Below are 144,179 nucleotides of genomic sequence, written 5' to 3'. Positions count from 1 at the left end.
AGACATGCAGCAATTGAGAAAATTCATCACACGTTTCATCTGAGGCTGACATTGGAGAAAAGTATCTTTCCAGAGACCAAACGAACAGAAACAGAGACTTCTTGGGAGCAGAGGTAAAGTGGGAAAACACTCAAGATGAATAACATATTTCTTTTACAAATATGTCATTAAATGTTAATGGATAAAGATGAAAATGTTATGCAATTTCCACATATGGACTCTAAAGACAAAAAAAATCTTGGTCGTGTTCAACTCTATCAACAAAGCTCATAATTTAGAATGCAAGCTGAGGTTAAAACCTTCCAGAGTTTAAGTATCATGCTAAGCAAAATGAGTCAGAAAGAGAGGGATAGACATAGAAAGATTGCATTCATCTGGGGGACATAAAGTAACAAAATATGAGATTAATACCCAAGAATAGCTGAGATCAGCACCAGGAGGATTACTCCATAGCTTAGTGGTCAGTAGGGCATTCTAGAGGAAAGGGCAGCTCAGATAGAGAAGGGAACACCAAATAAAGGGTGTTTGGAGGATCCTCCCAGGAGGGGAGATGCATGTTGAAAGTGGACTATGGACTGAACATGTTTGCCACTCAATGCCTCTTTTGCAGACCACAACACCCAAAAGGAGAGCGAGAACACAGGGGATTGCCCTGCCACAGAGGCAGGGGGGATGGGGGGATGGGGGTGGGGGGGATATTATCCATGGTGGTGGAAAATGGGCACTGGTGGAGGGATGGGTATCTGATCATTGTATAATCAAACCCAAACACAAAAAATTGTAAATCTACAACTGTACCTCATGGTGTTTCACTAATAAAAAAAAATTAAAAATAAAAAACCTTCCAGAGTTCATGAGGGGTGAGAGTTTTTGGAAGGAAGAAAGGAAGAAAGGAAGGAAGGAAAAAATAAAATAAAACAAAACAATTCTAATTATTTTATTCCACTTCATTGTAAGCAACATGTGGAGGAATCAGAAGTCATTGGGGCAAACGCTGGGTCTCAGTCAGAGAAATAGCTTTGAAATATGGGGAAATAGCCAAATTTGTTCTTATTTCTCAGGCAGGGACAAGTCAGGTTATTCTAGAATTGATGGTGAAGATAAAACATCTAAGTTAACAAGAGGAAAGCAAAAGGATAAAGCCAAGAGAAAAGAAAACAAGCAAAAACAACAGAAGAAGGAAGGAGAAAGGGGAAAAAACAATAACCTCCATGTTCAGTAATAGCCATAAGGAAATAGGGAAGGAATATTGAGTGTTTTCTGTTCTGTATTTTTTTGCATTATTATTTGGGTTTATTTTTGGATTCTGGGCCGCCTTCTTAAATTGGATGCTTAATGTGTTTATTTTTTATCAGTTTAAAAATATATTTATGACTTTTCAAAATCAAGTGCCACAAAACATTTCTATGAAACGTTTCTAAGAATTTTCCGAGAATTTGTGAATTTTTTAAATTCTGGATTATTTTCAAATCCGAAAACCTTTGTTTTTGATGCACAGAGTGATTCACCTTTCACTATGGGTTTTCAATTTCATTGTGTTATGATCAGAGATTGAAACTTAAAAGAAATAGAATTTGGGCTGGAGCGATAGCACAGCGGGTAGGGCGTTTGCCTTGCACGCAGCCGACCCGGGTTCGATTCCCAGCATCCCATATGGTCCCCCGAGCACTGCCAAGAGTAATTCCTGAGTGCATGAGCCAGGAGTGACTCCTGTGCATCTCCCGGTGTGACCCCAAAAGCAAAAAAATAATAATAATAAAATAAAATAGATTTTTATTTGGTTTGGGCTGGAACAATAGCACAGCGGTAGGGCGTTTGCCTTGCGCATGGCAAACGCCTGGTTTGATTCCTCCGCCCCTCTTGGAGAGCCTGGCAAGCTACTGAGAGTATTTCGCCTGCACAGCAAGCTCCCCTGTATATATTGAATTTGCCAAACACAGTAACAGCAAGTCTCAAAATGGAGACTTTACTGGGCCCGCTCGAGCAAATCGATGAACAACGGGAGGAGGGTTTGTTTGTTTTGTTTATTTGATTTGGTTTGGGGGGGGGGGCACACCTAACAGTACATAGGGCTTGCTCCTTGCTCTGTGCTTAGGGATTATTTCTAGCAGTGTTTGACAGACCACATCAGGTGGTAGGGATCAAACCCTGGTCGGTCAGCACTCATGGGCTTCACTAGCTCTCCAGCCATAGAAATATCACTGTCACTGTCATCCCGTTGTTCACCAATTAGCTCGAGTGGGCACCAGTAGCTTCTCTATTTGTCCCAACCCTGAGATTTTAACAGCCTCTCCTTACTTGTCCTTCCCAATGTTGCCAAATGGAGGCTCTTTCAGGGTCAGGGGAATAAGGCCCCATTATTGTTACTGTTTTTGGCATATTGCATACGCCACGGGTAGCTTGCCAGGTTCTGCTGTGCGGGCAGGATTCTCTTGGTAGTTTGCAGGCTCTACAACGAAGACAGAGGCCGCATGCTCCAGGAATACTGCCCATAGAAATATACTTTAAAAAATATTTTTGAAGCTGTTTATGGTTCAAAATGTGATTTTGGGTCACTGTCACTGTCACTGTTCTCCTGTTGTTCATCGATTTGTTCGAGTGGGTCCAGTAACGTCTCCATTGGGACAATTGTTACTGTGTTTGGCATATCGAATATATCACGGGTAGCTTGCCAGGCTTTGCTGTGCGGGTGAGATACTCTCGGTAGCTTGCCAGGCTCTACGAGAGGGGTGAAGGAATCGAACTTGGATCGGCCATGTTGGCTGCTTGCAAGGCAAACGCCCTACCCACTGTGCTATCATTGCTCCAGCCCATGATTTTGGGTATTAAGACTTTTTAAATGTAGAGATTACGTTTCCTTCCTGGAGTCCTGCCTTCCTGCCACACCCATTGGTACTCAGGGGATATTCCCTATTTTGCTCTCAGTAGTCACTTTAGAGAATATTCAGGGAATCAGGTAATGCTGTGGATCCAATCCTTTGCCTTCTATATGCAAAGCATGCACTCAGCTTATCAAATTCAGCTCATCCTTCAAGCCCACTTTGTCTTGCTTGATTGATCTGTCAGTTGTTAATGAGATAGATTATAGACTTCTACTCCCATGACTGAGAAGTATTTCTTGTAATTCTTTCAATTTTGTTTTATTATGATGATGTAATTTTATACATGATGATGTAATTTTAGAATTGTTTTATCTTCGTGGTAGGTAAACATTTTTATCACTATGTAGAAATCTTCATCACAGATGGTTTTGGCTTTAAAGTCTCATATTATTAAAGTAGTCATCCTAAAAGGAAAGAAAATTAAGTAACCTATTTCCATCTTTGTACAATTGTCCTGACCCTTTTCTCTGATTCATTTTTCTGTGTTCTAAAATGTTCAGAAATGCCTTCACACCCCACGCCAGGCTGCATTCATCCAGGGCACCTCTGAGGCGGGCAGGTGAGCCCTGCATCCGCCCCAACAGAGCCCTGGCAACCGAAAAAACCTTCAGAACCCAATCGCTGCCATGCTCACAGCGGCCCATCTCAACAGGCTCGGGTATGAGCCCTTCATGAGAATGAATCTGCTGAAAATCCCAGGTATGCCAGATCTGTGATAGAAATCTCTAAGATCTCATGGAGTCAGGAAAGGGTGACCATCCCCATCCTCCTGTTCTTCCAGGAACCTGGCAGTTATGCTCACAAACTGCCTCTGGTGCCATATAAGCACATTAATGACCATGATCCAGACTCACTAATAATCTTAGAAGAGAATAACAAATTACAGAGATTCCTCAAAACCCCAAAGTCACTATCCAGTTAAAAATTTAACTCCAGTTCTATCACCTATTTAAAATTTTAGAATTCCTGCTTTATGTCACTGACATACAGAGAGAAGCACACCACATTTGATGGGGTATAAAGTAGAAGGCAACAGATCTTGAAATAAATATATATTTATATAAATATATATATTTATTATTAGCCCAGCAAGCTATCGAGAGTATCTCATCTGCACGGGCAGTGACTGGCAAGCTCCCCGTGCATATTTGATATGCCAAATACAGTAACGGCAACAGGTCTCATTCCCCTGACCCTGAAAGATCCTCCAATCAGTGGGAAAAGATGAGTAAGAAGAGGCTGCTAAAACCTCAGGGTTGGGAGGAATAGAGACATTACTGGCACCTGCTCGAGTAATTCAGTTCTACCATCAACAGGATAATAGTGACAATGATATATATATATATATATATATATATATATTTCTATATTGGGCTGGAGCTATAGCACAGTGATAGGGTATTTGCCTTGAGCACAGCCAGCCCGGCTGAGCTGAGTTCGATTCCTCTGCCCCTCTCAGAGAGCCCAGCAAGCTACTGAGAGTATCTCACCCGCATGACAAAGCCTGGCAAGCTACCCATGACGTATTCAATATGCCAAACACAGTAACAACAAGTCTCACGATGGAGACGTTACTGGGCCCGCTCGAGCAAACTGATGAGCAATGGGAGGACAATGTTACATATATGCATATATACCCATATATAGAGACAATTTTATATGGGTGAATCTAATTAGTCAACATCTGGGTTAATTCAGAACTCCTGGACTTTACTGAATTGCTCTCTAAACTGGTTTTGTAATTTTTATCAGGATTATTTCATAGAATTCTTTCAGTCCAAATAGAGAAATTAAATCTTCCTGATTGTTCTTCTGTCATGTGCACTCCTTGCTGTACAGATGTTCATGTTTCCTTAAGTTTTATGGCACTAAATTGTCCCAGAAAAGTAGAAGACTATAATTGCTAAGTGTACTGTAAAAAAGATATAATGAATTGAGAAAGCTAATCACAGTAATGCAAAGCAAGACAGAAATGTGTCTTGCTACACACAGGATGCAAAATTCATTGGTTGAGCAATGAATAATCACTTTTCAGGGAAATGTGGAGTGAAGCAAAGAATTCTATGAAATTATATGAAATGAAATTCATAAGAAGCAATACAAAATAAATTATTCAGGATCTGCAAAAAAATGTCAAGTTTATCACTTATAGACACAATGCAGTTAATTTTCTGGGAAAATCTGACTTCAGCTTTGAACTGAAGATGTTCACCATTTATATCAACATGGTTATTATTTTATACCTGCAAGTTGTCATTTTTTTTCCTATTTTCATTTCTTTCTTGCTCTCTCAGATTCACTTTTATTTCTTATTATATTTGTTCTAATGTTTACTAACTGATATACTGTTCAATTTTTTTCAGAGGTACAGAAAAATATAATGTGTATGCTTAATTTAACAAAATATGGTGTTAATCAACAACTTTTGTCTCCTCCCCAAACTTGAGAGCCTAAATTGGCTTTTCTTTCATTTATTTTCCCTCATTTTTTTAAATATTCTGGCCACACCTGGTGGTGTTCAGGGGTTATTCTTGGCTCTGTGCTCAAAGGTTACACCAGGCAGGGCTTGGAGGACCATATAGGATGCCAGAGGGAGAACCCTGGTTCACCATGTTCAAAGATAGCACCTTTACCTGCTATACTATGACTGTGGTCTTATCATGACTCTCTTTTATACAGTGGGCTTCCCATACATGCCCCAGGACCTCAGGCCCATCAGGCTATTCTTAGCCAAGCAGGCCAGCAGGTTCAATGCTTCTCAATATTTGGGCTTTCAGAGCTCTGAGCCTTTCAGGATTCATCTGACTGTGGAGGGTGGGGCAGGGGAGGGAAGTACATGATTCTGTGTGTCAAACTCTGGGTCAGAAACTTGAACTGTCTCCACTCTCTCAATTTTATATAGAAATTTAGATCAACTTTAACATTTATAGCCTCACACGTGGCACTTTTAATACATTTTCACTGGATGGTAATTTAAATTTTCTTGACTCACTTTCTTATGTCTTAGCTTCTATCTGGGATCTTGTTTCTTCTCTTACAAGGAAGTTACTTGACAGAAAGTTTCTTGATTGTGGACTCTCAATTTTTAACTTATCTAAGCAAATTTTCTTTCTTTTTTTAAAAAAAGAGTTTTGCATATATGCATTTCTAGATAAATAGCTTCTTTGGCCTTTTGAATATCCTGTGAGTGAGTGGTCTTCCTGGATCCATTGTCCTTGTGAATAGAAGTTTTACTCTTATAGATTTGATGCCTGGTGCAATCTTTGTTTCTGTTATCCTGTTCTGTTTGGCTAGCTCTCACTATCACTCTCAAAAATACCTGGGCATGGAGGATGAATGAAAAGGCTGGTCTTAATATGCAACTTACCCTTTCCCAGACTACTTTCAAGACAGCCCCTTCTTTAATATGTTGCATGCAGCATTTTCTTGTATATCTTGGCATGGAATTTCTTTTGACTTATTCTTGTTTAGGACTGTGCGGGCTTCCAGAATCAACACCATGTTTTTGCAGGCAGCTTTAGAAGGTTCTCAGTCACAATCTTCTCAAAGTTTATCTTTCCTCCCTTTTTTCCTTGTCTCTCCTTTCGGAAACATTAGACATGTTTTAATGATGACTGATATTACTCTGTTTTCTCTATCTTTTGAATTGCTGAGATTTTCCACTTCTGTATTTGTTTGTACTCACATCTGGGTCATTTCAGCTGTTTCTCCCATTTGACTCTATCACCAGTCATTAAGCTTTCATTGCAGTTTTTCATCTGAAGTGATTTGTTGTTTTCTTTTTCAAGTTTATGTGCTCAATATCGATAGACATAGTAGGTTGTCACTCTTTTAGGAGAGCATTGAATCTTAGTGGACAAGCTTCCTCCCTCTCCAGACTCCCCCAGACTTGCTAATCAGACAACATTCTTTGACAATTTCAGTACTCATTATCTTTATTATTTATCTCGGGCTGGAGCAGCAGCATAGCGGGTAGGGTGTTTGTCTCACATGCAGACACCCCAGGTGCGATTCCTCCACCCCTCTCTGTGAGCCTGGCAAGCTACCGAGAGCATTCGAGTATTCTGCCCATACGGCAAAGCCTGACAAACTTCCCATGATGTATTAGATATACCAACAACAGTAACAAGTCTCACAGTGGAGACGTTACTGGTGTCTGCTCGAGAAAATCGAGAAAATTATCTATCTCAGTAGAATGCTTTCATAGCTTCTGAATTTTACTCATAGAACCCTTGGATCGTCCTTCCTCCACTTGGGGTCAAAACCTGGTTGAGAGTGTGATCACTCTTCCAGTGGCCTGGATACCCCTCCCCCAAGCCCCGACCACTCAGGAGCCTTTTCCTATTTGTTTGTTTGTTCTCAAGATCATTCTCTTCCCAGAAACACTCAGCCCAGCCTTGGAGGCCTATTGGTTTCCCTCAGGGTGACAATGCATCGTGGTGGTGTTGTCATGCAGACACTGAACACCATGTCTCAGGGATTCCCAGGTATTAGTCCTATACTCCACTATGTGAGCCATCTGCTCTCCACTGGGGCATTCTAAATGTAAATTTAGGGTTTTTTTTTCAGATTTCAAAGATGTTGACATTCTGGCCATGAATATATGTAAGTAAGGTTTTGTGGTTAGAAACTTTTATGCGGGAGTTATTTCTGATGCTTCCCCAAGTAGCACCCCAGCCGAAAGCCACACAAACAGCTCTGCTCTTTGACTTCCTCTCCAAGCCAGGCTCTCTCTCTCTCTCTATATATATATTTTTTTTTCAACACATAGTGGTGCTCAGGGTTTACTCTTGATTTGCTCTCAGGGATCACTCTTGGTGGGCTTGAGGAAGCATATATGTGGTGGGAATCAAATCAAGGATGGCCTCGTGCAAGGCATGAAGGCTACTTGCTGTAGATTATTGTTCTAGCAGAAGTTTTTCTTGGTTTGAAATAGAGCCCAATACCCATAGCTTTGAGAAGGGAGTCTCATGGTATTCTTATGAGGCTTTATCTCTTGATCTTCAGCATCTCATGATCATGTCCCAGGCCCTACATTATAAGGCAGATCACCAAGATGCCTGCAAGACAAATTACAGTGCCGGACTTCTTGCATTTCCAATGCAAAGGCATCCCCTTCCATCTACCAGTTAAGTCATGTAGTTATTTATCAATCTATTATGTATCATATATTTTTTCTCTACATAGATGTATATTAAAACATACCTAGAATTTTAAAATGCACATGTATATATGTGTTTATTTGCTCAATAAAATCTTTCTAACCCTCACAGTCCTTAGCATACTTGGATAAATGAATTCAGCATCTCAACTGGACTTCCCTGCTCTTATATCTATTCTCTGCTCAATCCTGAAACCATAAGCACATACTAAGATAGATTTTTGCCTTAGTTGCATTTTTGTCATCTCCAGTAGCAAAAATTGAAGGCTATTTTCCAGTAGAAATAGAATATGAGAATCACATGCTTCAGTGGATTTCTAAATAATTTAATAATGGCACTGACAAAAAGAAACATCTACCACACACAGAAATAAAAATAAAAAATCAGAAGTCAAGCACATAATCAGTAACCTAAAACAATAGAAATCTGTATTGATTACTGATTGTGGGTGGGATTGGCTAAGTTAAACTTATTTTTTTATCCCTTTTTTTCTTTTCCCTCCTGTTGATCATCGATTTTCTCAAGCGGGCCCAGTAACGTCTCCATTGGAGACTTTGTTGTTACTGTGTTTGGCGTATCGAATACATCAGGGGGAGCTTGCCAGGCTCTGCCGTGCGGGCGAGATACTCTCGGTAGCTTGCCGGACTCTCAGAGAGGGGTGGAGGAATCGAACTCGGGTCGGCCATGTTGGCTGCATGCAAGGCAAACGCCCTACCGCTATATTCAGTATAATTCAATTCGCTGTAAATTTGTGGGAAAATATTCTTTGTGTAGGTTCGTCACACCCTGAATTAAGGAACAACTTTTTTTTTTAGCATTTTTTTTGGATATTCCTTTTTATTTATTTATTTTCTTCTTTCTTTCTTTTTTTTTTTTACAGTTGTAGATTTACAATTTTTTGTGCTTGGGTTTCGATTATACAATGATCAGATACCCATCCCTCCAACAGTGCCCATTTTCCACCACCATGGGTAATATCCCCCCACCCCCATCCCCCCATCCCCCCCTGTCTCTGTGGCAGGGCAATCCCCTGTGTTCTCTCTCTCCTTTTGGGTGTTGTGGTCTGCAAAAGAGGCATTGAGTGTCAAACATGTTCAGTCCATAGTCTACTTTCGACATGCATCTCCCCTCCTGGGAGGATCCTCCAAACACCCTTTATTTGGTGCTCCCTTCTCTATCTGAACTGCCCTTTCCTCTAGGATACCCGGCTGGCCTCTAAGTTATGGAGTAATCCTCCTGGTGCTGATCTTAGCTATTCTTGGGTATTAATCTCATACTTTGTTACTTTATATCCCCCAGATGAATGCAATCTTTCTATGTCTATCCCTCTCTTTCTGACACATTTCGCTTAGCATGATACTTTCCATGTTGTACCACTTGTATGTAAATTTCATGACTTCATCTTTTCTAACAGCTACATAGTACTCCATTGTGTAGATGTACCAAAGTTTCTTTAACCAGTCATCTGTTCGTGGGCATTCAGGTTTCTTCCAGTTTCTGGCTATTGTAAAGAGTGCTGCAATGAACAAACAAGTGCAGATGTCACTTTGACTATACATTTTTGCCTCTCTGGGATATATTCCCAGGAGTGGTATTGCTGGGTCAAATGGGAGCTCAATTTCTAATTTTTTGAGAATCATCCATACTGTTTTCCAGAAGGACTGAACCAGTGGACATTCCCACCAACAGTGAAGGAGTGTCCCTTTCTCGCCACATCCACGCCAGCATCGGTTGCTTTTGTTCTTTTGAATGTGGGCCAGTCTCTGAGGTGTGAGATGGTATCTCATTGTGGTTTTGATCTGCATCTCCCTGATGATTAATGATGTAGAGCATTTTCTCATGTGCTTTTTTGCCATTCGGATTTCTTCTTTGAGAAAGTTTCTGTTCATTTCATGGCCCCAGTTTTGGATGGGGTTCGATGTTTTCTTCTTGTGGAGTTTAACCAGTATTTTGTATATCCTGGATATCAACCCTTGTCGGATGTGTATTGGGCGAATATCCTTTCCCATTCTGTAGACTGTCTTTGTATTTTGGTCACTGTTTCTTTGGAGGTGCAGAAGCTTCTTAGTTTAAGATAGTCCCATTTATCCATCTCTGTTTTCACTTGCTCGGCCAGTGGCGTGGCATCTTTGAAGATACCATTAGCTTCAATGTCATGGAGGGTTTTGCCAACTTTATCTTCAATGTACCTTATGGTTTCTGGTCTGATGTTGAGGTCTTTAATCCATTTTGATCTTACTTTTGTACATGGTGTTAGGCAGAGTTCTGAGCCTATTTTTTTGCATGTAGCCATCCAGTGATGCCAACACAATTTATTAAAGAGGCTTTCCTTACTCCACTTCACATTACTTGCACCTTTATCAAAGATTAGATGATCATATGATTGAGGGGAGATGTCAGTGTATTCAACCCTGTTCCATTGGTCTGCAGTTCTGCCTTTGTTCCAGTACCATGCGGTTTTAATTATTACTGCTTTGTAGTACAGTTTGAAGTTAGAGAGGTTGATTCCTCCCATTTTCTTTTTCCCAAGAATTGCTTTAGCTATTCGTGGGGGCTTATTGTTCCATATAAATTTCAGAAGTGTTTGCTCCATTTCTTTGAAGAATGTCATGGATATCCTTATAGGGATTGCATTGAATTTATACAATGCTTTCGGTAGTATTGCCATTTTGACAATGTTAAGTCTCCCGACCCATGAGCAGGGGATATCTTTCCATTTCCTCATGTCCTCTTTTATTTCCTGAAGTAGCGTTTTGTAGTTTTCTTTGTACAGGTCCTTTACTTCTTTAGTTAAGCTGATTCCTAGGTACTTGATTTTCTGGGGCACAATTGTGAACGGGATTGTTTTTTTCATGTTGCTTTCTTCTCTCTCACTGTTTGCGTATAGGAAAGCCATGGACTTTTGGGTATTGATTTTATAACCTGCAACTTTACTATACGAGTCTATTGTTTCTAGGAGTTTTTTGGTGGAGGTTATTGGGTTCTCTAAGTAGAGTATCATATCATCTGCGAATAGTGAGAGCTTGATTTCTTCCTTTCCTACCTGAATGCCCTTAATATCTTTTTCTTGCCTAATCCCTATTGCAAGTACTTCCAGTACTATATTGAACAGCAGTGGAGAGAGTGGGCATCCCTGTCTCGTCCCTGATCTTAGAGGGAAGGCTCTCAGTTTTTCCCCATTGAGGATGATGCTTGCTGTAGGCTTGTGGTAGATGGCTTTAATTATGTTGAGGAAGGTCCCCTCTATACCCATTTTGGCTAGGGTTTTCATCATAAAGGGGTGCTGGATCTTGTCAAATGCTTTCTCTGCATCTATTCATATAATCATATGCTTTTTATCTTTTCTTTTGTTGATATGATGGATTATGTTGATTGATTTTCGAATGTTAAACCATCCTTGCATCCCTGGGATGAATCCTACTTGGTCATGGTGTATGATCTTTTTGATGAGTAGTTGGATTCTATTTGCTAGTAGTTTGTTGAGGACCTTTGCATCTGTGTTCATCAGGGATATTGGTCTGTAATTCTCTTTCTTTGTGGTATCTCTGTCTGCTTTTGGTATCAGTGTGATATTTGCTTCGTAGAAACTGTTCGGAAGTGTTTTTGATATTTCAATTTCGTGGAAAAGCTTAAAGAGCATTGGGAGTAAGTCCTCTTTAAAGATTTGGAAGAATTCACTAGTGAATCCATCCGGGCCAGGACTTTTGTGCTTGGGGAGACTTTTTATTACCAATCAATTTCCTTGATGGTGATAGGTCTGTTCAGGTATTCCAGGTCTTCTTGGTTCAGCCTTGGGAGTCTGTAGGAGTCTAGGAATTTATCCATTTCCTCGAGGTTTTGATGTTCCGTGGCATAAAGCTTCTCAAAGTACTCCCTGAGGATCCTCTTGATTTCTGTAGTTTCTGTTGTAATGACCCCCTTTTCATTTCTGATTCGGTTTATTAGGGTTTTCTCTCTCCCTTTCTTTGTGAGTTTTGCTAGAGGCTTATCGATCTTGTTAATTTTCTCAAAGAACCAGCTCTTGGTTTCATTGATCTTTCGGATTATTTTTTGGGTTTCCGTCTCGTTAATCTCTGCTCTGAGTTTTATTATTTCCTTTCTCCTGTTCGGGTTGTGCTCCTCTTTTTGGTCCTTCTCCAAGCTCTTAAGCTGTGAGGTTAGGTTACTTATGTGTGCTCGCTCCTCCTTCCTGAGGAATGCTTGTAGAGCTATAAACTTTCCTCTTAACACAGCCTTTGCTGTGTCCCATAAGTTTTGGTAACTCGTGTTCTCATTTTCATTCGTTTCTAGGAATCTTTTGATTTCCTCTTTGATTTCCTGTCTAATCCACTCGTTGTTCAATAGTGCACTGTTTAATTTCCAGGTGTTTGATTTAGTTTTCTGTTTTTGTGTGTGATTTACTTCTAATTTCAGAGCATTATGGTCTGAGAAGATTGTTGTACAATCTCTATCTTCTTAATTTTATGGAGGCATGTTTTGTGGCTCAGCATGTGGTCTATCTTGGAGAATGTTCCATGTACGCTTGAGAAGAATGTGTATTCAGCTTTTTGTGGATGAAATGTCCTGTATATATCTACTAAGTCCCTTTCTTCCATTGTTTCCCTCAAATGAAATATGTCCTTGCTAAGCTTGAGTCTGGTTGATCTATCAAGAGGTGACAAAGCAGTGTTGAAGTCTCCCACTAGTATTGTGTTGCTATTGATGTCTTTTTCCAAATCTATGAGTAGTTGTTTTAAGTACTTTGCTGGTCTCTCATTAGGTGCATATACATTTATTATTGTAAGTTCTTCCTGTTGTACAGATCCTTTGATCAATAAGAAATGGCCTTCACTGTCTGTTATGACCTTCTTCACTCTGAAATCGATGTGGTCTGATATTAGGATGGCTACCCCAGCTTTTTTATGGGAGCTGTTTGCCTGTAGGATTGTTTTCCAGCCTTTGACTCTGAGTCTGTGTTTGCTTTGACTATTGAGATGCGTTTCTTGCAGGCAGCAGAATGTTGGGTTCAATTTTCTAATCCATCCTGCCACTCTATGTCTTTTAATTGGTGCGTTTAGCCCATTGACATTGAGAGAGATTATTGTTATGGGATTTTGTCCCATTGTTCTGTTGAAATTTGGTGTATTTGAGGGGCCTTTCTTGCCTTAAAGTAGCCCATTTAGTTGTTCTTGTAACCATGGTTTTGAGTCTATGAAGTTCCTGAGCTGTTGTTTGTCTGTGAAACTGTGTGTTGTTCCTTCTATTATGAATGAGAGTCTTGCTGGGAAAAGTATTTTTGGGGAGGCATTTATTTCATTGAGTTTTTTCACTATGTCCCACCACTGTTTTCGGGCCATGAGGGTTTCATCAGAAAAATCAGCTGTGAATTTTTTTTTCTCATTTTTTTTATTAGTGAAACACCGTGAAGTATATTTATAGACTTATAAATTTTTGTGCTTGGGTTTCAGTTATACAATGATCAAGTACCCATCCCTCCACAAGTGCCCATCCTCCCCCACCACGGGTCCTAGCATCCCTCCCACCCCCCATCCCGCCCCCCGTCCCACCCTGCCGCTCTGGCAGGGCATTCCCCCTTGTTCTCTCTCTCTTCTTTTGGGTACTGTGTTTTGCCAGAGAGGCATTGTGTGGCAATCATGTTTGGTCTATAGACTACTTTTAGCATGTCTCTCCCACCCTGGGAGGGTCTTCACAACACCCTTTACTTGGTGCTCTCTTCTTTATCTGAGCTTCCTTTTCACCTAGCACATGTGGCTGGCCTTCAAGTCATGGAGATAAATTCCTGGTACTAATCTGAGCCATTCCTGGGTGTTAGTCTCCCGTTTTGTTGCTTTATGTTCCCCAGATGAATGCAATCTTTCTGTGTCTATCCCGCTCTTTCTGACTCATTTCGCTTAACATGATACTTTCCATGTAGTACCACTTGTATGTAAATTTCACAACTTCATCTTTTCTAATAGCTACATAGTACTCCATTGTGTAAATGTACAAAAGTTTCTTTAACCAGTCATCTGTTCTCGGGCACTCAGGTTTTTTCCAGATTCTGCCTATTGTAAAGAGTGCTGCAATGAACAAACAAGTGCAGATGTCACTTCGACTATACCTTTTTGTCTCTCTGGGATATATTCCCAGGAGTTCAGCTGTGAATTTTAAGGATGCTCCTTTGTAAGAGATTTCTTTCTTCGATCTTGCTGCTTTCAGAATTTTGTCTCTGTCTAAGGTTTTGGTCATTTTGATCAGAATGTGTCTTGGGGTATTTTTATTCGGATTTCTTCTAGCTGGTACCCTTCAGGCCTCCTGAATGTGGTCACAAGTTTTCTTCAGCTCTGGAAACGTTGTAGCAATGATGTCTTTGACAGTTTCTTCTTCATCAAGGTTTTCTTCCTGTACCTCTGGGACTCCAATAATTCTTATGTTACCCCTCTTGGCTTCATCATGATCTTCTCCTGCCATTTGTTCCCGAATTGTGAGTCTCTTTTCCATTTTCTGCTCTTTTCTGGAGAGTCTCTAAACTTCATCTTCGAGCTCACTGATTCTGTTCTCAGCAGCTGTTACTCTGCTGCTGAGGCCTTCCACTGAGCTTTTCAATTCGCCTACGAGATTTTTCAGGTCTGACATTTCTGATTGCATTTTCCTCATTTCTGCCTTCAGATCCTCTTGTCTTCTATTGGCATTGCTTTCCATTGTTTCTTTTAATTCCCTAAGCATCCTAAGTAGCTCCCTTCTGAATTCTTTGTCAGAGAGGTTGTCTAACACTACAGTACTGTTGGTGTCATCTGGGCTAGACTCTTCAATATGAAAGTTTGGTGGGCTTTTGCGTTGCTTTACCATTGTGAGAGGTGTGGTTTAGTCCTTCACGTTCACTGTTACTATTCTGCTTGATATGCAGTGTGAGTTAAGATAGGCTTATGAGTTATTGGCTACTGTGTTTCTAGTGGCTGAGCTAAACTAGAGAAGTTTCCATCTAAGAAGGTAGCTTATGGTTCCTATGACATATGTAGTGGGTAAATATTTCACGGCCGCTAATGCGGCCGCGGCTCTGGAAAGAGTCCCTGGCACTGGGCGAGGAGTTGGGAACGTCTCCTGTTTGGAATTGGAGCCGTTCAGCTTTGTTGCCCAGAGCTGGGCCTCCGTGCCCATCCCGCACAGATCAGGGGTTGAAAACCGGCTTTCTAGGAGCTGGATCGAGCTGCGCATGCCCAGAGAGGGTCCCAGGCCCTTGGGGGCGGGCTGTACCTGTTTGGATTTGGAGCTGTTCAGCTTTGTTGCCCAGAGCTGGGCCTCCGTGCCCGTCCCGCGCCAGGAACAACTTTTAACTTTTACAGACCTATTTGAGGGCAACAAAACAAAGTTTAGTGATTTCCTGAGTCAGGTTTGAAAATAAATGTGAAAACAAATAAACAAAAAGAAGTTTGTATTACATTTAAGACAACTCTTAATCTAAATTCCTTTATCTCTTTACTGTTAATGCTCAGTTTTCTAATGTTCAGAAACTTTCAGTGAGAAGCCACCTTAATTCTTTTTCTTAAACAAATAGGTCCTCTTCTTTAAAAATTATTTTTGTGTGTACTTCTCTGTCTTCATTTCAAAGTAACGTTTATTGCTTTTTTTTCCTCCTCTTTTCTGAGTCACATCTTGCAATATGCCTATTTCAGGGGTGATTTTATTCCAGAAAAATGTACTGATCCCTTTCCTAGTATTCTTTTGTGTTCTGTTGTTCCACCATATGCCAACGTAATAAAAAAAACCAAAATTTTATGCAACTCAGCCCCTTTTTTTCTTGTCAAAATGAAGAACTCTCCAGGGGTATAGAAGCAAACAAGCAAAAACCTTATACACTTGGAAGAGCTTCAGAAATCATAGGTGTCCCATGTTTGAGAAAAATTACTGCTCTAAAAATATTCCCTCATACCCACATCACCACCTCATCCACAGGGCTCCATAAAACAGAAAGTACTGCCCACAATGGACCTTCTTTAGGAGTCTGTAGGAAAACCCAAAGATGGGTGAGAGAGAGTATAGCAGGTAGGACGCTTGCCTTGTATGTGGCTGACCCAGGTTCAACCCTTGGTGCCTCATATCATTCCCTTTTACCCTTGTGGAATGATCCCTGAACGCAGAGCCATGAGTAAGCTCTAAACATCACAGGATGTGGTCCCTGCAAAACAAACAAACAAACAAACAAACCACAAGAACAAAACCAAAGATAGTGAAAGACAAAAACAAGGGCACTAGAGGAAATGTTAGTTTCAGATATCAGAGTCATCACAAACTGTCAAGACAGTCTAAGTCTTGTATTTCTTGAAGTAGTGTTTTGTAATTTTCCTTGTATAGGTCCTTCACCTCTTTGGTTAAGCTGATTCTGAGGTACTTGATTTTCTGAGGTAATAAAGGACACTAGGAAATGGAGACACATCCCTTGCTCATGTATAGAGAGGAGTAACATTATCAAAATGGCAATACTGCCCAAAGCATTATACAAATTGAGTGCAGTCCCTATCAGGATACCCATGACATTTTTCAAAGAAATAGACAAAACACTCCTGAAATTCATATGGGACAATAAACCCCCACGAATAGCTTAAACAATCCTTGGGAAAAAGAAGATGGGTGGCATCACCGTCCCCAACTTCAAACTGGCCTACAAAGCAGTAGAAATTAAGACAGCATGGTACTGGGCTAGAAACAGACCTGCAGACCAATGGAACAGAGTTGAATATTCTGTCACAGACCCCCAAATATATGACCACTTAATCTTTGACAAAGGAGCAAGAAATGTGAAGTGGAACAAGGAAAGCTTCTTCAACAAGTGGTGCTGGGAAAACTGGATAGCTACCTGCAAAAAAAAAAAATGAACTCTGACCTCTGTTTAATGCCAGGCACAAAAGTCAGATCAAAGTGGATTAAAGACCTCAACATCAGACATGAATCCATAAGGTACATAGAGGCAAGTGTAGGCAGAACTCTCCACGACATTGAAGCCAAAAACGTCTTTAAGGATGAAACCGCATTGACCATGCAAGTGGAAGCAAACATAAACAAATGGGACTACATCAAACTAAGAAGCTTCTGCACTTCAAAAGAAATAGTGAGCAAAATACAGAAAGAGCCCACAGAATGGGAAAGAATATTTACCCAATACCCATCTGACAAGGGATTAATATTCATGATATTAATAGACACTAGTAGAATTGTACAAGAAAAAAACCTCCAACCCCAACCAAAAATGGGGAGAAGAAATGAACAGAAGTTTCCTCAAAAAAGAAATACAAATGGCCAAAAGGCACATGAAAAAATGCTCCACATTGCTAGCCATCAGGGATATGCAAATCAAAACAACAATGAGATATCATCTCACACCACAGAGACTGGCAGACATTCAAAAGAACTAAAGCAACCAGTGCTGGCGTGGATGTGGGGGGAAAAGGGACACTCTTTCACTGCTGGTGGGAATGCCCACTAGTCCAGCCTTTCTGAAAACAATATAGACACTCCTTCAAAAACTAGAAATTGAGCTTCCATATGACCCCACAATACCACTTCTGGGAATATATCCCGAGGATGCAAAAAACCACAGTAGAAATGACATTTGTACTTATATGTTCATTGCAGCACTGTTCACAATAGACAAAATCTGGAAACAACCCAAGTGCCCCAGAACAGATGACTGGTTAAAGAAACTTTGGTACATCTACACAATGGAATACTATGCAGCTGTCAGGAGAGATGAAGTCATGAACTTTGCTTATAAATGGATAGACATGGAGAGTATCATGCTAAGTGAAAATGAATCAGAAACAGAAGGACAGACATAGAAGGACTGCACTCATTTGTGGAGTATAAAACAATATAACATGAGGCTGACACCTAAGGATAGTAGATACACAGGACAGATAGACTGCTCCATAGCTGGAAGCCTGCCTCATGACCAAAGGGGAAAAGGCAGCTGGAATAGAGAAGGGGTCACTGAGAAAAAGATGGCTGGAGGAATCGGTCGGGATGGGAGATGTGTGCAGAAAGTAGATAAAGGACCAAACATGATAACCTCTCAGGGTCTGTATTGCAAACCATAATGCCCAAAAGTAGAGATTATGGGGAATCATGTCTGCCATGGAGGCAGGGGGAGGGTGGGAAAGGAGAGGTATACTGGGGATATTGGTGGTGGGGAATGTGCACAGGTGGAGGGATGGGTTTTTGATCATTGTGTGATTGTAACCCAAAATGAAAGCTTGTAACTATCTCACAGTGATTCAATAAAATTTTTAAAAAAAGCCTAAGTCCCCGTTAGAGGAACATGCAGCCTGATTCCTGAGAAAGACTCAGGAGGTGAGAATCTCACTAAAGTCAATGGAGTGGGGGTGGGTGTGGGTGGGAGGGATATTGGGAACATTGGTGGAGTAGAATAGGCACTGGTGGAGGAATGGGTAAACGGTCATTGCATGACTAAATTGCAAAAACTGTACCTCACGGTGATTCACTAATACAAAAAAAATTTAATTAATAATTAATTATAAATAAATAAATAAATAAATAAAGCCAATGGGGAAGATGCACAAGGCTGGCTTCCCTAGAAGACACATAGCTGCGGTCTGCTGGCCTCCATGTACAAGATACACCCATGTTGAAAGGCATCAACACAAGCTTTGCAAATGAGTTGTAGATCCACCTCCAAAGATGGAAGCAAGCTCCAACATTGCCATCATCAGAGAGGAAGGCTATGTCTAGTGCTGGTGGAGCCCTTTGTCTTGCACATGGGGAAGTTTATCCTTGCACCCACGAGGACAAGCACTGCCCTGTAGAATCTGAGCAATGCTAAAGTTGGCCCTGGAATCCCACTTTCCTTGCTGAACACACAGACATGAAATCAACAAATAGATTGAAGCTGGGGAACTGTTAGGACATCATCTTAAAGTTTAGTTTATTTCAGCATGTCTGATTTGGGGGTGTAAACTCTAAATAATAATGGTGCATCTTTTGTCAAAACAATGAATCTAATCAAAGTAAAAAGAGTGTTAACTAGAATTCATCTGCCTCACAGGCATTGGGAGGGTTGGGAGGGGGGGTTTATTGGGGTTCTTTGCGGTGAAAAATAAGTATTGGTAAAGGGAAATGTGTTTGATATTTGCATGACCGAGACTTAAACCTGAAAGCTTTGTAACTTTTCCCATAGTGATTCAAGAAAGAAAGAAAGAAAGAAAGAAAGAAAGAAAGAAAGAAAGAAAGAAAATATAGTTATTTTCTGCGTCCCACTCTTCTAGATATTTGCTCTTCAGTGAAAGTTCTTTTCTTTTTTATTATATTTATAATTTATTTTTTAAATTTTTATTAGTGAAACACCATGAGGTACAGTTGTAGATTTACAATTTTTTGTGCTTGGGTTTCACTTATACAATGATCCCTCCACCAGTGCCCATTTTCCACCACCATGGATAATATCCCTCGCACCCCCATCCCCCCATCCCACCCTGCCTCTGTGGCAGGGCATTCCCTTTTGTTATCTCTCTCCTTTTGGGTGTTGTGGTCTGCAAAAGAGGCATTGAGTGGCAAACATGTTCAGTCCATAGTCTACTTTCGGAAGTTCTTTTCTTATCGCTGAACAAAATGCATTTTACTTTTGACTGCTTAAGGATTTATAGTGCCTAAACCTCTAGAATAAGTGAAAATTCAAGTTCAACTTTAGGCAATGCCCTTCATCCCACTGTGCATCCAAGGCGGAGCTGTGAAGACTGGCTTCTTAAACACGGAAGAAAATGGTGGGTTATTTCCTCCTTGCAGTAGTATCTGCCCCTATCAGGTTAATGCAGAGAGACCCAGAAGTAAGAGATGATGGATGTTTCTACTTGAATGGAAATATTTTTGTTTTTGTTTGGGGACCTCCTAAGAAATGCTCAGGGGGACTAGGGTCCACTTCCAGCTACACTCGGCCAATTGGGCTCGAGGTTCAGTGCTGAGACCCATTGATCTAACCTGGGTCAAGGCTATATATACTAGGCATGTACCCTCACCATTGTATTATCTCCTGGTCCTTAAATGGTAATTTAAGTTGCTTTGTTGCTATCTAGTTGTTGATGTCTAGTTATTTTGTAGCTACTTCCCTGCTGGGGCATTTTTAGAGTGTTTTCTTCTCTAAGGGTCAGCCAGTAGTTTTTGTAAAAAGCCAGAGAGTAAACCATATTGAGTTTCGGAAGCAAAATGGTCTCTGTGACAACTATCAATTTTGCTATATAATGTCACAGACGGTTGGCACACCAAAGCATGAGGAGGGCTTGTTCCAATAAAATTGTATTAACAAAAACAGGCAGTCAGCCCACTCACTTGACTGGCCAATTCATGGTGTTACTAAACCTGGGAAGCTCCCACATATGGTTCTCTGTGGCAAATGGACTTTGGTTGTTCACTCTCCTTTTAGATATTTGGAAAGAACAGAGCATCTCCTGAAATTTGGTGCTTTTCAAAAGGACAAGACTTACTTCTTTGACCCTTCCAATTGGTGGAGAACTATCTAGCATCCTTTGAAAGTTCTATGAAAGAATCAGGTTCCCAAGTCACAGCAGGAAAATGGCGCCTCCCATCTTCATGCTGTCAACAAACCAGACAGGAAGTGCCCGTTCTCCCTCATGTGATTAAAGTGCTTTCCCAGAATCATGCTCAATTAATGTCAGTTCCCTTCTTTCCCTCTCCTCCCTCTGAATATCAGTCATCCAGTCATCTCAAACCAGTGTCATCAATCTTTATAACATGTTATAACATGTTCTCATGTGGTCATGAGAGTCTTAAAGACATGATGAACAAACCAACAAATGAGCATCTGTCTATTCCAGCTGCCTCCTCTGCCCCCCCCCCCCAACCCCTGTGGCACCATCACAGGGAAGGGCAAGCGCAGGGCAGAGGGCGGGTCTGAGGGGAGAATGGCAGAAAGTAGGTGCGAACTGTGTGGGAGAGGATGTGTGTAGGGCAGAGGCAGGGAAGAGCAAGCAGTGAGGTGACTGCTCTCTGGACTTTGAGGAGAGGATGGGAAAGGAAACTTGTAGAATTCTTAGCTGTGTGCTCGATGCCCTTTTTTCAAGACTGAACCCTCCTTTCCAGAACATTTCATAGATGGAAAAAACAACTACATTTTTCATCAAGTCTTCTAAAGGTGTTTTCCCTCTTTACTTGGTTGTTATAGTCAGCGGGGGCTGTTCGTGCTGACAGGTGAAGGCAGGATTCCTCGTGGTTGGACAGTGTTCCAGGTGCTTTCCAGATTGTAGGGGGAATGCAAGTACAACCCCTTGATTTCAGCTGTTGTTGTGGCCTCAGCCATCCTGACATATCACCCAGAAGCAGGGTAGCTGTGAGGTCCAACTGGGCCAGAATGGGTTCTTTCACTGTTTCTTGCCCAGCATAAAGTGATACCCTCTTTCACTCCCAAGTGTCCTGGTTTGATGATATTACACGGCCACTCCTTCAAGTGACAGCCTTTGCCTTCACTGCAGTGCTTCTCCCTATGTCTGTGGCTGATGATGAAAATGTATTTTGTATCACAAAACATAGACATCATTAATTATTTCTATTGACAACAGCAATCTGTGGCTTTAATAAAACTGTTCAGAGTGTTAGAAACACATCTGATCCGCACAGTCTGGGGAAATGAGGAGCATTTTAATGAGCTGCAGTTACAAGGAAGTTTTGATTGTATAAGCGTAACACAATTGTAAGTCTAGCTTCAATAAGGTGAATCACACTGTGATTGGACATGCAATACTAAATGTGCCTGAATATTCTTGTGACTCCCCAGTACTGGATATTCTTTAATATGAGCTACATAGGGACAATATTCTGCTCACACCTCTGCATGCAGACAAAATTCCCAGTAAGGAGATTTCCCATTCCTTTTCCTTCCAACCTACATATTTCTGGAAATTTCCCTGCATTCACCTTGAGCTGACAAACCAACCTGTCCTCTCAGTACACCCCAGGACATCTGTTATATTTTCCCTCTCCTATCACATCTCTCTTTTTTTGAATGTGTAAGTTGCCTACAGGGCTGGAGCGATAGCACAACTGTAGGGCGTTTGCCTTGCACGCAGCCAACATGGCCGACCCGAGTTCGATTCCTCCGCCCCTCTCTGAGAGCCCGGCAAGCTACCGAGAGTATCTCGCCCGCACAGCAGAGCCTGGCAAGCTCCCCGTGACGTATTCGATATGCCAGACACAGTAACAACAAAGTCTCCAATGGAGACGTTACTGGGCCCGCTCGAGCAAATCGACGAACAATGGGAGGGCCTTTACCTTTACCTTTTAAGTTGCCTACAAGGGTTCTGGAAGGAGTCGCATGCTTGTTTCTTACAATAGTCAATTGAATTGAGAATCAGGCCCAATGTCTGTGCAAAGGTGCCATGCCCAGTTGCTCAGCACTCCCAAATCTGGGTATCTCTGAGGCACTGCAGCTGATGTAGGTCCCATGTCTCTCTGTATCCTCCTTTGGTCAGTGGGTGGCATGATAAGATGCTTGTGCCCAGAGTCCATTTCTTCCCTCCAGTGATCATTTCCTTCACATTCCATATTTCAAGCTTAATCAAAGAGGCAGAGAAGAAACTGTAATTCTGGCTGTCCTTACTCCCTCACCATTTTTTTAAGGGGATTGGTACAGGGGTACCTAGTGGTGCTTAGGCCTTAGTCCTGACTCTGTGCAGGGATCAGTCCTAGTGGTTCTCTGGGGACCATGCATGGTTCCAGGGATCAAACTGGGGTTGAGCATGTGCAATGAAAGTGCCTACACCTCTATAGTATCTCTCCAGTCCTTTTTTTCTTTTTTTCTTATACTTCAGTCGTCATACTTCATGCACACAGACATGACACATATGTCAGGCATATGGAAAATTTTAGAAGTACCCCAGGCTTAGCCCATCTTATCACGTTCAGATTCTGGCAATATCCAAGGACTAACTGTGGGTCATCCCCCAGAGTTTTATAGAAGGCACCCCATCATTGGGTGAGCGCTTCAATGCTAAGACCAATAAAACACCACAACACTGGGTGTGCTATTCTAAAATTAAGTTATTGCCTATGATTTTTTCATTATTTTGGCATGTGGACCACACCCATTGATTCTCAGATATTACTCATGGCTCTGTGTTCAGGGATCATCGCTGGCAGAGACTGGAGGGGTAATATGGGGTGCCAGGAATTAAACCCTAGTTGGCTGCCTGCATAGCAAGTGTCCTGCCCATTGTGTTATCTTTCTGCCACCCCACTCCTATCTTCGTGGTAATTCTTAAAATGTGAACAGTTATTTTCATAACATGTTGATTAGATCATCCTGTTCATAAACTGGAAGCTATAGAATGGACAAAAGATGCATTTTCTAAACAAAACCACACTTTTACCCAACATGTTTATTATTTAGTATTTTAGGTTGTTTTTACAGTGACACATTTCATGGTGCTGGGGGCCACTGCTGATGGCCAGGGGGGTCATATACTGGGGTTGCTGCCATTCAAGAGAGTGCTTCAGCCCTTTGAGCCAGCTCCCTGGCTTCGCAGAATTGATTATTCCTTTTCCTTCACTCCTCACTAAAAATTTGTTTAGAGAGGAAATATTCATTTTGGACTCTCCATGCTCTCTTTAGATCTGAGTGCCAACCCCTTCTTGACCTTCCCTTTATACAGAGCAGAGGTCAGCTTCAGCAGGAGGGGACATGAATGAGCTCAGCCCCTGTCCACGGCCCGCATGGCAAGGTGCCTGGTATGTGGCCACTCTGTCACTCAGCGCTCCACCTGCCCCTTCAAGGAGATGGATTTGCTTTGTCTTTTATCATTTCCTGATTTCCCGGCACAGACTATTCATCAGGGCAAGATAATCGACAGGCTGCATCCTGAGTTATGAGTAATACTCTTCCCCCAACGGCACTTAATCTGTTATTTGGTTGCGGTTACCATATCGTTTAGCATTTCTTACAGGGCAAGAGGTCTGTCCACCGGAAGTAGTGACAAATTCGCCAGGAAATGAAATTGCAACAAAGGATTCTACTTTAATTCCATCTGCAGAAAACTTAGGGCTTTAGAGCATCAGAGAAAGCCAAGAAAATCTCAATAGTTTCTGAATGCTTAGTTACATTTCACATTAAAAAAAGAGAGAAAGAAATCTTTACATAAGAGCTGCATATGCAAACCATATGTGCTCTCAGTTCTCCTCTCAGAAAGGAGGCTTTGTAGCCAGCGTTGGTGTTTTCTCTCTGCTCAGGGCTTCCACGCACACATACGCATGAGGGGCATGAAAATTATTCATTCTGGAAAATATACCACATTGCCATCACTTGAATGTGTTTATGTATACAAATATTGAATGTATCTTGAAAAGCTCATACAGAAAAAGATGAAAAACTCTATTTCTTCTTACACACAAATTAACTGGAGTGATTTGGCACTGCTAGAGCAGGGGTCTGAAAAACATTGCCAACCATCCACATCTGGCCAATTGGCATGTGTGTTACTAGATGCTTCTTTGTTTTTCTGAAATACCCCTCCCTCCACTCCCAATCCTACACCCTAAGGCTGCCGCTCAAAATTGTAATGCCATAGTCATATATTTTAGAATTTTGCAGCTCTTTAGATAGTTCTAGGATCTCTTTGGGCAAAAGCTACTTGAGAAAGGGGTGCAGGGGAGCAGTTTTTCAGTTGTTGAAATCTTTATTATCATCAATCTCCTCTGTTTTTCTGTTCTTATATCTCTAAAATTATTTAGGACCAAGAGATCATACAGTGGGTGAAGTAGTTGCCTTGCATTGACCCAGGTTCAATCTGCAGCACCTCCAGTTACACTAGTAGTGATCCCTGAGCCCAGAGCCAGGAGTATGCCCTCAGCAACTGCCAGGTGTGGCCCCCAATTTTTAAATAAATATTAAATAATTTAAATAATTGTATTGAGTCTAAATATGTGACAAATGTATATGATTTGCTACTTACGCAAAATATTGAGACATTTACCAAAAGTTAGGATTGAAAAATGTCAACCTACATTTTTTCCTTTGCAACTTTTTTATCACCTTCTACTTTGTAAATTTCTATTACTATTTCATTACAGTCAAGGGCAATGAAAGGAGCGTTAGGTTGGTGTTAGAGGAACAAAGTTTGATTCCTCTTGATTACAATTAGGCTTGACAAGTCATTCGCTCGCCTGAGTGTGCCTTTCATGCTCACCCATTTAACTTGTGCTGTGCAAATGAGATCCTCCGTGAGCTGTATTGCGGATTCACTACCAGGATCTCACCATTCTACAAAGAAGGAATCATTGATGTCAAGAGAGGGATTGGGCAGGGTCATACCATTTCACCGAAACTCTTCAGTGCCACCCTGGAGAACATCATGAGATGACTGGAATGGGAAGGAATGGGAGTGAGGATAGATGGTCAGCAACTACACCACCTCCGCTTTGCTGATGACATTGTTTTAATAACACCAAACATCAGCCAAGCGGCACAAATGCTGGCTGCCTTTGACCGTGAATGTGGAAAGGTAGGACTACAGCTGAATCTTATGAAGACAATGTTTATGAGAAACAGCCTCGTTCCTGATGCCCCATTCGCTCTCAATGGAATGACCATCTCCGAATGTGTACCTAGGTCGAGAAGTCAACATGACAAATGACCTGGCACCCGAGCTGCGCAGGAGGAAGAGAGCGGCTTGGAACGCCTTCAAGAACGTCGAAGAAATAGCTAAGAGGACGAAGAACCTCTGGCTCCGGGCACATCTCTTTGATTCCACTGTTCTTCCTGCATTAATATATGCCTCAGAGACCCGGGCCCTACACAAACAGGATGAGAACGCTATTCAGGTCTCCCAAAGAAGAATTGAAAGAGCTATGCTTGGAATATCACATTTCACTCAAATGAGATAAAGAATCCGGAGTTCCAACATCTGTCGACGATCAAGAATCAGGGACACTGTCTCGTTTGCCAAGGTGTCAAAAATCAGATGGGCTGGTCACGTAATGAGATTTAAAGAGGACCGCTGGACTAGAGCTGTTACCGACTGGATTCCACTGGATGTCAAAAGACCGCGCAGCCACCCACCTACCAGATGGTCAGACTTCTTCATCAAGATCATGAACGCTCAGTTTGAGGCTCTTCATGTTCCTAGAGCGAACAGATGCCATTGGGCTACACTAGCACGTGACAGGGACAAATGGAGACGTTACTGGTGCCTACTCGAACAAATCGACGATTAACGGGAATTTAAATGATTAAGTGATTAAGTGCAAATGTAAGACATAGGCAAATAGACACACATACGTGAATATGCCTATTTTTTCTGTAATTATATGGTCATGATAATTTCACTTTTTTTGCTTTAGTCAGCAAATTAAGACTTGCCTTGTTTAACATATTGCATAACTGAAATAGCTTTTAGGGGGCTGGCTATAATCATATTTTAATTTTTCTCTCAGATAAGTAATTATCATTAGGAAATGGAAGTTTATTATATGTATAAATGTGTGCTCTATTAAGGGGGTATCTGACATATGCTTGCTCTCCACTGTATAAAGAGATCATCTCTAAATCCCTTGAGTGGCTGTTCAGCTAAAGTTTAGAGTCTTTTAATCTTGTATTTGATGCTAAACCAAATAGGCCCTTAGGGAAGCTTTAAGAACAAACCAGACAGCATAAAATTCTTATTTTATTAAGGCTGGATAGTTTTTGTTGCATTTAGGTCTAGCCAGGGTGATTATTGTAAGAGTTCACTGAGTACACTATCTAGCTACATGCCCCTTAAGACTAAGTTTTCTCCATACACAGATGGACTAAAGAGAATACACACACACACACACAAACATATATACATATATATGTGTATATATATATGTATATCACCATTCAAAATATTGCCCTTTTAGAAGTCAGAGTCTCATTTAGACTAGCTGATAAAGTCATGTCTCCTAGCACTCAACAAATCAGAATCAAGGGGTTAAAAAAAACAGTGTAGCATCAACTCTGAAGCTAAACGCCAGAAGCTTTCTTTCCCTATTCTTTGATACTGGATTTTATCCACAAACACACTCTAACATTGCTTAAGCAGTAGGAAGTAGATTTACCAGTACTTAACGAAACATCAAGGATACAAAACTGAACATAAATTCCTGAAAACATATTTTTGAAAAGCCCTAATCATCTTTTTTTAAAATTAGGTTGATACTGCAAAAATGTCATTTATGTTCTTTCTTCTTGGGAAAATCATAAATTTTTTGTTATTTTTTAAATTTTTACTATTTTTATACATTTTATTTTCTTAAAGTAGTTCACAATAGTTCATCACAGATAATATTCAAACACCCACCCAACCAGCGAGCATCACACATAGCCAGCTGTGTGATACACAGCGAGAACCACCACAATAAGAGGGAAGTGTGTGAAGATTGTTATATTTCGTTCTGGGGTCATTTAAGCCCGTATATACAAGAATACAATCAAGTATGTTAAAACCAAAGACATGTGTGCTACTTTAGGCACATCAGTGGGCTAGAGTGTAAGAGGTCGTGCAGCCATGAGGCTGCATGCTCCAGGAAATACTGTGTTGCTCTCTTCCGGGCACTTTATTTTATAGTCTCTGTATCTTGGCCATTGATGAGATTACATGGTGTGGGGAGGAAGGGGTGGGGGCGTGTAAGCAGTTTAGGGTGTGACTGCCAAACTACTGGAAAATGGGGATCTGGGCGGAGAAGGCCCAGTCCCGATCTGAGCAGGCTTGGAGATCTCAGCCCCGGGTCCCGCATACCTGGGTTCCTTTGCCGGTTCTTTCACGTGTGAAGCTCATCCGAGCATATGAAGAGTGGCCTTGAGCACGGCTGTGGCTGGGTTCCGGAGGTCTTCAGCTTCCACCCTGAGCAGAGCGGGGAGGGAAACTCAACCTGACCCCCTCCGAGGTGCCCTGGTGTAGACAGCCTGGCACGTGAGTTGGGGGATTCTGTGTCACTCTCTCCAGGAGCTTCATTTTATAGTCTCTGGATCTTGGCCATTGATGAGATTACATGGCGCCAGGGGCAATTTGTGGGTGTGACCAACAAGCTACTGGAAAACTGGGGACCTGGGTGGAGGAGACCCAGTCCCAATCCGAGCAGGCTTGGAGATCTCAGCCATGGGTCCCGCATACCTGGGTTTCTCTGTTGATTCCTTCATGGGTGAGGCTTGTCCGAGCCTATGGAGAATGGCCTTGAGCATGACTGTGGCTGAAAATCATGAATTGTTAACATGCTTTTTTGTTATAACACAGTTTGTGTGTTATAATAAAGCCTAAAGTGTCAATGAAAGTCAAAGCAATTCAAATGATCCCTAAAGCTAGTTGAAACTCTTCCTTTAATTGGAGATTACAGTTACAGCAATCATTGATTGCTTTTGCTACAGTTTACCCCCCTAGAGATAATTTGGGTTTGCTCTTATATACATTTGTGAAGATTGTTATTTGTCTCGTTTTCTTTGGTTTAGACATAACTCTGCCAGATGCTTCTACAACTGCCTGGCCCCACCAGGTTTCCGGATCAAGAGTAGCATCTATTGGCACCAGGGTCCTGGCAGGCACCTCTCTGACCACCACCTGGACCCACTTTCCAGGAAATAGGATGTGATAGACACTTTCCTACTGACCACCACCAGTACTTTGTGCTCTGGTCTCACTACTGGCCATGGCTATTCACCCCAGTGATCTGGCACTAATGCAGCAGAAATGATATATCTCAGGCTTGAGGCAAGGGTGCTTATTTGCATAAAATCCCTTTAAAAAGTGGGAGATAATTCTTCTCTTTAAGTATTTGGCTCCATTGTCTAGAAGCTTGAGCCCAAGTGTCTTGGGAAACAGTTATATTCCCTTTTACTTATGCTCTATTGTAAAAGTGTTGTCTTCACTTGACTTCACTAACAGGTGCTTGGAGAAAACTGAAGAGAGAGTAAGTGGGTGAGGTGCATCCCTGCATGCAGCTGACCCAGGGTCAACCCCTGGCACAACTGGGTGTCACTCAAAAAAAAAAAAAGGAAAGGAAAAAAGAAGGAAAAATAGGTGTTTAGAAACTCTGTGACTTAATGAAAACCAATTTATAGTGAAACCAGTTTCACTACTGATATAAACAAGAGGTTTCTGATATAAATAAGAGCTAAATTCTGATGGTGTATTTTTGGTTACAAAAACATGAAGGGCTAGAGAGAGAGCTGTGGCCTGGAGTACACAGGGTTTGATCCCTGACCCCCATGGTCCCCCCCAATCCTGGAGTAGTTGATGAGTATCTCTGGGTATGGTCCCAACTTCCCCCAAACAAAAACATAAAATACATTTACACACTACACAACAAAGACACCCCAAACACTTCCAATATTAAGTAATTTTTTGTATCTGTTATTGATTTTTTTCCCCTCTGACCCATTTTTCAACCAACTTTTCCCAGAACTGCTCTCCTCCCTCATCCACTTAAAATAAAATCTTTTACTTTAGAACCTGCATTCTACTGTACCAATTACAATTAACTGCTTTACTCCAGAACTTATTTTACACTGTACAAAGCAAGGTTCCAGCCCCGGGGTTGTGACTCATGGGTCAGGCACCTTCATGTGGGCTTAGTTGCAAAATAAGATTTCAAGGCTGGACCCAGATGGATGGAATGATAAGCACAGCAGGTCTTGGTCTGGTCAGAGCCCTTGATCTTTAGTCTGGAAGGGGTAATTCTTGTAATAGGGGGGTCATCCTGAGCTGCTGAAAGTAAACCCTCTGTCCTTTCTGGCTGTTTTTATGTGTGTATGTGTTTGTTTCTTCACTGCAAGTCATTTTGGTTTTTATGTCAACAGACAGTTGTTTGCTAGGGTCCCTGAGGCTCAAAGTATTTAGATTATAGATTGTCATGAGGTTCAATGATATACAGTTTCTCTGATGAGGAAAGAAAAAAAGGGGGAGAATTTTCCCCACATCTTTTATGCTAACCTATTCATTGTGACCATGCCTGGAATATAAACTACTAATTCTTATTTACTGCGATGCAGAGATGAGTAATATTTCTCTGCCAAAGATTATTTGGATCACACCATTTGTGGGCCATATATTACAGGCAACCAACGAGAAGCATCCTTGACTACTCTGTCCTGTGATTTAAAGAGCCTTAGATGGCCATAGAGTCATTCTTCAAGTCTCTGTGCCTTAGTCTCCTCATCTGTAAAGTGGGATAATCATCATCACCATCCAAGCCACAGGGCTCCCCTGACACTTAAATCCATAAGCTCATGAATTTTCATGCTCAGTAAAGGATTTATAACACTATATTTATTATTATATTATTGCTATTATTATATATTATTATATGTTATCATTAGTTTCCTAGTTCTAATTCATCAAGTTGTACCTTGTATTTTATTTGCTAATTTAGTAGTTTACACAGAGGATCTAAGTTTGCATTGCCCTTTCTATTTTTATTTTTGTTTCCCTTATTCCTGTGAAGATTTTCTTTTGAAACATCCTTCTTGCTTTTGTTTAATATTTTTATAAGGATTCTTGATATAATTAATTTCTCATTCTCATTTTATTTTCTTCCTCTCACTCCTATGCTAAAATGGGAGGGTAGGTGGTTCTTAAGAGTCAAATAAACAGAAATCTTGGGGTTATGGGAGATGAGGCCATGTCCAGGAGAGAGGGTGGGCATGTGTTAGATGATCTCTAAAGCAAAGAGTGGTGGGGGTGGGGGACTGGGAGCAAACACTTCTCTGGTCCCCAGCATGAAAGCATTCAACCTCCCAGGGACTCAATGGGCCTTTCAGGACCTGACCCAATAGAAGGGTGGGAAAGGGTGGTACCCACACTCATCCACACCCCTGGGGTCTCAGCAGACACAGGCCACTCTCAGCTGCTCTCAGACTCTGGGCCTCCATTCACTCTCTGAAATGAGCTCTGCTTCTCTCTGGGAAAACTCAAGGTCCCTTCCATTGAAGACCCACTCTATGCATACCTTACTTCCTCTGAGAAGACTTCCAGCCCCTCAGCTCCTATACTTGTCTGACTCCTGTGTTCTTTCCTGTTTCCACCAGTCCAAAGCTCACCCCTTAGAATAGGATTCAGTTCTTGGATGGAACTTTGAGTCCTGGGAAGTCTGGATCTTGGTCACTTTGAGCTGCTAAAGGTTTGCACCGGTGACCGTCAGACTTCCTGAAAATAGGGAGTGAACCCCAGAGACATATGCCTAGGAGGCGAGCTGATTACACCTGTGTGAAGAATCAGGGGCCACTGGGCACAAATGTCCTTCTAAGTGGAGGGACTTATCTCCCTGTACTGCAGGAGAGAGATGGTGAAGAAGAAACTAGAAATAAAGGGGAGAAGAAGAACCCAGACAGCAGGGGTCACACCTAGGCCAGAGGGACAGCAGAGTCAGCTGCCCAGGCCTCTCTCTACATGCAGTGCCTGGCCTTTCTGCTTCCAAACGCGTTGCTCCAAGGGGCCTCCCAGCGCAGCTCCAGGTTGGGGCTCCTCTGCCTCACCCAGCTTCATCCTGATTGGTGGTGGACGGAGGGTTTCTCAAGCCTCTGGAACAGTCTCTTCATGGATCTTACTTTGGTGTGTTTTTGTTTGCTTGTTTGTTGTTTTTGATGACAAGTTGTATTCCATAATTATAGCCACTATTATTTTTGCCCCTCTTCCCCAGTTATCAGATCTCATCTTTGATTTTTTATTTTGTTGTTTTGTGGCCACACCCAGCTGTGCTCAGGGCTTACTCATGGCTCTGTACTAGGGATCACTCCTGGCAGGATTGGGGCAACTGTACGTGGTATTAGGATTCGAGCCTGGGTCAGCTACAAGCAAGGCAAGCACGCTACCCACTGTACTATCACTCTGGCTACAGATATCCTCTTTTTTCAAAAATAATTATTTTTTTATTGATTAAACTCCTCGTGGCATACCCAATATGCCAAATACCAGTACCAATGATGGGTCTCATTCTCCTAAAGAACCTTAAATATAGCACTTTCTTAAAAATCTCAGGGCTAGGATGAAGGAGACGTTACTGGGGCCTACTTGAGGCAATCGACGAAAATTTTATTGATTGATATTGTGGAAAACTGGATAGCCCCATGTTAAAAAAATTAAATTAAAACCATACCTCAAACTTTTCACAAAAGTAAACTCAAAGTGGTTCAAAGATTGAAATCCACATAGAAAAAGACATGGGCATAATTCTCCAGGAAACTGACCATGAGGAATCATTAATGAGATGACCACACTGGCAGAGACAACAAAACCAAAAATAAACAGATGGGACTACATCAAATAAAATGTCTGTGCACAGCAAAAGAAACTCAAGATCGAATAAAACTCTACTTAATGGGAGGAAATATTTGCACAATACGCCTTGTCTTTTTAACTGTGGTAGTCATGGATGCCAATCTAAGGAAGTTATTTTGTAATCATCTCCTGAAGTGACAACAGAGAACAATAGTATACCCTGGTACCATGTGTCCCCATGGATGTGAGCAGGGACAATAATAAGAAATCAGTTTCATTTTGGGTCAGGTGGTTTTGATGGTGATGGGGGGGGGGCTTGTTCATTTGAATTTGCAGATCATATGCTAAGGACTGGAGACAAGCAGAGGTGTGGAGCCCAAAAGTCCCTTGAATTCAATTAAGTAGAGAATGTCTTACCTTCAGAGGACCCCATTTGATAACAGGAATAAAGACAGATTTACCTTTAAAGATAGGACCCCCCTTCCCCCCCCACACACACATATTCATACCTCATTATTGGAAACCTTGGACCCTCTATGCCACACCTGAGACACGGAAGAGTTTCAATCCACCACTGAGTTTCAATCCACCCCAGTGAGAAAAATCAGACTCAGCAAAGGTGGAGGGAGAGGGGTCTGGAGTGAGCCAGGTACAGCCTTCCCCTTCTGCACTGGGTGAGTGGACATTTGCTAGGCATCCTCTCCCCCGCTCTCCCCCGCACCCCCATGGAACTTTCCTTCTCCCTCAGCAAGTGCTCGTAGAGGTGAATGGCTTCTTCCTCTCACTGGCTACCAGGAATTGGGGAAGTACGGGCCCACCCAAGGAGCTAGGGATCATGTGGGGGCTGGAACAATAGTATCCCCCCACCCCCTATCCCACCCCAGGAGTGAACCCTGAGCTGAGAGCCAAAAGTAAGCCCTGGGTGTGGCCCACAAAAAAACAAAACCAAGAAGAAGAACAACAACAAAAAAACAGTGAGAGAGCATTCTAATGCCCTAGAAGCACCTCGAACACCTCCTGCAAGTGGGAGGGTGAGGCCATGTCGCGGGAGTCCTGCCCAGTGCTTGCACCCAGTGAACAGTGAGGAAGCTTGGCGCCCTGCCGGAAGTCTCCTGAGGCTTTGCCAGGGCTCCTCATATACCTTGAGTCACCCGGCCACCAGGGCAAAGTTGCGGGAAATGCTCCCTCAGGCTGAGCTCGACAGGCAGTACTGTTCTTATCCCTGTCTGAGAGATTCTGTGGGCCAGAGCTCCTGGGCATTGCAACTTCTGGCCTCCCTCGCCACCGTCTTCTGTGACAGATTCCCTGGAACTCCTAGAGGGCTTTGCACTTCTGCACTGAGGGATTCCCCCTCCACTTTCCTCATAGGCCTGGAGTGTTGTTTTCCCCTCGGGGTTCTGTTGCACTGCAGGAATCATTTGCACAAAAGGGGACATGATCTTGGTCACAGGAACTGGATTGTGGAAAGAAGTTGATGAGGAATCTTGCCCTTCGGCCAGCCTGAGAACCCCAGAGAAGCCAAAGATGGCCACAGGAAAGGTGGGGAAGGCAAATAGGCAGAGGGGTAGGAGGGAAAAGGTGGCGCTCGGGAGGTTGGGTGTCTCAGTTCTGTCTTTATGGGTCCTTCAGAAACTGCCGTACAGAACACCAGAGCTCTAGTGGGGCAAAGGATGGGCAGTGTGGATTCATAGATCATAAAGAGGTCACTGAAACAGTCACTCTTCAAGGACAGCTGAACACCGAGGCCATGATTTAGTCTCAGGGTTACTGTGCTACCAGTTGATGACAGTAAATTTGATGCGTTCCCACTCTTTCTGGACATTGCCCAACAGGTTACAGAAGGACAGACACTTCAACAGGGCTGACCTTATGGGAGAAAGATCACAAGTTCAGTGGATACCAAAGCAGACATGGTAAAGGCTCAAGGCCAGGTAGGTGGACAAATTCCTTTCCAGCTGTAGAGTTAAGGCCCAAGTCTGGAGCTATGCTTCAGAGCGTGTCAAACAGAGGCAGGAAGGAAAGGCTCCATGTTCCTGTGGTCAGCTGTGTGATCTATGCTCAGAGCACTCTGAGGTAGTGTAAAAGGCCTCCCAGCCATGGACAGTGGAGATAAAAAGAAAGTGAATGAGGGTGGGGGGAAATGTCATGTGAGAAGTAAAAGTCTAGTGCAGAGAGATCCACTATCCACAGATAATGGGTGCAAAAAAGCCTCACGTGTGCAAGTGTGAGGCCTTCCTATACTAAGCCATCCAGCCTTCTTAAGGCTTTACTTAATCTCCAGTCAAAGTGCTTCATTTCAATACAAGGACTTCAGAGAGTCATTCTTACCGAAGGTTGGAAGTGGCACCCAGAATAGAACAGAGGTTCTTTTGGGGAGACCTTGATGGCTAATCGCGGTTGCAGAGGATTTTAAGTTTAATCATGTTCGAAGAATGGCCACATCCAATCACGAAGAGCTTTTCCTAGGAAGGGGAAATGGCTGGAAGGGCTGGGGCACAAGTCTGCATGCAGGAGCTCTGGGCTCCATTCCTAGCACTGCATAGTTGCTCCCCTGAGCACTGCTGAGTGTGACTCCCAAAAACAAAAACCAAATGCAAAATCCATTGTATCCTGCACCACCCACTTGCTCAAGGAAAGGTCTCAGGTACCTCACACAGAAGCAACTGCCACATCCGGACCACCAACCCCCACAGAGATGTGGCCTCAGAGTCCCTCTGTGGAGACCAGGGAGAGCCCCTGAGCGTCAGGGCACTGCAAAGGTCATCATGCCCTTGGTTTTGTTGTTGTTTGGGGGAAGAGAGGTTTGGGGTCACCCATGGTTGTGCTCAGGGGCTACTCCTGGCTCTGTGCTTAGAGATCACTCCTGCCGGTACTTGGGGGACCAGATGCAGTGCTGGGAGTTGGCAGCTATTCTCTTCAGTGTTGGCAGCTATTCTCTTCAGTCCAAAGTCATGTCCTTTTCACAGACATGACCTAGTGAGTGTTTCCATGAATCACCATTTTTGTTCCTTTTCAGTTCACAGTCAGCCAACTATCCAAAGAGACAAATTCAACACAGTATCAAGCTGTCTCAATGAAGAATCACAGTGGGTTCAAGCTTGAGAGAAAAAAAATAAAGTTCCATCCATCCCCAAGCTCAGCTTCAAGGCAAGGTGCTGAGTTTATGTTCACAGTCAAGTCCTGGAACATCTGGGAAAAGCAGAAAGCTCTGCAGCTGGCAAAACAGGCAGATTGGCAAGGAAAGAATCCCCAGAATCCCCAGAGAACCATACAAGTAGCCATGGCACAGGGTTAGTTCTCCTGCACTCCCTCCCAACCCCTGAATCTGTTACGCAGGTTGATTAGAAGGGGAAAAAAATAAGCACCTTTATAAGGAACTGTGAACTATGAGGTAGTGCCTGAGAGAGAAAATGCAAGCTGTCCTTCTCATCGGGCCTTGAGGAACGCGAGGCAAGACTTACGCTTTGGCTTGGGTCCTGGAATTCAATCCTGGATGCCTGGGATAATCCCTGTCTGTTCCATCCATTGGCTGTGTCCTGGCTCTCAGCTTCCCTGCAGCCGTTGCCTAGGTAGGCACTCCTCACCCCTTGGAGACACACAGGAAGAGCCCAAACAACCGTGGAGATGGAGAATTCCCTTCCACGACCCTTCTCTGCAGACACGGGGTTGGGACCCCATGCTTTTCAGCTGAGGAATTCCGAAGGCAATGAAAGAGGAATTTGAACTGAAATCTTTGTGAGGAGAGTAAATGAATGATTGGTTAGAAGGGATGATTTATGTATTTGCTTATTTCCCTCTCTTTGTTGTTGCTGCTGTGATGTTCACACTTGTTGTAACACTGGGGATCACAACTGCAGTGCCAGGGATGTTACTTGGGAATGGGGGTGGGGGTGGTGGCGGAAGGATTGAACTGGCAGCCTCTTGCCTGCAAGGCTGATTTTCTACATCCCTAACCCCATACATGATGAACTTCAAGGAAAATAGTTTAGTGAACAAAACAAGAGATTTAAAATGTTCATGTAGGTTCAGTGATTCTCTGCGGAGGGGATCAGGAGACATAGCCCTCACCTTTCACAGGCACACAAAGTGTTAAGTCAGCGTTTAAGAGGCTGGTCACACCTAGTGAGGTGGAAGAACTGGAATTCCCATTAACTGCTGCAGAGAGTATGTATAATATATAAGCGCTTTGGAAAACTATTCATCAGGTTTGAGAAAGTTAAACTAACCAGTTATTCCACTCTTAGGTATTTACTGAGAGAAAAGAAAGTGCATGCCCATACAAAGACATATGTGACTGTTCCTTGCAGCAGTTTAATAGACAATTCAAGGATCCCTCCAAAGGTGCTAAACACAACAAACTGGGCTTTCACCATCCAGTGAAAACTGCTCATTAATAAAAAGGATGAACCTAATTGATGATACATAGCCACAAGGGTCCATTGCCAAATGATTGCTTGAGAATGAAGTCAGACCAAAAAAAGGTACATCACCTACCATTCTGTTTATAAACAATTCTAGAAGAATGCAAATTAATATATAGAGGAATGGGAAGAGTGTGGGACAGGTCTGATGAAGTCAGAAGGAGGATCATGGTGGACCCCAGAGAAACTTGGTGGGCAGGCTAATTTTTGTCATATCCAGCTGTGTCCATGGGCTATTCCTGGTTCTGTAGCCAGGACTGATCCCCAACAGAGTCCAAGTGACCATATGTGGTGCCAGGAATTTGAATAGTCAGCAGGATGTAAGGCAAAGGTCTTAACTCCTGAGCTTTCTCTCTTGTCACTGGAATGGTGAATCTGCTCTTGATCTTGATTTGGGCATGCTTTGGTGGATTCATACCGATTTGAAACTTATGAAAATGTGTGTGCATTATGTCACTGTCATCCCATTTGTTCATCGATTTGCTCGAGTGGGCCCAGTAACGTCTTCATTGTGAGATTCATTGTTACTGTGTTTGGCATATCGAATACATCATGGGTAGCTTCCCGGGCTTTGCCATGTAGGCGAGATACTCTCGGTAGCTTGCCGGGCTCTCTGAGAGGGGCAGAGGAATCAAACTTGGGTCGGCCTCGTGAGCCGCTTGCAAGGCAAACACCCTACCCACTGTGCTATCACTCCAGCCATTTATTAATATCAATTATACCTCATTAGATTTTAAACATACCTTTTCTACACTTATCAATCTATAGACTTCTAGTTACCCTTCAAAATTGTTCTTCAGGGGCTGGAGAGATAGCACAGCAGGTAAGGCATTTGCCTTGCATGCGGCCAACCCGGGTTCTATTCCCAGCATCCCATATGGTCCCCTGAGCACCGCCAGGAGTAACTCCTGAGTGCAGAGCCAGGAGTAACCCTTGTGCATCGTCAGGTGTGACCCAAAAAGAAAAAAAAAACTGTTCTCAGTATCACTTCCTCAACCATTTTTCCTCTCTCACTTCATAAGGTAAAATTAGTTTTCCTTCCTGGTCACTCTTTGCACCTTGGATCCTATTTCCATTATGGTTTAATTTATGTTCATGTTTATAATTCATACTGAAATAATGCCAATATTTTTCCTATGGTCTTTTCTCTTTAGTATTCTCTTTAGCATCTTTTTAGTATTGTGTAGCATTCCATTGTGTAAACTGGGACCCATTTCCATTGGTAGTCTGGTTAGCATTCAGATGCTCACTAATGTTAAAAAAAAAAAAAAGGCCCGCCTGTTGTTCATTGATTTGCTTGAGCAGGCCCAGTAATGTCTCCATTGGAGACTTTGTTGTTACTGTGTTTGGCATATTGAATAGGTCACGGGTAGCTTGCCAGGCTCTGCTGTGCGGGCGAGATACTCTCGGCAGCTTGCCGGGCTCTCCGAGAGGGGCGGAGGAATCGAACTCCGGTCAGACATGTTGGCTGCGTGCAAGGCAAACGCCCTACCGCTGTGCTATCGCTCTACCCTCACTAATGTTGATGTTAAAAATTGCATCAGGTGACTAGAGAGATAGTACAGCAGGTAAGGTGCTTGTCTTTCATGCATCTGATCTGAGTTTGATGCCTGGCAAAATATATTGTCCCCTAAGCACCTTCAGGAGTGATCCCTGAATCCAGAGCCAAGAGTAAGCTTTGCACACAGCTGGGTATAATTATCCCCCCCAGCCCCCCCTCAAAAAAAACCACAGTGCGATATATTCAAGGTCAATGGATATAGCTCAAGTAATAGATGCATGCTGATCACGTGTAAGGACCTGCCCCAATCCCTGACATTGCATAGATGCTGAACCCCACCCAGTGCAGCTCTGGCAGCCTCTGAGCACTGTCAGCCAGATCAGTAAACCATTAGGCCAGTCTTCAGGTTTAGCATTGCTAGACATGATCTTGGCTCACAGCCCAGGACCGAGTAATTTGGATTCTATAAAACATAAAATAATTAAAAATTAAAATTAAGAAGCATCCTAAAGTTTAACTGATCAGCATCATGAGTTCTCAAGTGGGAAGGTACTGCTGAAGCCCAATAAAGTATAAAGTAATGCATGAAGCTATCTTTCAGCTAAAGATGAGCAATTTATCAGGACATGAGTTCAAAATAGCTGGCAAAACAAAATTTAATTAATATAATAATAAATATTATGTGTATAGCTTTCTCTTAGTTTTTGTATAATTATCCTTACACAGCGGGTAGGGCGTTCGCCTTACACGCGGCCAACATGGCCGACCCGAGTTCGATTCCTCCGCCCCTCTCGGAGAGCCTGGCAAGCTACCGAGAGTATTCGATATGCCAGACACAGTAACAACAAAAGTCTCCAATGGAGACGTTACTGGGCCCGCTCGAGCAAATCGATGATCAACAGGAGGGCCTTTACCTTTACCTTTTATTGTCATACTCTCCCTTCTCCTAACTGCCCTTTTCCCACACACACTTGTGGCAAGCGTCCAACCATTGGCTAGTCCTCCTGGCTCCTGTTTTATCTGGTCTTGGATATTAGCACTGCACTATAGCACTGTCCTCCCACTGTTCATCGGTATGCTCAAGCGGGCACCAGTAACGTCTCCTTTGTGAGACTTGTTGTTGCCAGACTTTGCCATGTGGGTGAGATACTCTCAGTAGCTTGCTGGGCTCTCCAAGAGGGACAGAGGAATCAAACCCGGGTCGGCCACATGCAAGACAAATGCCCTACCCTCTGTGCTATCCCTCCAGCCCAACCTCGGACACAAATATAATAAAAATAAAATTAAAAAGAATTAAAAAATGAAATACAGAACTTCCTTGTGGCTGGAAGATCGTCCTGTCAAATCAACCCACTTAAAAATAGGGCATCTCAACGTGACTATTATGGAGTTTGCTTTCTACTAGTTGTCTTATAATTGTTCTTAAGTTTTTACTCTTATGTTTTTTTCTTTTCTTTTTCTTTTTCCTTTGGTCACACCTGGCTATCCACAGGGGTCACTCCTGGCTCTACACTCAGGAATTACCCCTGGTGGTACTCAGGAGACCATATGGGATCCTGGGAATCAAACCTGGGTTGGCCTCGTGCAAGGCAAACGCCTTACCGGCTGTGCTATCGCTCAAACCCCAAGTCTTACATTTTTAAGTCTTTGGCTTTTAAGACTTAAATTGTTACCAGTTTCCTTTCTTCTTTTGCATTTCTAATAAACAAGTCATAACTCAAAAGTAGTTTTAGCAGAGTATGTGGAAAAAGTATTATTCTCCTATATAGCACTAAGTAGTGTCAAGTATTAGTAATAGTAACAGTGACCATCAAAAGCTATTAAAATACCAAGAAAAACCATCATCTTAACAAGCATCTTAACAAGTTAAATGCTTTAAAAGGGGACACTTTATATTGGATATTATATTGGATATTACCGAGAGTATCTCGCCCGCACGGCAGAGCCTGGCAAGCTCCGTGTGACGTATTCGATATGCCAGACACAGTAACAACAAAGTCTCCAATGGAGACGTTACTGGGCCCGCTCGAGCAAATCGATGATCAACGGGAGGGCCTTTACTTTACTTACTTTACTTTATTAGTCTCATAATAATATTTTATTAATGAATGCAGTCATTCTATATCTGTCCCTCTTTTTCTGACTCATTTCACTTAACATTTCACGTAACATAATACTCTCCATGTCCATCCACTTATGAACAAATTTCATGACTTCATCTCTCCTAACAGCTGCATAGTATTCCATTGTGTAGATGTACCAAAGTTTCTTTAACCAGTTGTTTGTTCTCAGGCACTGGGGTTGTTTCCAGATTCTGGCATTTGTGAATAGTGCAGCAATGAACACAGAAGTGCAGTTATTGTTTCTGGTGTGTGTTTTTGGGCCCTCAAGTTATATTCCCAGAAGTGATGCTGGGTCAAATGGGAACTCTTTTTTTTTTTTTTTTGAGGAATGTACATTTTTTTTTCCAAAAATGCTGGACCAGTCGGCATTCCCATCAACAATGAATGAGAGCCCCTCTTTTCCCCACATATGCACCAGCACTGGTTGTTCTTGTTCTTTTTGATGTGTGCCAGTCTCTGTGGTGTGAGATGATATTTTATTGTTGTTTTTATTCGAATCTCTCTGATGATTAGTGATGTGGAGCATTTATTTATGTGCCTTTTGCCCATCTGAATTTCTTTTTTGAGGAAATTTCTGTTCATTTTTTCTCCCCATTTCTTGATGGGGTATATAATGATCTTGATTAATGTCTCCCCTTCAGACTCCCATCATAACTAGAGCATTGATCAGAAATGAAAAGTTATGCAAGACGTATATTTTTAAAGTATTTAATGTAGGAAAAAAGCAGCAACTGTTGATTATTAAAATTGATTAGATAACAGTTATAAAATCAATAGATCTAGAAAATGAATTTATGCAAACATTGTTACAGCTTATTGCAGTGTTGGTAAGTCCTTGTCTAAGAATTTATTAAGCTTTTTATTGCTTCAGGAGGTGTCACAGTCCAGACACTTCCAGATCTATGATCTGGGTCAAAGAATCTCAAGGCAGCAGATGTGGGTGGTGGGTAGGACTGGTGGGGCTTCTGAGGTTTGGGGAATGAAAGAGAAGCTACCCACCTCGACTCCAGAAAAAACACCATAGTCAGGGTGCCAGGACCTAAGATTACTGGGAAATTGGTGTCTGGAGAGAATATTCGTGAGGTGGTGGAGATGAGCCCTGGCCATAGCTATAGTTATGGGGATGATGTTGCTGACAGAGCTTTGGACCCCCTGCCTCCCATGGGCACCCTGGAAGGTTTTTTTTTAGCAGGAGGGGCTACAATTCCATAAGTTTTAGCTTCTTGGTGCACATCTTCTGGGAGATTTAGTCTGAATTTGATGGAACAGGGACAGTCAATTATACTTACGTTTTTCAATTTGTGGCTAGTCTGAAAACTAGAGAAATGGTTTCAGGCTTCCTGTATTATCTAGGACTTGAACAAAGGAAAACTGTAAACCTGAGATCACGCTTTTACTTGATTAGATAGAACCTTTCAGATGATTTTAGAAAAGCCAATTAATCTACTCTCTTTTCACCACTTTATCAATTTTATGAACAATAACAAATCGAAAGATAAAACTGAACAAATCTTGCCTTCTACTGTCAAATCAAGCTCTTAGAATTCGCTTTGCTCATCTTTGATTATTGCATCATCATCATCATTATTGTGTGGTGCAGGGAACGTACTCTGGGTGTCACACAGATAAGGCATGTGCTTCACTGTTGAGTCACATCCAGAATCCCGCCACTTTTGACTTGGTGCTTGGGTGAGGGTCACTTCTGACCTGTCACTGCTTGGGTACCATGTGACACTGGGGATTGAAAGGTGGTCTCCTGCATGACAAGCACACTACGCACAGCCCTTAGAGCTGTCTCTCCTCCACATTTATGAGAGAAGAGTGGAACCTGCTCTTCCTGAATCAAAATTGAAAATATGTTTTGTTTTTGTTTTTGGGTCACACCTGGTGATTCACAGGGGTTACTCCTGGCTCTGCACTCAGAAATCACCTCTGGCGGTGCTCAGAGGTCCACATGGGATGCTGGGAGTTGAACCCTGGTTGGCCGTGTGCAAGGCGAACAAACGCCCTACCCGCTGTGCCATCACTCCAGTCCCAAAATGTGAAAATACTTAAAAAAAAAAACTGAAAATGACCTAGCACTTCTTCTGTCTCCAATATACCTAAAGAAATAAAAATAAATACCACGACCAATACTTGTACCTGAATATTCACAGTGAATTTGTTCATGATGGCCAAGAAATGGTAGCAACCTAAATAAATGTCCATTAACAGATGAATGAATCAAAAAGACATGGTCCATTCATACAATGGAAGGTGTTTGTCAATAAAAAGAAATAAAGTGCTGATTAAACTACAGCATAGAATAATGAGCTAAGTGAAAGGAGGCAGTCATAGAAAAGCATGTAGTGTGTGATTGTATTTATAGGATAGGGTTAGAACAGGCAGAAATATGTACTGGAGGGTATACAGCTTGCTGGATCCAAAGGGTAACATTAGCTGATGGAGGATGGGGGTTGAGGGGGGGCCCTAGGTATGTCCAACCTCACCCACACATATCCCCACACAACTTCCCACACACACACATCCCCAAAAGAAGACCTATGTATTTGTAACTCTTATGTTTTCTTTCTTTCTTTCTTTCTTTCTTTCTTTCTTTCTTTCTTTCCTTCCTTCCTTCCTTCCTTCCTTCCTTCCTTCCTTCCTTCCTTTCTTCAGAGAAAAATTGTTCTTATTTTTCATTTTACCTGTTTGTTTTGGAGCCACATCTGGCAGTGCTCAGGATTTATTCCTGGCTCTGTGCTCAGGGATCACTCCAGGCCGGACTCAGGGGACTTAATGGAGTTCAAGGGAATGAACCCAGGTCTGTGCAAGGCAGGCTCCCTACCCTCTGTACTATTATTGTTCCAGCCCAAAATGTTCCAAACTGATTGTGGTGATGGATGCAAAAACTGTGAACTGACACTGATTCACTGCATTGCACAAGATAAATGTGTGGATTGTATGGTATATGTGAATCATATCCTGATAGCGTTGTTTTAAAAAGCATTTATATGCTAATTGAATATTAAGCTTAAGATCAGAGATAAAATAATGATATTGGGCAGCACATCTGAAACTTTAATCTGCATATAAATCACCTGGGGATTTTGTTGGAAGCTGATTTTGATTTATTGCCTCTGGGTGTGGCCTGAGATTCCACATTTAACCAATGCGATTCTATTTTTTTTCCTTTTTGGGTCACACTTGATGATTCACAGGGGTTACTCCTGGCTCTACACACAGGAATTACTCCTGGCGGTGCTCAGGGGACCATATGGGATGCTGGGAATCGAACCCGGGTTGACTGTGTGCAAGGCAAATGCCTTATCCACTGTGCTATCGCTCCAGCTCCTAACCAAGGTGATTCTGAGGGTGCAGGAGCTGTGAACAGGTGGGTCACATTTTGAAAGCAGAAAAAAATGATAGTTTTTTTCCCTTGGAGAATTTGCATAAAATTTGGTGAGGTAAGACATCTTTAATGTAGTATTTTAAAAAGACAGGTTTAAGATGTATCTTAAAGATATGTGAATTATATGAAAATTGTTTTCGTTTGTTTTGGGGACCCACACCCAGCTGTGCTCAGGAGCTCTTCCTGGTTCTGTGCTCAGGGATCACTCTGGTGATGCTCAGGGGACCATATGTGGTGTGGGGATTCGAATCAGGGTCAGCCACATGCGGGAAAATGTCTTAACCCCTGTAGTGTCTCTGGTCCATGTGCGTTTTAAATACTATGCAATTTTGTGGGGATTGTCCAATTTTAGCACTTGGGATTCTCTAAGAAATTGACTGCCACTTGTCAAAACTTAATTCTAGCCATCACTGCCCAGACTGGGAGTGGTGGTTTTCAAACATTACTGCTGGTTAGCATGAGGTATTCCTGGCTCAGGCAACAATGCTAGGAACTTTTTCACTGACCAGAAGGAAATTTTTGTGGACTGTTGCCTTTCTGGTCTGTAACCTGGCAGTTGAAAAGTACTGCTAAGTCATTAATCCTTCTTAGCTTCTCTTTCTCCTATATAAAAATCAAGGCCACTGCTACACTTCTGTTCTTTAGCTTTTTCCATGTGTTGTTTATGGACGCTTGACAGGTAGGCTACACTGAGAGTAAGGGTCATACCTGGGCATCCATGTGACTCAGATAAAGTTTCCAAGATATCAGAGCTGCACTTGAATAATGCCGCATGTTTCTGTTGATTGCAAAAGCACTCACAGAGGAAAGCACTTGAAACTCAGGGCCACATATAGTGAAGGTGTGGTAGTCAGCTCAGTTATAATACCTCACTCCAGGACCCCTCATCCTAAGATTCTCATGTGTTATACTTTATTGACTGTTGGTTGCAGGCACATTTCCAAAGGAGGTCTGTGGCTACAAGAACAACTTTATAAAAGAAGATCTACAGGGTCAGAGAGATGGTGCAGGAGCTAAGGCATTTGCTTTGCATGCAGTAGTCAAAGGTTCAATCCTGGCACAATATCTGGTTCTATGAGGACTACAAGGTATGGCCTAACCTCCCTGCCAACACCCTCTATCCACTCCAAAAGAAGACCTATGTATTTGGACCTATTATGTGTTATTTTTTTAAAAAAAATATCTAGTTTTAGTCATTCTCACTATTCCAGATTTTACTAAGAACCAGATATTACCGATTCATGCCAAGGCTTAGGGAGTGCTGGTAGGAGCAATTTGGCACACCCAGCCATGGTGCCCACTTTGGGCAACTTCACCTCTAGGGACTCAACTTCCTTACACCTTTAGGATGAGAAGAGCTTTGGAGGCAGAGTACACTCCCTACCAGAGCCAGAGCGTGTACGGGGTAGTCAGCCCTTGGCCCAGGATGCAGGATGCAGGGGATCACACTGCCCTCAGGCAAAGCAAACAGGCTCTATTGGGGAAGCCTGTGAAGGACCAGCAGCTTTTGATGGGGAAGCCTGTGAAGAACCAGCAGCTTTTGATCCAGACAGCATCCGCCTAGGGAGCTATTGTAGGGGTGAATCAGGGGAGGGGGCGGTAGGGGGGAAGGAGAAAGCTTGTCCACCAAAATGCCATGCTCTCCTACACCTGCTCTGCAATGAAATTGCAGGAGTTGGGGTAGCAGCGACTACTCTGCCACTTTAAAGTGACTTGTGGAATCAGATTCTTCTCAGCGGAGCCAAGACGTGCCTTGATTAGGGCTGATGAAATCATCGCCCAAGGCCTGGGCTCAGGCCTTCCAGACCAGAAATGGAGAGAGGCCCACACCCCACCAAGTGCAGCTGTTGGGGATGTGGGGAGAGCTTTGTGAGGTTTGCAAATCTTTTTTATCTTCCCCCAGAATGATTGAGACATTATTTTGGAAATCGAATCCACACTGTTAACACCGAGAACCAGTTTGGGGAAAAAAAAGAAAAAAGGCTCACTTGAAGCACTGCCAAGAAACAGAAGTGTGTCTTCAAGAGGATTTGGGTCCAGGGAAACCCAGACGACAGATCCCTAAGGATGAACTTTTTTCTCTCAATAGCAATTAATTAAAATTAAAAATAATCAGGGGCTGGGGAGATGGCTCAAAGATTAGGAGCGCATGCTTCACATATGGGAGTCCTGGTTTCCAGCCCCTGCACCACAAAATTTCCTCAGTATGGCAGAGTCATGCCTAAGCATTGTGCTGGGAATAGTCCCCAGCATCGCTGGGTGTGCCCTGCAATTAAAAAAATCACAATCATTAGATGAGTTATAATTTTAAGTACAGCAGGTCCTTGAGTATCATTATTTCATGCAGCATCATTTGAAAAAAATCCTGGTCAATGGTAAATAAAGTTGACATGATTCAAGGACCTATTTACTTTCAGTGTCTGCTGAAAGTCCCAGTTCCAGAGAAAGATCCTGCAGAGGAAAGGAGGCTTACTGTTGGTTTGTGGATTCGGGTGATCTCATCCAATTTAATCCTCATTTCCACAGGAGCATTGAAGGAAAGTGTGACTTCGTAAAGAGAGTCTCACAGGAATCTCTATCACAGTAATTTAGGCGACACAGCACTAATGGAATAAGGACCCAGCAGGCCTTTTGCCCCAAGTCCTGTGCCACCTTGAAGAGATCTGGTGGCTGGAAATATGAAGGCGACCTCCTTACAAAGCAGAAGTTTCCCAACAAACTGGCATCATAAGAAACTTCTGACTCATCAGAGCTGCAGGGTATGCTTTACACAGAGGTAAAGCCCTGTGTTTGATCCCTAGTACCACATAGTTCCCGAAACTCCACCGGGAGCACTGAGCTGGGTGTAACTTCTGAGCACCACCAGGTGTGGCTCTAAAGGCCCCCTCCCCCCAAACTCATGTTTCATCTCAGACTCCCTGCCTTATTTTTGCACGTTTCATAGAGGATATAACTAGGAAGATAAAAAGGCTTCTTTGGCTTTTACTTTGGATATGAGCAATGGGGGCCCGATGTACTCTACCACAGGAGGAGGTGCGGTAGAGGAAAAACCGTAGCCTCAGTGGGGAAGTTGGAGATGGGGCAAGGTAACATGCAGGAACACGCAAGGCATTCAGAAGCCACGGCAGAGGCTGTGTGCAGTGGAGAGAAGGTACATGTTGAATACATGTGACCTGTCTGTCTTGTACCCCACATGTCCTAAGGACTCTTGGCAAGCCTGAGGCTCATCATTTCTGTGTTTGAGTCACTGCTGGTAATCTTAAGAGTGTTGCTTGCTGTGACAGAAGGCGTCTGGCCTTGTTGTGCCAACTGTAAGGCCCCTTTGCCAACTGTAAGGCCCCTGGCATTAAGTCAGGGGATATTTGGCCATGGATCACGTGACTCGTGGAACTTAGAATACAGTGGACAGTTGGCAGGAAGCATCCGCATCCATGACCCAATGCTTTCACAGGCATTAGTGAATAGATGTACCCCACCTCTGCCCTGAATGGTGCTCGTGGCTGTCACTGTGGAATCCTGCCCTCTCTCTCATCAGTGACCTGAGTACACCCATTAGGCGCTGATAGGATACAGTCCAGGGAAGAGAGTAACTGAGGAAACAGCACACTCACTATGTTTGCCCCCAACAGGGGCTCAGTGTGCACTTCGTGAGGAAGAATATTTTCTGATTTTTTGTTAATGACATAAAAAAAAAACTATGACTGCCTTCCCCAAAGTGACCCAAAGTTTGGGGTTGTGAGTTCTAAGTCAAAGGTGATCCTGACCTGGAGGAATAATAGGGCAGGAGCTTGGAGCAGCTGTCTTGCAAGCAGTTTGATTCTTTGGCATCCCACATGTGCCGAGCATAATCCCAGCAACTCTGTTCCACAGAGTTGTCAGTTGATTTCTGGCCACACTCTAAAAGGGGTGCAGCCCTTAGCACTCACCACAACTGAAAAGCCAGACATCATGGGCAGGAAGTGTGAACCCCAGCAAGCATGTGTGTGAGCACTGTCCCTGAAGGAGCACAAGCCTCTGTGAGCACTGTGGCTGGGTGTTGTCACTACAGTCTGGTGCGGGATGCCTTTGAGCACCACAGTGAACATGCTGGACCTGCAGGAAATCATGCGTACAGCTCCCGTTACCACAACAACAGTAACTATGAAGCGAAAGAAAAAGAGGACCCTATAGGTTGCACAGGGCTTAAGATACTTGCCTGAAGGACCCAGGTTCAAATCCTGACATGGCATAAGTTCCCCCAGCACCACCAAGAGTGATCCTTGAGTAGAGAGCCAGGAGTTAAGTCCTGGGCACCATGTGGTGTGGCCCAAAAAGTTTTAAAAAGTCCCTGGACTTAGGGCTGGAGCAAAAGCACAGTGGGTAGGGCATTTGCCTGGCACGTGGCTGACCTGGGTTTGATTCCCAGCATCCCATATGGTCCCCCGAGTACCGCCAGGAGTTATTTCTGAGTGCATGAGCCAGGAGTAAGCCCTGTGCATCACTGGGGGTGACCCAAAAGGCAAAAAAAAAAAAAAGTCCCTGGACTTGAAGCCATCCAGAACTGAGAAGTCAAAGGTAACCAAAGCAACTATTAGTCGCTCATTTGCAGCTTTCCAAAAAGGAAAGCCCTTTAAAGGAAAGGAAACTCTTAAATAAGACTCTCCCGTTCTTCTGTTTGTGCACTCTGGAGTCTCTGAAAGAGAGGGGGTCTGCATGGAGATTTCTTTTCTGTACCTCAGACCACTGGGCTCTGTGAATGGAGGGACACAGGATTGACACACTCCATGTCTGGTCACAAAGGGTCATGGGCAGGGTCCTCCCAGAGCCACACTGGAGCTGCTTTCAGCGGCACGGCAGGGACACAGCATCTCTCTCCTCCAGCCTTTTTTTCCTTGCAGGGCAACTTTTGAGGCACCGCGGGGCGAAATCCCAGACCTCCTCCCAGGGCCTGTCTGCTGGAAGGAGACACCCCACCTGCTGCCAATGGCTCCCAGAGGACAGCTGCTAAGCGGAGAGCTCTGACCCAGGCTCTCTGTTTAGAAACGGTGATTGCAACAAGAGGGTAGCAGAGCTGCGATCCACGTGGGACAGGGGCCTGCATTTCCCCCACCCACACCCCCCAGGCACTGTCCCTTTTCAGTGTGTAGACAAAGAGTGCTGTCCAGGGCGAGATGAGCGCCCAGGAGCTGGAGCAGCCTGGGTCCGGCTGCAGAGTAAGGGCCGGGATCAGATGTGTGATTCAGACTTGGGAGGAGGCGGCCAAATCCAGCAGCACGAGCGCACTTGGCACTGGAGGGTGGAGAGGGCACGCTCCCAGCTCTCCTGTGCCTTGTATACAAGTACAGTACCCAGCTCTCCCCTCCCCCCAGCCCCCTCCCCCACCCCCGCCCAGTGCCCTTCCCCAATCCTCAGCTCCTGGAGCTGGGCCAGAGGGCTGAGCCGCCAGCCAGCAGCTCCTTTTTCCTAGCCATATTCCACCAGGTACTTGAAACAACTCATGACTCATGTTGGACTCAGCCCAGACCAAAAAAGCATCAGGCTTCTTTGGTTGGAGAGTCAACTCAGAGTTTCATAAACAATTTCAGTGAGTGGAATCATTGCTTACATTGCAACTCTCTAAAGTCAGGAAGAGAATGGATTACATGGGCACCCCAGCCAAAAGCCACGAAGTAGTAAAACCCTTTCTTCCTCCAGCACTGGCAGCTCATCTCTGAGACAGAGCTATTGTCCTCTGGTTGGAGCTTCTGGAAGGGAGGGAGACTGTGTTTGTCGAACAAGAGTTGGGACCTAGAGAATGGCAGCCTTTCTTGTGGAGGAGGTGGGTTTGAACTCACAGCACCACCCCACAAGGCAAGTGCCATCCACCGACGAGTGAGTGTCATAACCAACAATGTGGGCACCAAGAGTGTCATTCCCAGGAATCGCAGCTTCAGAACAACAAAGAGAAGGGAAGGGGGAAAAGTTAGGATCCCAGTGTGGATCCTGCCAAAGAAGGGCCTGAGGATGGATTTCATCCTTTAAGAATCAGGAGTTTGCTCAGCGAGGCATCTCATGATTTCCAGTTGGAAGAGAAAACAGTCCTTATCTCTCAATGGAACATGAAAAGAAAAAACAAAAAAAAGCGTTTTCTAAGGGCCAAGGAACAGCAGTCAATATTCTCCAGCAGTGTCAATGAGACTTTGCTTTGGGGCCACACTCAGCAGTACTCAGGGTTGACTCCTGGTTGACTCCAGAGTTGTCCTACGGGGATTTGGGGGACATACAGGGTACCAGACATTGAACTAAGGTAGGCTGGATGCAAGGAAAGTGCCCTACTCACTTTACTATCTTTCTGGCCCACAGGTGAGCTTTTGAATGCCTCGGGAGAGAAAACAGAATCAACTCTGTATCTAGCAGAGATCTAGACACCTCGTCTCTTAAAGAGAAGTACCCGCTGAGCAAAGCCAAGTGCTCTGTCTCTCTATGGGGTTCCTTTTAGTGTAAGAAAGAATAAACTGAAACACAGGAAGGAAAATGCAGAATCCAAAGAGTTTGGTTATGGTAGGTGGGGGGCTGGAGGGAAAGGCTGGAGGTGTGTGGGTAGGCTCTGAGTCTGAGGTTTTGAGCCATGCCACATTTCGCATCCCCCACATGGAACAGAGCTCGTAAGGCAGAGGAGAAGGGGAGAGGGCACTTCCCTTATCCTTTATGAAAATGCTCTCCATCACCATGGGAACAGGAATAGGCAGGAAAGGATGGGCACACATGAAGGACCACATGTTTTTATGTCTTCCTTTCTCTATCAGGAGTTTGCTGACCACTCCAAAATTAAACTCTAACCATGGAAGGCTCTGTGGCATCCTCAGTCCCTGGAGGTCTTTGAGAATAAATAGACGTTCAGGTGTCTGATCCAAGTAAAGGGCACTCAGGAAAGAGGTTGCAGATGGAATGTCTGTCTCCCTGAGGACCCATGCTGAAATCTGGTTCCCAAATGTGATAAGGGTAGGCACTTCAGCCTTCAGGCGTGACCCCCCTGAATTGGTTAGTGCTCTGAGCACTTCCTTTTCTTTGCAGCCCCATGAGGACATAGCAGGGGCATAGTGGTGGCTTGGGATTCAGGTCAGAATTCTGCATCACTAGACATGAAATGTTCTGGAACTTCAACTCAGGCGTCCAAGCCTGTAGACTGAGAGTCTTCTTGCTTCTTAGTAGCCGATCTATGGTATTTCATTACGGTGGCTCTGGGGGACGTGGGGAGCTGTGAGGGCTAGATCCAGTAAGTGGTTAACACAAACAAAACCCTCCAGTTGTTATTTTTGAACTTTGCTTTCTCACTTCCTATTTCTTGACTCTCTTTCAAGTGGAGCCACCTGTCTCCAAGCCTGGTTATATCGGATGAGGTCATTAAGGTGAGAGTCTGGATAAGGAACTTGAAACCTAGTACTGTGCGTGAAAGTTTTGACTGTCCAAGCATATCCAGCAGCAGAAGAGTGGTTTCTTGTTTGTTTAAGTTTAGAAAATTTTGGCTTGCTCTTCAAACCTGCACTCTCTCTTAAACATGTATCTTGCTTGCTGCCTCTCTTTCTTTTCTTGCAAATTTCCACGCTGAAGAAGCCAGTGTTCTCTCTCAAACACATATCCCCCCTCTTTCTCTCCTCTCACATCGTTCAATCTCACAAGTTTCCATCAATAAAAACTGTCTTGTTTCACCAAAATAAATACAGTTTAAAAATAAGTCCTTTAAAAAAAAAGCACTGCTTCTAAGGAACTAAAAAGATTTGAATCCAGCATTCCAAGTGATAAATGTATAGGTAAATGATGAATGTATATATTTTAAATATTAAATGAGTTTATTGACTGGAAGAAATACCCAGAGCCAATTTTGCTTCTCCTGCTTCAGAATGTTGGAAATGATGCCAGCAAGTAAGTTCTGGGAGGAAAGAGTCACACCAGGGAAGACTGACATCCTCATCCAGGACCCAGACAGGATACAAGTGGATCATGAAACTTCTAGCGCAACTAACACTCCCTCAAACAGAGGTTGCTTTGGGACTCCTTGCCTGGGTCCCTGGGTCCCATCAGGTTACTTCCCTTGGAGGGTACTGTTGTTCCTCGGTCATCTCTTTCCAAGGCTGGGGTTGCCCCTTGACCCACTGGGAATCTTCCTGGAAAAGTAACATGTCAAGACATTTGCCCCATGTTACTTGACCCCAACCATTTTCCTCGTCCTTTATTTTTAGCAATGCCAAGCATGGGTTTAAATGGTGGTGTCTAGCAAGTCATTTCCATTCCCATCTCCGTTTATTAAACACACAGAGTTTTACACCTCTGTCAATTACATTACATCTAAGGTTTGCAGCTATTCAGCAGAGCAGGGCTGCTTACTTGATTGATCTTTATTTAAAGACCAAGTTTCAGAGACTTTATTAAAGCAGTTCTGGCCTATGTGTTGTTTTGCATATAACTCAGGTGTGTGTACATGACAAAAGAGCTTTCTCCAGCCCTGAAGGCACAGCAGAAGCACCGCTGAGCGGTTTGTGCAGGGCTTCAAAGCTTGTCTTCCTAGACCTGATCCCCACGTTATGACACATAATCCCCAAGTGCTTAGCTTGCTTCTGGCAAAGATGGAACAAGTTCAATGTAGGGCTATGTAGCACCCACAAAAAAAGAATTCAGGAGAAAGAAGATCCCACATCTTTGCATGCAAAAGGGAAAAGACTGTTAACAACAAAAATGACAAACATGCAAAGGATGTGGGGGCGACTTGACTCAGAGTGAGAAAGAAGAAACCTGGAGATTTAAATACCAGCATTGGGGTTAACATTAATTTTAAAAAGGAGAGATGAACTCACTGATACCAATATTCATTACCAAGAATATTAAAATGGCCAGACACTGGGAAGCAGTTCAGAGAAGATCCCCACTTATTTCTCTCAAGCCAGAGAAACTGAAACAATTATTTTAGGGCTGGATCTGTTGATCTGTCTGGGGCTATGTCTATGATGCATGGCTGTGCAGCAATGGTATATTTTGAGGTATTCATTTCACTACATAATCATTGCAGATCTCTCTCTCTCTGTGTGTGTGTGTGTGTGTGTGGTGGTGGTGGTATTGGGGGCACACCTCGTGGTCCTCAGGTCTTACTCCTGGCTCTGTGCTCAGAGTTCACTTCTGGGGATGCTCAGGAGACCACAAGCAAACTGTGAATCAAACTACGGTTACTGCATGCAAGGCCTTAACCCCTGAACTATCTCCCCAACCTCAGAGTCAAATTTTTTTTTTTTTTGCTTTTTGGGTCACACCTGGTGATGCTTACTCCTGGCTCTGCACTCAGGAGTTACTCCTGGCGGTGCTCAGGGGACCATATGGGATGCTGGGGATCAAACCTGGGTCGGCCGCGTGCAAGGCAAACGCCCTACCCGCTGTGCTATCTCTCCAGCCCAAGAGTCAAAAATTTTATGGCTTTTTTTAAAACTAAAAATGTGCTGGTACTACTTAAAAACAGGTGCAACAAATTACAGTAATAAAAAAAATAGTTACATAAAGACCTTAAACGTACTGTGACTAAATTTGTTTGCCAGATCTCATTTTGGTAGCCATATCATTTACAATTTAGAGAAAATGCCATACCAAGTACTTTGAAGCATTGCCTTGGAAAAAAAAATAAAAAACACCAAGGGGCTTTCAAGCCACACACACCTAGATTTCAGCAAGAGGAGATGTAAGAAATTGCCCAATCTAGAAAGATATTCTTCTTAAAAGTACTATCGGCTCAGTCACTACTAAATTTAAATAAGATACTCCTTTAGAAAGAAGCACCGGGAAAAGGCTTGTTCTTTCCAATGATGAAAAGAGGTGTTTTTTTTTTTTTCCCAGAAATTGCCCAAAGGATTCTGTAAGCAGCTATTTTCTCCTTTTAGGCTGGAGGCAGCTGAGAAGCAAGTTTGATGTGTGGTAGCTATCATTTCCCTCAGTCAGCATTTTGTGTTATCATGTCTTCTCTTTCTCAATTTGCCTTTGAGTTAATTTTCATTTCTTCTTCTTTTTCTTTTCTTTTTTTTTTTTTTTTGGACAATGTCACTTTTCTTCTTCTTTCCTGAAGTGGGTGGCATACTAGAAAGGTGCAATTAATTCTGATTTAAAATGTGCCTCTTTAGACCTATTTCCAAAAGGCATTGTATTCCCTGGCAGAATGTGTGTTTCCTCCCTCTCCATTGTTTATTTACTTGAAGTGAGATAGAACAAGAAAGCCAAAGACAACACATGGAGGATGGAGGGTTTGCCTGGAAACTCCCCAGGAACAACTGGCAAAATAATACCCTCTGCAACAGATAAGTCCTGCAGAATATTATGATTTCCATGTGCAAAGACTCTTTCTTTCTCTTATAGGAACATAATTGGATGCTGGTTTCAGCCAGTTCTTTCCTTAATGCTCAAGCAACAATGCAAATGACAAATGGGACCCGCAGGTGCTGTCTTCACAGCGGATGCACGCAAATGTGGCAGTGTGGCTGGCATGTGTCTGGGTTCCCCCAGAGCCAGGCTGCAAGACAGAGCTTTTGTGCTAAGGGAATAAAATTAACATGCAGCAGGGAACCAGGTTTCCCCTCCTGCTTGCTACAAAAGCTTCCCCAGGTTTCTAGGATCTCCATGGAAGGTCTTTGTGCCATTTGGTTTTTATTTTCCGATTGAGTACCAAGCTTTTAGAAATTAATTCACAAGTTAGGAGATTTACGTACAAATGCAGGGGTTTGGAAATTATTTTCCTTCAAATGAGTGAGTCCTCCCTGACCTTCTGGGTGCTGTGTAATTCTGAGGAGGAAAGGCAGGGAGCTCCCTAATGCTCTGCGTTATGAAGACCTGGTAACACATCAGATTTCAGGAGACAGCAGGCGTGAAAACATGTGGCAAGTGAAAGATGGATTTTGCAGGGCGGTGGGCGGAATTCAGAGCCTCATGGATACAAGGCGAGTGCTCTGATGCTGAGCTACATCCTGACTCAACTGACTTGTTTAATAATCTAAGAACTGGTCCACACAACTGATGTGGGGTAAGGGGTATTATTGAAAGGGAGGGTTTCTGGGGTCTTTGGGGGTACAGTGGTGATGGGTGTGGTGTTGAGATTATGTGCATGAGAATCAGTTATTGACAGCATTGTAAACCTCAGAATCTCAATAAAGAATAAAAAATTTAAAAATCTGCCATTAAATACTGCTTCCCCACGTGTGTGTGTGTGTGTGTGTGTGTGTGTGTGTGTGTTTGCGTGCGTGCGTGTAAGTATATAGCTGGAGATTGAAACCAAGGCCTCATACATGCAGGTTCTGTGCTCTTGTATTGAGCTGCATCCCAGCCTCAGGCAGGCATGTTTGTAAAAACAGAAACCCAAAGAGCCTGAAACCAGCCGCGCGATGGTCTGGGAGCTGGCACATATGAGATGGAGCCTGGCACAGTGCCCCCCCCAAACACCCGCCAGAGGGAATGGTGTTTGCCACCAGGTGTATTTCCCATTCTTCCCCTTTCCTGGCCCAGGAAGGCTAATCTAGCATTGCCTAAGTTCCCTGGTGGTTCATGCTTCCGCTGAAGGCGCAGATAAGAAGAGAGCGAGTCGGTAATCCTGCCTACCATCCTCAGTCTTGACGAGGACCTCGATGTTAGCCCCTGAAAGTGGTTCTTGTCCTAGCTTTTGCCTCATCATCCTTGGTTTTCAGCCCCCTGTGCTCTGGACTCTAGGTTTACTCCTGTTTTGATGCTTGGTGGGTGGGAAAGGGTAGGGGGATATGTATCAGTAATCTGAGAGCTCTCCTTCTCTCCCTCCTCTCTCTCTCTTTCTCAGACCTGTTGCTTTTCTTTTAACCCACACTTCTAACACTTCTAAAGGGGTCCCTTCTTTGGGTCTTTTCATTTGAACCATCTGGGGCAGATTCTGTTCCCAGCCCACTGATACAAATGGGGACCAGCTGGAGCAGACGAGGATGGGTGTGGGGCCACCCATTCTAGTGGGCTGGAATCCCAAGCCTCTGGGGTCGCACCAGCTGTGACTGGAGTCTTGTCTAGCAACACAGGGATCATGACTGCTGCAGAGCAGCCTGGCCCCTGTGGGAAGCCCAGTGAGACATGGGTGGCTGGTCACTGGGCCTGAGGGACACCAGACTAATAATACACACAAATGCTTCCTGTGGCTTTGCTCCTGAGTCGGCCAAACATTTTTAGAATGGATTTGTTTGTGTTTTTAATAATCACTGACAATGCGGTAAAGAGGTCCTGGATGGGGCAGTAAATTCAGAGTCTGGATTTCCTTAAATACAGGAAGGTTCTGAGCTAGAAGTGCAGCTGGTTCCAGGAGGGCAAGCTAGAGGGGCAAAGCTGGCGGGCAATGCAACGGACAGGCCAATCTTTCGTATTTATGTATCACATATTTTATATATATATGTATATATATTACATCCAAGTCTGAGAGTCATTTGTACCATTTCCCAGGGAGCCGATTTTCGGAGGCAAGGCCAGGGCAGGGGGGCGGGGGTGAGGGCGAGGCGCTAAAGTGCAGGGCCGGGGCGGGGCTTACAGCAGCTGCAGGAGCTTCAGGGACTGCAGGAGCGCGGTGGGCTCAGCCGCCGCCAGGTACTGGCAGCAGAGCCAGTCCTCCAGCTCCAGCCCGCGCCGGCGGTCCACCGCCCTCTCGGCAAACTTCATCATCATCAGGGCACGCTTCATGTCGATCCAGTTGTGCAGCGTGGCACGGAGCGTCTCCTCTGAGCCACCGGGTTGCTCCAGCAGGTCGCGCCGGGGCCCCCAGAGCAGGCACTGCAGCACGCGCTTGGCCTCGCCGATGCGGATGCGCTTGATGGGGTCGGCCTCCAGCAGCAGGTGCGCCAGGCGCTGCAGGCCCGGCGAGTAGAGGGACAGGCTGGGCAGCGGCGGCAGGTCCTCCTGCCGGTAGTCCTGCTCCCGCAGCTGCGCCCGCACCTCGAACGGGTTGGGCTGGTGCAGCAGCTCGTAGATGAGGATGCCCGTCTGGAACTCGTCGAACTTGCGGTACTGCGAGGCGGACACGATCTCGGGGGCCATCCGGGCCTGGCTTTTCTTCTGCTGCAGGTTGGGGATGCTGCCCGGCTTCTGCTTGGCTTTCAGGAAGTTGCTGATGATGAGCCGGGGCAAGTGCTTCTCTCCGGGCGCGCCCCCGCAGGTGGGCAGGGAAGTGGTGGCAGGGCCCGGGGGCGGGGGCGAGGCCGTGGCAGGGGCGGGAGCAGGGGCGGCGGCGGGGCTGGGGGCGGCGTGGCAGGGGGAGGCTGGCGGGGTGCAGTGCACCAGCAGCAGGTTCTCCAGGCACAGGTCCCGGTGGATGACCCCGTGCTCCTTCAGGTGCTCCAGCCCGTTGCACAGCTGCAGCAGCAGGAAGCACACGCGCCGCTCGTATGCCTCGGGTTCCGCCTGGTGGCTGGTAGCCGAGTCCCGCACGAAGTCTGAGGCCGTCTGGTGGGGCACTTCGCGCGTGATGACCACCACGCAGTCCTGCTCCTGGGCCGGGGGGTGGGAGGGCGGGGCGGGCAGGGGGTCCTTGGGCGCGTCCGGAGACGTGAGCATGCTGGAGGGCACGGAGGCGACAAAGTGGCCACAGTCCTGCTGGATGTTGAAGTGCACGGGCACAGAGGGGCTGCAGGAGGCGGCCGACTTGGGCTCAGGGGTTTTGCAGATCTGCGGGGAAGGGGAGAAGTGAGGTCAGGAGGTGGGCCCGGTGTCCCTGCACATAGAGTGTGGGGACACCGCGCACACAAAGGTAGTACTCGCACAAATGGATCGAAACTACTGGATCACAGGCTCAGGAGGGAAAGACTGGCACATATAAATGTTTGGGGGAACAAAAATCCCCTCAAACCAAAAAACAAAAAGAAAACAAAAGCCCATCAGGAAACATTTATGGGGCTGAAGCGATAGTACAGCAGGTAGGGCATTTGCCTTGCACGTGGCTGACCCAGGTTGATTTGCAACATCCCATATGGTCCCCCAGCACTGCCAGGAGTAAATTCCTGAGTGCAGAGCCAGGAGTAACCCCTGAGCATCACAGGGTGTGACCCAAAAAGCAAAACAAATAAACAAAAACAGAAAACAACTTTGAGACTACCTGCAAAGCATGGTCTATAAAAGCACAAATGAATAGTGATCAAAACAAAACCCTTCTGACTTTTAGTGTCAGGGGTGCAGCATGATGAAGTACATGTTCTCCATGTATGAAGCCCTGGGTTCAAGCCCTGACAAACGCCACCAATAATAAAACAAACAAACAGACAAAAATAAGAGACTGGAAAGATATTATAGGAATTAAAGCTTTGGCCCCTAAACCCTGAGATCCAACCTCCCTACCTCAAATGAACAACCCCAAACATCTTTTGTGCTTCAAAAAGCAACTTTAGGGTCAGGCTTGAATGTGGCTAGCAGTAGTTTGATCCCCAGCACCACATGGGCAGGGGCAGTCCTAGAGGCCCCAACTCTGCCTGGGGATGGGGGGAATCTTTGTCACCCCAGGGCCTGAGCAGCACCTCATCCTCAGGCCCTGGAATTGAATGGCCCACCCCTGGGCCTTCTAGGCACCCCTTAGAAGACCACCAGCTCCCACCTCTCCAAGAAAAAGGACAAGATTAAAGAAAACAAGAAGACAAGCAACTGACTGGCAAAACACACATCTGGGAAGGATATGTAAATCCAGAATTTACAAAAAATTCCTACAACTCAGGAATGTAAAGATAACTGTCCCCAAGTTGGCAAAGGATACTAATAAGCACACCATCAAAGAAACATGGAAAAGCCCATCAGCACACAAAGAGATGTTCAGCCTCACGAGTCATTCGGGAAATCAGACACACAAGGGAAGATACGGGCTGACATCCATTAGGAACGTGTCGTAAAAATGACAATTACAGGAGCGATGAGCATGAAGAGATGGGAATGCTCACAGATGGCTGAGGAAACGTAAAAGGCGGTGAACACATTTTGGCTGTTTCTTTAACAGTTTATCATCAAATCGCCTCATACTCCCGCCACCAGCCAGCAGAAGGTCCCCACAGAATAACCTGCAGAGGGGCAGGATGGATAATGTCCTTCCCCCTGCCCAGTGGCTGGACTAAGAGGGAGTAAAGTTTGCACAAGCAGGTCACCTTACTCCCCCAGCCTCTGATTCCCAGCAGGCAAGCTATAGACTCTCCTTCTGGGGGACCCTCTGGGCAGACCAGGCCCTCAACCTTTAGCACTGGACCAAGTTGTGCTGGGCTGCCCAAGTTTTGGGCTGTAATCATGGGCCGATTTTGGCACTGCCATGAGGAAGCGCTTTGCCTGCATGGATGAGTCACAGCTGCTGAAATCAAACAGAAGGCTCTCCCGGGAGGCAAACCCAGAGTCTCCAAAGGCACCCCCTGCTCCCAGTGGAGGAGTAATGAAGCAGATGAACTTCAGCTCCCTGGGGAATCTCCACAACCGACTCTTCCCGCTTCTTTCCCTCTTGTCCTGACGCTAGTATCCACCAAGCCGCATGCGCCCAGCCATGCTCAGCCTCCTCTGAGTGGCCTGAGCCAGACAGAGGCGCCCTCCAGAAGTCCTCCTTTTCCTGTGACTACACTGAAAGGGACTGATGTGGTCTGTGTTCGCCTCTCTCCGAGGGTATTGTGTAAGCTCAGCAGTGCTTTATAGCAGGGCAGGCTCTGTAATCCCAGAGAAGAAAAGCAGCTCAGCAGTAGCCTGTAAAATAACACCCTGCAAACAATTCCCAAACCATCCTCCAGACTGCCACCCCCAAGCCATCACAGCCACCACAGGGCTCACAGCTGAGGTGTTTAGAAATCCCCCAGCTAGCACCTTGCAGAGATACCGACTTCTATCACAACCCTTCACACCTCTGGGGCATGAGACTTGTCAGGAAACCACCCTCTCAAGAAGCTCTGAAATAAACAGATCATTGGTTGTAGGAAGGAGGGGGGGAATATGCTCTCTGAGCAATCTCTCTGTGGCAGAACAGAAACTGGAAGGAGCACAATCTATTCCAGATGCTGTTCCCTAAGACCGGCACAAAAATCATTTGGGAATGCCAGTCCAGAGTGCACTGTGGCAAGCGCTGATTCTAGAGGCCACCCGACTCTACCCAGGCTGGGAAACAGGAAACTAAAGGCAACTGGGGATGGGACGTCTTGGAAATCATTCTGCAGGGGCTAGAGAGATAAGGATAAGGCGCCTGTCTTGCATGCACCTGAGCTGGCTCAATCCCTGGCACCACACACACATTGTCCTGTGAGCACTGCAGGAGAGGCTCTCCATACACAGCAGCCAGTAAGGTTTGCTTCTTAAACTGTTTTTTAATAGAGACCACACCAGCTGAGCTCCAGGAGCCCAGGGCAGTCCCAGAGATACTCAACCCTGCGGGGACCTGCCTGGCAGGGCTGCTTGGCCCCTTCCTCCTGAATGCCACCAGAGCTACACCTAGGGGTGCTCAAGGGACTCTGGGGGGCTGCAGGTTCAATTCAGGACATCACACCTACTAGGCTTGACTCCACCATTTGACCTTTCTCCTTGGCCCTGCAAAACGGTTTCTTTTTGCTTGATTGTTTGGGGCTATACCCACCACTGTTCAGTGATTATTCTGAGGGTCATGTCCCTCCACAGACCTCACCCAGCTCTCCCAAGAGCGTGGCACCTTGCCTACTGTACACTTTTCTCCTGGCACAACATTAAATCTCAAACCTGGTGAACAGATGGTGTGCAAAGGAGGAAATGGAGATTTCAAGGGGGGTAACAAGATTGGCCCAAGACTGGACCCCTGAGAAGGCTACTCATGTCGAAAGGAGGGGGATCAGGATAACAAGACTTCGTTTCTAATAAGGTAAAGGTAAAGGTAAAGGCCCTCCCGTTGTTCCTCGATTTGCTGAGTGGGCCCAGTAACGTCTCCATTGGAGACTTTGTTGTTACTGTGTCTGGCATATCGAATACTCTCGGTAGCTTGCCGGGCTCTCTGAGAGGGGCGGAGGAATCAAACTCGGGTCGGCCATGTTGGCTGCATGCAAGGCAAATGCCCTACCGCTGTGCTATCGCTCCAGCCCTAGTTTCTAATAGGGGGCCGAAATGATAGTGCAGTGGACAGGGGACTCGCCTTGCATGCAGCCAACCGGGGTTTGATCTCTGGCATCCCAAACAGTTTCCCGAGTATGTCAGGGGTGAGCCCTGAGCATAGAGCCAGAAGTTAGCCCTGAACACTGCTGGGGTGTAGCCCAAAGACAAACAAAAAGAGACCTTGTTTCCAATATGAACTTTGCTCCCACCGGGGCTTTACAGTCAGTTCTTGATATCTGTGAGTTCAGGAGGCAGCCAGAAGGGTGAGTTAGCCAGGGTCATCGGGGAGACAGGATACGTTTTACAGTCACGGGGAGAGAACCTGAAGCTGTGTAGTTCTAAGGTCATTGGGGGAGATAAGATGTGTAGTTCTCTGCCTCTGGGAATGACATTCTCATGAAGGAACTCTCACTTTCCACCTGCTTCCCTTTAAGAGCAGCTCACTTAAAGGCACTGGTGACTCACAGCACCAGAACTCCTGCCTGACCGAAGCTCATTCCTGTGGAGGGCACAGTCTGGGCCTCTTCAGCGGCTCTGTTTGGCCATTTCAGTTGGGGGCTCACCAACAAAAGCACAGGCATGTAAAGAATGAGGCACTGAATAGATGGGTGGGGGTTGGGGGAAGACACTTGTTTACAGAGAAAAGCTGGAGCACAAGGCAGATGGCTGCCTTATTCAACCTCAGCTGGGCATTTGCATGAGTGTGGAAGACTCAAATCCCACCCAGCCCCCTCCGCCAGGAATGCCAGCCTAAGCTCCTAAGCTCCCAGAGAGCCCAGTGGAGCTGTGAGCAGCAGATTCACAACTGCAGGCGCCATACATTCGGGGGATGGGCTGCAAGTCCTTTATGTGGGTCCCTCCAGTAAGGGGGGACGGGGTAGGGGTGGCCCTGACCTCCTTGCTCAGAGAGGCTGGGCCAACAGGAAGCACCCAGGTGAGCTCTGCACAGGGCCTGGCCCAGGGCGTGAGGGAGCTGGGAGAGACAGCTGCAGCCCAGTGCTAGTGCCAGGGGGAGAGGAAGCCTTTTCCAAGGAAGCTCAAGGCTATCCACGGTGACCTGGGACTTGGTCAGAGTTCCAGCCCCGCAGCTCAAGACAGTCTGCAAAGAGATGCAAATGAAGAAGCAGAATCAGTGGCCACTGTGCTGGACACAGTTCACCAACAGGGTGCTGGCCCTCCGGCCCGGGGCTCCGAGGCCCAGGGCTCCATCATTAGCCCCTTCAGAGAGCACGAGAGAGAGAGAGAGAGAGAGAGAGAGAGAGAGAGAGAGAGAGAGAGAGAGAGAGAGTGTGTGTGTGAAAACAACGAAGCCCACAGACCCCAGCCCATTCTACAGGGAGGGAGGGAGAGGAGTTGGGGAGGCTTCTTCTCTCCGGTCCCATCTTCCCTCCTTCCCATTCCCTGCTTGACCTCAGAGGCAACCCCAGCCCCACTTTCTTATCCCCTCGCCATTGTTTCCCTTTCTACAGTTGGTTTCCAGTGTCCTCTGAGAAAGTGGGACTTCCCACGTGGTTCTAAGGAGAAGGTGGCTATGGGGACACCACATGGGAGCTTTCCCATTCTCTCGCTACCGGAGGCGGGTATCAAAAGCTCTCTGCTTATCCCTGGGTGCTGATCCAGGGGGTGGCAGATCCCAGAACAGGTTCTATTCCTTTGGGTCAGAGGAGTTAAGCGTTCTGCACTAGGTTCAGAATAAGTCAGCTCTCTCTCGCAGGCAGCGCTGAGAAGGACCCCAGGGCCGGCCTCACATATGCAGGGCAAATACATGACCCCTGAGTTAAGCCCCCAGCCCATGTCAGCGATCTCTGGACCCAGAATGAGTGTCCAGGTCCAGTCCAGGAGCAGGAGCATGGAGGGAAGTGCCTGAAGACAGCTTCAGGATGGGCATGAGGGATGAGTCCCAACACTGTCCTTAGCTCCCCTGAGCAAAAGCCCCCACCCCTCCCCCTGGATTTTAGGGGACTCAGATTTTCATTCATGGAATGGGGCAGAACCCTGCTCTGTGCCAACAGAGACATATAGGGGATTCATGTTCCACTCACTGGATCATCCCATAATCCGCTCACTTTCCTCCAGCGGATAAAGTCCTGCTCGAGTTATCAGGAAAATGCTGGAATTTCAGTTCTCTCTCAATTATGGAAGAGAGCATGGCAGGGAAGTTTGGCTTTCCAAAAAGTGGCTTTTGGGTAGAACTGTCAAGTGGCGATGAAGTTCAAGCCATACTCACAGGCTCTGACTCAAGTTGGCCTTTTTGGGCCAGTGTCCACTAACTTGGCTCTCCCTGCTGACACAGTTCCTGAAAAATGGGCTCCTCCTAGCATATATCCCGCCCCCGCCCCCCCCCCAGACATTTCACAGAAAGGTGGTAAGTAATTATAATATGCAGAATCTTTGATGAGCCAGGGATTTCCAGGCTTTATTTTACAGTGGTGTCACCAATTTCTTCTAAGACAAACATCCAAGTAAAATCTGCTGCAATTTTCCTGGTCTACACACAATTTCAAAAAATCTTGAGGGTGGGCCGGAGCAATAGTACAGGGGGGAAGGTGCCTACATAGCCTGAGTTTGCCCTGGTTCTGTGCCCAGCACTATGTAAGACTCCCTGAGCCCTATCGGGTGTGAGTCCTGAGCACAGAGCTAGGAGTAAGCCCTGAGCACTGCTGAGTGTGGACCCAGACGAAAATAAACAAACAAAAAAAGATCTTGATGGTGAGCAGGAAGTGGTCCCATGAAGGTCACAGCACGTGAGCTCACGTGCTACACTTTTCTTCACTGGGCCTGGGTGAGCACCTTGAGAAAAGAGGGGGAGGCTGGAGCTCCCAACCTCCCTCCCCACAAAGGTCTGCGCTCACAGAAGGCCCAGAAGGATCTGAGAAAGGAGGTCACGGGGGCGGTGCAGACGGTTCCGCAACTGGCTCTGAGCTGTGCAGAGAGCAGTGGAGTGTGATGGCAATGACTTCATCACAAAGAGGGAAGTGCTGTGTGACCTTCAGCGTGTCACTGAAGTCTCTGGACTTCCTTTTCTTCACATGATAGTGCTGAGGATGTGCTTTAGAGAGACAAAGTAAGTTTCCAAATTCCTGCTGGCCACCCACTTGCTGGGGCAAGTGAATCATTCTAAGTCTCAGATCCTCCCCCTCTAAAACTACTTACTGGGTGAGGACTGGAGGCCACGTGGTTTACTGGGCCAGGAATGAGGTGGACAGGGAATGTTCAGTCAGTGCTATCCCTCCTCCCCTGCTGGCCAAGATGGTGCCTCCCCTGCTGCCTCCAGGAGCTGAAAAGCACCTCTGTAATCGTCTGCTTCCCCTGTGAGAATATCTACTTCCCTAAGGGGACCCCGGGGTCACCAGTTTACACTCAGCTCTCTGCGAAACACCCAGCCTACAAATGTAAAAAATCCTGTTGAATACATGAGCAAACTCTCTGCACCACTGAAAGCCAAGTATTGCCTTAACCCCACTGGATCCCAAGTTCATTCCTGCAAGCTCAAGAAAGAGTCTTCGACCCACACTTCACATCTCAGTACACAGAACCTGGGGCCAGGCGGAGAGGGAAATCAAGGCACAGGAAAGTGTCCAAGGAGCCCTGCAATGAAGCCCGGCCATGAAATCAGGATGGGAGACAGCACTTGCTCGGGCCATGCTCTGCCCTATCCGTACCGAGACCGGCCGGTGGGTGGCGTGGCAAAATGGGAAGGAGGGGATGGTACCTACTTTCACAGCGTAGGTGCTGCCGGGGTCCTCGGAGCAGGTGGCACAGTAGTAGATGGCATCCCCGGAGTCACAGCAGGGCTTGTTGCAGGTCAGTTTGAAGAGCGACCAGGTGTTCTCATCGAAGTGCAGTTCCTTCTTCTGGCCGCCCAGGAACAGGTCCTCGCATCTGGCCCCGAGGCGCACTAGAGACTGGGCGTACAGTGCCCCCAGCTTGGCATAGGTGCCCTCCTTGCTGCCAATGCTGCTCAGGAGGCTGTGTAGTTGGAGCTGCGTGCTGCTGGAGGACGCCTGGCTGGACACGCTCAGCTGCGAGGACGCGGCCGAAGGGGTCCCCCTGCATGGACTGCCTGCCGGCCCCGAGGCCCGGCCCCAGTGGCCATTCCCTTTGAACGCTTTCTCCAGAGGCTCGGACGAGGAGAAGAGAGGGTGCTGGAAGTTGCCGGGGCTGCAGGTGTAGCTGAAGGGGGGCTCCTCGGGGGCACAGACATTGGTTTCTGAGTGGCTGAGGTTCAGCTTGGGGCTCGCAGTTCTGGGCTTGGGGGACCCGTGCGTCCAGAAGAAGCCATCAGGGGAAGAGGCAGCCCGACTCACTAACTTTTTCTGGGGGAGTGGAGGGGGTTGCAGCGGGCCACTAGGGGACACATCCTCAGCGGAGCCCGAAGGGAATGGAACAGGAGCAAACAGCTTCTTCCCGCTGTGGGTGGGCGAGTGGGTGGGTTCAGATGAGGGGCCTGGGAGAGAACGGACAGAAACAGTTAGTGCTATTCAGCGAGGCTCCGACAGGGGTCTATGGGTATGGTGGTAGTGAGAGCCATTAACAGGATCCTATTTTTATCCAACTCATTTTGGAGAGGTAGGGCTGGGACCACACTCAGGGCCTCTTCCTGGCTCTGTGCTCTGAAGTGCACCCCCCACCTCTCCCAGGGAAGGAGCCAGGGACCCATCTGCAGCTCGAGGATTGGAACTAGGCACGGTGTGCCACATGCAAAACAAGAACCTTAAGCTCAGAACTACCTCTCCTGCCCTGCTCCCCAGCCCAAAATTTTATGTATTTCTTGTAAAAACAATAGTTGCACAATGAACCAAAGACAAGTTTTGAAAAAGGCACTCAGTGCAATGCCTTTCATGCAATGACCCAGCACATGGCCCCTCCGATCAGAGGACAGCCCAGAGACCAGTTTCCCCTCATCGCTCTGGAAGATATCTGGAAATATATCAATATACCATGCAAACACACCTGCATGCATTCTTATGAGGGCAAGGCGACGGTGCCACTGTCGGGAAAGTTGCTGTCCCTGGGCATGTGTTTGCAGGTTTTAACAGGGGAGAGCAGCATCCGGGACCAGAACACGGTTCATCCCTATTCGGGAAGATTCTGAGGAGGGGACACCGCTACGCCGGCCCCTTCAGCCACAGGCAGGGGCTGGAAAGATAGTATAGCCAGGAAGGCACTTGCCTGGCATGCAGTCCACCTGGGTTCAATCCCAGATGGTTCCCTGAGCCCCAGCAGAAGTTATCCCTGAGTGCAGTCAGGTGTAAGCCCTGAGTTTATTTAGTAGGTGTGAACCAAAAACTCAAAAAATAAAGGTGCAGGCAGATTTCCCTCCACTCACTGTTGCTTTGCTTCATTTGATGCTACACCTTTTTTTTTTAACTTTTTGGGTCACACCCGGTGATGCACAGGGGTTACTCCTGGTTCTGCACTCAGGAATTACTCCAGGTGGTGCTCGGGGGACCATATGGGATGCTGGGAAATAGAATCCGGGTTGGCCGCATGCAAGGCAAATGCCCTACCTGCCATGCTTTGCTCCAGCCCTGATGCTATAGCTTGAAGGTATCTTCACATCAGGTGCTGACACCAGTGAACCTTCTCAGAGCTATTCCCTGACACACCATTGTAGGCAAACGGACTTCATTTCCCTAGGACCCCGGGGAGGAACTCCTGGGTTTCTCCCACTGCTGCAAATAACGTCAGCACAGCAATCACAAACTTAAACACTAACTCTATGGACTTAAACACCAGATTTATGCCATGAAAAATGAAGACTTTAAAAAAGACCTATTTAGTTAAAGTAAAATTGTTCCAACCCCACCTCCTTTTAGTCTGTGATTTGCTGGTTGTTGACAAACACCCTGGTGGCTTATGGACCTGGGCAGGGGACAGGCATTTTATTTTATTTATTTATTTTTTTGCTATTTGGGTCACACCCGGCAATGCACAAGGGTTACTCCTGGCTCTGCGCTCAGGAATCACCCCTGGCAGTGCTCAGGGAACCATATGGGATGCTGGGACTCGAACCCAGGTCGGCGGTGTGCAAGGCAAACGCCCTACCCGCTGTGCTATCGCTCCAGCCCCAGGGACAGGCATTCTAGAGGCAGAGGTAAATGGCTTGATCAATTATATATAATATAAATTATATATAAGCATGCTTATATAAATTATATGACGTATCATCATATACAAATATATAATTATATAAATTACATATAAAATGTTTTCATGTACTATGTATCTTTTAAAACAGGGTTCTGCCCCTTGGGGCTGGGGCAGGGATGGGGGTGGGGGACACGCAGTGCTGGAGGAATTAAACTCAAGGCTTCCAGCGACCAGGGCCATATTCTACCATTTGAGCTACTGCCACTTCAGACCTTAAGGAAAAACAAATCTTTCCTGCCAGTAGTTCCGAGCCTGCAGCACATCAAGGCTGAAGTGGATTTGGAACTGCTTCCAGCACAAGGCCACCTGTTTCTGGCCACCTGTTTCTGGAGACACAGGGAAAGTCTGTTCAGTGGGACCGACAGCCAGCCATGACTGGGCTCCACGCTGTGTGTGATGAGGTTTCACAAGGAAGCCAGAGTTCCGGTCAAAGAGAGAGAGAGCCCGGGCATCCAAGAGAGCCCCGTGGGCCAGGTGAGACACCACGTCCTTCCTGGAGCTGTGGCCACCATCTTAATAACAGTGGGAAGAAAAGGATCAGGGGCTGTCCCAGGGGCTTCCACGCGGCCCCTATTATCCTGAAGCAAAAGTCATGAGGGTGTGAGAGGGGCAGGCGGGAATTTGCGGTGGGCACCCCTCACTCACCCTCATGCCATGAGCTCGTGAGGCCCCTCTTCCTGCTGCTGTAGCAGGTCGGGAGAAAAAGGAACCAGCCCGATCTGAGGGGCAAGTGGGCGAAGGTCCCGGGAAGCCACGTGCCTGTCTGCTCTGCTTCTCCTTGTTAGACTGCATTGCCTTCCTACAGCTGCTCCCAGAGGAGCTTCTCACCCTCAGTGCTCACGCTGGGCTGCGCTCTGCCAGCTTCGCCAACAGGGCACAGAATGGACCCCCAAAGCACACATGGGCCCCAAGCCCCTCAGATTAAGACTACTCCCCCTTCCTGCCCCCATGGCTGGAGAGGGCTCACGGGGCTGAGCACTGCCTGCAGGAGGCTCAGGTGCGGCCCATGGTACTGCAGGCTTCCCTAAACACCAAGCCTGGAGTAGCCCCTGAGCATCTCTGGGTACAGCCTCTAGAACCAGAAGGGAATGAAAAATACCTGGATGTCTGTATTTTAAAAGGGGGGCCCTTCTGCAGGGCATGGTAGATGCCTCACACTCAGGGGCTCACCATGCCCTGGGCAGGCGTGCACTGATGCCCACCACCAGTCTCCCTGGGACAATGCCAAGGCATGAAGGCAGTCAGGGTCCTGCTCCGCCTTGGTGGATGCAAAGCTTGCTGGAGGACATTGTGGAGGCTGGGAGCTGGGAAGCCTGATGCTCATGGCAAGGGCGACCCACCCAGGGCTGCGGACCAAGACTGGGAGGTCCCCACGTTGGGGACCTCATTTCGCTCCACCATCTTGGCCAGAGCCAGAGGGAACATGGAGCGTCTCTGGCTTCTGAACCCCCTCACTCCCCAGGACTTTATCAAGATCTCTGGGAGTCTGTCATCTCACCCTGCAATGCAGGAGGCCCAGCTTACTCACGAATGAAGCAGATGCTGGGAGCTGTCAGGAACAGTCGCCCTGTCAGGCCTAACTCAGGCAGGATGCAGAGTCCAAAGGTCTCCCCATCCCACACACCCCAGGAAGAAGCCTGGTTAGCAATTAAACTGATTCACAGGCACTTCCTCATCCCTGCAGCAGGAAGAGGGAGAAGAGCGGAGGGAGGAAGAGGAAGAGGGGGGTGAGGAGGAGGAGAAGAATCATTCACCAGCTCCCTGAGCAAACTCCCTCATGGATGAATTCCTGGTGGGTGACAGGGACAAGCTGTCATCTGAATATCACTTTCCAGTTCTAGTCACTCCCCCCTGCCCACCACTCTAACACACACGCGCGCGCGCGCACACACACACACACACACACACACACACACATCTTTGTGTCTCCGGTATGACTCTGTTGATGTCTTGCACACATTCTTTTCCACCTTGAGTCTGATCTGCAGGTAGGGAGCTCCTGAACTCACTCTCTGTCAGTTTCCTCATGTCAGGCATACAGGCCGATGGAGGCCTGTACAGCAGGCCATGATCAGCTCAGCAGCTGTCTCCATTCCGCCTCTCCAAACATGCTTGTCTCTAAGCAGCCACCAAAATAAAACCCCTCTAGGTAGACGTTTCCCTGTGTTTCAATCGTTTGTCTAGATTGCTGCCCCAGGATATAGGGACCTTTTTAGACTTGGGGGTTTTGGGGTCAGACCTAGTGGTACTCAGGGCTTATTCCTGGCTTTAGTGCTCAGCAGCCACATGCAGTGTTGGGGATCAAATCCAGGTGGATTTGTCCAATGCAAGTGCTTTGCCTGCTGTACTACTGCTCAGGCCAGGAACCTTAAAAAACAAAAGAAATGACGGGCTGGAGCAATAGTAGGAAGGGTAGAGTGCTCACCTTGCATGCAACCAACCTGGGGTTCGATCTCTGGTGCCTTAGATTGGCCTGAGCCCACCACGTGGATGTGGCCCAAAAAGCAAACAAAAATTTGATGTCACTTTCTAGTGCTCAGGAGCAGACTTCTAAAACTTTTCCTACTTGCAACCCCTTTTCATGAGAGAAACGCAACATGAGTGAGATTGAATTCATGATGCACCTGATTTTGGATTCATTTTTGGTCACTGTGCTTTCAGAAACCTTTAGCTGTTGCCTCGTTTTTTTTTGCAACACCTCTCATTCAAGTACAGGGTGTATGACCCACAGTTTAAGAAGCTATGGCGGGGGTATGGTGCCGCCAGCAAGTCAATCTGTACCTGTGAGGTGAGTGCATCAGTAGCCTGATGGCGCCTTCAGACTTCCAGATACCCCAAAATTGCTGCTGTGCCTTTGTTTTTTTTATTTTATTTTTTTAATGAATTAATTTATTATTATTTTAATAGTGAGACATCATGAGGTACAGTTGCAGACTTACACATTTTTGTGCTTGGGTTTCAATTATACAATGATCAAATACCCATCCCTCCACCAGTGCCCATTTCCCATCACCACGGATCCCAGTATCCCTCCCACCCCTCATCCCCCCCATTCCACCCAGGTGTGGTATTCTTACTAATAAACAGAAATTTCTCTTCTGTGCAAGGCAAGAAGTCATGGTCTCAGATAAGCTCAAAGAACACCCCAAAGACGAACCCAGACTGCTCGATTTCTTTTTTGGTTATAACTATGGTTATCCATGGCTAAATGTGCAGCTGTCCCTGGTGGATCTCAGGGACCATGTGGTGTCTGGTATCAAATCTGGGTCTCCCACATGTGAAGCACATTGCTCCAGCCCTTTGCACTATCTCCCTGGCTCCTCTTGTCACTGTCCAGCACATTGTTCCAGCCCTTTGCACTATCTCCCTGACTCCTCTTGTCACTGTCCTGATTCTTATTTTGGGGAACCAGTGTCCTGTAAAACTTCCATCACAACCACTGGGCTGAAACAGCAGCTGCCATCCTTTGCATATAGAAGAGCCAGGTGGAGAGGAAACAATTATGCCTTGACATCTTAAATAGTTTCAAAATCCACCAGGCAAACAATGGTTTAGACAAGACACCCGAAAAACCTGAAAACCAAACAAACAAAAAAGCACCAGTGCCCATATTTTTGGTCAGTGACATATGAGACAAGTTCAAATATAACCTGGGTATTTTTTTCTTTGTTGGTGTTAGATCACCCTCTTTCCAAATTTTTACAATTAAGGGTGTAAAAGGCTGAGAATGGAAAATACTTTCCTGGGAACTTTGCCTACACCTCAGTTATTTCTTTGGTAGGGTTTCACATGTTTTTTGCACATGAATTGGGCCATGGAGTTTCCAAATTCTCATTCCTAAGTTTCCATTCCAATTTCCAATTTTGGGGCTGGAGAGAGTACCAGGGATTAGGCACTGCCATGCATGCAGCTGACCTGGGTTCTATCTCCAGCACTTACGTTGTGCATATTATCCTCTGCACACCACCAGGAGGGGTCCCTGAACACAGTCAGGACATCTGAACACCACTGAGTGTGGCCCCATCTCTCCCCCTGCATCCCAGCACCCTGCAGATAAAACCCTCCCGACTCTGCACAGTATATCAGCCGCTGACTCTGGAGCATAACCTCCATACCTCTCTTGGTGCACAAGTCAAAAAACTTCGAGAAAGTGAGTTAGCAGGAAACTCCACCCCACTGGGAGTGCACTGAATAGAGCCTTAAAAAGATGGAAGGGAGGAAGGTATGCCAGGTTGGCATCGTTATATTTAGAAAGCAGAGAGCAGAAATCAGGATTTCAAGGGTCAGGGAAAACGACTTCATCTGTATGCAAATCGCAGGCCAAAAGTTCAAACTTAGTACAGTGAGGTTTTTCTTATTATAGAGTCCCGCTGAGGTTTAATAGATACCTTCATTGTTCTTGGAGCCAAAACGAGAGCTGAGCTTATGCAGGAAGTGGTCAGTCCAGTTGGGAGCAAATGAATGAATACCCTTTAGCTCCCTGGGTGCTGGGCTCCACCTTCTGACAGCTGCTGGCCCAAAGCAAATGTGAGGGCAAAGGAGAGAGTCACAATTTAGAGTTACCAAACTCCAGGGTCAGGGATGTGTCTCGGGCAGAGCACTTGCCTTGCATGTGTGCAGCCCTAAGTTCAATTCCTGGCACTACATGCTCCTCAGAGCACTACCCTGATTGACCTCTGAGGATGGAGCCTGAAGTAGCCCCTGAGCATCTCCAGGTATGGTCAAAACCCCAAAACAAAACAAAAAAGTCATCAAACTCCAAACTCTTCTATTTTGGGGCTCAACTTTTTTCCGTCTTTGAGTAACGTAAAGTCAACTGAATTTTCTTTGGTTAGAAAAATCTAGAGTATTCTACGTGACGGTGTTTAAAATGAGGATGACAGGGACCAAGGAGGTGGTACAGCAAATAAAGCACTTGCCTTGCACAGTTCAATTCAGCACTGAATAACTTTTCCCCAAACATAGCAAGGAGGGATCTCAGAACACAGAGGCAGGAATAATCCTTGAGCACCACCAGGGATGGCACAACTCCCATCTATGCCACCAACAGAGCCAGATATGTCACCCCCAACACACACACACACACACACACAAGAAATAGCTGTATAATTGGCCAGTGACTGAGTAGGTTCATCTACTCCCTAGTATTTCTTGAGGACTTACTATGATGGAAGGTTTAGGAAACTCTACTGTGCACAGTGGCACTCATCTGCTCATGTTCAAGTGAAAAAACTATAGCCAGTAGTGCAAGCTTTTTGCCAATATCACACCAGAAATGGTGGTCTTGTAGGTTTCTGCTAAGCCCCTCTTTTTCCTCCTCAGAAGAGAAGCACAGAGGTGAAGAGACTATTCTAGCCTCCCCTTTCACCTTTTCCCCCAAAGGAAAATTGTGCAATCTCTTGTTTGATTCCACTGTCACAACAGACTCAACTCTAGATGGCTTTATGAAAAAAAAAAAAAAGCGGGGCAGACCTTCAAAACAAACCCTTGCTTTTTCACGGAGGTTGCATGGTCTGAAAATGGAAGGATACTATTAGCATTTCACAGATAGATGGAAAATATGGCATTTGTGAGGAATCTCTCTGGACCACTTTATCAACTCTGTAAACGATAATCAAGATGTGAATTCAATTTACATAAGAAGAAGAAGAAGGAGAAGGAGGAGGAGGAGGAGGAGGAGAAGGAAAAGAAAGGAGGAGGAGGAGGAGAAGGAAAAGAAAGGAGAAGGAGAAGGAGAAGGAGAAGGAGAAGGAGAAGGAGAAGAAGAAGAAGAAGAAGAAGAAGAAGAAGAAGAAGAAGAAGAAGAAGAAGAAGAAGAAGCAGCAGCAGCAGCAGCAGCAGCAGCAGCAGCAGCAGCAGCAGCAGCAGCAGCAGCAGCAGCAAAAGCAAAACTATCGGGGTTTGGAAAATCAGCTCACGGAAAATATCCCCCACCTGCAGCCCACGTGTGGTTCTGAAATCATGATCTTTGAATCTCCATTTGAAACATAATCATTAAAGGTTTTCTTCCAGATTAACAGTCAAAATTATAAGTTAGTTCAAACCACTTCCACATTCTGCCGATGGTGGTATAAGCTGTCCTGTTTTAAGGATAATATGGTAACATCTATTTTCAAAGCATATACATTTTGACACAACAATTCCTCTGCTTCGAAGAATTAATCTTCCAGAGATGTTTAAATCATGTAAATGTATGCCACAGGATCTTACTGTAGCCACGTAACAAAAATAAACTAAATATGCATTGGAAAGAGAAGGGCTTAATTAATACATTGAAGCATTGAAAAATGAAACAGATCTAGAGGTTCTGATTTGAAGGACTTTAAGATATACTAAGTATAAAAATGTATAAGAAATTTGGCTGTTTTTTTTGGGAGGGCGGGAGAGATGGCTCCATGATCTCTGGTCAACCGGGACAGCAGTTCAATATGGAGGGGTCTGAGAATGTGTCGCTACTAAGGGGGATTGTCCAAACCTCAGGGGGCCTCCAGAGCTATTCCAGACAGTGCTCCAGGGGTCTCCAGAACTGCCTCTAGAAATGCTCACGGGAACCATGTGGTGCCAGATATCCAACCAGGGTTGGATGCATGCAAGGCAGGTGCCTTTAACCTCTATACTATGTCTTACTATGTCTTTGACCTCAGAAAAAATAATGTGGCATTTAAAATATGGATAGATTTAATTGTGAGATGATAATAGAAAAATGGGCTGGAGCGATAGCACAGTAGTAGGGCGTTTGCCTTGCGTGCGGTCGGCCTGGCCCAGCCAGGTTCAATTCCTCCACCCCTCTCGGAGAGCCCGGCAAGCTACAGAAAGTATCTCGCCCGCACAGCAAAGCCTGGGAAGCTCCCCGTGACATATTCAATATGCCAAACACAGTAACAACAAGTCTCACAATGGAGACGTTACTAGGCCCGCTCGAGCAAATCGAAGAACAATGGGAGGACAGTGACAGTGACAATAGAAAAATGTCCAAGGGTGGTGGACGCTGGGATGGTGTGCCCTTTTCAGTCCCTATCACTCTGTTTCCTGTTTGAATTTTTATCAAGACATCATGGACTAATGTCACCGAACATGCCTGAAGTTCAGGATTTAGTTTAAAGGGAATCGTTGTAGATGAAGCAACAACTTCCATGATACTGTAAAGGTTTAGGCCAGAAGCAATGTTGAAAAAGAATTTCTTTGCCTTGGCAAAGTGGCTGCTGAGGGCAATACCAGCCCCAGTACTGAAGGACAGGAGTGGGCATTACTGTTAAAGTTGAGTGTGGCTATAGCAACATGGCAGATGTACTGGTCCACAGAGCCCACCAGAAGTTAAGTGTCCCCAGGTCCTAGCAAGACCACTAGAGGAAGAGCGAGGCCTTCAAGTGCTGGGGAGTCCCTCCACCTCCGCTCATCCAACACATGGAGAGGCTTAGGAAGCCCTACCTGGTCATGTGCCATCAATGAAGTACATGGTACTGCTCCTGCCCTCCCCCCACAAAATAGAATGTCCTTGCCTTTGGGGTGGGTTATCCATGCTCCAGTAACAGACATCCCTGGACAGACCCCAAGGCTGTCTCCTGCAGGGTTTGGGGTCGGACTTGGGGTGATGGTGCAGTTGGCACCAAATCCCCATGTACTAGATTAGACTGGGTCCCTCAATTTGGGATCAAGTCAGAAAACGTTTTTTAGCCATTAGCAAATGCTCTTTTGAGACAGAGGATTTTAGATCCCTTTAGAGAGTTTGTGCATTTGAAAAACATGATTTCCTTCTGCGGAGTCTCAGCTAACGTTCTGCATGGGGGAGCAAATGCTCAGTGAAAGTGAGACTGTCACTCTGGCCAGTTGATGTCTCATCTCTGTGGACTGAGTGCCTTTCCCCTGACAGGTCACTTTTCCCTTCCCTGAATCCTTCCCCACAAAATTTCTCCCAAAAGCACTTAGTACCACATGACATGCTACCACTCTTCCTTATTATCATCTCTCCCAATTAGAATGTAAATTTCTGAAAGAAGGGGTTGGGTGCTTTTTATTTAATTTTTCTGAAGCCACCAATATAGCACAGAATTTGCATGCTGCAGACATTTATCAAATCAATGACTGAATTGACGATCGTATTATAAATACCTACATGGCATTAGTTTTGGGAAAACCAATCTGACTACTTACAATCAAGGTCTTTAAATTTAAATATTTCTGATTTTCTATCTATAGAAACAGCATGTGGTTACATAAAAAATCCCTAGTATATAACATAAAAAGATCCCTAGTATATAGTTCCATGTAAGCATATACTATATTCACTATATAGCTGAATCTTCCATGTATTGTTTTGCCAACAGAGCACTAACTAATCTACTGTGAAAACCTGGTACCCAGAGGTGCTGAGGTTTTGGTTTATTTTTTTCTTTTAATTTTATTAGTGAAACACCATGAGGTACAGTTGCAGACTTACAAATTTTTGTGCTTGGGTTTCAATTATACAATGATCAAGTACCCATCCCTCCACCAGTGCCCATTTTCTACCACCACGGATCCCAGTATCCCTCCCTACCCCATTCCCCCCCCCCCTTCCTACCCTGCCTTTATGGCAGGGCATTCCCTTTTGTTCTCTCTCTCCTTTTGGGTGCTGTAGTTTGCAAAAGAGGCATTGAGTGGCAATCCTGTTTGGTCTATAGTCTACTTTCAGTGCTGGAATTTTAATGTCCTAAATCAAAAAGAAAACTAAGGGCCTGGGAGAACACAGGAGTTAAGGTGCTTGGTTTGTGCACAACCAACCTTGGCTCAATCCCTGGCACTGAATAGGTCTTCTGTGCCCATGAGGAGTGATCCCTGAGCACAGAGCCAGGAATAGTCCTTGAGCATCACCTGGTGAAAAAGTCTCAAAAAGAAAAAAAGAAAAGAAAAAGAAAATGATCTTAATGCAACATAAGGTTTGCACATTTGAAAGTATCCATTTGGGGTGAGGGTATTGCACACTGGAGCCCCAAGTTCAATCTCCAGGGCATGATCCCTGAGCACTTTTGTCTGTAGCAAAACAGAAAACACCCATTTAAGGCACAAATCTTCTGCTGATCATTTCTTTTGTTACCATTTCTGATGATCTTTTGGACCAACAGTTTTCAACTACTATGGACCAGTGGTGGGCTGGAGCGATAGCAGAGTGGGTAAGGCGTTTGCCTTGCATGCAGCCAACTTGCCTGACCTGAGTTTGATTCTTCCGCCCCTCTTGGAGAGCCAGGCAAGCTACAGAGAGTATCTCGCCCGCACGGCAGAGCCTGGCAAGCTATCCATGGCATATTCAATATGCCAAACACAGTAACAACAAGTCTTACAATGTTGCTGGGTCTGCTCAAGCAAATCGATGAACAACGGGAGGACAGTGACAGTGACAGTGATGAACCAGTGGTGGTAAGAAGACGTTTCCTGCCAGTCTATGCAAAAGCTTGTGCTACTTAATATGCTACTTAATACATATTACTCCTGGATCATGCAGCAGCTACAAGAACTGTTTGGAGGAAAATCCTGTGGCTTGGCACTGGTTCTCCTCTTCTAGATTGGCACTGGCCATGTGAAAACCACAGACTGAGATGATCACTTCCCCTCATACCCATCCATCCATCCAACTCACTTGAGGCAATCTTCCCTTTGGTGCCATTCATGAATCACCCTGACCCCTGCAGTCAACTACCCCCAATCATGCAAACCAAACAACTGCTTAGACAGATGCAGCCTTCCCTGGAGCTGACTCATGAGCCATCTGAACTGCCCATGTGGACAAGTGAGCTAGGAGATGGGCAGGGGATTTTTGGAAAACAGTATGGGCGTTCCTCAAAAAGCTAGAAACTGAGCTCCCATCTGTCTCAGCAATACCACGTCTGGGAATATATCCTAGGGAATCATGCACTCCTATGTTCATTGCAGCACTATTCTCAATAGCCAGAATCTGGAAACAACCCGAGTGCCTGAGAACAGACAAATGGATAAAGAAACCATGGTATATCTACACAGTGGAATACTACGCAGCCACCGGGAAAAATGAAAGTCATGAAATTTTCTTATAAGGGATGGACATGGAGAGTACCTTGCTGAGTGAGATGAGTCAGAAGGAGAGAGACAAACATAGAAAGAAAGCACTCATTTGTGGGACATAAAAAACATAGTATGAGACTACGAACCAAGAACAGTAGAAATGAAGGCCAGGAGGACTGGTCCATGGATGGTTGGAAGCCCCCTGCAAGTGAGAGGAGAGGGCAGTTTGGATAGAGAAGGGAACACTATGACAATTCTTGAAAATGATTACTCTGGAGAAGAATTGAATGCTAAAAGTACAGTATTTGTATTGCAAACCAAATGCAGAGAGAGAGAGAGAGAGAGAGAGAGAGAGAGAGAAAGTACCTGCCATAGACGGAGACTGGGGTGGTGGTAGAGGGAGGTAGATTAGAGACACTGTGGTATTGTGGTGGGGAATATACACTGGTGAAGGGGAAGGTTTGGAACATTGTATGACTGAAACTCAATCATGAACAACTTTGTAACTGTGTATCTCACAGTGATTCAATTAAAAAAAAAAACAAGAAAAAAAGATGGTTGGGGGAGAGACATGAGAAGGAAAGTATACATATATACAGAAATAGGCAAAGATAATAGCTTGTAAACACAAAGTTTAAACAAACTCACGTAAATAATGCAACAGAATTCAATTATGTTTATTTTTTAAAGTTTAAAACTCAAGGCTGGAGAGATAGTACAGGGGTTAAAGTGCATGCTTGCTTCAGTCTCACGTGGTCCCACAAGCACCTAGAGGTCCCTGAGCACCCATGGGTGTGGCCCTGGAGCTTCCTGGTACCGCAGGGGCACCTGGGAAATTCTCAACACACAGAGTCAGAGCAGTGTTGCAACCTCAGGCCCTTGTACTGAATCACCAGCCCCGTTGGCTGAGAATTTCCAGGAAGGGCCACTGAGCCTTCTGAGTCCCTCCCAGAAAACAAAATGAAAAAAGAAACTTTAAAACTTAAGCTACGGGTAAACAGGAGAGGGGGGGACTCAGGAATGAAAGACGGATGTGCAAGAGCAAATCTAAAGGGGTCAAAAACTCACGGAAAACAGGTCAGCCCATACTGAGAAGGTAGGAAGTCAACAAAAAGGGGGAATCCCTTGCTTTCAGGAATCAACTTTTGCCAACACAATACGTGGTCCACTGGTGTCTGACTTAACACAGAACACTACGGAGGTTGGCACTTGGCTGGTTCCAGGGAACTTCGGTGTGAACTAGTTCTACCTTTCCCTAGGAGAGTCACTGAGTCTGAAAGACGTGATGGGCCACTGTCCCAGCTACGAGGTCAACATGAGTGAGCAGAAACTCAGACAGCTGTGCTAGGGCAGCTCGGAAGCAAACCTTCTTGGTTAATGATAAGATGAACAGTGAATTTCATACAGTTCAAAACCAGTGGTTCCAGTAGTCTGCAGATTAATGTTTAAGAGATCTATAGAAGGAGAGGAAGGGAGGGAGGGAGGGAGTGAGTGAGGGAGGGAGGGAGAGAGAAGGGGTATGGAGAGAATACACAGCCCTTCAGTGAATCGTCAGTTTCAAAGCAGGATTCTGGGTAGAGATGCACACACAGAGGCAAGACAAAGCTCGTTCTTGCTGAAGAGCCATAGGGTGATAACATGGTCTAGATGTTTGATGATCTTAAGAATTCGAATGCTGAAGTACACTTCCATGGCCTAAGTAGCTGATAATGAAAGAAGAACCATGAAAAGGGATTCGTTTTAATTTAACTATAACCGCCCTGCGGCCTCTATTTCCCACTCCACAAATTGGTTTCAAGAACGTGCCCAGTCCAACTTCCTACTTCCCCAACCTCAGGCCCCAGGTCCCCCTCACCTGCTCCTGCCTCCCCCCACCCATACACTGCTGGCCCCAGGTCTTTGGCCCCCTTAACTGCCAAAGTTCTTTTCTTCTCCCTCCACCTACTCTATTCTTGAAGGATAACAATGGTTTGTCCTTCCCACCTAGTTGCAGGGGAGCTTAGGTTTTTTGGGTTACTCCCATCAGTGTTCCCATTCCTCTGTGTTTATTTGTAACCTCTTTGTTTGTGCTCTGTTAATCTGTAAATATTGTTTTTCCCTTCTCCTTAAGTCCTTTGCATAGTGAATTCAGAGCAATGTCCTTTTTTTACGGGCACAAGAAGACAGTTAATGCTATGCTTTTGTAATGTGGGAGTTAACTGACTCCAGAAAATATTACCTCCGGGGCATCTGTTCCCTCAACCTAAGTCTTAGATGCCCTTACTTCTATCACCCCAAAAGCAGGGTTCTGACAAGGGACTGGATAGACCCAAGGCAAGCTGTGAACTATGTGCTACCCTGGCATCAAAATGGGCCTGGCCAAAGTGCCATAATGCTTAACTATAAGTTAAGAGCTTGGTCATGGACAAATGCTCTCATGATCCAAAAAGCAATAACTAGATTTGAACCCTGATAGGGTTAGAAATTATTAATCTGGCCTGAGCACTGTAGTTTGAGTCTGTGGCAAGATATCCCCAGGAGAGCCACCCTGCAAACTCAATGTATCTCTTACTATGGCCATACAAAATAACTAATATTAAGAAGTAGAATTAAGAAGAAAAACACCTTAAGTGCTATTTTGCCTTGAGCAAAGGAAAGGCTTTCTTATGCTGATTTTGCTGCCAGACAGGGTGTGGTGACTACTCCCAAAAGAGAGAGGTGGGAGTTCATGAGAGAGAGAGAGAGAGAGAGAGAGAAGGGAAGAAAGATGGAGCTCAGAGAGACTATCAAGGGGGACAGAGGGATAAGAATGTAGGAGAAGAATGCAGGAGTAGGCATGTGGAGAGAGAGAGGCCAGATGTGCGAGGGAGCACAGAGATATGAGCAGCGAGAGAGAAAGGAGGAGATGGGAATGAGGGGCAGTGTGAGAATAGAATGGGGGGCAGTGAGACTGGAACAGGTGTGTGGGGAGAATGGAATAAATGGCAACTGATTATTATCTGGCTTGGCCCTTGCTTTCTCCTTTGTCTGCCCATGGCCTGGACCGCCCTGGGTGGGGGGGATGCGGCCCGAGACCACCTAATGTGGGGTGGGTGGTGAGAGGGAGAGCCATGGGGCTTCTCCCAGCCACAGGAGATTAAACAAATGCTAACCACACTGCAGTCATGACTTAGAACCCCTCCACTGAAAGGGTCCCCTGAACACCTGCTAGATCAGTGCTCACTGATTTCGCTGTGTTCTGGAAGTCTTTAGAAGCACACATGTTCTGGGCAGCCGGATATCTTAGCTGATCCCATCCCACTCCTGAGCCTTCATCTTATCTTCTAGCCAGTCCTAAAGAACCTGAGTGCGAACACCTCAGTTCACTGGCTCTGCCCAGCAATGTGCTGAGTCGATGTATCGCCACCAATCAGGGCTCCCAAGGCAGAAGACTCCCCCAGAACTGGCCACAGTCCTCAAGGACAGATCAGGCTCATCGACACAGGGTCAGATGGTTTAATGTGCCTGCCCCAGCCCAAGATGGGATCATCTGCCTTGTGGATGTTTTGCACATTCAGCTGGGAAAAGGAGAAAAGACAGAAGCCTGGGAATACCTGTAGAAAAAGCAACCCTCCTTTCGCCCCTTCCCACGCAGCTCAAGCCAAGGTTTTTGAGTCGAAGTGAGCAGAAAACTGCCAGAATACGTCATAAGCTGACTTACAACATAGGCCTCTTTCCTCATATTTTATTTGTGATGCAAACAGAAAAAATAGGTGGGCAAGAGTAAATTGACAAGGGAAACCCCTGCTCCAAAATTATCTAGAGACAAAAAGCTCCTGGGGGAATGAGAGAGGAAGTCACGTGAGCACTTGTTGCATCCTACCACGCGAAGTCCAGGGAAAGGCAGAGAGGACTCACATACGCAAGAAAGCTAAAAAGATGAAAGCTTTTAATTCTCCCATTGAGAGGGAGACAACAGTGGTTCTTCTGAAACATTAGGCAGATCAGTGGTTTGGAGATTCGAGTGTGGCTAAGAGAAACCAGTGTATCAGAAGTAGACAAGAGAGAAAAGAGAGCTCCCTTCCAGGACTATGGCCAGTCAAGATATACCCACGCAGGAGCACTACAGCTTTATCCTGAATGTGGACTCATTGCTGGTTTGATGAAGTCAGCACAGCTGAACTCAACGAACATTCAAGTAAGCACCTCTATATTCACAAAAGTGTGTGCATGTGTAAGAGACAGACAAACACACAGTGAAACTTTGTTTGGCAAGTACCCAGTCCCTGAAAACTGATCCAAGATCCAAAGAATCTGAGAACAGAGCATACACACAAAACACACAAGAATCCAGAGTCTTTGAAACACTCTCAACTCCCACCTCTTCCCACCTTGCCTCCATGCAGATGCGCACTCAATTGGAAAAGGCCTTGTGGAATGAGGTACCTGGTCGGGATGAGGTACCTGATCCTAGATTCAACAGGAAATGAACTTGCACTGGTCCTACGCGAAGCCCATTTCAAGAGGCAGACTGGATTTGAACAGTGAAGCAGGCTGAGTTTTGCAGATCCTGACTCTCAAGTACCTGAGGGAACCCATGTCTTCCTGTCAAGGGCAAATTTGTTACCTCCATCGCTGCAGGTCCTGGAGTCGGAGGCCAGGCTGTCCGTGGAGCCGGCAGTGAAGCTGACGTGGGTACCCCGGAAGGACGGACTGAGGCTTTCCGTGGAGCCCTGGCTCACTTTTTCTAAATCAGAGCTGCTCTTGTTCATTTTTAATAGGTGCCTGGAAAGTGTAAAAACAAACAAGAGGAAGCATTAAAATTTAGTTTCTGTTTAAAAAAACCACAGGTCTATAGATCCAAGAACCTGCAATGCTCTTGAAACTAAGCCAGCAAGTTCTGAACCAATCATTCTGCAGAGAGACAACTGTGGCTTTTGAAACCTTTGGCACATGAGTGGTTTGGAGACTCCAGTGTGGTTAAAGGAAACGAGTCTATGAGAAGGAGACAAGCAACTAGATGAGTCTTCAGATTCTGCCCAAACATTCATCATCTCCACTATATCCTGAATAACATTTCTATAAAGAAGAATTGAACATTATCCTGCATATCAGGGTATAGAGAAATAAGAGACTGGGGACCTTCTGCAAAATTAAAGTACAAGTGAATGATAAGCTAGAACTAAAAATGTGTGTGTGTGTGTGTGTGTGTGTGTGTGTGTGTGTGTGTGTGTGTGTGTTTGCCAGGCACTCCCTTGCCTTAGGTTATTCCTCAAAATTAAGGAAAATTGTATTTACATTTTCACCAGACATCTAGCGTAATGCTGAGATAAATCATGCAACCATAACCCTTACTCCAGATCCAAGAATCCACCTAGATGCCTAAGGCATCTGCCCTTAGGCTTTCTATAAAATCTTCAGTTTCATTCATCAGTAACACTGATCTATTGGGCAAAGGAATGCCAAGTTCAAGAAAAAAAGAAAAGAGTTCCTTAGAGAAAAGAGTTTCATTATGAGGTAGAGCATTTAGCTTATCGATTTTCTTCTTCACCTTTTCCGAGGGCTACATGAATATTCACTGTGACTGACGTTTTCACCACGAAGTGAAACAGACCATGATCAATCCAGTTCTGGCCCTGTTGGTGGTAACCCAGATTTGTCTGAAATTATACATCGGATGACATTCCTGTTCCCACTGCCTCAGCTTTATCCTTCAGTATCTGGGTAGGAAATATGCGACGTGGTATTGATTTGGCATCAGAGCTGCCTTATTTAATGCTCATGACCTTATAGTCAAGACAATATTGACTGTTCTTTGTGTTCAACATGAAGAGACCAGGTATTGGGACTCACACTCACTGGAATCCCTGGTTTACTAACAGAAGAACTGGCAGAAAGTTTGTTTGTTGCTATGCAAAGCATTTTCTAGAAACATGTCCCTCCTCATTCCAACCCTGAGGCAATGTTTTAAAGCTGTCAAACCTCAAAATCACAGAGGTGGCAATGATGCCAATAATAGCGCTCTTTATATTTCAATGACACTGCAGGGACTTGCAAATATCAAATCTTTAGGAAGTGCTATGGCCGTAGATTGTCTTTATTTTGCCCTCTGGCAAAATGAAATCATAGGAAGTTTCATAACATTTTCTTTATCCTCATTGGATCCATCAAGAATGGCTTTCTCAGATGAAGTCAGGGTATGAAGTTGTAGGAAGAAAAAAAAAAGATGATTCCTCTGTCAAGAAGAAGAGCCCAGTTCTATCAACCCCAAAACCCCGGACCCCACAAAGTGCTCTCTGGAGTCTTTTGGTCCTCAGGCCCATAAAACTGCCTAGGGACAAATACCAACTGTACAGCTGCTGAAAAGGTCCTGCCCCTCACTCCATAAACTCAGAAAAACACACAATGAAGTGCATGAAAGTAGACAAAGCTACAAAACACTTCAGAGTACACGTTTGCGCATGTGCGCTCACACACGTGTATTTAAGGTAAAGGGCTGGAATTGATGAGGGGGGTGGAGGGCTTAAGGTGCTTGCCTAGCAAGGGAAGTTCTAACAATGGTACTGCATACTGTGCCCTTCCCCCCCCCACACAGGCCACCAGTGCCAGGAGTTAAGTCCTGAGCACCACTGTAACCCCTCAAACCAAAACATAAAAAAAAAAAAAAGATGAAAGTGAAAACCAAGTACTGAAAGAATTCTCAAGGGCCAGAAGCATAAAGGAACTCTCAAGCACAGAACAGGGCAGGTATGTTTCAACACTAAGTATGGGTTTGCTGTGGATTTTGGTAGACACTTTTTAGAGAGAAAGTCACATTGTAAGAGTAGGAAAACTTGGAGTCAGGTCCTGACTGTTTTCTGTTTTATATTTTAAAATAATTTCTAGATGTTACATTTTATCAAATGCTTTTACTACCCCTCTTGTGAAAAGATACCATTTCCTCCTTTGTCTCACTAGTGGGATAAGTTCCACTAATAAAAGGTAAAGGCCCTCCCGTTGATCGTCGATTTGCTCGAGCGGGCCCAGTAACGTCTCCATTGGAGACTTTGTTGTTACTGTGTCTGGCATATCGAATACTCTCGGTAGCTTGCCGGGCTCTCCGAGAGGGGCGGAGGAATCGAACTCGGGTCGGCCATGTTGGCCGCTTGTAAGGCGAACGCCCTACCCGCTGTGCTATAACTTTCCTTAAATCGACCCAGGCTTGCACACTCTGCATGCGTGTATTATACCAGCCATTACAGGATTTATTTTAATAGAGTTCAATTTCGGCTGATTACATTACATTTAAATGTGAGGCTTGCTCATTATTTTACTTTTTCGAGCTATTCTTATTCTATATCTTGGGGATAAAGGTTTAGTTAGAATCACCAACTGACTTTTTCTGACCCTCAGTGTTTGATCTCCCAGGGGCAAGGACAAATGACATTCTGGGTTTGCTCATCAAGGCAAAGCAAGAGCCCACTTATTTTAACAAAAGACACTTTTCTCCAGATAGAGAGAGAACACAGGGATTACAGCCCTAGCCTTGCACATGACAGACCAGAGGTGGATCCCCAGCACTGCATATGATCCCCCAGACATCACGGGAGTGATCCCTGAGCACAGAGCCAGGAGTAAGACCAGAGCACTGTCAGCTGTGGCCTCAAAATGCAGAGAGGGAGAGGGAGAGAGAGAGAGAGAGAGAGAGAGAGAGAGAGAGAGAGAGAGAGAGAGAGAGAGAGGAGACTTTTCTCTCATTAATAATCAGTTGATTTGTCTGTTATAAAGCTGGCGTGCTCCTGTTTCTAGAATAAAAATCCAGTGTCATGAAATGTAAGGAAGTGGCTTCACTGGCCCAGCCACAGACTCTGGTCTTCCCTGGCTGGGTGGTGAATAACACTCTTATCAGCTGCAGGAGCCCTCAGCCCACACAGATGGCTTTGCTCTTGCCCGGTGATAAATGGCTTGTTCTTGCTCAGACTTCCTTCCCTGCCTCCCCCATTGATTAGACACAGTCACACAGGCGAGTAAGGTAAAATGCAGGGCCAGCTCCCCCCCCTCCCCAACCAGTCCTGGGAGACTCCCCGCCCTGCAGCTGCTGCCCTGCTCTTTCAGAATGCCTTTTCCCCCCATTGTCCTGAGAGAAAGAGACCTTGCCAGAGTTTTCTCCCTACAGGAGGGGTAGAAAGCTGAAATTAAGAAAAAAAAAATCCTGCCGGAAGGGCCATCTGCCAGACTTCCTCATTTGTAGGAACAAGGTCCTCTAAAAATACCCCCGGAGCTTCTCAACGACAGAAAAGCTCCACGGAGTCTGGACACCCCCGTGGGGGTAGAAACCGTGTCCAGCTTCACAGGGCTGAGTGCGGGTGGGGGCACATTTGCATCCTCACTGCCTGGGTTTGGTGGAGGGCTTTGTGCCTCAGGGGCAGGCAGAAGACACAAACATAGATTTAGCTGCTCCCTAACCCCCCGACAACCTCAATCCCTGCACCAAGACTTCAGAGGGGACAAATTCACTCTGAAGACTCCGATTTCTGGGTAGCTCTGCAATACCAGAAAATTCCACGTACTTTTTTGTTTGTTTCCCAATTGCCAAGAAGGAGCGACAGAGACAAACCCAGTCGCGCCGAAATCAAAGAATTGAGACTGTCTTACCATCAAGCTGGAGGTGCGTCCTTGGTGGGAGGGTCTCCCTGAGCCCTGTGGCCAGGGGGAGAGTGTGTGCGGGGTCCCAGGAGTCGCTCTGAGGATGAAGGGCTGCTTCGGAGACATGCGAGTGTCTTGCAGCCAGCTGTGAAAATCACCAGCTGTCCGGGGCCCCTCAGTTCCTCTCTGACTTTTCTACAAATTCACTTCCTGCAAAAGCAGGAAAATGGGGCCGGCTCGGCCTCCGTGACCTGTGGCTTTCTAATCTTCAATTGTCTTGTGGGACTCCATCATTAGAGGCGATTCAAAGGTTTGAAGTTTCATCCCGTGATACACCACCTTTCCTGGAGCCCAAATCATCACACCATTCAAGCTGAGACTTGGGATTTTCCTTGGGAGAGGACACTGGTTTTTATGTCTCTCATGGCTGTGTGCCCTGCAGGGAGCCCCCTCCCCTGCCTGTCTGCCCTAAATACCATTTGCAAGGTTTTCCAGCCTGTACACATAGCTCACTCTGCGCTGAGCACTGCTGGGTGAGGGGACCCCAGCGTGTGTTGAGCTGAAACTGTGCCACAAACTGGTAACCTGTTAGATAAACATTTTATGAAGCTCCTTTAATAAGTATGGGTTGGAGCGATAGCAAAGCGGCTAGGGTGCTTGCCTTGCACGCGACCGACCCGGGTTCGATTCCTCCGCCCCTCTCGGAGAGCCTGGCAAGCTACCCGTAACATATTCGATATGCCAAAAACAGTAACAACAAGCCTCACAATGGAGACATTACTGGTGCCCGCTCGAGCAAACTGATGAACAACGGGAGGACAGTGCTACAGTGCTACAGTGTCTCTACTAAGTATATAAAGGGTTCAAGTCTTATCTTCTGATAAGAATTACAGCCCTGATATACAAGCATCCTGACTCAAAGTATTCCTCAGAAGACTTCTCATACCCTACCAGTTGGGCCCACTGGTATGGAGGCATCGTGGCTATCATATTGGATCGATTCAATCATCTGTGAGAAGGAAATACAAATGCAGGTTTTTCTCTGACAAACTCAGTTTCAAATATTTGAAATCTAACCCCTCTGTACCTATACTTTGGAGTACATGCCTGGATTTCCTGTTTGGAAACAAGCTAATCAGTGTTTTGGTTACTACACTGCTACCTCCCTTCATATATACTTCCTGTTATGGGGCTAGTTGCTCACTGACCCCAAAGCATCCTCAACCCGCCTCTTCTTTCACCACCTCAAGAGTCTTTCCTTTTCAAACCTTCTTCATACTCAAGAGTTGCCGGGGGCTGGAGTTATAGCACAGCTATCATTTGCGTTACATGCAGTCTACCCGGGTTTGATTCCCAGCATCCCATATGGTCCCCTGACCACCGCCAGGAATGATTCCTGAGTGCAGAACCAGGAATAACCCCTGTGCAACACAGGATGTGACCCAAAAAGGGGGGAAAAAAGAGCTGCCAGTATCCGTATCCTTATCACTTACCTACAAATCCCTCCCAAACCTTCTTCATCTACTCTGATCCCTTGGTTCTCTCTGAAACTCATACCAAACTAAGTCTGGGTCCCATTCTGGAGCATTTGGTTATAATCCCAATGAGCTTAGTTTCCATTTTTCGTGTTTCTACTGCCAAATTACAAACTTCTGTAGGAGCGGGAGCACAGTCAGGACAAGCTGGAACAAGGAGTGATTATTTAACCTTTCTCGATTAAGTTTATCTGCCTCTGTTTCAATAACTCGGGGGCATTTTAGAATGATGAATGTTTCCTTTAAGAAAGAATCACACTTGCCCAGCAACACTTGCCAAAGGCAGGGACACTGAGCAACTAGCAGGAAAGTCTGATTTAAGAGCAGAATCTTCTTCTCTCTACAAAACACAACAGTTCCCAAATATCCTGAATTTGCACAACTCCTAGAATGTTTGAAATTTTTTGCCCTAGGAGATATGGTGAAAAGGGCGCAAGATATACCCAAGAAGGCAAGAGTTTAAATTTGTTGGTGGTGTTTCTTGTCTTGTTCTGGATTGTTTTCTAACTATGGTAGTCTTGGATAAAGATGCTAAGGAAATTATTTCGTAAGCACCACCTGAATGGACCACAGGTTTCAGTGTGCCTGAGGACCATGTGTTGCCCCATGGACTTATGAGCAGGGACAAAAAATAGGAAATCAGATTCATCTGGGTCAGGCCAGGGAACCTCTAGATCGTGACAGTCCCCAGGGAGCAAGTTTGCTAATTTGCATTTGTCAATCATAAACTGGAGCGATAGCACAGCAGGTAGGGCGTTCGCCTTGCACGCAGCCAACATGGCCGACCCGAGTTCGATTCCTCCGCCCCTTTTGGAGAGCCCGGCAAGCTACCGAGAGTATTCGATATGCCAGACACAGTAACAACAAAGTCTCCAATGGAGACGTTACTGGGCCCGCTTGAGCAAATCGATGATCAATGGGAGGGCCTTTACCTTACCTTACCAATCATATACTTGGGGCTGCAGGGGATGGGAAGCTGAGCCCAAAAGCCCTTTGGTTGAAATTCAAGTTGAAGGCATTTTATACTCAGTAGAAAGGATTTAATAATAGGAATAAAATCACATTTATTTTTTTTAAAGATGGGGTCATGCACACAAACGTTTAGGCTAATTAGTTTTAGTTAAGGATTAAAAAGCTTAAATCAGCTGAAGAGAAGTTTCTAGGTGGTTCTTCCTTGATCAGACATAGAGATAGATTTTTGGCAAGGAGAGATAAGACTACTTTTGAAAGATGATATTTTAGGAGTTTGAAAATGGAAGTCCTTTATCTGTGGCCCTGGCGTTTTCCTTCAGACTCAGGAAGCTCAGGGCTCCTGGGAGCTGGAGGGCTAGCGGGGACGTCTGCTGAATGGCTGGCATTCCAAGCGTGGGAGGTCTCAGCCAAATCTGCACACAGGAAGACCGGTGGGTGGGCTGGTGTGAGCCAGGTCTATGCCACTCAAACACTCATAGGCCTGGCTCCATCCCGCAGACCCAACCACTTTTCCTTCTAAAGCTGTGAACAATGAGTTTCCACCCCCTGGCTGGAGAGTCACAAAGCAAATTCTTAAGTCTGTCCACACAGAAGTGGGCAGGTAAGAAGAGAAGATGAGGAAAGAGATGAGTCATGACTGGAGTCACAGACCCAGCAAGGCCACTCCCAACAGCTGTCCTGCTGCCTAGCACAGAATATAGAGAACCTCAGCAACTTTGAGAGGAAGAGCACTGAAAGACTCCTAGCAGCTTTAGCACACCCCAGGATGAAGCGTTCTACCACCTGGGCTTGGATTCTGCCGCCATGGCTAATTGGCTTTAGCCTTGGAAAAGGCAGTTTCTCAAGCTTCAGCTGGCCATCTGTGAAATGATTTTGCAATGGCATGGACAAGGGGTGGAAGATTCAAAAAGTTAATATTTACTAAGTGCTAAAAATGGCACCAAGTATAGGGACACCACAGAGAGCATTTGGTTCTAAACCATGGCTCTAGGGTGAACATCACAATAAAGTGAGTCACAAAATTGCTGGTCTTTGGGCTGGAGTGACAACACAGCGGGTAGGGCATTTGCCTTGCACACAGCTGACCTGGGTTTGGTCCCCAGCATCCCATATGGTCCTCAGAGCAATGCCAGGATTAATTACTGAGTGCAGAGCCAGGAGTAACCCCTGAGCATTGCCAGGTGAGACCCTCCCCCCACCAAAAAAATTTCTGGTATCCTGGTGCATATAAAATTTAGGTCTACACTAGGCTGTACTTAATTATTAAGTGCAACGGCATTGTTTAAAAAGAACAATATATACACCATAATTAAAATGCTTGTTAGGAGAGTTGAGAAAGTACAGTGGGCAGGGGTACTTGCTTTGCACATGGCGGACCTTGGTTCAACCCCCAGCGTATCATATGGTCCAGAGTCCTGCAAGGAGTCATTCCTGAGACCAGAGCCAGGAGGAAGCCCTGAGCACCACAGGGTGTGGCCCCCAAACCCAACAACAACAACCCAATTTAAGCTATTTGCTAAAATATGCTGAAAGATGTTATCATTTGAGCCTTCAGCAAATCCTAATCTTGCTGCTAGGGGGGGTCTTGTAAAATATAAAGCACTTTGGGGTCCTGGGTGTGACACACCGTCAGAGCACAGGCCTTAATCTCTGGCACTACAAATCAAAGAGCCCAGTATCTGCAAAACCCAGTGAAGTGATGTTCAGTGAAATGAGACATGCATATATAGAGAAACTGCTCGTTGTAGAGTATTGGTTGGGGGGGTGGGGTGGGAGAGACAGGGAGAACTTGAGCAGCCTCAAATAAATTCAATAACTCTTCTGAAAGGGTAGGACTCTGCTTTTACTCTTCTTGATAGCTCTACTTTCAGCATTGTACTTGGAAGAGTCCCAGAAGGAGAAAGTTCATCTGAACAATACTGAGGACATGCGTTTTTCTCAAACCCTTGAGAAGAGGTGGCTTGCCCACTGGAAAACTCAGTTTTAGTCTATGCAGTTAGGATCTTGACAGATCAGAGCATAGCCTGAAATGTTCAGACAGACCTTCTCAGCTGTCCAGGTTGCTTACTTCAATTATTCCAATTTTTGTTTTGTTTGGGGGCTATACTTGGTGGTTTTAGGGGAGTGGGGGGTGCCAGGGATCATACCCAGGCCACCCATTGGCAAAGCTGCTCTCAGCCCACTGAACTATCTCTCTGACTCTATTCAAAAGTGTAGGAATGCAGGCTGGGGAACAGGATGTAAGGCAACTGCTTGCGCACTGCCAATCTCTGTTGGATCCTCTGCACCACACATGATCCCTGTAGCAATGCCAGGCATCACTCCTGAGCATAGTGCTAGGAATGGTACCTGGGCATCAAGGATTGTGAGTCCTCCCACCCTCAGGGTAGAAAAAGAAGACTCTTGATAGATTAGTCTTCCTGACCCTGAAAACAAGTCTCCCTCCCTTCCTTTCCCACCACCTCCCTCATCCTCTAGCATGCAGAGGACACAGACCATGACTAACCCCAAATAATAGTGAACTGTTCTTTAAACTTGGACCTGCCATGGTTCTAATGCTGACAGTTCCAGTTGGAACATCAGGTTGCTCTGCACCGGACCAGAACAGTCTTGTTTGTGGACACCTGGTTTTTGCAACCCCAAACCACTCTTACCCTCAGCAACATTATCAAATCAACACTAGTGATCCAGCTTCTGAGGACAATTACTCTGCTGAGGAAATCTATACAAAATATGGGTCCTGGTTTCTACCTTCTGTGGAGGGGAATTTGGACCATGTGTAACACCATTTGCAGAATGATTCTCATGCCACAGCTTGCTTGAATCCAGTTGGCTGTCCTGCCTCCTCCTCCATCTCCCCATCCTCCGCTGTGGCTGAGGCCTTCCCAGTCAGTCAAGGAAAAGGTGCTGGCACCCTGATCTGAATTTGGGATTGATTTCTCATAAATTATGATACCAGCTGGGTACCTGCCACCAAAATTAAATTTTGACACCATTCTTTGGGGAGAGCATTGATGCCAGGTTGTCACCTGGAGTCTTGATCCATCCACCATATCTAAGAGCTTCCAATAACCAACCCCGCCCCCTGCCCCTGCCACCATTAGATAATCTGGCTAGCTTACAGGACTCTAAAACATTTGACTTTCTAGAATACTGGTCCACTCTAAATGGAAAGAACTCAAGAACAGCAAAGTAAAAGAGATGCTGAAGGCAAGAAGGCATGGGAAGGGGATGCAGAACTCCCATGCAGCCATACCCGCCTCATCTCTTTGTTGACTGACTGTCCCCATGGGGTTTTACAGAGGCTTCATTATGGACGTGTGTGTGTGTGTGTGTGTGTGTGTGAGTGCACACACATAATTTATATTATATATATTAAAAATTTATTGGGCAGCTGCAAACATCTTCCGTTTTCATTCTAGCACAAAACAGCCCAACACTTCCTGCATAACCCACTTGTACTTCCTGACATAGCCAGCTCTTGGGCTCCTAGTAATCCTTGTCCCTAAACTCACATCCCTCAAAACAGCTGTTCCAAACAGTCATCATTTTGTTTCTGTCATCCTCACCTCTGCACTCTTCCTTTTGATCTTCAGATATTACCAATAATTTTATTTTATTATTGTTCTTGCTAACAGCGCTAGGAATAAAACATGGGTTCTCACACATACAGGGGCAGTGCTCTACTGTTGAGCTACATCACCAGCCTAATAAGAATCATCTTAAGTGGCATTCTCACTAGGACATTTTTCAAATTCCAAAGACTCTTGTTCCCTTCCTTCCTGATCTTCAAGGTCATATTATTACTTATTAATGTGTCAATATATTTTAAATCTTATTCTATTTCTCCAGTGGAGTCATATTTCCATTTGTTTTGGCTGCCATATGGAACTCCTGGAGAACAGGCGCCGTTTTGAGAGTTTTGTACAACTCAGAACCCACAGTTATATCAATGCCAACTATGTGTCTAGGCTTTAGATTTAAGAAAAACTTTTCACAGCACCTGCATTTACAAACAGGTATGAAATAGCTAAATACCAGACTATCAAGAAGTTAGGAGAATCGTTTGATAGTGTCAAACCCAAAAATAACTGGAGAGTAACGCATCTAGGTAATAATAAAAGTTTTGGTTTGGGGGCCACCCCTGGCTGTGCTCAGGGCTGACTCATGGCTCTGTGCTCAAGGATCACTCCATGTGGTGCTCAAGGACCATATGTGATGCCAGGGATGGAATCCTGGTTGGCTCTGTGCAACAAACATGCTTCACTACCTACCTGCTTCACTACCTCTCTAGAGCAAAAAAAAAGAAAAAGATTTTAAGGAATCTTCCATCTGGACACCTTTTCCCTCACAAGGTATAGTTGTTTTCCCAAGACTGCCTATTAGGCAAGCCCAGAGAACAAGCCTTGCAGGGCAGTAGACAAAAGCTACTAGGAGCAAAGCTGGGTGCGGCCAGCATGCCCAACTTTTAGAGAGCTCTTTAGATGAGCCATTTTAGCACATGAACCTTAAATTCCAGAATTCTTAAATTCTGAAAGCCATAGCTAGAAATGACAATGACTAACTTTTCTAGAAAAAAAATGGTCCATCGGCCCTGATGGAAGGAAATCCAAGTCCTTTCATGAGCATAATAATGACATCCAAATCACAACCATGAGTTTCTTGCACCACAAGTAGAGAAAATGTTTCCTTGATTGAGTTCCACCCCAAAGAGTGGGCTGGCCACTCTGGGAAGAAAATTCCTCTAATCTCTTGATGGACCTTGATCATATGGCTGGTGTTTGTGCTTTCCAACCCACTTCAGAAAGCCTGGAAAATATATCCCTAGAGAAGCAAAACCACACCCTAGAATTCCTTGCAACTCGCTGGTGGATGGGGGAAAAAAGTCCTTAGGTGATTTCTACATGAAAGGAACATTCTTGTGGCAAGAGAGGGCTCGCTCCACACACCTGCTCAGCTTCACATATGAAAAAATTTGGAAAGCCCAGTTGCAAATCGTTGTAGCATAATTAATCCGTGAAAGGATGTATTGTGTGGACCTGGTGTTTGCCCACCTTGAAGCATTAATAATTATTAACCTCTACTTCTTAGCTCAAGGTGACAATGTTTTATTGAGCAAGATTAGCCACAGAATTACAATGGGGTGTGGAGTGAAAAATCAGGACACGAACTATAGTTCACTCTGTCCTCCCTACCTCACGCCGCTCCCCATTCAATAATCCTTTCCTTAATGCCTACCAGGTGTCAACACTGTGCTACAATGCCCTACGAAAACGTCCAAGTAAAGCACATGTTATAAACATGGTCCTTGTACTTCTAGGAGCTATAAACAAGGACCGATTTAATATGCCTCAAGATGCACTGTGTTAACTGCCAACATATGCCAGTATAGCCTTGGACAACCAGTTCCAGAAAAATGCTTTAGTGCAAATATTTAAAGGGAATGATCCTTTCTTCAAAATATCCCAAGGTCCAAAACAGAGAGTTAGATCCTTTTGGAAAAGCTGAAATCAACAGTGCCCCTCCCCACCTCTTGATTTAAGAACTATTACTTGACCAGAGTGATAGCAGAGAGGAGAGTGCTTGTCTTGCATGTGGTTGACCCAGGTTTGATCCCATGCACCTCTATGTGGGCTTCTGGGATCACCAGGAATTATCCCTGAACAAAGAGCAAGGCATAAGGAGAAAGCCCTAAGCACCACCAGGTGTGTTCCCCTCAAAAAAAAAAGAAAGAGGGGCACATATGCTGCCCTAACACATGCATGACTGCCATGCCCATGGGGTTCCCAAACACATGCTGCCCACATCTCCCCTGTTGAGATATGTATTTTCATTCCTTCAGACTTTAACGCTAGACTGTATACGAAGGCTCTCTCTCCACTCTGAAGAAGCCCACATTCTCTCTTGATTGCATGTTTCTCTATCTCTTTACCCCCTTCCTCAAAGCTTCCAAATAACAACGGTTTACATGTTTTCACAAAGAAAGGAAGCAAGAATGGGAGAAATGGAAGGAGGGAGAGAGAACAAGCAAGAAAGCAAGCAATTTTTCTTGAGCATCTAGTATGTACCAGGTACCAAATAAGATATTGTGGAGTTCCAGATGGGTACTCAGACTCCTTTCCTTCAAGGAGAAGCTGGGACTTTTTATGGTTCTGTTTTTTTTTTTTTTTTTTTAATTTTTTTTTCCCTTTATTTTATTTTATTTTTTTTAAAGTTGTAGATTTACAATTTTTTGTGCTTCGGTTTCAATTATACAATGATCAGATACCCATCCCTCCACCAGTGCCCATTTTCCACCACCATGGATAATATCCCTCCCACCCCCATCCCCCCATCCCCCCGTCTCTGTGGCAGGGCAATCCCCTGTGTTCTCTCTCTCCTTTTGGGTGTTGTGGTCTGCAAAAGAGGCATTGAGTGGCAAACATGTTCAGTCCATAGTCTACTTTCGACATGCATCTCCCCTCCTGGGAGGATCCTCCAAACATCCTTTATTTGGTGCTCCCTTCTCTATCTGAATAGCCCTTTCCTCTAGGATACCCGGCTGGCCTCTAAGTTATGGAGTAATCCTCCTGGTGCTGATCTCAGCTATTCTTGGGTATTAATCTCATACTTTGTTACTTTATATCCCCCAGATGAATGCAATCTTTCTATGTCTATCCCTCTCTTTCTGACTCATTTCGCTTAGCATGATACTTTCCATATTGTACCACTTGTATGTTCTGTTTTATTTTTAATTTGTTTTTTGTTTTTGAGTCACACCTGGCCATACTCAGGGTGCTCAGGGTCACTCCTGGAGGGGTTCAGGGATCTATCCTGGGTCTCCAGCATGCAAAGCATGCACTCAACCAACTGAGTTATCTCTCTGGCCCCTGGCCTTTTCCTTTTTAAAGGTTATTTGCATGGACTAAGCTTGATCTCGGACGGGTCAAAAGACAGGTCAAGGAATGGAATTCTCACTGTACTCCCCGATACCCGTGTTGGCACCTTTGAACTGAACTGAACACGAGAACCAAGATGCGGTGTGACCAGTCTCGTCCAAGAGAATTGTGCTAGGAGACAGCCCCTGGGACTACATGGAACACCTGCAGGTCTGCTCTGCCTCAGCTTTCGGGATCCCAAGGGGCAGGAACCCAGGAACTCATCACTTTCCACTCCTTCCATGGAGACCATGAGAGAGATGCGCCCGTATCGCGAGAATGAAGAAAGTAGCTCTACTCCTTTGCTTCAGTGGTGGAAGCATGTTCAGAGAGGGAGGAAAGGCCCTAAGTACTTTGTATAAATTACTGTACAACTTAGAGGTATTTTTTTTCAAAATTACAGAACATGAAGCTAAGAACCAATTTTCATTCTCCCGGTGCAGCATCATTGATGTCCAGTGTTCTCAGGCTCTCTCCAGACACGCGTGGAAAGAGGCCAATGAGTAAATTGCCCCTGGCATGCAGCAGAAATACAAACTTAGACTGTTGATACACGGGTTTTGTTCTATTTGCCAAGCTCCGTGTATGTGGGGAGGGGGCAGTTTCTCTCCCGAAGTGTGCTCAGTATTCACCTCACACCCCCACCCCCACCCACCTGACCTCTGGCTGACTTAGTTCAGTTTTGTCCAAAAGAGCTGAACACAGTGAAGAGCCTCAAAGCACAATCCTGCTTTCTTTTCCAAACTGGTTTTACAAATGCTACCTGGGAAAGCCCATGAAAAATCAAGATGATGGCGTTTCCCAGGAATTTTTCACCACCTCTGTCACCCAAGACTGTCAGAAATGCCTCCATAAAAGAGCACCAGGCACCTTACTGTGATTAGATATGAGAACTGGACACAATAATATTCTCGTAATATTCCCCTCCTCAGGCTCATGCTAAGACCAACTGCAGAAAGCCCATGCTAGGAAGGGGATCCAGAGACTAACTCCCCCTGTCACACTGGCCACCCATCATTTGCTGAAAAGTAAGGTGAAAAAAGAATTTGGGAGGTATGGCGCCACCAGCAGGTCAATCTGTACTTGTGAGGCGAGTGCATCAGCAGCCTGATGATACCTTCAGACTTCTAGATACCCCAAAATTGCTGCTATGCATTTGGCCAGACTCCAAAAACTTGGAGCTAAGTTTACCAAGAAAGTAAATGGCCAAAAGTTAGGTATGTGGGAGACACACCCACAAACCACCTCCAGCTCAGCCATATAATTGGAGGCAAGGCCTCTCTGGTTCCTGATCAAACTGCTTAATGGCCATGATCCCAGTGACTCAGAAACAAGTCTTGGAACTCAGTGGCTTTTGGCAGAAATGCGTCTGGTCCCCATAGTAGGTTACCAGTGCTGGGCCACCCCAGGGGGAAAGGGTGCTGTCCCTCCACCTGCTCCCTCCTGGCGGCCTGGTGACTGTCATCCTACAGAGGCCATTGGGCAGTCAGGTTTGGGCCCACAGTGACAAGAAACACTGGCCTCACAGGATGGGGGTGGAGCCGGCACTTTCCTCCCTGCCCCAATGAGAACCCAAGTCATTGCCCACAAATGACCTCTCTGGCTTCTGATAAAGCTGCTTAATGGCCATCATCTCAGAGACTCAGAAACAAATCTTGGAACCCAGCGGCTTTTGGCAGGAATGCGACCAGTCCCCGCAGTAGATTACTGTCACCGGGCCACCCCAGGTGGGAATAGGTTTCGTGCGTTGGCCTGTTCCCCCTGGCAGCTTGGTGGCTGCCATCCTCCAGAGGCCATTGAACAGTCAGGTTTGGGCCCACAGTGACGAGACATCTTGGGCCTCACGGGATGGGGGTGGAGCCGGCCCTTTTCTCCTGGCCCCAATGAGAACCTGAGTCACCACCCACAAACGGCCTCTCTGGCTCCTGATCAAGCTGCTTAATGGCCATGATCTCAGAGACTCAGAAACAAATCTCGGAACTCAGCGGCTTTTGGCAGGAATGTGCCAAGTCCACGCTGTAGGTTATCAGTGCCAGGCCACCCCAGGAGGGAATGGGTGCTGTTCCTCCGCCTGGTCCCCCTTGATGCCTCAGTGGCTGGCATCCTCCGAGGCCATTGGACAGTCAGGTTTGGGCCCACAGTGATAAAACACGCGGGGCCTCACCGGATGGAGGTGGAGTCGGCCCTTTCCTCCCTGCCCCAATGAGACCCCAGGTTGCCGCCCATGAATGGCCTCCCTGGCTCCTGATCAAGCTGCCTAACGGCCATGATCCCAAAGATTCAGGAATAAATCTCGGTACCCAGCAGGTTTTGGCAGAAATCCCTCCAGATTTAATTGTTAAAATTTCAGAACCCCAAAATTGTGTGGCCACTACTGTGGCTGTGTGATATCATATGTTATGCATAACCAGCAATAGAAAACAAATTGTTTATGGTAGCCTTTATGGCAGATCTGAGTGTTGGGGTAAAATCCCAAATAATAATGGTGGGTCTGGAGTCAAAATATTAAAGTAAAGTAAAAGGCCAATTAATTAAAAAAAATTTTAAAAAATATTGAATGTAATCAAAGTAGAGAGAGAGTAATGTGGAAATCATTTGCCCCACAGGTCGGAGGAGGGTCTGGGATGGGGGGATATACTGGGGTTTTTGGTGGTAGAAAATGGGCACTGGTGAAGGGACGGGTGTTTCATCATTGTATGACTGAGACTTAAACCCGAAAGCTTTGTAGCTGCTCTCAGAGTGATTCAATAAATAAATTTGTAAAAAAGAAAAAAAAAAGAATGTTGGATTTGCAAAAGTCCAAGAGCCATCTAGGTCTCTCTGCTCCCCAGAATCCAGGCACAAGAGGAAAGACATAAGTCGCTAGTTCAAATTACAATTTGCATGAAAGATAACCTGAAAGCCAAAACACCTCCTTTTCTAGGAGAAACATTTCTTTCTTTTCATGGGTTTCATCTGGGACAGGCTGTGACACTAAACCCCTATGAACCTTGTCAGACTTACTCACCTGACTCCTCTCCTTCCACCTCTGAGTTCAGGTCTGTCTTCTAATTTGGGGGTTCTTGCTCAGATGCTGGGGTCTGCACTTAAGCAGATGCTTCTCCCTCAACTGCCCTTGTCTCCCCAAAGCCATATCATTTGAAACCAGGTCAGCAGGTGCAAAGAAGGAGCAGGCAATGCATCTTAATTATCATCCCCTAACTACCCCCACTAGCATTGCTGGTCTCGTTAAACTGCCATCAATCTAAAATGTGACATTTAAGCCAAGAAGTCTGTATTCCTTCCCTGATGTCTCCAGTTTTCTAACCAGCAGTGCTTTCTAACCACCTTCAAACTCTCCCCTAGATTGGAGCTGGTGTAGCTCAAAAACAGGCATGGGATGTTAATGAGACAGAACTGCCAACTTTCCACCTCACCTGGCCCAGAAGAAGGTAGGGTGCACACTTACACCCCTTCGAAGGAGGGCTGTTCAGAGCAGGCAAAGAACTTTGAGAACTTCCATCTTAGATGGCATTTCAATAAGAGGTGTCTCACGAACCCTGATGGCAGTTGACCAAGGACAGTATCTCAAAAAGACAGATAAGCTATTGCCAAAGTTTCCAGAGGGGAAGACAGGGATGTCTAAATCCTTTCTCAGTACCTCTTTTCTGCCTCCAAGTCAGTGTCTGTTTTGCAAAACAGGAGCATAAGTCAAACAGAAAAACATTGTTTTACCACAGTGGCCCTGGAAAGTAGAGGGTGCTAAGGAATGGGGTGTGGACACCATCATAGAGAAGCCCTTTCCAGAGAGTCTGGAGTGGACACTATATACATTCTGACATCTGCTATCCTTGCTCCCACAGTGGCCAGTCCTCAGTTTCAGGATTCATTTACCAGGTGAAGAAATGGCAGGAGCTGTGATTGGCTTGAGGGAGCTGCCAACGTGTTTCCATGCTGGAAAATCGACATCAGCCTCCCACCATCCCCCAGGTGGTCAGGACATAGCACCAGATCCGCCGGGTAGTTTCTGGCCTCTCCTACAGAAATTCAGTAAGTTCCTGTTTCCAGAAAAAGTCAGTGTAGGGGTTCCCCAGCCCACCCTTTTATCTCCTCATTGGGGAAATGTGATCATAATTTAAGAGATAATGCCAGAGACGCCAGTAACACCTTCCCTCCAAATACACAGTATTCTCATTATATATTTTAAATAGTACTCTTTTTTCTGTTTTTCAAGCTAGCTCATTTTATTTTTTTTCAGTTGCGTTTGTTTTGCTTTGGGGCCACATCTGGTGGTGCTCAGAGCTTACACCTGGCTCTGAACTTAGGGTCACTCCCAGCCAGGCTCGGGGTATTCTATGGGGGTGCCAGGAACTGAATCCTGGCTGGCTGCATGCAAGGCAAAAGACCTACCCTTGTTTGTTTGGGTTTCTTGCTGTATCTTTTTTTTTAAGTCCTGAAAATAAAGACTTTTTCATCTTTATTTTTATTAAAGCTCTGAAGGCTAGAACTGTCCCAATCCTCACCTGGCTGTGTGTGGCTTTATTACAGCAAATTGAGCCCAAAGACTCTGGTCTTAACCTAGATGCTAATGAAAAACCAGCCTGAGTCATGTTGCCATGGCGACTGCTATTGCTCCAAGCCCTATGGTTTTCAAACAACGTTTGCGTTCCTTCTCCAAAGCTCACTGGGGCTGCTGGAGTTGGGCCAGATCTTTTTCTTAGAGGGTGCAGAGTGACTGCCACGGTAAAAATAAATAAATAAATAAATAAATAGATAAATAAAACCTCAGGGCCTCAGCCTTTGTACAGCTAACCTTCGCGCTGGATTGCATTTGACAACATGCTATTACAAACGGATTATGACGTCCCATGTGAGAGGGACCAAGTGGCTTACTCAGCTCACTAGACCGGAGGTGAGAAAAATGCATAAGAACCCAATTTTCTGATGCAGAAGCCTCCTGAGCTTCTTGCTCATTTCCAGAGCTGGAGGCAGGCAGCACTGACTCCATGCCCACGCTGGATGCCCATGCTGCCTCTCCACATGAGCAATGCCAGCAGATGTGCCCTGTGTGTGTGGAAGCAGACTGGCTCCTTGGCAGGTGACTCAGCTCTCTATTTCGGAATCCGGAAGTTGGGAGTCACAATTCCTCCCTCCTGGGCACTGTTCTGAGGACCGAGTGGATTAATCTGCCTTAACTTCTGGGTCACAGCAAGTGCCCAAACCCTTCATTTATTCCAGGAACTAAACCTGTAGCCAGAGAGAGAGTTCATGGACCAAGGTACAGCTCAAACCCTAGCACCAAGCAGTCTTCAGAGCCGCATCACCAGGTGTGGTCCTGGAGGTCCCCATACCCTCCACAGTGGCCCAAGTCATTTCCAGTACATCTCCAGCCTGACATGGAGTGCCCACCTGGCTTTCTGAGAATTACCAGGAGTGACTCCAAACCTCATGAGCACTGTTTGAGGCCCTTCACCGCATCCCATCCACAGCCCCCATAACTTCCCAGCCAAAAGGATCCAAAACCGTAGCCAAGGAGTTTGCAATCCCCTAAGGTCTGGTGATATCTACTCTGCAAGGCAGCTGGTCAGTACCAGTTCAGAACAAAGCAGTGGTCATGGGAGAGACCCACAGCAGAGCAGGCTGTATGCGATGGCTCCAAGTTCAAAGCCCAGTAGATTGTTGCTCCTCTCTCTACTCAGTTCCCGAATCCTGACTTCAATCAGTCTATCAGGAAAGGCTGTCATTTTCTAAAGGGCAGGTTTCTCCTTTCCCTGATAGGAATTCATTTTGCTCCAAGAGAAGGAAAACGTCCTCTTAATTTAAATGTCCCCCTCCCTGGAATTTAAATTCTAACTAAGCACACCTCAGTACCTTAAAACAAAACAAAACCATTAATTTGTCTTGCACCTTTAAATGGCTCTTTAAACTGGCACGAAACAGCAGTGAAGTAGCTAAGCAAGCTGTGAGATTCAGCATGGCCAACGAAATAACATTGCTTTTTCTTTGAAAACCCACACGGACCCACAATCAGTGCTCCGGCTCATCTGCCTTTGACCCCAAGGCATAAGCGCCACGGATGTGGCAGGTTTCAAACACACACTGGTTTGGTTCCCCATCCCTTTGCCTTTCCAAATCCTGCAATGTTGCCTGCTTTAGCCTCTGGCATGTTCATATAAACTGAGAACATCAGGTTTCCTGGGGAAAGCTGGAAGAGAGTATCAGCTTATAGGAACAGAAGCAGCAAGAAAGAGGCAGCTTGGCAGTGCATCCCTGCAAATACCCGCTCCAGGTCACCTGTCCTTAGCAGGGCACTGCTTGTCCCTTCGTTTGCTGAGCCCAGGGCCTTTGGGCAAACCCTGGTCCACAGACACTGACCCATGTGCAATGCCAGACTATGGCCTTGGCTAGAGGCAGCAAAGACAAAGAATTATTATTATTATTATTATTATTATTATTATTATTCTCTGGACGATCCCTTGGTCATACCAAACACGCTGTGATCACACCTGACCATCAGACTCACCTTGACTTGGGAGGCGGCGGCGGCGGTGAGAACGTCTCCATCCCACTTCTGTCTTTGGGGAACTCAAAGGCGAAAGAGGCCGATTTGCTCATTCCTACCCCAACCTTGCCGTTGGGCTCAGCAGTGCCGTCCGGGGGCCGGAGGCGGTGCCAGGTCGAGGAGTTTGCTTGGTCCGGGGCGTTTTCCTTCTGTCTGCCCCTGCTTTGACTCAACAGATCCTGGTCCACCTCCTCCTCTTCCTCGATGCGGCACTGGCGGCTCCAGGCCCCAGTCTGGAAGCGCGGCCGCCTCTGGTCAAAGGAGGCGGCGGAAGAGGGGGCGGGTGGGGGCACCTTGGCAGTGTCGTGGGTGGCAAAGCCGTTGGGCCGGCAGGGAGCGGCGGGGTCAGTGGGGGCCCTGGATGAAAGCTGGGGCCCAAGGCCAGTAGTCCCGGAGTGTCCTTCAGTGAGGTCGGAAGGAGGGAAGGCGGAGGGCGACCCGGGGGACCCCCCGGGGCTGCTCTTGGACAGCTTCGGGGGGATGGCAGGCCGCCCCTTGTGCGCCTTCTCGCTGGCAGCGTCCAGCGCCTGCCCGGCCGGGGTGTCCTCGGCACCCCCGGCGTCCGTGCGCCGGCTCACCGACTCGCGGGGCCACTGCACCCCGACGGCCGAGTCGGGGCTGCTCAGGTAGATGGTCCTGCGGTCCTCCTCGGGGTGCGCTGCCATGACTGTGATGGTGGCCGCAAGCTGGGGCGTGGGGTCCGGACCTTCCCGCTCCCGGCCCCAGCCCGCTGCAGCTTTGGGGGTCCAGGCGTTGGAGGTCCGCACCAGGCCCTGCGTCTGGGCCTGGGGGGCGGCGGGCGGCTCGGCTTTGGCCTGGGGCCTGGCCAGCGCGGGAACGGCCTTCTTCCGCTTGGTGCTCTCGGCGTAAATGGGTTCGGGCGGCGCGGGCGGGGGCTCCGCGGGCAGCCCCGGGCCCCTGTTCGGGGTCCCCAGCGCGTCCCCAGGCGCGGGCATCCCGGGAGCCGCCGGCTCCTTCACGAGGGAGCAGTAATCGCTGTCCAGGTGCAGGGCAAAGGGGCTGCTGCTGCCGCTGCTGCGGCTCCCACAGGAGCGCCCGTCAGAAGAAGTGGCCGCCTCACTGGTCAGCGGGGCCCTGCGCGAGCCCAGGCGGGGCGGCGTCTCCGGGGGGCCCGCGCCCCAGCGCGCCGCATCCTCCTCCGGGGGCGCCGGCTTCCAGCGGGCCGGCGGACAGTCCCCTGCGCCCGCGCTGGCCTGGGACCCCTGGGCCGGGGGGGCGTCCGGGCCGGCCGGGCTCCCGGGACAACAGTCCAGGATGGAGCAATACTCGCCGCCCTCGCTGTCCCCGGACGGGGAGCACCTCTGGTCACTGTCGTCCTCCGATGCCAGGGGCTCAGGCTGGGGCTGTGCAGGAAGGTAGGGTCCCGGCCCCGGGGGGCAGACGGACGGCAGGCCGGCGAAGGTGGCCAGTTTCTGGCGGAAGCTGTCCTGGGCCGGGGGCAGCTCTGGGTGCGAGCCTGTGGGCTTCTCGTCCCGGCCAGCCTTCTCGGCCGGGTAGCCCGTGGGGTGGAAGGTGGGGCTCCCCCGCGCCTCCAAGCTGTGCAGGCCCACCATGGTGTAGGCAGGGGGGCAGCGGGTGTGGCCATCTGCGGAGGTAGGGGACCCGGGCGGCCTCTGCACGCCCCGGAAGCTGCCCAGATATACGATGGGTACGTCCTCTTGCGGCTTGGGGAGCTGGTGCTTGCCGGGGGTGCGTCTCCAGATGACCTGCACAGCGCCCCACCAGGAGAAAAAGACTCACATTAGACCTTGCCAGAGAGAAGAGAGAGAGCAGAGGTGGGGGCGGGGGCGTCCTTGTCAGCATGGGGATTGAGCAAGGGTATCCAGGCACCCGGACTTCCCAGGGTCCCTCAACCTCTCCCAGTCGCGGGGACACCAATGGACCCAAACTCAGTTACACAGTGCCCTGTGCTTTCCACCCAAGGTTTGCTATTCGGGTTTAGCTGTGAGGGGGGAGAAAAGAAACTCCTCAAGGCTGGAGAGACAGTCCAGGGGTGAAGGCAATTGCCTTGCACTCAGCCAGCCTGGCTTGGATCCAGGGCCCTGCCAGAAGTGATCCTGGAGTACAGCTGGGTCTGACTCAAAGCGAAGCAAACAAAATTCAAACTGATTTGCCTTCTTGAATAAGGGAAGTCCGCCAGGCTTTGAAAAAGTTTGGGGTTTTAATTTTGGCTTTGAGTTCCTTCATTAATTGATCACTATATATTCCCTAAGGAAACCAAAGCCATAAGGACTTTAGAATCTATTTTTATCTTTGTCAGGGGTGGGGAGGTGGCTCATTGCCCCAGGCAGGGTTCAGAGGGCCCAGGAGCCACTCCCAGTGAAGCTTGGCCCAGCTGTCCAGGCTGCAGAATTCTGTGCTCAGACCTGCTCAAAGTCTGGCAGTGGGCTGCTGCTTAGGTGAGGGGTGGGAGTGGGGTTCACCAGGGCTGCTCTGGTGGTGCTGTTACTAGGGTTTAAACCCAGGACCTCACATGTACAGGCAATACATCCATCTATGTATCTTGGCTCTTTGGGCTACCACCCAGCCCCCCCATAAGGCACAATGGTTTTCTTTTTCTCTTTGAGTTTTGGGTGTCACACCTACTGGTGCTCTGGGGACCACTAGGCCAGGGATCGAACCTGGGTCTTCTGCATGCAATGCATATGATCAGTCTGCTGGGTTATCTCTTTGGTCCTCCAAAGACTTTTTCATTGATTTTCATTTCTATGAGACTTTTTTTTTCAAACACTCTGGTAGTTTGGTTTGAGCTGGGCAGGAGTGGGCTCTGAGGGGGGCTTGATGCCCTTCTTCTCCCAGACCCATCCCCAAAAGGTGCTCTTGCTCTCAGCAGGCCCTCCCCTCAGCGCACCAGTGACTGGCCTGGTTTAAGCCACAGCGAGGCGTGCACTACTCATTCCCCTCACTGAAGTCACCGCCTCTCCTCCTCCTCTTCTCCCCACGTCTCTCCACACCCCATACTCCTAGAAGTCACGTTCAGGCTGGAACAGCATGTAGGGTAACTCTGAATCACAGTGGCCTGGGGAAGAGGGAGTGGGGGGTAAGTGCCAAGGGATAATGGAGCCTCTTGAGAGGGGGCAGGGCTCAGCAGGAAGCATGGAGCCACAGTAAAGACCTCTGTCTCCTCAACTGAAAACGGACTTCTGATTTCACCTGCGCTCACACAACATCCCCCACCACCGCACATGAGTGCAGGTGAGCTAGAAGAGGCAGCGAGGCAGGGGGGCTGCCAGCAAGCTCTGGGGCCATGTCCTGGGCAGGGTGTTTCCTGGACATGCAGAGAGGAAGCAGCTGTGATGGTCTTAGCCCCGACCCTTCCCAAAACCACACCTTTTAACCACACCACACACACTCAGCTGTGCAGAATGGGCACAGGCTTCAACTGCTGTTGAAAGCTGGGAAAACATTAAAGCTGGGAAAACTCGGGTTTCAAAATGGAAAATATGGGACCAGAGAGATCTTACAGTGGGTAAAGCACTTGCCCTGCATGCGATGGACCTGGGTTCAATTCCCCCTACATGTGGTTCCCTGTGCCCTGCCAGGAGTGATCTCTTGGTGCATTTAAAAGAGTAAGCCTGGAGAGCCCTGAGCATTGCCGGGTGTGGCCCCAAAACAAAAACCAGGTTATTTTTAGACAAGATCCAGCGTGTTCAGGGTGGTATGGCCATAGACTAGAAAAAACAAAAAAAAAAGGTTATTTTTAAAAGAAAGAAAGAAAGAAAGAAAGAAAGAAAGAAAGAAAAGGAAATAGAGGTCCAGGAGATTGCTCAACAACCTGAAGAATATTCTCTACATGTTGGAGCCCTGGATTCCACACCTCACACCATGTTCCCCAGAGCACTGCTGAGAGTACTCCAAGCATGGTGCAGGGACAGATGTGGCCAATAATCCCCCCATCCTACCCTGTGAAAATATGGACAGTAGTTGGGAACTGGATGAGGATAAGGAATTTTTGTTTAAAACCTTTAACTGTGACAAAGGTATTGTGGCTATATTTTTAATAGAGACCTTGTGTTTTAAGGAGACACTGAAATGAAGCGATGCCTGAGATGTGCTTTAAAATCAACTGAGAAGGGGGCGAGGATTGGAGGGATGGGGACTGGGAGGGATTCGTCACGCACAACTGCTAAGTTGGGTGTGTATTTACTAGGGCGGATAAGACTTTTTTTTTTTCATTCTCCCCCACCCCCCAGCTACTTCAGAGTAGTGTGCCCTTATATAACCTCGAGGAAGGGGCACACGTGGGGCAGGCGGCTGGGAAAGCATCCCGCCGGAGGCTTGCTCTAACAGCCCGCCCTGGCCACCGGCCAGTCCCCAAGTGTTACAACAGGAGCAGCCCCTGTAAAAATACCACAACGCTTAGTCAGCCTTACCTGCGAGACATCGGAGCTCATGTTCCCCTCTGTCCACACATCAGAGGCCTCGGAACTCATCATGGTGGGCTTCACAGCAATGGTGGGCTTGGAGTAGGGGGAGCAGTTCACGCCTTCATCTTCCAGGCGGCAGAGCTCAGGCCTGGGGGCCAGGCGAGGAGGCGGTGCCAGGCCAGGGGCCAGCTGGTGGTCACTCCGCAGGCAGAAACAGTTCTTACAGGACCCGGGCTTCCAGATGTGCTCCACAAACTCACTGCACGCAGACATTTTCAGGCCCTCGGGGTTCAGTGGGATGGCCTGCTGCATCTTGAGCCGATGGGGTCCTGGTTCATCTTGTACTTGGTTCTCTGGGGGCGTCTGGTGGCAGGCAGCAGCGGGTTGCAGAAAGGATTCCTGAAAAGCAGAGCACTGGACTGAGGAGGGAACTCCCCAGCCTGGGGATGAGGCAGGGTAAATTCAGTCAAGAGGAGGAAGGAGGCAAGGACCAACAAAGGTAAAGCTTTGTAGGCTCATCCCACTCATTCCGACTTGTCATAGAGTTGGCACTCTCTAGAGCTGTGGCCTTATCACAAGCTACACAAACAAAACAGAACTCTGTTCTGTGAGCGGAGAGCATGAGACATTTTTGCACCTCAAAGTCTCAGCATTTTAAGGTTTGGGTCAGTTACAGTAAGAAGCTACCCGTGATGTATTTGAAATGCCAAACACAGTAACAATTAAGTCTCACAATGGAGGCCTTACTGGGCCCCCTCGAGCAAATCGATGAACAATGGGAGAACCGTGACCGTGAGTGACCGTGACCGTGACCGTGACAGGAAGAAATCACCTAGAGTTTTGAGATGAGAAGACTGACCCCTCAGGCATTGCTAGACATGAGGGTTCTAGAGGCTGGACATGATGCCAGGAAAAAAAAGGTGTGTGCGGCAGGAATCACAGCAGAGAAGCGCTTTCCAGAGACGTTACCGTGTGTGTGTGTGTGTGTGTGTGTGTGTGTGTGTGTTTGATTTGGGACACCTGGTGAAGCTCAGGGCTTACTCCTGGCTCTGTGCTCAGGGATCACTCCTGATGGTGCTTGGAGACCATCTGGGGTGCCTGGGATACAAACCCTGGTTGACCATTGGCATAGAAAGCACTTACTGCACTATCTCTCTGACCCCAAGAGATCATTTTTAATCAAGAATGACATGGCAGGGGAGACAAGCTTGGGCCCTGATACCAGCACTGGAGTCTATGCAGATGATCAAACTGAAGGAGAAAGGGAAGATGTGTGGGCGGGCTCGCTCCCCCTCACCTTGGCAGGGGCCTGGCTGGTATCTCAGGAATCTGCCCCCTCCCCTTGCTTAAGACATGTTACTCAACCCAGTGTTTAGTGAGCTCCAGAGAGCTGGGGCAGCAAGGCAGAAGTGGAGAGGAACTCAGAGGACTGCAGGTCCGTGGCACCAGGAAGTGGAGAGAATGACACTGGGAGGGGACCATCACCACCGTTATTTGTCCCAGGGATCATCCTGGGGGTATGTGGAGTCACTTGCTGAGTTAGTCCAAGAGCAAAATGGAAACATGGAACCTAGTTTACTCATTCCTGCGAGGGGCTCAAAGGTGCAGAATGGGTTAACCTGAGTGGATGCTCCTTGCCCGGGACACTGCCATCCTCATTTTCCAGATGTCGACATAATGACAGTGACAGAAACGAACAGTCATCCACACATGAGTCTGGTGAATCTACAGAAAGAAATCAACTTTGTGGACAACCCTTTGGAGTGCCACTGAGTGCAGAGTTGCTGGAAGCCCAAAGCTCCTTTTTCCTCCTTTGAGTGTTCTACCAAGGAGAGTGTTCAGGAGAAACTCCCCGCTGAGAATTCAGACTCAGGGGAAGAGATTCACATTAAGCTAACCCCAGCACAGAGTAGTGATAGTTCACATTTGAACGTGACCTAATCAACACAAACTGGAGTCAGTGTTAAATGGGGGATGATTCTGCCTTGAGGTTTGTGCTTCCTTTTACTCCCATGAGAATTTCCTCGGAGGCTGTCGGTCTCTAACTCAGTTCTTTTCAGCCTTTCTCTACCTGCAGACCAGCATGCACTGTGGTTCTGAAGAACGTCTGCTCGAAACTATCAACAGGGCTAACTAGGAAAGACTCACAATTCCAAGGATCATTTCAGAATCCTTGCAGGAAATGCTCTCATTCTTATCCCACATTCCCCACCAGGGGTGCTTATTCAACAAGGGCTGAAGCTAAATTTACCTCTTTTTCCCTCCCAAGTGAATGGTGAGTGCTGGCGCATCTTGTTTTTTTTGGTAATCTGAGCCACCTTTAGTGGTCAGCCTGAAAGTTTGTGTTTGGGGTCACCAGGGCTATGCCCTACGGTACTCTGGAGCAGGAGTGGGAAAACATGTGGTGCAAGGGATCAAACTCAGAGTCTCCCACATGCTAGGCAAGTGCGTGAGCTCTCTTCCTCATCCCTCACTGCATCTTGAAGCTAAGTGAGCCCTAAAATAAAAGATAAGTCATTGTCTTTTAGCAACCATTATTAGAGTCTTTTAGCAACCATTATTGAGATTCCTCTCTTGAAGATGATTACCAGTTAAACCACACACACACACAAATGTTTTGAGTGTGTGTGTGTGTGTAAATATATTCATGTAGCAGGTTCATTGCTTGCTAAATTCACCAGACAAGGACATAAGCATAGGATGAACCGGATTATTATTTTTCCTATCTCAGGCCCCACAGCCACAGCGCTCTAGGTTATGCTGCTAACCAGCAGAAGGGAGAGAAAGTTGTGTGCATTTGGGGATTCAATAGGGCAAGTGCCATGGCATATGCCTGCCTGAGATTAGAAAGTAGGTCCTTTGGTACAGGTGGCACCGTGGGAGTCTGTTCCACCTTCCTGGCCCCAGCAAACAAGGCAGGAGCTCCCACGCAGAAGCAGCTTGTAACCAGTTCTGAGTGGGCTCCCCGGTGGCTGAAGTGCCTTATAAGGCTGGACTATCCGAGAAGCCGGGCAGCGAACCACTTCCTCGGGCTATCAGTCACAGAGGCAGTCCTGGATAGCCTCAGAGCATTTCCTCCTTCACATGCAACCCTGGGCTCAAACAGTTATGGGGAGGGAGGGTGGGGAGCAGAGCTTAGTGCAGGGGCCCCCTGGCTAACCTTCATGCCCCCATTATGACTGACACCCCCACTAAAGCTGGAGATCTCTGTCAGCACTAGTGCTACAGGTTCTGGGACACTAGCAAGCTGAAGCTTCCTTCAGAACTCCTTCAGGCAGTCTTATGAGCTTTCACCTCCTCAGCTCTGACAGGGCAGAGTTCTCTGATGGTGAACCCCACTGGCTCCAAGGACTTGTGGGGGGTGTTTCTGAACAGAATGAAGCTCTCAGCTTTTCCCCACGGACTCAACGCATCCTGTGGAAACTGGCCTCTCAGAGGCGGCAAGGACATCTCACTACGGGTCGGGTCAGGAAAGCAGTTTGGTGGCTGGGGTTCCCCTATGCCCCCCCATTATAACTTTCCCCTTCTAGAGCCATTCTGTGCCCGGAAGGACAATGCCATCCTGGCTGTTTGGGGGGAGATGAGGGGAAACACAAGGGGCGCCCACCGAGCAGTGTGGTAGTGGGGAGCCAAGCGAGCCTACCAGTGCCCACTTGCCTCAGCTGAGAATGTCAACTTCCCAGCCCACACAACTTACCTCAGAGGAGAGCCAGCCCCCAGAATTATGCAAAATTCCCCCTCCAGTGGGAGGCTGCAGGGTAAGATTAAAAAGGGATCCGCAGCCTTTTTGTTGTCAGGTCCCAGTCATGATAAAATCGCTTTGCCTCTGCAAACTTCTGCACTAGATTTGCGGGCTACTGTGTGCAACACGGGAGCTGTCAGATCCCCTGGCCCTTGTCAGATTCATTTCAGAAAGCATCTGCAGAATCGGCACCGGTTTATGCCAGGCTCAGAGGCCCCACCCTCTGCATGTCAAACCCTGCTCTTGCTTTACCCTGAAGAAACAGAATTCCAGAGAGCGACCATCTAGAATTATTTATAATGAATACAACCCCAAGAACAGGAACTATATAGGGACATGATTTACACACTTGCGCATGTGACTACAGTGATTTCAACACTCTACTCAAAGGGGTGGCCCAGGGAACAAGAAAAAGGGGGAAAAAAACTTCAACCTACTCACAGTCCCCTTCACACAAAAGAAATGACAATCACAATATTCGCACCCAACTTTTTTTCTCCTTCTTGAATGCTGTCATTCCACCTCAGCAGTCAAGGCTTAGCTCCAACTACAATCCAAACCAGCCAGGAAGGCAGGCACCCAAATTCCACAGGACCCCAGGGACAGCCAAGTAAGGGCAGAGGGCTCCCTGCCCAATATCCAACTCAAAACCGAAAGGGGTTAATGTTCAGGCCAGTGGAAAGATGTCAGGAGTCTGGAAAACTCCCCCCACCTGCGCCCTGCGCGGTCTTTGGGCTGAGCCAAGCGCTGGGCACTGTGCAAGAAGGCTGAGTTTCACCTGAGAGTAGCAGACCCTGTCTGTGCGCAGGCCCTGCCTCGGGTCTCATTCGCGGCACTGGAAAAGTGGAAAGATCCCAAATGGGTGCGTGCGTGTGTGTGTGTGCATGTGTGTGTGTGTGCATGTGTGTGTGTGTGTGTGTGTGTGCGTGCGTGCGTGTGTGCGTGTGTGTGTGTGTGTGTGTGTGTGTGTGTGTGTGTGTAGGGGCAGCGTACAAGCAAAGGTACAGAACGTGCTCGCAGAACGCATCGCCTACTAGCGGGTTCCGCCAGGGCTCAGGGCAAAGGCATCCTCCCGTCCCCTCCGGAGGCTCGGGGGACTGGCATCCAAGCCGGGCTGCACAGACACGACACGAGCCGGCTTTCGCCCGCCGAGCCAGCAGCCCGGCCGCCTCGGCTTCCCTGACAGTAATTCCGGGCGGGCGGGAAGGAAGCGTCCACGCCAGCAGTCCCCCAGCGCTGTCCCCTGCCCCCACCGAGCCGCCCCGGAGTCGCCGTCCCCTGCCGGAACTCGAAGGAAAGTTTCCCCCGATTCCGAGAGCGCGATCCTCCGAAGACTCGGAAGCACCGCCGCCCGGATCCCGGGTGCGCCCGGGTGCTCCCGGGCTGGGGCGCCGCCACCTCGGGCGCACGCGGTCCCGCCGCTCCACCTTCCGCCAGGGGCGCCCCGCCTGTCACCCCGGGAGTTGGCGACAGGGGCGTTCCACCCACTCCCCTCCCCGTGGGGAGACCCGCCGTGCTCCTCCAAAGCTCTTCTCCCCCCGACCCCCCTTGCGACCCTGCTGCTTGCCAGACCGAGAAAAAGGAGGGGAAAAAAAAAAAAAAGAAACAGAGGCGGAACGGGCAGAAAGCGTGACGGGCTCACCTCGGGGCCGCGCGCCCTGCGTCCCGCCGTCGGTCGCCGAGCCTGCAGCCGCGCCGCGGGGCGCCCCGGAGCATTGTTTGCAGAGCGTGTGCGCGCCGTGCGGGCCCGCCGCGGCCGGGTGGCGTCTGCCGGGGCCCCGCGGCCGGGTGGCAGCTGCGAGCGCGGCTCCGCCCCCTCCGCCTCCGGTTACGCCGCACCTCCGCAGTCCGCCGGCCGCCCCGCACCCCGACCTGCGCCCGGGAGCCGGCAAACTCGCGGCGCGGGGTCCCCGCCTCCCTCTCCCCTCCCCGCCCCCTCACCCCGCCCCCCGCTCCCGCTCCTGCTCGCCACCACCGCAAAGCCCCGCCCCGAGCCCGAGACTTGGCGCCGCCTGACCCCCCGCCCACCCCCCCACCCCCGGACACCTCGAGCAGAGTTCCCTCCCACCCACCCCCACCCCCCTGCACCCCTTCCCCAAGCGCGGCTCTGCCCGGGCGAGTTTCGGTGTGGGCAGCCAGCTTTTGACCACAATGCCCGGCAAGGTATTCTACGTGCCGCCCTTCCGTGATGCTGGCTCTTAGGTGACCCGGGAGTGGGGTCTGCGGTGGGGTGAGGGGTTGAGGGGCTTCTGGAAGGAGGAAAGGAGACGCGCGGGACCCGGGAGGGGGGGCGGGCGGGGGTCAGGAGGGTTCCCGCATCCGAGGTGACTTGGGAGAGCAGCGCGGTGGGCACCGTGACGGTCTTGGATTGCGGTGGCTGGTGGGAGGAGGGTGGCGCCCGAGAGAGGGAGAGAACGGCTGAGAATAGTCTACCAGCTCCTGGGGACAGCCGGGATTCAGGGCCAGCTCTGTTCTCCGGACTCCAGGCCGATTGCTTCCTCTCTCGGAACTTCAGTTTTCGGGATGCGGAATGTAAGGGTTGGAGCGGGGAGCGCGGGGCTTCTGGTATCCCGGGACACGCAGACCCATATTATACCTGTGTGTCCCGGTGACTCATTCCCTGAAGCAGAAGCAGAGGTCCGCAGAGTCCCCGGGCTAAAAATCCTTGAGTTGAGAGTAGGACAGCCTATGACCTAGTCGGTCGCCTCCCTTCCGCCTGCCACCAAACCCGCTTGCACCTTGACCTGGGAGTTTCCTCCAGGGAGCCAAGGTCCCCTGGAGCTACCTGGTGCCTATCTGGGTGCAGGCGAAGTGCCAGTCTCTCCATCCCCATCCCCAGGTAATGTGTCTCTATCCAGATGTGGTCCACTGCCTCTTAGTGCACAATCAGGAACTGGGGGCTTCCCCACAGCTGCTAGGAGAAAGGCTGGGTCTGCCTCCCGCTTCCTGCACATTTCTCCTTGTGATCTGGGGTGCCCGCGCCGAGGTGGCAAGAAGCTGACACAACAGGGCTGAGAGTGAGGAGAGGAGAAAAGACAAATAGCTCTGAGGATTGATGTCTGTGGAGACACTCCCTCATGAGCCAGTGTCTGATGTCTCCTGGCTGTTATCATTTCTCAAGGAAGGTATAGGAGCACCTTGAAATGGCTTTATGCCCATTTTACAGAGAAGACAACTGAGGTCCAAGAGGGGTCTAGCTACTCTACTGTGGCATTCCACTCCTCATGCTGCCCTTCTCACAAGGTGGCTGGCAGATGAGCGCTGTTTCACTCCCTTTCCATAGCGAGGGGAAGGCATTTGAACAAACTAGCAAGAACCCCAGCTAGATTTCATCTGACTCCAACAAAAGTGAATTTACCCAAGATGGTTGTCAACCAGGAGGTAGGTGGTAATTTGTGCAGAATTGCTGAGCGGTTTCAGGAGGGTGCATGTCCATTAGCATATGAAAGGTCAACCCTCAGCTTGACTTCCAGGATTCAGGCTAGACTTTTCTGTGAGGTCCTGAGGTAGGAAACCCTGTCTCAGGAGACTGAGCTCCTAAGAGGCATTCTTTACCCCCTTTCACTTTCATCTCTATCTAATTTATCCCTAATGTATAAACAAGCCGAAGAAAGTAATTATAAGAAGCCATTATGGAACAGATGGGCTGTTCTCTAGCACGGGACAGTCATTGAAGGGCTAATCTCCCCCGCCCCTTCAAAATAAGCTTGTTCTTCACAAAAGCAACCGGTGCTGGCGCGGATGTGGTGAGAAAGGGACCCTCCTTCACTGCTGGTGGGAATGCCGACTGGTTCAGCCCTTTTGGAAAACAGTATGGACGATTCTCAAAAAATTAGAAATTGAGCTCCCATTTGACCCAGCAATACCACTCCTGGGAATATACCCTGGAGAGGCAAAAGAGTATAGTCGAAATGACATCTGCACTTGTTTGTTCATTTCAGCACTCTTTACAATAGGCAGAATCTGGAAAAAACCTGAGTGCCCGAGAGCAGATGACTGGTTAAAGAAACTTTGGTACATTTACACAATGGAGTACTATGTAGCTGTTAGAAAAGAGGAAGTCATGAAATTTACATACAAGTGGTACTACATGGAAAATATCATGTTAAGCGAAATGAGTCAGAAAGAGAGGGATAGACATAGAAAGATTGCATTCATCTTTAGAACATAAAGTAACAAAATAGGAGACTGACACCCGAGAATGGCCATGATTAGTACCACGAATTTTGCTCCATGGGTTGGAGGCCAGCTACACATGTTAGGGGAAAAGGGAGCTCAGATAGAGAAGGGCACACCAAATAAAGGGTGTTGTGAGGATCCTCCCAGGATGGGAGAAGCATGCTGAAAGTAGACCATAGACCAAATCTGATTGTCACCCATTGCCTCTTTTGCAAACCACAACACCCAATAAGAGAGAGAAAACAAAAGGGAATGCCCTGCCACAGAGGCAGGGTGGAATGGGGGAAAGATTGGGGGGGGGAGGGATACTGGGATCCATGGTGGTGGGAAATGGGCACTGGTGGAGGGATGGGTATTTGATCATTGTATAAACGAAACCCAAGCACAAAAATTTGTAAGTCTACAACTGTACCTCATGGTGTCTCACTAATAAAAATTAAAAAAAAAAATAAGCTTGTTCTTCAATGTTTAGAGGCACTCTCATGAAATAAATATGCCTTCTACATAGTTCTGATATATAACCTGCATCATTTTTTTTATGCTGTCATCGTGGCCTTTAAGAAGGTTTCATCTTACCAAATGAAAAGAATCAAAAGATACTTTAATCAAGTTCCTTTGATCCACATATAATTCCCTTTCTCTTATGTAGTACTCCACCAGGGGCTGGTAAGCATGTTACCTCTCGTGAAGCCATTGTAAACTCATGCATTTCGATATACACTTCTGGCTTGAACTTCCAAATTGCACCCTCTGAGGTAGTGTGGTTGGGTAGGCACAGTTGCTCTGCTTCTAGCTACTTATCAGTTCATTCTCATGAGACTTGTAACTGAAGAGCTTGGAGTCCCGGATACAGATCCTATCTGAAAGCAGAGAACAGACCAACATTCTGTAGATGGGGGCAGTTAAATTTGGGCCAAATAGGATAAGACACTGAACACAAGTTTTGGGGGAAGTAAGGGGAAATAGATTAGAATTTGAAAGGCAAGCATACATATTTAGAAATAATGTAATTCACACCGGTCAATTATTTGGTGAAAAGGTTTGCTGAGATGTTTGGCTGGGGTTTGAAACTACAAAGATCAGACCCATCATTACATACGTTACACTATATCTCCCCAGCTGGAGACTAGATCTCAAGTTAATGAAAAGGTGTCTCTCATCTTCAAGGGAGAAAGGTGTCCAGTTTTCATCAACTAAATGCCCTGTCCGCTGAACAATCCCTCCAGCCCCAGTAGACATCAATTACATAAACTTTCCACTTTGTGTTAGAGAATGAAATAAGATTATAGACTTCCCATTTGTTTTGTTAATGTAATCTACTCCCTCTCAGAGAGCCTGGCAAGCTACCAAGAGTATCCCGCCCACATGGCAGAGCCTGGCAAGCTACCCATGACATATTCGATATGCCAAAAACAGTAACAAGTCTCGCTATGGAGACGTTACTGGTGCCCGCTCGAGCAAATCGATGAACAACAGGATAACAGTGCTACGGTGCTAATGTTTATTGAGTAACTTCTACTTATGAAACACTGGCTGAGATATGATAGTGCAGAAGAAAAAAAAAGCACGAACGGTGAGTAAGGCACAAAACATGAGGAGACTCCTTCTATAAGAGACAAGCCCGAGGCAGTGGCGATTCAGAGAAGGAAGTGACAGAAATAAACACGACCTTTGGAGGTTAAGACACTTTCAGACTGTGAGTATAGGATCCACAAAGGACTGGACGTGGGGGAGGCAGGAGACTTTTTCAGGGACTTCCCTAACAATTCTGGCAGGAACTCGGCCATTGCAGACAAGTGTGGAGACACAGAGTGGCACTGGATAGGGGAAGCCCCACATGGGGGCACTGGCCATTCCTTATCCAAGTGCACGTTCCATTCGGAGTCTTCTCTCTCAGATGGCTCAGAAAGCGGGCAGAGATTAGAGATAAGGAAACTTGGAATTCCCTTTCTGGTGCAGCTGGAAGGGAGACATAGCAGCAGGCAGAAAAGGGTGGATGGTATAAGGATGGCTTTGGAAGACGTGAAGGGGGAAGCCCGGGAACTGGCTTCTTACAGATTAACTGGGAACAATAGATTGCTAACTAATAATTGCCTCATTGGCAGAGCACTTAAAGCGTGCTTGAACACCATGCAACTTGAATGCTGAAACTTCTCTCAAATCTCACACAAATCTGAGGCAGGTGGCTAACTGAGGGAAGGGAAGAAATGAAAAATGACTAACGTAACTTTAACCTCAAGGGACTGTAGAATGATGGTATTATTAGTACAAAGAGGAAAGTGATCAGTTTTAGCTTGTGTTCTCTTGAGCGTAGTGTGTATGGTGGTCCTCTGTGAAGGAAGCTAACCTGCCAATGAGTGTTTGAAATAAAAAAGGAGACATGAGAGAGTTTGGGAGTTAAGATAATGTAAAGAGTGAAGGGGCAATAGAAATCTAGGGAAGACCAGCAAGGAAAGGAGACATGAGAGAGTTTGGGGGTGCAGATAATGTAAAGAGGTGATGAGGCCATAGCAATCTATGGAAGATCAGCAAGAAAAGGAATGTAGCTGCTTTTCTTTCAGACCTTTGAAACTCCAGAGACTAGACAAGATTTTTGAAGCTGATAACACCAGAGGTGGTGTTAGCTGTCAAGATATTCTAAGTTTTGGTGCTGGGGAATGTGTGACATCAGCTCAGTTGCTTTATTTGTAACAGTAGGAGGTAAGAGGAGTCCAAAGGACCACTGCAAGGGCAAACAGGTAGGGAAAAGTGAACCTGATAAGGTTGTAAGTTGGGAAAAAAGAGTATTGAACAAAGAAGCTGGGCACCAACACAGGACTTAGGCTGGACCCCCTGGAAACCATGGGTCTGTCCTAGATCTGTTGGGTCCCTAAAGCACTCTGGAGAGCTTGAGTGGGAACAGAGGGAAGGGGAAAAGTCCAAACATTTGCAGGGAGAAGCTCTTCCAGGTTCTTTCTGTCCTGTTGGAAGATGGTATCTCATAGGGCCAGAGAGATAGTACAACAGGAAAGGCACTTACTTGTCTTGCAAGTGGATGACCCAGATTCCATTCTCAGCATGACACATGGTGCCATAAAGTCCTGCCAGGAGTGATCCCCGAGCACAGAGTCAGGAGTAAACTTTAAGTACTTCTGGGCCTTGTCCAAAAAATGGAAGAAGATGAGGAGGAGGAGGAGGAGGAGGAGGAGGAGGAGGAGGAGGAGGAGGAGAAGGGAGAGGGAGAAAAAGGAGAAGGAGAATAAGAAAAAGAAGGAGGAGAATGAGAGGAAGAAAAAGGGGAGGAGGAAAAGGAAGGAGGAAGAGGTGAAAGAGGAAGGAGAAGAAGGAAGAAGAGAAGGGGAAGAAGAGAGTGTCTCAGCTGCCTGTGAAGAGCTGGTCTGACATTGCCCACCCAAACCAGTGCCTGCCTTCCTGTGCCTACAGGATCACTGTCTCTTTCAGTTCCCATCCCAGAGTTATATTTTCCTTCTTCTGGGTGTGGGAATTTGAGTGATCTTATCAGACAATCCCTGTCCTATGATTGGGGGCATCACACCCTTTTTTTCCAAACTATATATTTTTTTCTTTAGCCTTCTTCAGAATCTCATTCTTCTCTAACTTTAACCCTACTACTCTACAAGACCAAGCATTCTACATAATTTACCATATTGTATTCAATGATTTACCATATTTACCATATTGTATTAAGTGATTAAGTATTCCAAGCATTGAAATGATTGTTTCCCAAACTGGGTGTGATTATTTAAATAACGTCAGTATGTTAGAATCTCAAACCACGGGTGAGTTCAAGATTGTTTTGCTCTGTTTTTGTGCTCCACTGCCCCTGAGTTCAGACACCAGGTGCTGAAGAAGGAAAACACTTTATTTTCTTTTTATAGCATAATTACAGTTCTCTCTGCATTGTGACAGATATCTCAGCAAATCTCATCTTTTTCCTAGAATATTACTGTTATGGGTTGAATTGTTACCCACCCTTCTCCCCTCCTTGCCTTCAAAACCCAAATGTAAAAAATATATATTGAGTCCTAACCCCCAGGACTTCAAGGAGGTCTTGTATGGAAGCAGGCTTTTTGTACTATCCCCCGCCCCCCCACACCCCCACCCACCAAAGCTAATGATGTTGAAGCCATTTTGTTGGTTCTTAAATCAATATAACTGGTTTTCTTGAAAAGGAGGGAATTTGGCTGCTGGGAGATAGTATTGCATTTAGGGCTTATGCCTAAATGCATCCCATCCCTGGCACCACATGGTCCTGGACCATTGCTAGTGCAGCCCCACGCCCCCTCGCCCCTCGCCCCTGCACCCCTGAATGACCTACATATTACTGACATCTCAGGGTCTGAGAAGCATCACATTCAGGCCAGTGGGCCAAGAATTGCTGGTGGGAACTCCAAGGTCTCCTGGCACCACTTGGGAGAACCCCTTCTGCACCCATATCCCCCCATCTTCCCCCTCCCCCAAATAGAGTGAATTATTTGACAACAGTGACAGATACACTCAAAGAAGACGTGTAGACACACTGGTAGACTAGGCCGGGTGACTGATAGATGGCTACACCATGAGCCAAGGAACAGCAGGAAGCGGAAGGGACAAGCAGAATTTTCTGGACCCTAGCTGTGCTAACACTTTGATTTCTGATTCTGACTTCCAGAATTGTGACAGTAAATCTCTGTTGTTCTAAGTCAGCCAGCTTTTGATGTTATAGCAGCCCTAGAAAACTAGTATAATTATTGAAATGAAAATACCCCTAACAGGTAATATATACATGTATATATATATTTATAATTACACTAGAAAACTAGTGTAATTATTGAAATGAAAAGTCCCTAACAGGTAATATATACATATATATATATATATATATATATATATATACACACACCACTGGCTCTTCTGCCTCCCTCCATTTTCAATATCTAATGTTATTTACTAAAATAACATTGCATTATAATATTTTATGACTTTCAGGGCAATCTCTGATATAATATTATTTCTAGGTGTAAGGTGAGGTTGTTTTGGTTTAGGGGCCACAGCTAGAAGTGCTTAGAGGACCATAATAGGTGTTGGGGACTGAGTTGGGATCAACCACATTCATGGAAAGTGCTTTGCTCTCTGTACTATCTCTCCACTCCTACGGTTAAGATTTTTTAAAAATCAACTCAAAAAAAAGCTTGGCATGGATTAGACATATTAATCAACATCCTCTGGGGACCTAAAGTAAGACAGTTCATCCTAGAAAGAGGATTGGAATCCCTGCATTCTCTTTGTGGGAGTGCCTACCTGTCCTCAGAAAAGAACATTCATCCAGAAGAAGGAGGAAAAGGATGTGACTGAGAGAGGTTGTGTTCCTTTAACTGAACTGGCATTTATAAGACTGAGAAACCATTGACCTTGCCTTTCAGGTAGTGTGAACAAAATTGCATCTTCAAGCTCATCAAGAGATTGTTCTGGACCCATATACTTCCATGAAGGGTGGACACATTGGCTGTGACATAGATCGACCCCTTACCTGTCAAATGGAGACAATAAGGCACTTCATGAATGGCCATGTTGACTGTCCAAGGTCTTCTAGGACATGTCATAATACTGTTCTCTGAGCTTTCAAAGTTGGCTGGTTTTACTGCAAATGCTGCCATAAGTTAAAGATATGAAAATGAGAAATATTCAAAGAATTAATTCATGACTACCACTGCTTAGCTTTTAACCAAGCTTGGGTCAGAGTTGGAAAGAAGTTTTGACATGGGTAAGGGCCACAAAGACCGCACAATCCCATAGGAAGAGGTCCTTAATTACCTGACAGGAAACTTCCTGGGGATGGAATCATAGTACAGGGATAACAGTGCTTGCCTTGCATGTGGCCATCCCTAGTTGAATCCCTGGTACTACATATGATCCATGAACACAGCCAGAAGTGATCCCTGAGTACAGAGGTTGGAATTGAAATTATAATAAACGTAGACTCACGACAAGCATTGAACAACTGAACACATTCACCAAAATATACTGAATTGTATTAAAATGGTCAAACTTGATGAGCAAATCATATTGTAATTATGATTTGAAAAAGAGAAAGAATGGGGCCCATCATATAGGTCAAAGGGACCTCCCATGGGTATTTAGAGATATAATCCAATGTCAGCACCCCACGTGATCTGCTAGCATCTCCAAGAGCAACCCCTGAAACAAGAGCTGAAAACAGTTCACCAGCTCTACCGGGTGTGTCCTTCAAACAAACAAACAACTAAATAAAGAGAAAGAATGAAATTTTGTTTGTTCTTGGAAAGGTAAGATATTCTCACTTATGCTGCAGTATGTATGTTGCCTTGAGGGCAGTATGCCAAGTGAAATGAGAGTCATAGAGGACCAAGGTCATAGAATTCCCTTTCTATGAAGTATCTACATTAGTCCCATTCACAGAGACAGAAAGGAACATGGTTGTTGCTGGGGCTTGGGATGGAGATGCATGAGGAATTATTTTCTGGTGTGCACACTTGGGAAGATGAATTTCTGAAGATATTGCACAACAATATGAATATAATTTACATCCTAGAGCCAGATTCTTAGAAGTTAAGGGGATAAGGATGTGCTCAGTAACAAATCACTGTGCCTTCCAAACATAAAACCTGGGTTTAATCATTGACAATGCCCAGGAAAAAAAAATCACTTGATCGCTTGACATCCCATTACTCATCAATTTGCTCGAGCGGGTGCCAGTAATGTCTCCATTCATCTCTGTCATGTGCTAGTGTGACCCAATGGTGTCTGCTTTTCTAGAAATAAGAAGAGCCTCAAACGGTTATTCAGGGTCTTGACAAAGAAGTCTGACCATGTAGTAGGTGGGCGGTCACACATCTTTTGACATCCCATAGAATCCAGTCGGTAATGGCTATAGTCTAGTGGTCATCTTCAAATCGCATTACGTGTCCATACCATCTTATTTTTTACGCCTTGGCAAACAAGACAGCATCCCTGATTCTTGATCATTGATGGAGGTTGGAGTTCCAGATTCTTTCTTTACTTGAGTGAAGTGTGATACTCCAAGTTTAGCTCTTTCAATTCCTCTTTGGGAGACCCGAATGGCGTTCTCATCCTGTTTTCGTAGGGCCCAGGTCTCTGAAGCGTATGTTAATGCAGGAAAAACAGTGGAATCAAAGAGATGTGCCCAGAGCCAGAGGTTCTTCATCCTCTTAGCTCTTGAAGGCATTGAATCTCTCTCTTCCTCCTGCATAACTCAGATGCCAGATCATTCGTCATGTTGACTTCTCGACCTAGGTATACATAACTGTTGCATTCGAAGATGTTCGTTCTGTTGAGAACAAATGGAACATCAGGAATAAGATCGCTTCTCATAAACATTGTCTTCATGAGCTTCAGCTATAGTCTGACCTTTCCACACTCACGGTCGAAGTCGGCCAGCATTTGTGCCGCTTGGCTAATGTTTGGTGTTATTAGAAGGATGTCATCAACAATGCAGAGGTGGTGTAGTTGCTGTCTGTCTATCTTCACTCCCATTCCTTCCCATTCCAGTCTTCGCATGACGTTCTCAAGGGTGGCACTGAAGAGTTTCGGTGAAATGGTATCACCCTGCCGAACCCCTCTCTTGACATGATCACTTCCTTGTAGAGTGGTGAGATCCTGGTAGTGAATCCATAATACAGCTCCCGGAGGATCCTGATGTATTGAGTTTGAATGCCCTGTTTGGGTAGGGCTTCGATGCCCGCTTCTGTCTCAATAGAATAAAAGGCCTTCTTTAAATCAATGAACGTTAGTCAGAGTGGCATCTTGAACTCCTGAGAAACCTCAGTGAGCTCGGTTACCATGTGGATATGGTCGATGGTGCTGAATCCTTTGCAGAACCTGGCTTGCTCGTATGGTTGTCCTTCATCTAGTGTTCTGCCAATCCTATTCAGGATGACTCAAGTGAACAGCTTATAGATGACAGACAACAGGCAGATCAGGAGATAGTTGCCAATGTCGTGGATGTCTCCCTTCTTGTACAGTTGTATAGTCCTGCTGGTTTTCTATTGGGATGGAACCTTGAATTCAGACAGGTAGTGTGTGAAGAGCTGATCCAGTGTATTGATGAGTATTGATGGCAGGTTCTTCAGGTGTTTGGGTCTGAGCTTGTCTGGCCGGGTGCTGTTCACTTCTTTACTGAAGAAATGGCATGTCAGATTTCAGAAGGGAGAACATTGGGAACGATATATCCATCGTGCAGAATTTGGTATGTGGGCAGGTGGGCATGGCTATCGAAGAGATCTGAGTAGAAGTCATGGATAATCTTCTCCATTGCCCTTCTAGACGATGTGATAGATCCATCAGGACATCAGAGGGCAGTCATCTTGGTCTTGTCATTGGCAAAGGACAGGCAGGCGTTGTGAATGCTTTTCCTAGCTTCTGCTGCATCTGCCAGCACTGCTGCTCTTCTCTCTTTGAGGTCTTCCTTGATCGCTTCTCTGCACTGCTTTGTGAGCTTGGACGTTCTCTTGAAGTTGCCTGAGGCTTGCGCCAAGCCACGTTGGCAAATGAGCTCAAGAGTTTTCGAAGACATTCGTCTTTTTTTGGCTATCTCTCTCTTGGCATTCCTCGCACAATCATGGAGGTGCTGAACCAGTTGATCATATTCTTTGTCAATGTTGTCAATGATGTCATCTTCCCATGTTGCTGCAATAGTGCCAGAGAGCTCCCCGTTGGTGGTCATTGTGGGGGTTCTATTCTTAAACTTTGCCGCCCTCTCTCCCCACTCCGTGAAGTAGAATTTTGCACAAAGTAGACAGTGGTCCAATCCTGTATGGGATTTTGGGACAACAGTATCATCGGTCAGCCAAAATCGTTGATTGAATATGATGTGGTCAATTTCGTTGTGGAACTGTCCACCAGGAGACTTCCTTGTCCAATGTTTAGATTCAGCCTTCTGGAACTTTGAGTTACCATGAGTGGTCTTGATTGACATGATGAACTTAGATAATCTCTCACCCTGCTCATTCCATTCTAGGCCATGGGCCCTGATGTGGAGTTCTTCAGCTGATCTTCTCAGTCTTATCTTGGCACTAAAATCACCAACAATGATCTTGTAGGAGGTGTGGTCTTCATTATAGTACTTCTCCAGCTCCATGTAGAACTTTTCCACTTCTCCTTCATCATAATTGGATGCTGGTGCGTCAGCACCGAAGAGAGAAACTGCCGGCAGTGAGCCACATTTATTTTTTGTAATTGTCCAATTCGGGTTGTTAGGCATTCAAATGAATCAAGGCTCATGGTCAAGTTCGGGTTGACAAGGACACCGACATCACCGACGCCTCTTTTGTCACATGTTTTGAGGAACAGTTCTTCTCCAGTGTTGAAAACAGCGTGCTGTGATTGATGCCTTCTTAACTCGGTCAGACCAATGATGTCGTACTTGATCATTTGCACTTGTACCATCAGGTCCTCTATGGATACATTTGATGCCAGCGTACGTGCATTGAAAGTACAGACAGTCATTTTTGTCCTTCTTTGTTTTAGCAGCCTAGTTCGACCTTGAGATTTTATCAGCCTCTCCTTCCTCATTCTTCTTAATACTGCCGTGTTGGTGGTTCTTTCAGAGTCAGGGGAATGAGACCCATTGTATTTACTCATTTTGGCATATCGAATATGCTACGGATAGCTTGCCAGGCTCTTCTGTGTGGGCGGGATATTCTCAGTAGCTTGCCAGACTCTCTGAGAGAGATAGAGGCTTTTACGGTGGCCTCTAATTGCCCTTGCAGGTGTTCCAATGGTTCAAACCATATTTGAGCTCCATCAAATATGGTGCAGTACTCTTTACAATAGCCAGAATCTGGAAAAAACCTGAGTGCCCAAGAACAGATGACTGGTTAAAGAAACTTTGGTACATCTACACAATGGAGTACTATGTAGCTGTTAGAAAAGATGAAATCATGAAATTTACATACAAGTGGTACTACATGGAAAGTATCATGCTAAGCGAAATGAGTCATAAAGAGAGGGATAGACATAAAAAGATTGCATTCATCTGGGGGACATAAAGTATCAAAATAGGAGATTAATACCCAAGAATAGCCTAGATCAGTACCAGGAGGATTACTCCATGGCTTAGAGGCCAGCTGGTTATTCTAGGGGAAAGGGAAGCTCAGATAGAGAAGGGAGCACCAAATAAAGGGTGTTTGGAGGATCCTCCCAGGAGGGGAAATGCATGTTGAAAGTAGACTGTGGACTGAACATGATTGCCACTCAATGCCTCTTTTGCAGACTGCAGCACCCAAAAGGAGAGAAACAACAAGGGGGAATGTCCTGCCAAAGAGGAAGGGTGGGATGGGGGGATGGGTGTGGGAGGGATACTGGGATCCATGGTGGTGGAAAATGGGCACTGGTGGAGGGATGGGTATTTGATCATTGTATAATCAAAACCCAAGCACAAAAATTTGTAAATCTACAACTGTACCTCAGGGTGTTTCACTAATAAAAATTTTTAAAAAAAGAATTTACTTGGATAGCAAAAAAAAATTTTTTTAAATATGGTGCAGTAATCTTGGAAGATGGGTATAAGTGTCTTATGATGTGTTGCATGGCCGCTTTGTTGCCACACAGTCCAGAAAGCATCCTGGAGCATGGCGTCGTATGGGTAGTGGAGGTAGTGGAGGTAGTGGAGGTCTGTCGATGAGGTATTTATCTGGTACTGGTAGGGTAGATCTTCTTTGTGTAATCCCTGGGTCACTGGAGATGGGTGGAAGCAGACAGGGCAGGATAGGGTGGGGCTTCTTGGTTTAATCCCTGGGTCGCCCGAAGTTAAGGGGCTGAGGATGTGCTCAGTAACAAATCACTATGCCTTCCAAGCATGAAACCTGGGTTTAATCATTTACAATGCCTGGGGAAAAAAATAAAAAGATTTGTTTCTTTTAGTTGCTTTTAGTTTTAATTTTGGGTCACACCCAAAGGTGGGGCTGGAGCGATAGCACAGTGGTAGGGCGTTTTCCTTGCACACAGCCAGCCTGACTGAGCCAGGTTCAATTCTTCCACCCCTCTCGGAGAGCCTGGCAAGCTACTGAGAGTATCTCTCCTGCATGGCAAAGCCTGGCAAGCTTCCCGTGGTGTATTTGATATGCCAAACGCAGTAACAAGTCTCACAATGTTCCTGGGTCCGCTCAAGCAAATCGATGAACAATGGGAGGACAGTGACCCAATGATGATCAGGGCTTACTCCTGTCTCTGCACTCAGGGATCACTCCTGGTGACTTAGGGGACAATATGGAGTGCCAGGGATTAAATTTGGGTGATCTGTGTTCAAGGCAAACACCTTAACCACTGTACTGTTGCTCAGTCCCCAACAGAAAGATTTGGGCTAAAGAAATGGCTTTAAAATATGTTACAGATTTGATCCCCAGTACCACAGGATTTGAGCCTCACTCAGAATGGCTTTGAGCATCACTGAGAGTGGGTGCCCAAATTTAAAAATATATTATGTATGTTGTGTAGGGCTGGAGTGATAGCACAGCGGGTAGGGCGTTTGCCTTGCTCGTGGCCTACCCGTTCGACCCGGGTTCAATTCCTCAACCCATCTCGGAGAGCCCAGCAAGTTACTGAGAGTATCTCGCCCACACGGCAAAGCCTGGCAAGCTACTCGTGACATATTCGACATGCCAAACACAGTAACAAGTCTCACGATGGAGACTAGGCCTGCTCAAGCAAATTGATGAACAACGGGAGGACAGTTACAGTGACAGTATGTTGTGTATGTATTATAAAAATTGATAAGTGGAGAGCAGGAGGGAGCAACCCCCACCCCCCACCCCCACCTATATTTCAACACATGAAGGACCTGCGTATAAAAGATGAAACAGGTCTGAAAAATCTCATGTTATCAATTGGTTAATGAGCTGTAGTGAATCAGAAGGACATCAGTTCTGAAACATTTGTAGAGAATGGATCAATCTATATTTCTAAACATCACAGAAACACAGGGATATTGCTGCCAACCTGACCAATGAAAGTTAAGAAAACTGCACAGGTTCAATTGTGATGTGATGGTCCGTCACCCATCACTAAGGTCACCCATCGCTCTTTCTCAGGACAGATTTTGTGTCTCTCCTGTTCTCATGGTTCCTCAATGCCCTGATGACATGATCTCTCATTTGATTTTCTTTATTTAAAAAATTATTTTATACTTTTAAATTGTTTTTATTATTATTTTGGTGTTTTGGCTACACCTAGAGATGCTCAGGGTCCACCCACATGTGGCAGTGCTTAAGGGACCCTGTACAGTGCCAGGATTCGAATCAGTGTAAATAGCACTTTAATCTCTCCAGTCCTGGGTTGTTTTACTTAATTTCTACTTGAAGGCTTTTGCTACCATGTAAACTTGTTATCATTTGCCAAAATCCAGCCATGGACCATATCTTAGAGTTTTGACTTGTGAAGGTAAATCAGAACTCTAAATCAAGTTTTCAAGAGGACTGGTCAGTGGTAGCAAAAAATATTTCTGTTTAAAAATAATACACGGCTTGCCATTTGTTACAAAGTCTTTGACCATAGTGTTTCCCGCTGCTTGCTTGCCTTTGAATGAATTGATCTTTCTCCCCTTTTTAATGTTTACCAATTTTCACAATTATTTTAATAAATATCACTGTAGCACTGTCCTCCCGTTGTTCATCAATTTGCTCGAGTGGGCAACAGTAATGTCTCACAACAAATTGTGAGAATTGTTGTTACTGTTTTTGGCATATTGAATACGTCACAAATAGCTTGCCAGGCTTTGCCATGTGGGCGAGATACTCTTGGTAGCTTGCTAGGCTCTCCGAGTGGGATGGAGGAATCGAACCTGGGTAGGCCACGTGCAAGGCAAACGCCCTACCTGCTGTGCTATCACTCCAGACCATTTTAATAAATATGGCAGGATAAGATCTAAGACCATCTTTTGGACCCACATAGCATTTTACCAATAGCTATAATTGGCTCTTCCTAGAACTAAAATCCCATTTATATATATTTATATCTGTATCATTGTTATTATTATTATTATTCTTTTATACTCCAAGTGCACCCCTTTCCTCTGTGGGTTTGTTGTTGCTTTGTGTTGACTGGGGCTGGGCTGCTCCCCTGGGAGACTGTGGTGTTGGCATATTTTCAGCTGAGCTGCTCTCTGGGGTTTACAGATCAGGTTTCAGTGCTTGTTCACGGGGCCATGATGCTCACCAAGATTTGTGCTCCTTCAGTTGCAGTGCTTGCATGCATATTTGTGAATCACACTCTTAGTTGAGGCACCCAGGTATGGTTTTGGTGCTTTCTGGAGGTCCCTGTGGTATTCTCACAGGTGCTTGCCATGTACTTGCTCACCCACCTTTTTTTCAGTTGTGATGCACCCTGGGGTTGGCACCTCTTTTTTTGTGGTGCTCACATACATCTGGCTGCAGTGCAGCTGGGAAATGACTCACTGCACTGGCAATGGCAGATAGCAGAGCTGGGAAATTCAAACTGGGTTGTCAGGTCCTGCTTTATGCATGGGAGAGGTCAAGGATGTAAACTCATAACCATGTGTGTGCAAGGCAATACCTAAACTCTGTGTACTTCGCCTGAGCTATACAATCCTATTTTGATACAGCACAAATAATTGGGGTAAGGCCTTATTTTTCGTTTAATTTTTATTTTATTTTATTTTTATTTTTTATTAACGAATCACTGTGAGGTGCAGTTGCAAACTTATGAACTCTCGTGTTTGCATTTCAGTCATATAATGATCATTTACCCATCCCTCCACCAGTGCCCATTCTCCTCCACCAATGATCTCAGTATCCCTTCCACTACCTCTACCCACCCCCACCTCACCCCTCTTCTGCGGCAGGTCTCTCCTTTTGGGTGTTGCGGTTTGCAATAGAGGTATTGAGTGGCTATCATGTTCGGTCTATAGTCTACTTTTGGCAAGGATTTTTCAGCCCGAATGGGTCTTCCCCACATCCTTACTTGGTGTTCCCTCCTCTATCTGAGCAGCTCTTATTTTTCATCCATGGTATACTACATGGTAAAAACCAAAAGACTTTTGCCTACTTCCTCCTTTCGGGTTTCTGTATGCATGAACTCAGTTGCTAGGCAGATATTGTCTGATTTCTATGTGAGGTAGGGTGCAGTAATTTAGGACAGCTAATAAGCCTTCCCCTCCAGGACCTACAGAGTCTGCAACATTCCTCCCATTTCAGGCCCACACTACATAAATGATTTGGATCAATTACGATAACCCCTGTATGCCAATCCCAGAGCCTTCTGCAAACATTGATTCTGATTAGCAAATAACTTCTCCCCAAGTCAAAAGCCAGAGAATTAAGTCCCCTTTGGCATCTCAGTAACGTGGTCCAAGACGGACTTGCACAGACAGATGGTCAATAGTCAAGTAGAGAAAATGGGAGAGAAAGAAGAGAAGGTTTATCTCTCTTCCATCCACCCCCCTCCAACCCTCTGTTTAAATGCCAAGGTGGCCCTGTGCACAGGTGACCACTGCTGCTTTCAGGGGGACTCAGAATCATCTGCTTGTGGATTCACATTTTGAATTGACTATCATATAGTAATGGTGACTGAGAGGCTCCCGGGGGAGGATGTCCAGTGGCCAGACTCTAGCAGAGTCAATAAGCTTTGTAGTACCCAGTGAATGCGAGCCGGGGGTTGAACATTTAGGAAGGGGGGAGGGGGGAGTCCTAGCTTGAACTAATTTACTGGAAAGCCCTGGGCCTTGTTAAGGAGTCTTTAGGATAATAGCTCTTTTGACTAGCTGTTCAGTTTTTTTCCCTCTTTTAGAAGTAGTGGTGGTTGGCTCGGAGAGCTGTGGAAAGAGCAGGGTGGGAAGGGGTCAAAAGACACGTGATGGGGCTGATTAACAAATAGGCTTTGTTGGCTGTGGCCAGGGGGACACCTGCAGCTCTTCTAGACTGGCTGGCCCAGTGGGGGACGTTTGAATGAGAAAACAGCTTCCAAAAAGATGGCCCACATGAGCATAAAGGGAAAAGGAAAATGTGCGTTTGTGAAACGAGGGAATTGTAGACTTTGATCTTGGGTTCTCCTTTAAGCTAACCTTTTATTATCTCATATTCTAGTCCCCCCACCCCCATCCCCTTAGCTCAGGACTCACAAGATGATGGCAGAGGCTGTGGCACCAGGGCACAATGTGCATGTTTTGATCAAAAAAGAATTTGCTTTCAGACAGACATGTATTCACTCCTCTCTTCTCTTTGGAAAAAAAATAAAACAAACATCAAATCTCTTCCAACTCAGCTGACTCAGTGCAAATGGGGATGACAGCAGCATTCACGTGCGTGATCCCACAAAGCAAGTGTCCGGAGTGAAAATAAATGTGACTTTTCACATCAGGGCATAGTGTTGCTTTGTTTGCAATCCAATTAGAGGACAGATATTGCAATGCTCTTGTATATTGACAGGGAGAAGGGAGAGTTCCACATCCATATTTTGTGCTCTGTTTAGCCAAACCTGTGCTTCACAGATCCCAGCCATCTCCTAAGGAGACAGCAGAGAACAGTGTTTTGGCTCCTAAGGAACTATACTCAGGGTATGGGTGGGGGTGATGCGGGGAGGAGACTGACAGGGGGAGGGAAGCCCCAAATCTCTCATGGAAAATCAGTTTAGTTCAGATTAATTTCAGATGGCTTTGTATTATATTTATTGATATTACCCTTGACTAATAAAGCCTTTGTAAATATCAATTCTGTGAACATTACACTTTCTCCCCTCTTATCCATCTATCCATCCATCCATCCATCCATCCATCCACCCATCCATGTCTCCATCCATCTGTCCACATTTGTGTCTATGTATGTGTCCATGAATCTATTATCTATTTTTTCATTTAATTTTTCATTTCATCATCCTGTTATTCGTCGATTGCCTCGAGCAGGCCCCAGTAACGTCTCTTTCATCCTAGCCCTGAGATTATATTCAAGGCTCTTTAGGAGAATGAGACCCATCATTGTTACTGGTATTTGGTATATTTGGTACGCCACGGGGAGTTCGCCAGACTCTGCCCTGTGGGCAGGCTACATTCGATAGCCTGCAAGTTTGTCCAAAGTAGGAATGAGACAATAAGATGTCATAAAAAAAGTTTTGATAAGATGTCGCGCGGCCGATAAGTTTCTATAAAGGTCAGCTACTTAATTTGGTTTGAATGAGAATTAGGAAGAATTAATGGGGAGATATTATTGTCCTTTCCTTTGGAAAGTCTCCCCTGTTAGTGGAAGCAGAGTTGGATGTTCTTTCTTTTTTTTAAATTTTATTTTCATAGGGCTGGAGAGATAGCACAGTGGTAGGGCATTTGCCTTGCACGCAGCCAACATGCCCGACTCGAGTTCGATTCCTCCGCCCCTCTTGGAGAGCCCGACAAGCTACTGAGAGTATCTTGCCTGCACGGCAGAGCCTGGCAAGCTACCCCGTGATGTGTTTGATATGCCAAACACAGTAACAACAAAGTCTCCAATCGAGACGTTACTGGGCTCGCTCGAGCAAATTGATGAACAACGGAAGGACAGTGACAGTGATTTTCATAAGGTTGTTCATGGACTGGAGCTATAGCACAGTGGATAGGGCGTTTGCTTTGCACGTAGCTGACCCGGGTTCTATTCCTCTGTCTCTCCTAGAGAGCCCAGCAAGCTACTGAGAGTATCCCACCCACACAGCAGAGACTGGCAAGCTCCCCATGATATTCAATATGCCAAAAACAGTAACAGTAAGTCTCACAATGGGCACATTACTAGTGCCGGCTCAAGTAAATCGATGAACAATGGGAGGACAGTGCTGTAGTGCTAAGATTGTTCATGTTAATTGATTGCACTCAATATTTCAACACCAACCCTACGACCATTACACTTTCCCATTACCATTATTTTGATTTTTCCCACCATCATTCAAGCCTGCCTACCAGGGACAGATGCTAGATAATTTATTTTCTATAGCTTATTATGAATATCATGAGAGGTTACGGAGCCACAAAAGTGGCCACATGCTTCTGGAATTCTAAAATTATAAATGGTTGGGGTCCAGAGACATCTCTGTAGGGAGCTAATCCCTTTTGAGATTCATTTGGGAGTCTTTTGATCAAGGCCATTGATGCACTGAGATAGTGCCTGGGTGCAGATGGAGGGCGTGACTGCCAGGACCCTAAGCAGGCAGGGAGATGTGAAGGGATGGTCCCATCTCTACTGTCGCCATGTAGCCTGGAGTCTTAGTCCCTGAACCTGAGTACCTAGGTTTTGCTTCTGAAGCTCATGCCACCTGGATTTCATCTGGAGTGGGCAGAGAGAAAGATGTTCCTTCTTGGTGATTTCACTGGTTTAGACTTCATTGTCCATAAAATACAGTGATCCCAGCTTCACATGGTCAGTGTGAAAAGTAAGACACACAAGAAAGTACTAATACACCTAGTTCAGAACCTAGTGTCCATTTGTTTCGGCTACCTTTCCCCAAATGGAGCAACTTAGAAACAACTTGTCTTTATTTTTTGTTTTCTAGCCACTGAGAAGTCAAATATCAAGAGGGCAGCAGGCTCTGGGAATGGTACACGCATCCAGATTCCAGGATGGCCTTTGCTTCTGCTGTGTCCTTACAGCATAGCAGGGATCTGGGGTCCCTTGTGTAAGGACATGAATCCCCATGAGAGCTCTGCCCATGTGAATGACTCACCTCCCAAAAGTCCCATTTCCAAATACCACCACACTGGGTTGAGGTTTGTTTATGAATTTGATGAGAGCTCCAGCAGTCTCGTGCATTCTGTAGCTCTTGGTGTATGATGGGCATTGTGAGCCCATTCAGCAGAAAGACAAATCCATTCATTCCCACCATTTGACAAGACATCCGGGGAAGATGCCTGGTGGAGAATCAGAGGCAGGTAAGAAGACAGCAACAGAATCCAGGGACAAACTCTAGAAGCACTCAGCTGAAATTTTATAGAGCCAAATCCTAGCTCAGGCTGGCACTCCTAGAATGCAAATGAGAAAATGGGTTCAAAGAATTGGGGTGTTCCCCTAGGACATATACCAGATAGGAGAAAGCACTTAGATTGGAATCTAAGCCTTTTCATTCTCTCATTTATTTCATAAACGGAAGTTTTAAGAAAATGAGAGCTATGGTGTTTTTCAGGTCTTAATCAATTCAATATTACTGAAGTCCCTTGTGGTGCTTTTTCAATTGAAGAAGAAAAGGAGAGGGGCATGGGTGTGTCCTTGATTCAATTCCAGGCATTGGGTTGGAGAAAAAGCAGAAAAGAAAGGTAAAGAGTAGGGGATATTGTGCTGCCAGCAGGTCAATCTGTACTTGTGAGGCAAGTGCATCAGCAGCCTGATGGCACCTTCAGACTTCCAAATACCCCAATATTTCTGCTGTGCCTTTGACTAGACCCCAAAAACTTGAGGCAAAGCTTACCAAGAAAGTAAACGGCCAAAAGTTAGGTATGTGGGAGACACACCCACAAACCACCTCTGGCTCAGCTATATAATTGGAGGCATGGCCTCTCTGGCTCTCGATCAAGCTGCTTAATGGCCATGATCCCAGAGACTCAGAGACAAATCTCAGAACCCAGTGGCTTTTGGCAGAGATGTGTCTGGTCCCCACAGTAGGTTACCGGCACTGGGCCACCCCGGGGGGAAAGGGTGCTGTCCCCCTACCTGCTCCCCCTTGGCGATTCAGTAGCTGCCATCCTCCAGAGGTCACTGGACAGTCAGAATTGGGCCCATAGTGATGAGACACGCAGGGCCTTGAGGAGTGTAATTTCAAAAAGACAGCTGCAGCGGTCTACCTCTCCCACTGCCTGCATTCGGTAGTCTCGAGCCCCTTCCCCAACTCCAAGGAGGTTGATGGCGATGGGCAGGCAAAGGAAGGAAATGAGGGCCAGGCTGCTTGGTCTTAGTTGCAGTTTTTTCCAATTCTCTCTCCATCTACTCCTGTCTACCTCTGCCTCTCACATGCTCTCTTCATTCTCCTCCTCCATCCCCCTTCATTCTGCTTCTGGCTCTGGAATCTGGATCTCGATCCCCTTTCTCCTTATCGTTCTGGAGTCTGGATCCTGATCCCCTTTATCCTTCTCCTTCTGTAATCTGGATCCTAATCCTTTTTCCTCTTTCTCCTTCTGGAGTTTAGGTTCTGATCTTGCTTCTCTTGCTCTGGAGTCTGCATTCTGACCCCCCAGCCCACTCTTACAGTCTAGTTAAATCCCAAAGCATGAGGGGATGGGGTAACAGTTACATATAACTGTGGTCACAATCAATAGGGGGGGTAAAGTTCTTTCCCTCGGGGGTACTTCTTCTATGACAAATACTCTTTCAGCAGGATAACCCACCCTAAAGCGGAATTCCAGGGGTGTGTTTCTCCTCTCCTTGTCCAACAAACATATAAGCATTCATAATATAAATCATTTTGTATGGATACAGTAAGAAATACCTTAAGCTTATAAGAATTGGTCTCTTAGGGCCATCTCAATATCAGACTACAGTGCTCAGGCCAGATCGTCTTTCCTATCCCTAGCAGGGTCCTAGTTTCATCGGTACTTTTGGATCATGACAACATTTGTCTATGATCAAACTCTTAACTTATAGTTAAGAATTGTGGCACTTTGGTCTGGCCCATTTCAATGCCAGGGTAGCTCACCGCTTGCCCTGGGTCCATTCAGTTTCTCGTCGGGACCCTGCTTCTGGAGTGTTAGGAACTAAGGGCAACTGAGGCTTAAGTCAAGAAAGCATATGTCCGGGAGTGAATAATATGCAAAGCTAACTAAATCCTAAGTTACAAAGCATAATATTAACTGTCTTCCTGTATCTATACAAAAAGGACATTGCTTTAAAGTAAACTATTCATAAGACATAAGGAGAGGAGAAAGAAAGTATTTCACTAATACATATAAAATCATAGATTTCTGAGGAATCTGACCTTACAAGTTAACAGAGTTTGATTAGGGGAAAAAACTGATTACCTGGTTGGGGTGGAGAGCATAGAAGTGGTTACAGATAAAGAGAGGAATGGGAGGGACTCAGGAGTACTGTAATAAACCTGAGTTCCTTGTGGCAAGGGAGAAAGGACAACGCAATGTAGGATGGAGCCGCCCTTTCCTCCCCGCCTCAAGGAGACCCTGGGTCGCCACCCATGAACGGCCTCTCTGGCTCCTGATCAAGCTGCTGAATGACCATGATCCCAGAGACTGAGGAACAAATCTCGGAACCCAGCAGGTTTTGGCAGAAATTCCTCCAGATTTAATTGTTAAAGTTTCGGAAGTTCAAAATTGTGCAGCCACTACTGCGGCCACGTGGCACCTTGTGTTATTCATAATCAGCAATAGAAAACGAATTGTCTACTGTTGCCTTTTCGACAGATCTGAGTGTTGGGGTAAAATCCCAAATAATAATGGTGGATCTGGTGTCAAAATATTGAATGTAATCAAAGTAGAGAGAGAGAGAGTAACGTGGAAATCATCTGCCCCACAGGTAAGAGGGGTTTTAGATGGTGGGGGGAATACTGGGGTTTTTGGTGGTGGAGAATGGGCACTGGTGAAGGGATGGGTGTTTCATTATATGACTGAGACTTAAACCCGAAAGCTTTGTAATTGCTCTCACGGTGATTCAATAAATAAAATTATAAAAAAAAAAAACGGAAAAAAAAAAGTAAGGTGGAGTTCATGCCTAATTCAATCAGCCTAATCAATGGCTGAATAAATAGTAATACTCCTACATTTAAAAAAAGAAATATAAAGAGTAAAGTTAGTGGCCAGAGAGATAGTGTAGAGGTTTAAGCACTGGCATTACCTGTGGCTGATTTGCATTACATTTGATGCCCCAGTACCGCCAGGACTAATCCCTGAGCACAGACAGGATTAACCTCGGAGCATAGCTGGGTGTGGCCGCCCTCTACCATTACACACACAAGGGAAAAGAGTCAAAAAAGAAGGAAGAGAGAATAGAAAATTTGAATTTTAAAAGGTTAATTTTGTCTCCAACATTTTACCTTTGGAATAAGTCCAATTTAATCATTTACAGAACCATTAAAATCTGCACATGGAGGTCACCAACCGAGGCTCCGTCTCCATCCAGCACAAGGGCAAGCATGAGGAGAGACATGGGACTTCACCATATTATCATATTGGTTATCTCAGCCAGTGCTTGATGATCTGTGCCAAAGGCAGGGCGAGCCATGCAGAAATGAACCCCTCTGAGAGTTCAGAACTATTCTGAGTCATTAGCTCCAATAGGCTTGGCTCCAAAATCAGCCAACCTGGAGGTTTCTGCTGAGCTTCCCTTACCACAGTCCTGTAGTTGTTCAGAACCGTTAAGTAGCGAGGGGGTCAGGGATGTGGCTCAAAAGACGGGAGCACATGCTTTGCATGCGGGGGCCTGGCTTTGATCTCTGGCGCTCCATGATCTCCTGAACACCACCAAGCACTGTCCTAGTAATAGTCCTTGAATATTACTAGGTGTGACCCCCTTAAACCAAAACTATCTTAGGAAGAGCACACACAAAAACAATGAACAAATAGCAAGTAGAATCACTGCTGAAATTAGGGTACCAAATCTAGGCAATGCATTCAGCTCCCCACTCCACACTTTTTGTTTGGGTTGGGGGACAAACTCAGTGATGGTCAGGAGCTGTTCCTAGCGGCATGCACCAGAGTTTCTTCTGACAGTGCCCTGGGGACTCTGAAGTGCTGAATCTAACCTGGGCTTTCCGCACATGAAGCTTGAATCCAGTGTATTGAGCCACTCTCCAGTCCCTACCTGGTCCTTGCATGACTGTGACAAAGTGCTTTGTTTGGGTTGCTCAGGATTAAAAAGAAATATATTTCTCCCAAAGGCCTTTAGCTTTTTCTTATTCATGAAGCTCCAGTGACCGTGGACCCTGTTCTTCATGCCAATGTCCACTTCACTTCCCCTCCCAACACACACACACACACACACACACACACACACACACACACACACACACAGTGTTTTCCCATCTACACTTTAGTAAATATTTAAATATATTGCCAAGTCAACATAGTATCAGACTCCAAGGTACTTATTGTAGTTTCTCTGTTAAAAAAATGATGACTTTCAAAAAGACCAAACAATTGTGCTTCACATTTAATGGAATTTTAATGCTTTGAAAATCAAGTGTTATTAAGAGACATGTATCCCTTCCTCATCACAAACTCCTCATTTTTTTTTTAAAAAAAACAAATGTTTTAAAAGGGAAGAATCTACTTTTTCTGTCAAATAAAGACCAAGGAGCAACACTGAAGCTTGTAATTAATAATACATAGCAACAGTTTCTAGACTCAGGTGTAGCAGACAATCGCAAGTAAAACTGAGTAATTCTGATATGTTACTATAGACAAAAATAACCTAGAAAAATGGCATATTAGGGCTGGGAGATGGGTCAAAGGGCTGAAGTTCATACTTTCTTTATATGTGGGAGCACCAGTTTGAGGTCTATCCCTGGCACTACAGGAGTCTCCAAGCATTATTAGATTTGAGAGCCTCCAGACCCCACCCCAATCAAACGATATATTGATAACACAGTTTCTGGTTTTGTTTTTTGTTTGGGGACTACACTTGACAGTGCTCAGGAGATAGTCCCTGCTCTATGCTGTGGGGTCACCCCCAAAGTTGCATGGGGGAGTTCTAGCAGTTATTTCTTTGGCCTGACACACTTGCTTTTAACCAAACAGAAGGATCTTCTCAATCTTTATCTCCAATTCCATGATTTAAGACTCTCCAAGTGCCACAAACATCATAGAAATGTTCAGACCAGAAAGTACTGAATTTACAAGGTTATCCAGAGAGATGACCAGGTCAGCTCTTAAGAGAGCACACAGACTACTTCAAAGGAAACTGGACCCCTTTGAAGGAACAAGAGAACTTATTTTGAGGACTAGGGCCTTAGAGATATTTCTGTTCAGAAATGTCATCTGTGTCATGAAATCCCCCCACTGAAGATAAAAATCAGACAGTGGATTTTCTCCTTGGACAGTAGACTCATTACGTCTAGAGAAGACATTGTTTTCCCTCTTCCCCTTTTAACCTATTTGTTCATTTCCTTTCTGTTGTTGTTGTGATATCCAGAAGTCACACTCAGTTGTTGTGCTTACACACTGAATTGCCTTATTCATTGGACTGACGTGTGTGTGTGTGTGTGTGTGTGTGTGTGTGTGTGTGTCAGAGAGAGAGAGACAGAGAAAGAGAGAGTCAGATAGACAGACAAGTGGGCAGATAGACAGAAGACAGAGGAACAGAAAGAGAGACAGAGAGATAGTGACAGAGAGAAAAAGAGAGAGAGATTTGTTGTGATGCAGGGAATCACAATGGCAGTGTCAGAGGTGACACTGTATAATGTGGGGTGGTGGATAGGTTTGAACAAGTGGCCTCATTTGGACAATCCGATGCTCTGCCACTGAGTCACATTTGCCCTCCTTGAAGCTAACACCAATATTTAGGTCACTGCACAAACACCCTTAGTTTCTTTTAATTACTCATAAAGCATCCAAAAGTAAGGTGTTTATGTAAGTATCTAGTTGAAAGATACTAAGAGATTTTATGATTCGATACAATTTCTCCCTTGCAAAGTAATCTCTTACTTTTTTTTGCTCCAACTTCTATTTTAAGTTAGCTTAGAAGAGTGATTTACACCTATTTTAGGTTCTAGAGAAGCTGTTTATATTTTCTTACCACTTCCGCAGATTTTCCTCAAATCTCTCTAGGTCTTCCCTAAGCTTCTATATATAATTTTATGTGGTCACACCTTTTGAAATCTGACATCATTGACTGAATGCATTCACTTTAACAATGAGTTTTCCTTCCATATTTTGCATTTTAATTAGTTGTACTTAAAAAGTTCTTCTCTTTCCTTCCAATTACCCTATTTTAGTTAAACTCAGAGTTTAATCTTTAGGCTACTCCTTTGGATTCCCTTTACTATATCCTTTCCCTCTTGGTCCATTCCACTCTGAACTTTTTATATCATTTATAATAGCCCTATATCATGTTATTTCCACACCTATTTTCATGGTTCTTATCTATTTCACAAATTTTTCATTAGTTTTGGTCTAGTTAGTAAGAACTCAAATATCAGTTTCTACTTGTTAACTCTCTTAAATCTGTAGGGGCAGGCTTTGCAAATAAAAAGAGCCATCTTCTGTGTTTAAGGTCTAGGATGTGCTCCCTGGTAATATTTGGCTAGATAAGATTGAGTCTAAATTTGTCTTCTTACCAAGGTGATTCCCAGGTGAATCACATTTGTTGCTTTCTATGCATATAAAGCATGGGAAAAATAGAGGATTATTTCAGTATAAAGAAGTAGAAGAAAAATTCAGTGGGTTGTCATACAATAGATAATGTCTTGAGGTCTATAGAGCATCTACTGATTGTCTGAAGGCATTTGACTAAGAATTTTATGTGGTTGTGTGTGTAAAAGAAGAGTTGTCATATTGAATCCTAGTCATTTATGGTCCAGCTGCACTTATTTTTTTCATTCTAAATTAAACCATGGGTTTCCAGGTCTTTATACACTACACCAGTCTCACAGAACAAGCACAAATGAACATGTTATTCATGAATGAATGCTCAAATGAGCTTCTGGGTGCTGATGGGGTCTAGATTCTTTTCCCTGGTTAAACCCACCGAGTATACCAACCTCTTTTCACCATTTTTCCAAGCCAGAATTCTCATATTTCTCTCATGAAATTTCTTTCCATTATAATTTCAATGTGAATTCAACAACTGTCATGGGTTATCTCCTAAAGTCAACAATATCTTAACCTTATTTCAATGTTGGGCAATGGTGTCCATTGGCAGAGTGGAAAGCTTGATAGAATCAAGAGACTAGTCTCAGTTTCTAAAAAAAATAGTGAAGGACTGAAATCTCTATTACTCAGGAGAGAGGATTTGGTGCAAGGAAAGGAATGTTTTTATCTTCACATGTTGGGAGATATGTGAAAGTAGGATTTGATTTGTGTCAGTCATAGTTTATGAACATAAATTTAGGGGGAGTCAATAATGAAGGCAGTAGCATTGTGGTGTGGTGAGCAAGTGCCCAACACTAACAAGCTATAAGGACTTAGTTCAAATTAATTAAAGTATATAGGAAGAGTCTTTGACATTGCATTTAACTAAATATTTGTGCTCTTTAATGATACACACAACTCTATAATCCCTAGGCTCTTTGATTCTGAGATAATTTCCAATTCATGTTGTCTTTCATAAGATGTAGCATCTGTAAACAAATAAGATTCTAGCATTACCCAGGTTCCATCCCCAGTGCCACATATTGTCCCCTGAGCCAGAAGTGAAACCTGAGCACAGAGCTAGGAGTAAACAAGTAGCTAGTAGTAAGCACTGAGCACAAAACCAAAAAAAAAAAAAAAATTAAATTTAAAAAAAGATTCTATCCTTATATATGGATGAATCAAGATTTTGTGTAAATAGTAGGCAGAGGATGAAGATTGATTAAATATCAATTTTGATGTCTTGTTCTTTCTTGAAAGCATGGTGTTTGTGCAGTAAAAAACACCAATTTTGTTCCCAACTTCACATCTATTGTATGACTCATTACATACACTAGGATTTTAGCCATTCTAAAACCTTAATACCTGAGAAAACTCTGATGGCTGCTTTCAATATGTTCAGACTTCATTTTCTTTCTTTCTTTCTTTCTTTCTTTCTTTCTTTCTTTCTTTCTTTCTTCTTTCTTTCTCTTTCTCTCTTTCCTCCTTCCTTCCTTCCTTCCTTCCTTTCTTTCTTTCTTTCTTTCTTTCTTTCTTTCTTTCTTTCTTTCTTTCTTTCTTTCCTTCTGTGAAGCAAGAAGTTTGTTGAATAAATTTACTTAGAAAAACATGATGAGAGAGAAAGAGAATTATGTGTTTAGGAGAGAATATGTGTTTCTCCAAAGTGGAAAAAAACTTCAAACAAACAAAGATACATAAAGATAAGCAAGCAAGATATATGTTCAAAGGAGAACATGGGCTTGAAGAACAAGTCCTCAGACTTCTTTAAAACATCTAAGTATAGCAAATAATTAGACTTTTGGAGAATTGAGAATCTTTCCATTTATTGAGTTCCTCTTATACATATTATTACATTTACTCTCCAAAATATTTCCTTAAGAAAAGCATTATTATTCCAATTTAAGTTGATACAATTGGTTGGGAAAGGGGGATGATTTATTCAGATCACATAACCTTTGATCTGTTGAGCTTCTCTTTGAATCTTGGGTTTTATGATGCCAAAAACATATCACAGTGAGACCCTCATCAGATATTCTTTATATTTTTGATAGAAGGCATTATTTAGGGTTGTCAATTATTTCTGAAAGAAATTACTTTGTTTTATAAAAAAAATTTTTATCATTGCTTAGTAGATAGGAATTCTAGCTTTGGTGATAGATTGGTGCGGGTTAAACATCAGCTCTGTCCTCTAAATATAGAAAGACCTTCAGCAAATTCATTAACTTCTCTTGGTCTCTGTATTCCTATAGAAAATATGGGCATTCTCATGGTACCTTCATTGACGAGGTATATAATATATATTTACGTAATTTTATTATTTTTATATTTACATAATTTTAATTAAAATTTTAATTTGATTTTTGGAGTCACACCAGCTGTGCTCAGGGCTTACTCCTAATTCTATGTTCAGGAATCACTCTTGTTGGTGTTCAGAGACCACATGTGATGACAGGGATGAACTGTGGTTGGCTGCATGTTAGCCACATACCTTGACTCTTGTACTTAACATTTGTCTCTGTCTATGGAGGTTGCTAGTGAAGGTTGAGAAACATTAGTGAAGGGGATCCCAAGCGATAGTACAGTGGGTATTCCAGAAGTAACCCCTGAGCATTGCCAGGTGTGGTCCAAGAGCAAATAAATAAATAAATAAATAAATAAAAAGAAATAGAAAAGAAACATCAATAAAGAGCCAAATGATAGCCACACACTGGGGAGAGAGAGGCAGGCCAACATATCCCTTAGAAGCCAGATTCAATCAATAGGAGCACTGTTACTGGTTCTAACCAATTTTTTTTGTATAGAAGGTTATTTAATGCATGCAATTCAGACCCTTCAAAAAACGCAGGTTCTAACTTTGTGGGATCATTTTCATGCAGGCACAACCAACTAACATCTGAAACATTTGAATCTGTGGAAGCAGGACCCGAGTAGGATGTCTCAGGTACAGGGGTGTTTGTCTTTAAGTATCCATTTACTTTGAGTTGTTGAAGAGTGAATGATAGCTGGTTCTAATCATCTCTCCCCCAGTGTTCAAATGCCCACTGCCTGATACACCAAAACAAATGGTCTCAGTTATGGGAAGAAATGAGCCTAGAGCTTGGAGGAGACAGGAAGCTGCAACTCATCCAAGATTCAGATCGCATTAATGAACAACCTCAGTGACAGTGATGTGTTGTATTTTTCCCAGGCTCTCAAAGCAAGGTAGAAACTGCAATCCCAGTGCAAGTCAGCAGTTTGTCAGGGCCGTGCACACATTCCTCTGTGGGTGCAGCATAGATTAATGAGCCTTTTTTTGCAGAGAAGAAAGCTGATGTAAAACCAGAGGCATGCTTAGCATTAGAAAAAAATTTTATTTAAAATTATATTTTGAAGGTAGCTCAGTCATTTGGTGGATATGAACTGAGGTATTTTCATTCTTTCATCTGTAATAACCTACTGGTCTGTTCTTTCTTTCAATACTCTTTCCACACATCAATCTTATTTCTCTATTTTTCCTGTCATGTGACAATTAGGATATAATGATACAATTAACATGAATCAACCCTGCTTTTGAATCCAAGTTATTTTTAGGGGTACATCACTGCCTCTGGAACTCTTGTATTCACTTATTCTGACAATCCTATGGCCCAAGCTATGACCTCCCAGTATGACTCTTTTCTCTCCCTGGCCTTTAAAAAAAATAAAAATCATGTCTCTTAAATCTCTTTTTTGTTTCATAGCTGCAACCCTTTTTTGGTATTACAATTATATAAAATTTAAAAACTGTCTGCATTCATCTAACCACCACCACAATCAAGATGAAGAATAATTTCATCACCCTTGGACCCCTATGTGGTCATCATTCTTGTCTTCTCTAGTTTTTGTTAATTGCTGATGTGATTTTGGTGCCTATACTTCTTAATTTTTCATAAAATCATAGGAGCAGAATTATACAGCATGTGGCATTTTGATTCTGGTTTAGCATAATACTTTTGGGATTTATACATTTATCCTATGCAGCATTAATTTGTTCTCTGTATTGCTAGGCAGTATTTTATTATCTGGTTCATTCATATTATTATCTTTCAGGTTCCAAATTATCTCTATATTCCATTACATAGCAACCCATAAGTACTGTTAGGTAGTATTCCATTATATCATTACGGGTTTTTTTTGTTTTGTTTTCTCAACCACCATTTGATGGCCATTTGATTTATTTCTTGATGTTGAATAAAAAATTGTTTAGGAGTGCTAGGGTTTTGTTTTGTGGTTGATTATGTCAACTTTATTTTTTCACAACTTACTATAACTTAGTATGTGGCCATTAACAATTATACATTTTAGTTTGTTTTTAAATTAAGGAATAGTCTTTTGCCTTTTCAGTCAAGATTTTCTTTGCAAATATGAGTAATAACCAGGGTAGGTTGGTCATGGGAATATGTCCTAGATGTCCAGTTAGTGTCTTTTTTTTGAGCTTCTTTTCCGTAGCCTGCAAGTTTTTACCCAGAGAACAGAATTCCACTGTTTTGGTCTCTTAGCAGGAGAGTGCACCACTAACTGAGGGCCCCAGAACATAGTGGTGAGCAGACCCAACCATCTGAGAGCAGTAATTCTCTGATATAAATAATTGTATGTAAATTGAGTTTCACTTAACTCAGAGGAAATTTGGAGCCAATCCTCATTTCTTCGAACTGTTTCATTTTGAAAGTTACCTTCCTGAGAAATAAGAAGAACAGTATAAATAAAGACATCAAAGTTCTCAGATAAGTATGTAAGTGCTGATTTATTATATAGTGTATGCATTTAAAATGGAAGTTGTCTCCTAGATACACTGGCCTCAGGCACAATTGTGTTGCAACATGCTTTGGTATCAAGTTGCAAAACTATTGCTGTTGAAACTTCTCCCATCTCTTTTTCCCAGAAAAAATGGGGGGGGGGAACGAAGGAGAGAAATAGGGGTGAGGAAGCTCAGAAGAAGGAAGTAGAAAGCCTCGTTAATTGCACCCTTTATCCTAGAATCTCAAAACTTGTTTTCAAACTCAACCCACATAATATTCCCTGATTGTCAGGCGTGGGAAAACTGGGAGACACCGGAATGTGCTTCTGGGGAGAACCACAAAGGATGGTAGATTTTACGTGGTGGCATGATTGACCACTGAGTGCCCAGATATCTGTTGCAACCTGATTCTAGACCTTTCTGTGGAAAATGGGATCAGATTCACATTGGCAAAGTTGGACTTTGAAGAAAGCAGATGACTTTCTCTCATGGGTCTGGGACTTGTCTGTTAAGAGTTATGTCCCAAGGTAAGTGGCAATTCTGTCAGTAATGGACTTGGGACTCGAATTTACCTGCTTCCCTGGGTCTTAGCCTGGCCACACACCCTGAAGATTGTCAATTTGTCAAGTCTTCAGTCCCATGATTCTATATTTTTAAAACATTTTGTTTTTGTTTGTTTGGGGGCCACATTTAGCTAAGCTCAGGTCTTGCTCCTGGTTCTGGGTTCAGGGATCACTTCTCATAGTGCTGGGGGATCATATGTGGTGCTGGGGATTGAACCAGGGTTGGTCACAGGCAAGGCAAATGCCTGACTTCCTGTAAGAGATCTCCAGTTTCTAGTCCTTAAAAACAGTATCTACTAACTCCCTGTAGTCTGCTTGCCTCTTTCTGTCTGTCTGTCTCTCTTTCTCTGTCTCTACCTCTCCCCTCAACTACACACACACACACACACACACACACACACACACACACACACACACACACACGCACACACACACACACTCACAGGTCATGGTGGCTTCATTTCTCTGAAAATGGTTGACTGGTCAGCAGTAGAAATTGTAGTGAGTTGTGACAGGCTCTGCCATCATGGAGCTGCGTCAAGGTTTTGCCATCATCAACGATGACTGGTCTTCGTTTGGGGCCAATTCTACCCAACTCTGGAAGGGTGAAGGAGCAAGGCCTCCGTAGACTCCACAGGAATTATCACTGTAATAACTACACAGATCCTAGTGACACTTCCTAGGAGTTGGCCCACATTTTCAAAGAAACACACTGCTTCTAGAACCATAAAGATAGCAGCATTCAAAGGTTTGGGGACAGTTATATTTAAATAAGCCTATCTATTAAGATGCATCTATTTGGAGCTGAAGAGATAATACAGGAGTTAAGGCATATGCCTTCCATGTGGCTGACCAAGTTCCATTTG

The 144,179-nt window shown here is 45.7% G+C and overlaps 1 protein-coding gene across 1 annotated transcript; it reads right to left on the bottom strand.

The window, feature by feature from the left end:
• Positions 1–56,084: 56,084 nt before the first annotated feature.
• On the bottom strand, positions 56,085–111,451 carry PRAG1 (PEAK1 related, kinase-activating pseudokinase 1). Its single transcript, XM_056116618.1, has 6 exons — positions 111,232–111,451; positions 105,854–106,246; positions 101,421–103,186; positions 81,497–81,654; positions 64,461–65,191; positions 56,085–57,348 (listed from the first exon to the last, which is right to left on the bottom strand). The coding sequence occupies exons 2-6, from the start codon at positions 106,157–106,159 to the stop codon at positions 56,215–56,217; spliced, it is 4,095 nt and encodes a 1,364-aa protein (XP_055972593.1). The 5' UTR covers positions 106,160–106,246; positions 111,232–111,451; the 3' UTR covers positions 56,085–56,214.
• Positions 111,452–144,179: the final 32,728 nt, after the last annotated feature.

The sequence above is a fragment of the Sorex fumeus genome, unplaced genomic scaffold (genome assembly GCF_029834395.1).
Source record: "Sorex fumeus unplaced genomic scaffold, SorFum_2.1 ptg000033l, whole genome shotgun sequence".
Taxonomy (NCBI): domain Eukaryota; kingdom Metazoa; phylum Chordata; class Mammalia; order Eulipotyphla; family Soricidae; genus Sorex; species Sorex fumeus.
Note: the sequence above shows the minus strand (reverse complement) of the source record. Positions and strands in the feature narration are given on the sequence as shown.

Coding starts and splice junctions, on each gene's coding strand:
- PRAG1 (XM_056116618.1), bottom strand. CDS start 106,159: ATGCAGCAGGCCATCCCACTGAACCCCGAGGGCCTGAAAATGTCTGCG. Junction 81,655..101,420: donor CCGCCGCCTCCCAAGTCAAG/GTGAGTCTGATG, acceptor TACACTTTCCAG/GCACCTATTAAAAATGAACA. Junction 57,349..64,460: donor GCAGCACCTACGCTGTGAAA/GTAGGTACCATC, acceptor CCTTCCCCGCAG/ATCTGCAAAACCCCTGAGCC.